The sequence below is a fragment of the Ochotona princeps genome, chromosome 6 (assembly GCF_030435755.1).
Source record: "Ochotona princeps isolate mOchPri1 chromosome 6, mOchPri1.hap1, whole genome shotgun sequence".
NCBI lineage: Eukaryota > Metazoa > Chordata > Mammalia > Lagomorpha > Ochotonidae > Ochotona > Ochotona princeps.
Genome location: NC_080837.1, coordinates 7486312 through 7608207, shown reverse-complemented (window position 1 = coordinate 7608207; position 121896 = coordinate 7486312). Strand labels below are relative to the sequence as shown.

The following is a 121896-nucleotide window of genomic DNA, read 5'->3' as shown; positions in this document are numbered from 1 at the left end:
ACCATGTTGATCCCAGAGGAACAAGCAAGCACACACGAGGGTCAAAGCCAGGTCCTCTTTCAGAGCCCAGGTGATCATATTGTTGGACAATCAACCCACCCCCGCCTCCATCCATGACCGCTCCCAAGTATCCATATCATGTTTTTCATTCATCCTGGAAAAAAAAACACCCCAAAATGTAGCAGCTAATGCAGCTTGTGGAGCTGGGGTCTTCTACAAATGACATTGAAAACAGATGGAAGGAGGATACATCTGAGTCAGGTGGAAACGGAGGTCCATTCCGGGGCCTGCCCATGTAGGTCAGGAACCATCATCTGGGAATCACCAAAGGCCCAACCCCACGGCCATTGGGGGAAGAGGTGGTTTGGGAGATCGCAGACCAAACACTTCAACATTAAGCAGAACTGAGGTCTCTGGGCAGCACAGTGTTTCATGTTTATTAGGCTATTCACAGGTTGGCTGCAAACAAGATGAAGGGAAAGGACCATCCACCATCAGTAAGGTCAAGAAACAAAGACACTGGAGCATTTCTCAGGCTCGAATGTTGCCTTCCGCCACAGCTGAGGGGCAAGGGCAGTTGGCTGAGGTGGTGGTGCTGGGGCCCATTTGTTTGCAGCAACAAGAAGCACAGATATTTAATCCATGACTTGCAGGACAAGAAGCCGAAAAAAAAAAGGAGAGAGAGAGAGAGAGAGCTAGGAAGAGGAAAAAAACCACATTTATACAAACCAAAATGGTACAAAATATATGAGAAAGAGAACACATGTAGAGAAGTGAGGCGCAAGCAGGTCACAGAGCGGCACACGGAGAGAACATTGTATTGGTGACAGTTCTGAGAGGTCGTCCGCAGGCACAGGGGCACACTCACTGAGGTAAAGGCACAATCACTTCGACATAATTAATGGGGAAGAATCCCGACTCCCCACGAATCATTCCTTCGTACCAGTTTTCATCAATCTGATTGGTTAACGTAATGATGTCCCCTTCTTTAAATCCTAATTCTCCTTGGTTTTCTGGCTCAAAGTCATAGAGACCACGACAGCAGGGCTGGTCCATGGAAGCGTTAGAACCTGTCCACATGACATGGAGACAAAAAGCACAGGTTAGGGCGAGGAACTCACGACAGGGGTGGCAAGGAAGGAGGGAGGGGAAGGAAGTGGTGGAATCGGGAGGGACCACCAGGCAGCTGACCCGGGGTTGACCACTGAGGGGGAACAGTATCTGTCTTGTCACTTGTCCCAGGCAGCCAATCCAAGCCCCAGGCCCCCTCCTTCTGCCTCCCCCCACCCACTATACATGCAGTACAAGAAGATATGACATGACCATGGCCCTCAGGCCTCAGTTCCTTTGTGGCTATAATGCTGCCTGAGAAACAGGCCAGAGACGAAGCTCTTCTGGTGGCTGGTAACTTGGGGCTGCCATTCAGCAGGCCACAGACAGGAGACAGGACCCAGGAGAATATTCATGGACCAACTCAATGCTTTGGGGTACTCAGGTACCAAGCCTGGGGGCCTCAGAACATGGAAAACAATTTTTTTAAAAGATTGAAATATGGTAATTGTAACTATAAATATATATATAAATATATATATGTATATATATATATATGCACATACACATGCATATACATTCAGATAAGTCCATTGCCATGAATTCAGAAGTAACCAATGGGAAGCAAAGCATTCAGATGCCACATTTGGTTAACAGATTCATAGATGTATTAACCTATGGTTGCTTTCATTGCAGAATCTTCTGGGATATACCCTTGTGAACATCTTCCCAGAGAACTTTAGATATCAAACACGGCCAACTCCACCAACCAACATCATTTCTTCAAACACCTGTTGTGGGCATTTAAGGCCCTTCTTTCTTCGTCTGCTTCCCACCCTTTCCCCCTCCATCATTTCTCTCTCTCTCTCTCTCTCTCTCTCTCTCTCTCATGTCCTCTTGGATTTCATGGGCCACTCTTTTGAAAACATAATTGATTCATCTGTAAATGTGCACAACTCACCGTGAAGGATACATTTCCAAGATGGTCACAGATATGAACTCTGGACACCTACTGTCAATTGACTTTTCTATCATTGTGTTTCTGGAAACCTCAAGGAAGCCCTTTTCACTACAATCTCTGGTTTCCCCATTTTTGTTTACGGAGTTTGTTTGGGGGTGGAGTTTGTTTTGTTTTGTTTTGTTTGTTTTTTACAAGTACAGAAATTTCAAACAATAAAAGAAGTCACAACTTTTTCTACATGGGTTTTCTTTCACTGTCATTTACAAGTATTCTACTAAACTTTATTATGGCATTTTTATGTGACTGTTAGCATGACAGAACTTTTAATTTGGATTTTGGCAACAAGAGGGAAGAATTTATTATGTTTATCATGCTAAGGTAGTTAAAACAACATAATTTATAAAATAATCCACCCCCAACTGATTTCAAATGTTACCTTTATTTGTATCATGAATTTAATTATCATAGGTACATGGATGTGTTCTAGAATTTTCTATTTTGTTCTACAGGTCCCTTTCAATAATAGATCAATGTAAATAATATGGCCTGAAAATAAAGTATCAGGAAAGTAAGTTCCTCTTCATTACTCTATTTCAAAATCACCTATTCTCATGAAATCAGGTAAACAGATAAATTATAACTAAATTAACCCATCAAATTTCTCTCACAAAAATCTCATTTTAATTTTGACTAGATTATACAATTTTTCTTGCTTAATGAGGGTTTTTTTTTTTTGCTTGCTTGTTTGTTTTGCAAATGGTGATCATCTTAATGCTTCATTCCTTTTATGCTATGGTTACCCCAGCTACGGGACCACCACGATCACAGCTTTAAAAAGTAGGCTTAAGGGCAGCTGTTTAGCCTGTGGTTAAGATGCTCGCTTGAGATGTCCACATTCCACACTGGAGTCCCAGGATTCTAGTCCCAGTTCTGCCCCGGCAGTTTCCAGCTTCCTGCTAGTGAATGGCCTGGGAGGTGGCAGGTGACAGCTGGAGCTGGATCCCTGCCACTCATGTGAGAGGCCCAGATGCTCTCTGATGGGGCACCTTCTTTAAGTACCACACACCTGCATCAGTCCTTGGGGTGTCCAGGTGGTGGGTACGTGGACGGATAGACACATCTAGCCTACACCCACCAGAGGAGTTGTTTGTAGTGGAGGCACCCGCAGGGCATGGTGGGTTGGCTCCAGCACTTTCTAAAGGCTATAGGGTTAAACAGTGCTCACCCAGGGACCAGCCCCAGACCACTCAAACCAGAAGTCCTGGCCATGAGAACCGGACAACAGTGTCTCCAGCATTCTTCCAGGTTTCCTCACAGTGCAGGGACTTCCCTGATACTGCCAGCTCCTTCTATGATAGACCACACCCACCTGTGTCTGTGTATTCCTTGTGTCAAAATGATGGAAGCTAGAGAGCAGTGGGGTCTAAACCCTGGAGCTCAAGTTCATGATCTTGAAGTTGAGAGTCCAAAGGCATGAGGAATACAGCACTGAGAGTGTAGAATTTCTCATTTTCTGCTGGTTGCATGGTGTGTATCTGGGTGGGTGGGTGTGTGAGCGCCGGGCAGTTTGAGCCACAAATCAAAGTCGAGTTTATGAATGTGTACAAACCGTATTAAAGTGGTGCATAAAAGTGATTAGTATTCTTTTTAGCCTTTCTCCTACTACCAGTTTTTAACAGAGGAGGAGGCAGGTGCCAAACCACGTGGCAGTTTTGGGACGAATTTCTTTGAGCAAAGAAGGTCAAGGCTGGAAGAGAGCTTGGCCACCTTCCAGGGACCCCTTCTCTCTTCACTGAAGAGGTGGCGGCCATGGTTTGAGGGCTCACAGTGACCCAGTCCCATGACTAACGGCCAAGCCAGAATGACACGCCAGACTCCAGACCCCCAGCCATGACCCAGCTCAGACATGATCTATGACATCACTCAGGGTTGCCAAAACAAGTCTGTGGGCCAGCACCCCGTCCCGGGGCCAACCACAGTCCCCAGCCCTGCTCAACTCTCAAAGCCACCTGTAATAACCCAAAGAGAAGAGCACCGCCCAAGCTGTCACCCACATGAGCACACACTCGTGCTTGCTGCGCTCACACTCACACACTGTGAACAAGCCAGAGAAGCACACTCCTCACTCCTCATTTCATTCATTCCAGGCCAGGGACCACTGCCACATCTTTCACTTCGAGACTCCGAGAGCAGCAAAAAGGACCAGCACTCCTGTTACACTTCATCAGCCATAATAAATAAATAAATCACCTAAGACATTGCATTCCTTCTGGGACCACTGTGTGCAGAGACCCTGAATGGGAGCCACCCACCGACAGGAGGGTGTGCACACAGCTCTCCCTCTACCATGTACACCACCAGCAACACCACATATAAACCCACCACATAGATAAACCCACATCCCCCAACAGGGCTCAGACTGGCTGTCTTGGGTCCCCAGATCACTCTCAATGGATGCATGGTCTATGGGGGGGCGTTTTCATTGTCTGGGGTCCCCACCCTAATGTAATGTGGCTTCTGTTACTGGAGGAGAAGCCAGACATGAACAAAGCAGTCAATGTTTCGCTTTCAGGTTCCACAGCAATGCCATTTCGGTTGTGCAATGTTATGAAAGCCAAGGCTCTCTGGCTTTTCTGCCAGAGTGAGGTTGGTTTTTGTGTGATTTTTAGAGAGAGAGAGAGAGAGACCTACTCTAGGGTTCCAAGGCACTAGTGGTTGCAGAACTCCAAGGCTCCAGTATTTTATTACAAGCAATGGAGAGGGAGGGGCTGGCTCCTGCCATCCCCACGCCCCGCCACCACAGAAGATCTAGAAGCTTGTCCTAGAAGATGTGGGGAAGGGGCCCTGAGAAAGGTGAGTGGATAGGATGATGGAAATGCTAACTGGATTACATCAAGGGGTGGGATTGGGGTCTTGGGCCTCTACTTTTCACTGGGACTTTGGAAGGGGCCAGTACCCCCAGGGCTCTGGATTCACAGGAGAGACTGGGAAGGACCCACTGAACAGAGAGGGAGCCGTAGGGAGCCAGCCCCTGAAGCCTCCTCAGGTCTCAGCAGGACGTGCTCAGCACCCTGCCAGGCCAGAGGCTGCCGTGGCAGGTGCAGAGGGCCCAGGGTGCAGAGATCTGAAGACTTGGTGTCAGCAGACCCCCACTGCCGGCCACCCCGAGCTTCTGCCGCTTCCCAATCACACACAGGCCACCCCTTAGGAGTGGACAAGCAGGAGGAGAGAGTCTCTGAGAAAAGCCACTAGCCCAGGTAAAGACCTCTCTGCTCCACAGCAATTGTGCAGATCCCTAACTGATCAAGGCAGGACTCGGAGCATTCAAGTGCATGCAAGAGATGGAGGTACCTTGAAATGGCAAGATTACGTTTTCTTTCCACCATTAGAAAAAATGGAAAAAAGATTAATTTTTTTTTTTGGCCAACAGGAGAAAAGTGGAAAAAAGATTAAGCTGTTTCCGCTGCTAGTCTACATGCAGGCTGAGAAGCGAGTTCAGCTGAGTTAAAGAGAAATGAAATATCTGTCTACCTGAGGGATGGCATGCAGGTTTTCACTTAACATGGATGAGTCCCCATGTCAAAGGGTCCCAGCAAACAGGCTTTAGGTCCCTGAGGAAGCTCTCACATCACCTTGGATACAAGCATCTCCCAGGAACCACTCCCATACCACTGCTGGCGACTGGCCAGTCCTCTTCTTCTGCAGCCATGCCTCTTGTCCACTTCCACTTCCCAGCTTCACAGGCTCAGAGGCTGCCACCTGACACCCCAGTGAGAAGAGCACTGGTACACCCCCAGCAGGCTGCTTGGAGTCTGTGTGTTATAAGACAGGCAGCTGACAACTTCAGCTGGCCGCCTCTGGCCCTCCCCATGGAGCCTGGTTTATTTTCTTTCACACTCCCTGACCTTCAGGTAACATAAGAGCAGGATGGGAAAGATACTGCAGCAGAGTGCATTCTCACAGAGGCAAGGGGAGTGTCCCTGCAACACATTCAAGCTCTGGTTTCATACCGTTAGGGAGGGAGGGAGAGAAAGAAGAGAGAGAACGAATGAGCAGTTTTGAGAAAGCCAGGCAGTAAGCAATGGAGCAGTAACATCCAACAGGCTTTTCTCCATGGAAGTTTCATTTCCCTCTTAGCAACAAGACACCCCATTTTCTAACCAGACAGGGTCTCTTCTACCTGATGAACAGAAAATTCTTCACAGAGCACTTCCTCCAATTCTACATACGTTTTTACCCATGTCCAGGAGGCCAAGGGTCACCCAAACATACAAAGGCTATTTCTTTCTTTTTTGGAAAAGTACGCCTTTCTTCGCATTATGCATTTTCTGTGAGCTTTGTGAGCACCCCACAGATTCGGACAGACACACCACACATGTTCTGTGCAGGTAGGGCAAGTCCAGTGACAACTCTCAGGGTCTGGTTTGACTTTGCGCCAGGATGAAAACCCAACCTGCTTCAGAGATGCTCACGCACTGAACTCTCAGAGAGGGTCCGAGGTGGGGACTCCCTATCCCTGCCCCAGGGGAGGGGTGGAGAAATGAAGACAGTCAGGGATTTGACCCAACCAAGCAGCAAGGATGAAATTTCACCCTTGGCCAGGGCCAGGGTCTCTGTCCTTGGCTGTGATGCTGTGGGCGCCCTAGTGAGTTATCTCCCCTTTCCATTCTGATCCAGCCTTAGCCAAGGGTTGAGACTTCAGAAGGCTCCCCAAGAGCACACTTTCCCTGCACCCCACCTGCTCCCCACTGGTGTTTGCCCAGGTTCCCAACCCAGCCTGCCAGTCCCAAGTGACTCCGCCCTGTGTGCTTGTCTATCTTGGACCAAGCTCATGCTTCCAAGGAGGGAGTTTAGGAGACCCGCACCACACCACATGGTGCAGGAGACATGTAAGAGAAAGGCAGAGAGAGAGAGAGAGAGAGAGAGAGACTCTAGCAGAAGAATGGGCTCTTCTACAGCCCTGACTTCTTATCTGTAATTGTTCATTTGTTCTATCTATCTATCTCTCTATCTATCTCTCCATCCACCCCTTCCCCAGTCTCTGTCCTACGTGGGGGCTAGGAGCAGTTGCTCTCAAGGTCTCCATGTCTAACTCTGCCGCCGAGGCAGGAGCAAGTGGAAGGAGCTGTCGGGCAGGTAAGGGTGCTGGGGGATTGGGTGGGGGCTCCCTGTCTCTGTAACACTACAGGTTACAGCTCTCTTGCACTTGTAATTGGATGATCTTAAGCCCACCAAGCCAATGCACTGATGTGCTTCTCCTCCTCTATTAGCCTTGACTTTGGGAAGCATTTGGTCCGGGCGCCCCCATGGGGATGAAGAGAGAAAGAATCCACAACACCACCACTGCCAGGAGTTCTGGAGTGCCCCGGAAGCTACTGACCTGAGGAGGGCTCTTGATCTTAGCAAAGTGCCCCAGACTGCTGAGTGCCTTTTGAGCTTTGTTCCCGCTTTGTCTAGTTTCTCTCTCGCCTGCCACTTTTCCCGTGGTCAGTGGGCCTTCCCGAAGCAGTCCCCCTGGGGACTTTCTAATCTGCTGGCTCCAGTCTGCTGTAGGCTGGGAAATCAGATAACCAGTTAGGTGACATCAGGAGCTGCTCGCCACAGCAGCTCTTACTCTGTAGTTCAATACTGTAGTCAGCGTTGCTCACTTACACCATTATCTCATTGAGTCCTTAGGAGAACCCGGGGCCATGAGGTGACCATCCCTACACTGTAGGTGACCAAGGGAAGCTGGGAGGGGCAAGATAATAGAGCTGATATCCAGGCAACTCTGAGCCTGCAAAGCCTGTTTGCTTGGAAAGGTGTGCAGGGTAACTCACTGCTTTGGCAGGGTGTTGGGGTGGGGGGTGGTAGGGAGGAAGCTCATTTTCTGTTCACTTCCTGTTCCAAAGTCTGGAAGTTCAAAGGTGTTGCCTTAAGGCTCATGCTGCCCACAGGAGGCAGTCAGAGGCCCAATCCAGGATGGACCCAAGTCAAGTCACCCTCTGGAAGCCACGGGCAGGACTGTCCTGATATCCGCTGATGACCGCGTCATCTCCTACTGTGCTGGGCGACAACATGCCTCGGGACCTCAAAGTCCATTTCCAGTTGAGACCTGCCTGAGACAGGCATCTCAAGGGTCACCCATGAGACACCCTCTCTCTGGAATCTGAACAAAACTCATCTAGCTCAAACTCCCTTCACCATCGCTTCACTCACCCACTGAAGGATCTCAGACGTAAGTCTCAGAATTGAAGTGACTACAAAGCCACTTCCAAAAGTTCACGAAAAACAATAGAAAGCAGTATGTTTATTTTGGTGCAAATATTTTTTTTTTCTGAGATCCACAAATACTTGTGTGTGTGTGTGTGTGTGTGTGTGTGTGTGTGTGTGTGTGTGTTTCCCATAAGCTGCATTTTCCATGAAATTTTGGAAGTAGTTTCATACTTTCTTTTTAGATGATTGGGATGCACATGGGTGCCTCATCCTGATAAATGTCACAGAACTCACTCCATTCCACTCCTGTCCCATTGGGAACCTCATGACCCTGGCTCTAGCTTTGGCAACCTCTGGTTCTGACACAATCATCTGCCAAGTTTTCAGCCTTCATTTGCAAGGGCCAAGTAGTCAACTACCAGGGACAGGCCAGGACAAGTGTACCAAGTGTCTCTAGAAGGTACAGCCCAGCATTGCTCCACGGGAGATGGGATTTGAGGCAACCAGCCATCAGAGGAACTCAGCCTTAATCACCGTAACCTACAAAGCCAGGCCAACATGGTCTGTCTTCACCTCAATCCTCTATCATTCACACAGGTCCCGCCTTAACACCAGCCCAGCACTGGCTTCTTACACCGGTTCTAGCTCTCACTCCCATTATTCAGCATTAGCATTTGTATCTGCAGCCACCCTCAAGGGACCACTAACATAGGGGGTTATAGGTCACATGGGGACACAGATTGTTCCAGGCACTGTGGTTCATAGCTGCTCTGTTTGTAAATCCCTACAAACGATTGACTTTTATGTTTTTTTTAATTAAAAAGTATAGAAACTGAGATACTAATATATGAATAATCATATGAATATAAATATTAATTATTAATTAAAATATAGGACCTGAGATTTTAATATTCAGATGATGATAACATCAGGGTACTTCAGAAAATTCGTGGAAAATAGGATGAAAAGACAAGTGTATTTTAATGTAGAATCTTTTGAAATGGCGGCATGGTAATTATGGGTCTTCCAAACCAGATTAAAAAAAAAGCTATGTATGGATTTCAACATGTTCTGCAGCAAGATAAACTTGGCTTTTCATCCCACCTTGTAGGAACTCGCTGAAGCACCCTCATATTTGTATTTAGGGAACGATATTTTAGTTTGTAAAACTCAAATGCTATAACAGAATACATATTAAAATGTTTTTAGAAAATGCATTGTTGGGGATAATATGATCATACAACCAGGTCTGCTAAGTAGCATCAAAGTTCCCACAATGTAGAGGTTGCCTCTCCAGAATTTTCAAAACCTCTGCTCAGATGTGAGGAGTCCATTTCCCACCAAAGGTTGCTTCAGAAGAGTGTAAATCTTCAGAAATGTAAGAAAGCCTCCCGACCCCTTCCTGCATTAACAGCTGTGTTCAACAATAACAACCACAGTCTGTACATCAATAAAACGTTAGAGGAAATCTTAATGGCACAACCTGCCCACTTTGTGTTCTGTAAAGTATGCTAAGCATTCAAAAGAATGTGGCAGCCACAGAATGCTGAACCAAAAAAAAAGCACACGAATGGTTTCAGTCCCATCCCTTCACTTGAGAACAAGTCCAAACTGGCTCAGAGATCCAGAGACTCGCCACCAACCACACAGCTCATAAACCGCCAGAAACTGAATCAGGACCCGGGACCCCCATCTGCTTATTTCGCTTCTGTAAATGACTCAGAGTGCCTGCTGCGACTGTTCTGATGTGCATGTGGGGCTAAGGGAATGTGTGGGTGTGGGTGTAAGGGCAGTGGAGCAAAGGAAAGAGGAGGGGTAGGAGGGAGACACCACAAGGTATACCCGCTGAGTGAGAAGCCCCCTGTCAGCATGCTGCGTAAGTTTTTCATTTCCTCTTTGGAAATTTGGGCTGAAAATGCACCCTTTTCTATTTGCAAAGGCGCATACCTTCTTTAATCTTCCAATTTCACATTTCACTTTTGAAGAAATGTTTATTTTCTAATACAATCCTAGAGATTTCGCTCCGATGAGGGGAGTGACCAGGGCTCTAGAAATGATTTCTGAGCCCTTACAAGTGTCGAGAAAGTTATAAAAGTGTCTTTTATAGCCACAGAGGGTTAAGGTATCTTAACACAAGTCACAGGAGAGATTTCTTTCACCTCACTCTGACAAGTTTGCAGCGCACGTTGAGGAAAGAATCTCAGCCCTCCACGTTTTCCAAAGTTTCTTCCATTTTGGAGCTTATTAACCCTTAGTTGTGAATATTGGAGAGGTCTTCAGAGTGTTCTTGGAAAATACGTAGTATGAGAACAAAAGCTATGCATGAATTCCAAAACTAAGTTTTGCAACAAAATACACTTGTCTTTTAATTCCATCTGCACAACTTTTCTGAAATACCCTTGCATAAGTGCTAACCGTAATAAGTAAGAGTGGGCAAAGCATGTAAAGCAGGGGCCAGCATTATCGGGTAGCATGTAAAGCCGCCACCTGTGACGCCAGCATCCCGTATGGGCACCAGTTCCAGTCCCGGCTGCTCTACTTCCCATCCAGCTCCCTGCTAATGTACCTGGGAGGCCCAAGTGCTTGAGTCCCTGCACCCACTTGGGAAACCCAGAAAGAAGCTCCAGGCTCTAGGATCATTTGGGAAGTGAACCAGAGGATGGAGACCTCTCTTTCTCTCTCTCAACTCTTTCAAATAAATAAATAGTTTTTACTAAAAAAAAAAAAAATGCAAATTGTTCTCTGTTGGAGACTTGGGGGCCAATAAGCGCTCCCCCAAGATCCTGGAGAGCTCCTCCCAGAGGCCTAAGTGATCCTCTCTGCTTGGCTTCCTCTTCTCTCTGGGGACAGAGACGCAGCATCGTGACCGCAGACTCACGGGCTCGGCTGGGCAGCCAGTGCCCGCAGCCAGGGCCTGCCCTTGGATTCTGTCCGCCATCCATCACCTCAAGATAGGACTCCCTGCTTCTCTCCTGCTGGCCTGCTTCACCCACTCCCTTCATTAGCCAGCGGTGATCTTAACGATCCCACCTCGTCCCTACAGGGGCCCAGCTTCAGGGGTCTCTATCCACCGCCCTGCCCCCGCTCTGTTTCGTTAGAAAGAAGAAATGATGAAGAAAATGTTCTTGGAACTCTTTTCTGGCAGAGACTTGCGAGCTTTGCTTCAAATTGTTAGTGAGATGCTTAACATTTTTCCTTGTCTTTATAAACACTATGTGCAAACCATTCAGAAGCCTAATGGAAAGTAATTTCCATTAAATGCAGGCTGTAAAATGCCACTTTCTTTTGAAACTGTGCCTAGGAAACAGGATGGTTCTGGGAAGTGCCTTGACCCTCACAGATTCCATCCACATGGCCACGCCAAGCACTGTGCCACTGGCTAGGTGGGATGGGGCTCGGGAGACAGCCAGGGACAGCCCTGCAGGGGACGCAGATCGCGGCACAGTGGCTGTTGATGGCAGAAGCAGGGTGGGGGATCTGGCCACTGGGCCTGGAGCCTCCTTCAAAGCCATCCTTAGCACAACTGTGATCTCTGGCTGAACACCTCCCTTCTGACAACCTCATCTACCTGGTACTAGCCAAGAAGGGAGGGACACAAAACTACTGACACGCACTGTCCTCTCTCTGTGTGACTTCACTCAGTCTGACACACACAGCTGACTCCCTCTCCAACCGCATGCTCCACACGGACTCTCTGCCATCAGAATCTTAAAAAAAAAATCATCCCCCACACTCCTGGGCATTTTGTAGCATTCCCCAGTATTCCTGCTGAGGAACACAGAATGCAACATCTACCAGGTAAACCCCCGGGATCTGTTATTTGATTTTTATGACCTTGAGAAAATCTCATTCGACCTCTCTGAGCCTCCACTTACCCATCTGTGAAATGGGAACAGAATAGTCCTAGGAGTAAATACAAGATATTTAACTTAATAGCTATTCTGCACTAGTTGCTCAACAGGCGTAACTACAATTATCATTATATAATTAATTATTACTGTTTTAGGATCACTCCCTTGCAGGGTTGCATGAAAGTGAAATGAAATGTGTTCAACAGTACTTCAAAAATTTTATGGAGGACCTGGTGCAGTAACCTAGTGGCTAAAGTCCACCTTACACACCAGGGATCCCAAATGGGTGCCGGTTCATGTCCCAGCAGTCCCACTTCCCATTCAGCTCCCTACTTGTAGTCTGGAAAGCAGTGGAAGATCATCCAAAGCCTTGTGACTCTGAACCCATGTGGGAGAACCAGAAAAGGCTCCAGGCTCCTGGCTTCGGATCAGGTCAGTACAGGCCACTACAGCCACTTGGGGAGTGAAACAGCAGATGAAATATCTTCCTCTCTGTCTCTCCTCCTTTCTATACATCTGACTTTCCAATAAAAATAAACAAATCTTTTTTTTAAGTTTATGGAAAAAATGGAATTAAGTGGTAAGTTCTTGTGGGCACAAAAGCCAATTTGAAATGCAGTTTTTTGATACACATTTACCACAAACTTTTTAAAGATCACTTGTTTTGTGTGGATTTCAAAACTGTCTGCACCCAAATAAACTTGCTTTTTAATATTTTCCACAAACCTTTTTGAATCCCCTTCCTAGATAAAGCATCAAAAATAACACATGGCTTGTTGCAGCCCCCATGTGCTAGCTCCCTGTAGCCTTAAGGGATCTATTTAGGGCACACACTGTGTCTCACAATTCAGGCTCAACACCCCACACTGTCAGAGTTGGGAGGGAAGTCAGAGGAAACTGGGGTGCCTGCTGCGGCCAATCGGGACATGGTGTTGGGGAGCTTGACTCCGGGTTGGGCCTCCCTCACGTGGGTACGAGCTGGAAGGAGGAGACACAATAGGGCATGAACCAGGGCTTGGGTTGTGGGTTCAGCCTCAGTCAGATTCCATTTCCTGGGGGCAGAGGAAGCCAGAGATGGAGTCCCACTCAGGTTTCGAGTTCATTTCTGTATGTCCAACTACCTTCTCACTAGAATTTTTAAAGTGACTGCAGTCAATATCTGCTCTCGAAATAAACTTTTCTGACGTTAGAGGTAGAAAGGAAAAACAAGTAAAAAATTAAACAACAACAAAGCTCTGGAGATTAAAAAGGGACGCCATTAAGAATTATGGATAGACACCGGGACTGTCCCAAGCCTGGCGTGCGAGGTTGCTTGGTCAGAGGGGCAGGAGAGGCAGACCCTGCAGCAGCTGCCACTTGAATAATACTGTGCTGGGTCCTCACATGTGACACTGACCTTCATGGCAGTGCAGGCCAAAGGAGAATAAGATGGGGAACATGGTTTCTTTAAAGGAAATTCGCTCTTCGACAGGAATCAACTTTTCCTATTATTATTGTTTTTTAAAAGATTTATTTATTTTTATTGGAAGGGCGGATATACAAAGAAGAGAGACAGAGAGGAAGATCTTCCATCCGATATTTCATTCCCCAAGCAGCCACAACGAATGAAGCTGAGCCAATCCGAAGCCAGGAGCCAGGAGCTTCTTCCTGGTCTCCCACATGAGTGCAGGGTCCCCAAGGCTTTGGGCCATCCTCTGCTGCTTTCCCAGGCCTCAAGCAGGGAGAAAGCTGGATGGGAAGTGGGGCCGCTGGGATTAGAACTGGCACCCATATGGAATCCCAGCACATTCAAGGTGAGGGCATTAGCCGCTAAGCTATCATTGCAGGCCCAATTTTTCGCATTATTAAATGCTATTCTGTCTGTTCAAATATTCTTACTGAAATGTAACTTAAAGAGTAGCCTGACAAAATAAACATACTGTCCACAATGCTCTGTGTTAGGAGCCAGATGTATGCATACAGAGATGTACAAAGTTGTAATAGTAGACTTGTAACTTTGCATCTTTCTTTTTTATCTCAACTACCATCAACACATTTGAACAACTGCAGAAGATCCCATTTGGTATATATAATCTAGTAATCTACCATTCTTCTACTGGCAAAACAGACATAAATAAAAGTTGTCACTAAGCTGGTCCCATTTACAATGTCCCATTTCTTTAGCTATTGCTATAACAATACACTCTGCTTAAACTGTTTCTTTAGGATACCTTTCTAGGAATTAAGCCACCAAAGAAACAGAAACATTTGATAAATATTGCTAACTTGGTTGTCCAAGGGATCATGCCAAGGAGACTTGTGAGTCAAATAATAGTTTCTAACCTTTTTTTCTTTCTGATTTTCACTATTTGAGAAAACATGAAGTGTGCACATTGCCACTCCTGGGCTCACCCTCTGAAAATGCCTGCAGCCTGAGCTGGGAGCCAAGAACTCAGTCTGGCTCTCCCATGGACTCCAGAGCTCAAAGCAGACCTTGAACCACAACACTAAATGACATGCATGCAGGTGTCCCAAGCAGGGGCTTCCCTGCCAGGTCAAAAAGCCCAGACCCAGATAACATTTTAATGACTAAAGTCACATCCACCCATTTCTATATCGTTTGTGAATATTTACATATCATACCAACAGAGCAACTGTAGAGCCCCAAAAGACATTAAAACAGTCACTGTAGGACACTCCTCCCAGAATATTCCCCCACGTCTGGGCTATCCTAGCATATCTGTCAACACCGCGCTTGGGAACGTACCACATCCTGATAGAACTGGCCCATTCAGGACCCTATAGAGAGCAGTGAATGACACACATATTCTTCCACAGTAAATCTGAACCACTGTCTCTATGGGAGAGAGTAAGCCAGCCACCACCACTGCCCACTTTTCCTTTCTCCTACAATGATGTAGGCATTGGGGGGAAGTGGGTCTCCAGCACACCCCTCCACAGCGTCTGCAGTCAGGTGTGGCCACATGAACGGGCCTCGGCCTGTAGGACAGGAGCAGAAGTGGTGGGCGACACACTAGGCCTGTTTCCTTAAGAATAAATCCCTGGGGGCGGGAACGTGGCTTAGTGTTTGACATGCCTGTAAAGCACCTTGGAGTGCCGGGTTTAATTCCCAGCTCCAGTTCCTGACTCCAGCTTCCTGCTAATGCAGATCCGGGAGGCAGGGGGGGCGGGGGGGTGGGTTGCCCACACATAACTAGGTCCCTGCTAACCCCATGACAGACCTGGGCTGAACTCTAGGATCCCAGCTTCACTGCTGAGCGTAGCTGGGCAGTAAACAGTGAACAGAAAGCTCACACGCCTCTCTTCTTCCCTCCCTCACAAAAAGCAAGTAAAAATCATAAAAAAAAAAAATTACATCTCTGGCCATTCTTCATTTTTATCTCGTTAGAATCTTTGCTTTCTTGTGTCTCTCTGAACCAGCAGCTACTGATACAGAGACCAGCACAAGAAGTGGGGTGTTTTCAGAATATAAGCTAAACTGAGAGGCAATGAGGAAGAGGGACCTAGATCCAACAGGCCCGAAAGCTGGGGACCCCTGTCGGCTTACAGCAAAATATTTGGTAAAACTTTTCCTTCTGCTAACTCTGAAACCAGAGCACCTGCCAACAGCTCTAAAGAAGGAAGTTCGATAAAGCCAGAACATCGGTGTGTATTTGGAACTCTTGGATGGCATCCAGCCATCAAAGAAACAGAAGAACCGTCCCTGTGTGCAGTAAAGGCAAAGAGGTTAGAGTGACCAGAGGGCGGGTCCGGCCATAGAAGGAAAGCTAACTGCTTCTATCCCCCAGTAGAGGATGAACCAGTGGCCGTTCCAGATTGTTCTGAGTCCTCCATAAAACAAACAACAACAACAATAAAAAACCCTGGCCAGGCATTGTGGTGCAGCCAGTTAAGCTACCACTTGCCATGCCAGCCTCACTCTGTGGGTATATGTTTGTATCCTGGCTGTTCTGCTCCTGCTCCAGCTCCAGCTCCCTTTCCAAGAAACCAGGGGAAGATAGTGCTTGATTCCTCACTGTCCATATGAGAGACATGATGAAGATCCTGGCTTCTAGCTTTGGTCTGGGGTCATTTGGGGAGTAAAAACAGCACATGGAAATCTCTCTCTGTCTCTCTCTCTCCCTCCCTCCATCCCTCCCTCCCTTTCACAGTAACTCTGCCTTTCAAATAAATAAATATTAAAAAAAAAAGAAAGCCAGCTGAGTGGCAAACACGAAAGACACTGCCTTCCCACTCAGATATGTTGCTTCCATGGTCTCCACATAGGCTCTGAAAGAAAAGGACATGGGACTTAAGAAAGAACAAGTCGTAAGGCCTTGAGTGTGATTACAGGGGCAGGACCTGCATGCCCCAGGACAGATCAGAAGTCTCTGAAGGAATGAAATTGTGAGAGGAAGCACAAACTTACCCTGAGAACAGGTGCATGGACCAAACCTTCAGGTGCCCTCCAGGCTCCCAAGCAGCAGTGAGCACAGATCCGCAAGGCCACAGCTCAAGAAGGGGGAAGGCTGCTGAGAGGCAGTATCAAGGACAAGGGAGCCTGTTCCCATAGCAAGCTGATGATGGGGTCTGAATCAAGGAGGGCAGTGGTCCCACCACTGTTACACATCGGCACCTGCAGGGCGTTTCCATCAGCTATGGTTGGCAGGGCTCCTCAATCCCTTCCCTCTGTCATAGCATTAGGAGGTGGGGTCTTTAGGATGTGTTGAAGACGTAAGTATAGAAGAATGAGATCGGTATGCTTATCAAAGAGGCCCTGCGGGGTGGGGGGAGGAGAAGACAAGGAGGTGCCCTATTCACCAGACACTGAATCTGTCAGCAATTTGATCCTGGAATGTCCAGGACTGTATTATTCAATGTAAGGTCTCTTGTTACAGAAGTCTCAATGGACAAAGTAAGATGCCATTGTCACAGGGCAGGCGCTGCTCAGGCAGAAATCGCATGTTCTAAACATTTTTTGCCAGGGTGTGTGGCTGTTCCAGTGAGCCCTCTCCAGGGCAAGGCGAATACATCGCTTCCACTTCGTTGGAAATTTCTAACACAGGCATTTCTGTTCTTCCTCATTTTCCTGTTGGCTAGGGCAACAACTTGAGGTCAGGTGATAAGGATCAAATGCCTGCGACAGGAGACCTGAGCGAGCTTAAGGATGACGGTGGCCCAGCCTCTTGGGATACTCTCCACGTATGAGTGAGGAAATCTTACTGGTTGTACATTGCATTTGGGAATTTTTTTTTTAAAGAAACCACGTTACCTGTGTTTCGCCACAGTGGATTAAGTTCCATTGATAATGCCAACATGTTACATGAGCAACCAGTTTGAGTTCTGGCTGCTCAGCTTCTGATCCAACTCCTTGTTAAACACATCAAGACAAACAATGGAAGATGTCCCAGGGGCTTGGGCACATGGCAACCACTTAGGAAACCAGGATGGGGTCCCAGGCTCTGGCTTTGGTCTGACCCTGCCCTAGCAATTGTATTCCTTTGGGGAGTGAACCAATGGATGAAAGATATTTTTCTTCTCTCTCTCCTTTTTTCTAACTGTATTTCAAATAAATAAATGATTCTTTTTTTAAAAAAAGCAACTAATGTGACCCTATAAAGAAAAAATCCTTTATAGAGAATTGCACGTGAATTTTTGATAGATTTTAATGAAAAATGTTTTATTCAAATAACTTAAAATAAAACACACACCAAATATACAAAGCAACAGTATCATGCACTTTAAATAGACCATGGCAACAATGCTGAAAAACAATTTGATTGATGGTGTTAGATATTCTCGTCTGCAATAGGCTTTTAACCTGCTAAAAACTGTATGTTAAAAACCTTCGATGACAAAATTGTAGTTTGGTCTCCCTAATAACAGAATGACTGAAAAAATGGAATAAAAAAGAACATTTTGGGGGGCTCAATATGATGAAGCAGCTAAAGCCATTCATTACTCACAATGCTGGCATATGAATGTTGGTTCTTGTCCCAGCTATTCTATTTACAACCAAGCTCCCTGCTAATGTACGTTGGAAAGCAGCAGAGGATGACCCACGTGCTTGGGTCCCCGCAGTCATGCACAAGACCCAGATGAAGCTCCTAGCTCCTGGATTTGGCATGGCCCCGTCCCAGCCTTTGGGACTACCTGAGGGAACCAGAAGATGGGAAGATTCTCTCTCTCATCCTTTCAAAACATTTTTTTTAGAAAAGTGAATTTTGTTTATGATGTGAGTCAAGGCTATTTGTGTCTATATCTACTTAGCACCTAAGTCATCAGATGTTGAGGGGTGTAGGGGAGGATGTGGCATTGAATAACTTAAGAGTAGTTTGTATTAACAGGACATAGTGAGTACCAGCCTGCAGGTTACCTATCATAAACAAATTCCCTATTCAAATAGAAAATACAGATTTCTTCAAGGTACTAAGTAGAGGTGGAAGGCAAAGAGGAAAAATGCTGGTAGAGCAGAAATTATGAGGAATTGAGAGTACATAGAAAATTTCAGGAGGGGTCAGCGTTATGGCAGAGTAGGCTAAGCTATTGCCTGAAACACCAGCATCCCATATGGGTACCTGTTCAGGGCCCAGCTGCTTTACTTCTGGTCCAGTTCCCTGTTAATGTGCCTGGGAAGGAAGCAAAGGATGGCCCAGGTGGCTGGGAGACCCAAATGGAGTTCCACGGTCTTGGCTTAAACCTCATCCAGTCTGGGCTGTTAGAATCTTTTAGGAGTAAACTAGTGAATAGAAGATCTCTCTCTCTCCTCTTTCTCCCCCCACCCCTTTCTGTAACTATGCTTTTCAAATAGCAAAATCTTACAAAGTCCATGGCGAATAAACATAAAGGATCAAAAAAAAATTTCCAAAATTCATGTACCCAAGAGATCTTCAGAAAGTTTTGGAAAATGCGTATTGTGGGGAAAAACAAACAAACAAAAAAAACTCATCAAAGTAGACGTCAGAGGACTGAGCTTTTGGTGTATCGTTAAATCACTGCTTAGGCATCTTCATTTCATATCCAAGTGTCTGGTTTGAGACCCAGCCACCCTGCTTCCAATCTAGTTTCCTGCTCATGCATATCCAAGGAGGTAGCAGAGGATGGCTCAGGTGTTTGGTCCTTGCCACCTACCTGGATGACCCAGCTTTGAGTCCCAGGCTCCTGGTTTCCGCCTGGTCTAAACCTTTCTGTCACATATTTGTAGAGTGAACCCTCCATCAGTGCACTCCCCTCATCTCCCTGTCTTTCAAATAAGATGAAAAGACAAGTTTTCACAAGTAGACATGGATGGCTACCATGGTAACCAGAGGAGGGCGGAGTTTGCTTCCAACCAACAGATGACGATGCACAGGTGCAGCCGCTCTGGGGCCGTTTTCCCTTCCCCTAACCTCCTTTACAAAGGCCCAGCCCCGCTTCTTCCACGCTCTTCTTCCTCTGCAGCCTGTTCCTTTGTGTCTGTCTGTCTGCTGCACGGGGAAGGGAAGCCCACGACTATGGCTCCCTGAGATAGAGGCTGTTTAAATTCTTTTTAAATATTCGGCTGAGTGTTTCTTTCCCTGGTGGTCGGCGAATCTAACATTTTGACGAGCGGCAGATCTAACAGACACCAGATCTAAGCACACACTCAGGGAGATATGAAGTAAGGCAGACGCCAAGGGAAGACTTTTTAAAAGTATAATGTAATTACTCATATATATATATATATATATATATATATACATATATATATTTTAAATTGTGGAAATTGGAACACTGGTGTGGTTAAGTGAACAACAGCCTTCATAAAATATCCACCTCCTAATCTCCAGAATTTTTAACAAGATTATCTTATATTGCAAAAGAGGATGGCAGATGAGATTAAATAAGAGACTCTAAGAAGGGAAGATTATCCCAGAGTGTGTGGCCTAGCTCAACATAATCAGAGAATTATGTGGTGGGAGTAGGGCAGGGGGTGCCTCATGCAATCACAAAAACCCTTAAAAGAAGGAGAGTCACAGTGACGCAGGGAGACATGATGGCAGAAGCAGAAATCAGAGAGACAGGGAACACCAAGAGTTGGGGTACGCAGGCAGCCCCTGGAAGGTAGAAAAGGCACCCAAAGGATTATCCTGCCTTCAGGACTCCTGACTCTTCAAAGTGCAACACAGATCACACGTTTTGTGTTATCTTAAGCCACACTAGTTTCCATGGGAAACCAGCACAATGAAGACAGCATCCGGTAGAATGGATGGGTGCAGTCCAAGATCAAAGCGAAAAAATAAACCCAAAAACCCAAGACGGAAGCCAGAAGGAAAAGGGAAGACCAGGGGCAAAGTCCAACATTTTAGCTTCTTGCAGGAGTTTGAAGGTGGGAAAAGAAAGAGAGTGGAGAAGAAGGTATTCAAGAAAGTGAAAATTCATCCCCACCTTTAAAAACAATATGGGCAATTAGACTACAAGTGTCCAGGAGACTGCAGGAAGGGGAGGGAATGTCATCTTACCACACTTGTGACCCAACTGCCAGGAAAAACAGAATAATCCACAATTACCAACAGATTTCAGTAGTCCCCACCCACCCATTAATAGAATAAAAAAATACACACAAGAAAAAAGTCGGTCAGGATATATAAGACTTGAATAGCAACATCATACCATGTGACATCATTGACAGTTTTTCCTAATTGACATTTATAGAATACTCCATCCAACAGGAACGAAGCACGCTTTTTTAAGTACACAGAGAACATTGACCAAGATGGATCCCATCGTGAGCCATAAAATGCGTCTCCAAACCCAACAGGGGAAGAGGAGAGTGGAAAGAAGGCACCAAAGCTGGTGAAATGCAGCAAAAGCAGGAGTTGGGGCTCCGTGACCTTAGTTCCACCACAAGAAACTAGAGAAAGAGCCACTGGCATCCAGAGGCAGCAGCAGAAAGGACAACGCCGAAATCAAAGCAGAGATCAAAGAAATAGCAAATGGTGGGCAACAGAGAAGAAGCAAGGAAACACAAAACTGCTCAAGGAAAGAGAGAAGACGGTAGAATTGATGGATTTCAGAAATGCATGGGGGGGCGGGACTACAGGTTCTATACGTCTTAGAATAGTCTTACATGTATAAAACAAAGAAACAAACAAAAAACCCGCCAGTTAAAAACCTTCATACAAGAAAGGGGAGATCTTACAGAGAGGCTGAGGCGCCTCTAGACCGATGACCAAGCCAACAGTGCTGACTCACCCGTCACAGGACGAACGTCAATGTCCTGAAATGAGACCAGTACTTCACGTCCATGGTCTTCCACAACTGTGGACAGAACCTCATAGATTATCTAAGACAAAATGTTGCATCTACCTGCACCAAGCGACATGCTACAAAATGCCTGAATGGTATTCTCCCAAGCTGCCAAGTTCATCCCTAAACAAGCAAGCCTTAGAAACTGTCCCAGCCCAGGGCAGGTTAAGGAGAACTCAGGGCTGAAGGGATGATGCTGCCCTGGCCAGGACCCTGAAAGAGGAAACCAGACAAACCTAAGGAAATCTAAACAAAGTGAGAGTCAGTGAGCAACACATCAATCGGGCCCACTGATTAGAACCCAGGAAAGGACCGCAGGAACACTTGGCATTCACGTTACAGCTTTTTCCTGTGTGTCTGAAACTCATTTTAAAAAAAGGCTTATCCCAGGACTGCAAGGTGGATCCCATTAGTTTAATACCATTCACCATGGTCACTAAACTAGAAAAAAAAATGAAATAATCATCTCCATGGATGCCCCTAAAAGCATTCAACAAAATATACAAACAAACAAACACTGTTCTTGTTAAAAGCTTCAGGAGACTATAATTAGAAGGCCATTCCTTTAATTTTATAAAAGGCAAGCCTGTGTCATAAAATAAAGAATTTTTAAAAATCTACAGTTAGCACCCCAATTAAGAAACCACTGGAGGCTTTAGCAGGTGCAAAAAGGAAGAAAAACAAGTGAAAATTATCCAGACATGTAGTAAAACTGCTGTTATTTCCAGACGACATGGTTATCTACAAGAAAAACAAAAACCATAGCATCTTTAAAAAAACAAACACTAAGTAAATTTAGCAATATGGCTACATACAAGATCAATTACAAAATCTAGTGCATGTTTAGCTATGAAAAAAATTGACAGCCAGCAAAGAAAATGGTGGAAATAATTTTTTTAAACTTTTTAAAGGCATGCTGGTTTTTTTTTAATATTTTTTTTAATTGGAAAGACAGATACATATAGAGAGGAGGAGAGACAGAGAGATCTTCTGCCTGATGGTTCATGCCCCACGTGGCCACAACAGCTGGGAATGAGCCAATCCAAAGCCAGGAGCCTCTTCCGGGTCTTCCATGTGGGTGCAGGGTCCCAAAGCTTTGGGCCATCCTCAACTGCTTTCCCAGGCAAAAGGCAGGGAACTGGATGGAAGCAGGGCCACTGGGATTAGAAACAGCGCCCTTATGGGATCCCGGCGTGTTCAAAGCGAGGACTTCAACCACTACGCTATTGCGCCAGACCCGGAAATGAAATTTTTAAAAATTTATCTTTTACAAAGTCCGGCATAATGCCTCAATTAGTTAATCTTCCCTTTAGAAGCATCAGGATCCCATATATGGGCTCCAGATCATGTCCCAGAATCTCCACTTCCCATCCAGCTTCCTGTTTGTGGTCTGGGAAAACAACAGAGGATGGCCCAAAGCCTTGGACCCTGCACCTGTGTGGAAAACCCGGAAGAAGCTTCAGATCAGCTTGGCCACTGTCTCTGCAAATCTGCCTTTCCAATAAAGAGAAATAAATCTGTTTTAAAATGGTATTTACAATAATATCAAAATATGAAATACTTAGAGATTGACAAAAAGCCTAAAAGACCTACATATGTATTTTTAAAAAGCACAACAAGGTTGACAGAAATGAAACAAGAACTGAGCAAGTGGGAAATCAAACAGATTGAGCTTACTAAGATGAGAACACTCAGTATTGTTATTAATTCCTTCTCCTGTAGAATTTGCAAATTCAGCTGAATCCAAGCCAAAAATTTGAGCCCATTCATTTGAGCAGAAACTGGGAAGCCAGTCCTAAAACTCACACGGAACTGCAAAGAAACCCAAAGGGCCAGGACAGCTTAGAACCTAACCCTGACAGCAACAGAGACCACAAACGGTTGCACACTAACGGCAATGTACCAGCGGTACACTACGTGATGTCTCCATGGCCATAACTTGTAATGAAGAACTGTTAGAGGACTTACAGAGGAAGTGTCAGAAGAGGACCATAAAGTAATGATAACAACATGCAGGCCACTGCACGGAACTTCCAAACAAGGAAGAAACACACCAGGAGGGAAGGCAGTCTCATGACTTTCAATCCCAATCTACATCTATAGCATAAACAGGTCACAAGAAGGAAACTGGAAAGAATATTTAGAGAAATGATTGAAGCAAATGTGGAGAGGTGGAATGGATTATACCCTTTTCATTTTACATCAAACTGAAAGAGAGTTAAAGAAGCAGTCAGAGAGCCTCAAGTAGTCGCTTCAGGCTTGCAGAACAGGAGCGACTGACGGAGAGAAGCAGCCACAGGCAACCTCTTCCTGACCCTGAACTTCAATGGAGGTCAGGGCTGCAGAAACTCTGGGGAAATCCAGCTTTCAAAGCAAGATGGAGGGACCCAGCGCGATACCCTAGTGGCTATATCCTGGCCTTACATCCACAGGGATCCCATATGGGTGCTGGTTGATGTTCCAGCTTCTCCACTTCCCATCTAGCTCCCTGTTTGTGGTCTGGGAATGCAGCACAGGACGGTCCAAAGCCTTGGGACCCTGCACCCATATGGGAGACCCAGAGGAAGCCCCCTGCTTCAGATCAGCTCAGCTCTGGCTGTTGTGGCCACTTGGAGAGTGAACCAGCAGATGGAAGATCTTTCTCTCTGTCTATCATTCTCTCTGTAAATCTGCCCTTTCCAATAAAAATAAAAAGCAACACACCAGAGGCTCTGGCTGTGGACCTGGGTCTTAGCATTTATTAGGCTACGGGAGCCTGCACTGGCAAAGTCGAGCGTCTGCTGAACTCTCGTGAAGTGAAAAGTTCCCAGGAAAGTCTGCTCCTGATTTCATTCAGAGTGGAGACAACTGTGTGTGGACTCATTGGGAAAGAGTTGGAGGTGACAGACAGTCAAGATTGAAACAGTCAGCAAGGTGCAGGGCAAACAAACTGGTGACCCAGAGCGAAATCTTCCTCCTCCACATCAGGCAATCAGCAGACATTCCTCCAGATTGAAAAAAAAAAAATCAAGGCAGAGTCACATACGCATTTGATGGAAAAGAGTAACATTCAACACTGAACGAATGAGGAAAAAGAGTTGTTCAACTAATTTCCAGCACAGAGCAGGGCGGACTGAAGTTTTTCATAAATTACAATTCTCTAGGCACATGTTTCTCTGACCATTTTGACTTTCCATTGAAAAACACCCGAGGGGCTGGCGATTGTGTTGGATGGAAACGAGGACCGCAGTGGGTGTGATCCGAGTGTGCCAGGGAGAACTGGGAAAGCCACAGGCAAAACGAGCGGGCCTCAACCAAAGCCTCCTTCTTTTATGAAAGTGACTCAAAAGGGAAAATCCTTAGAATCCAAGGCCAGCCAAGGAATGCTTAGGGATCACCCCAAAGGCACAATATACCACAGGAAAAAACAATGAGCTAGGATTCATCAAAATCTTTAAGCCTTGAACCTTTGAAGGATCCAGTTAAAAGATCCAGTTAAAAGAGCAACAACAACAAAATAAGTGACCAAGTGAGAGGATATTTGTTTGTAATCCACACAGATATCAAAAGAACTCTATTGAGAAAATACAGGGGCCGATATTATGGCATAGCCTATAACTCCTTCATGGGCACCGGTTCAAACCCCAGCTGCTCCACTTCCATTCCAGCTCCCAACTAACACCCCAGGAAAATAGAAGATGGTCCAAGTCCTTGGGCTCCAAAGAGACCAGCTCAAGCTCTTGGCTGCTAGTTTTTTTTTTTTAAGATTTATTTATTTTTATTGCAAAGTCAGATATACAGAGAGGAAGAGAGACAGAAAGATCTTCCGTCCGTTGATTCACTCCCCAAATGACTGCAATGGCTGGAGCTGTGCCGATCCAAAGCCCGGAGCCAGGAACCTTCTTCAGGTCTCTCACACAGGTGCAGGATCCCAAGGCTTTGGGCCATCCTCGACTGCTTTCCCAGGCCACAAGCACGGAGCTGGATGGGAAGTGGATCTGCTGGGATTAGAACCAACGCCCATATGGGATCCCGGCACATTCAAGGTGAATGAAGACTTTAGCCACTAGGCCATCGCACCAAGCCTGGCTTCTAGCTTTTTGACTTTGCTTAGCCCCCATCATGGACGGCCGAAATACAACCCAGTTAGAACATGGGTAAAAGGCAAACAGATATTTCACCAAAGAAGATAATCAGATGCAGGCAACCACAAGAAAAGATGTTCAATGTCATTAATCCCAAAGTAAATGAAAACTAAATCCACAATTGGGGGCATGGTGCTGTGACACAGTGTGTTAAGCCACCATCTGTAACACTCACACATTCCATTTCTGATCCAACTTCCTGCCAATGAGCATGAAAGACATCAGAAGAGAGTCCCAGCGTTGGGGATGGAGCTCTGGGCTCCTGACTTCCTCAGGGTTCAGTCCAGCCATCTGAGGCCATTTGGGGTGTGAACCAGTAGATGGAAGCGCTCGCTCTCTCTCTCTCTCTCTCTCTCTCTCTCTCTCTCCCCTCCCCTTTCCCCCTCTCTCTGTAGTTCTGCCTTTCAAATAAATAAATAAATGCTAAAAAAAAAGTCAGAGCCACAATTGGGATATCACCACACATCCAACAGGGTGGTTAAAATAAAATACATTGACAACACCACAAGCTAACAGGAATATGAAGAAACCGGCTCACTCACACACTGCTGGCGGGAATGTAAAATGGTACTGCTGTTCTGAAGTGTGGAAACTTCATTTATAAAAATAAAATACATATGGTAAAGACTCAAGTATTAAGAAAAGATTTGAGGGGTCAGCACCTGTGGCCTGGTGGGCAAAGCTGAAACCTGTCACGCTAGCATCCCATGGGGATGCTAATGAAAAACCATGAAACTGTTAAAAAAAAATGGTGAGAATACACACAGAAATAATCGTCAATAAATAATACTACATCCAAAAAGGGAAGCTGTAGAACAATATGCCTGGGCTAATCTTACATTTAAAAAAAAAAGAGAAAAATCTAAAACTGTGTGTCTTTAAGAGGGTACCTCCAAAAATTCACCATAAATGGAATTAAACATGAGTTTATTTCGGTGCAAGAGTATTTTTTGAAAGCATTTTCAAAATATGTGGTTTCCCTGGACATTCTGAAGGCCCCTCATAGATGCACAGAAACACATGTGACAAATATTAATACAAGTTGTTAACAATGGCTACATGCAGGGGGGAGGCATGGATAGAGGGGGTGATCCCAGGAGATCCCAGAATGAATTGTTTCTCTCCGTTTGACAATTGAACTCAAGAATATTGTATGTGTCCTTTGTTGGTGCAGCATTTAAGACAGTGCCTCCTACCTAGCAGGTACTCAAGCAAAGTGAATTCAAACTTGAAAACAAAGAGTACAGCTTTTTGAACGAGTATAAAAAATTAAGTACAGAAAGCAATGTGGAAACCTTGGTTCTGAGGCCAAGGCCTGATGGCCACATTTGACGTCATTGCGTGGAGGGATGGAATGCTTCCTGGGGCTGGCTTTCCGAGTTTGATATACCAGGGAGCTTCAAAAAGGGTGTGGAAAATGGAATGGAAAGGTACGTTTCTTGGGACACATAAAAAAATTGAAATCTGTGCATATTTATTGTCATGCACATTTTCCATGAACACTTTGATGAGTTTTGCCAAAGTAAGTGACAGCAGGAAATAGGAGGAAGGGACGTTGTTGGGGTCAGAAGGGATTTACAAAGCAGCCAAAGAAAGAAACTCCGGGTCTGGGTATAGTCCCACTGAAACTAAACATTTCACAGGCACAGGCACACCTGCAAGGATCAACCTACCGGAAGTCTTGGCCATCGACGTGGTAGAAACTCCATTGAGCTCACTTGAGCTCCTTTTCACGGGCCTGGGCCTGTACTCTCGTCGGGGGATGCTGGACGCAGCAGATATTCTGTAACACATATTGTAAAATAAATAAGGCACCTATTGGAGAAACACATCATCACAACACTACCCCGTGATGAGCACCCCAACTTAGGTGCAGGTGGTGGTCCTGAAGGTGTTGGCTTCACACACAGATTCTTGGGCAACTCACAGCTTCTAAACAGAACTCATTTCAGTAAGATGAGTTCTCCAGGTATCCGCAAGTTGCTGGGAAGGGCAGCAAAAACCAAGACATGGTGGACACCCCACACTACAGTGTCTTCAAACATGCCACATGTGAGACCCCGAACAAGCAGCTGCCTACAGAAAGGGATGCTGCCCAGGCATGAAAACAACCTCAGTCTCCTCTCTATAATTATGGCCTCAATTTCAGCGCCATTCCCTTCAGAAGTCTTCTGTGATCAAATCTGATCCCCAAAGTTAGGCTCGCATTTTAGCCACATATTTTCATCACTAGGGTTGATGTGCATGCCACACATGATATTTCTAATTTTCAGAAAAACTCAGGAACCAACTATCCCTCAAGCTGTCAGGAAGTTGGCAATCATTTCTCCGATCATTGGCAAGGTGCTTTTGACTCTGTCATGGTTACTCAGAGTCAATATTAAGAAAACAGCCTGATAATTTCATTCTTTAAAAACAGGCATTTACATATTTTCTGAGCATCATCTCAACTCTTCTCCCTTCACCCCTAGATATATCATTGCCACCCCCATCTGTACGTGGGGGCCTCGACCCTCATCCTGTCCCCAGGAAGCTGGGTCAGGACACACGGACAAGACTTCAGTATAAAGCAAACACAGAAAACCTGCCAATGACTCCCTTTTCCCAGGGCTGTCCCCTGGGCTAAAGCCCTGCTCCCGTTCTCTCCATCCCATCCTACATCCCCCATGAAAGGCAGCTTACAAAACCTCGAATCAGAGTGGGGGTCTGGCGAAGGTGGAGACGGGGAGACAGAGGGCAGAGAGGCCGGTGAGGACTCCGCAGCCCGTGGCGTGGGGGAAGCTCAAGTGTCTTTACCGGATCTGTAGCTTGGTGTGCAGTTCCTGCAGGATCTCCGTGGACTGTTTGTGATAGTCTAATGCCGCCTCGACAAACACAGCCAGCTGGTTGACCTGCTCTACCTGCAGCACAAGTGGAAAATTACTCCATGGGGGCTTGGGAGTTTATGTAGTGTCCAGGGAGGGGGAGCCCAGCCACAAAGACCCAGTGTTGCTGGGAACCTTGGCATCTGCCTCGGTTCTGGTCCATTTCATTTCATTGCATCTCAGCGGCCTGTCTAAGCATCGCACAGCCCGGGAGGCTAATAGGATGGATCTGTGGATACTGGAAAAGAAGCCAGTTCTGGTGTATGTGTGTGTGTGTGTGATTATGAGTTTGATGTTGACGCAATAAAACCCCCATTGTTCCAATTAGACAATATTCCTGGGAGGTTTTACGCCAGAGAAGCTCATCTATCTGCATGCAGACAGATAAAGCTTTTCTGATGACAAGTGCCATCAACATGTAGGAAATGAGCCGCTTACCGCACGAGTAGTCTTCACGGACATTCTCCAGTTAAGCCAAATCAAGGAATGCGTGAATCTGTTCTCAAGTAAGACCCCAGGGGTGGGGAGGAGTCGGGGCGCAGGAGACGAGTGCAAAAGAACACACACACCAGCTCCTCTGTCTCCCCCAGACACACAGCCTAAATGAATGACCTTGGAAGGCACTGGCATTTCTCTTTCCCACGAATCGAGACATTCACGAAACTGATGCCCAAAGTACACCAGAAGTTAAAAAATCAAACACAAAAACAAAACCCACACATACACAGCAGACCTGGGACTGCATCCACTGAGAAAACACAGTCTCCTGAGCGCGAAAGGTGGAGGGTGCGGGGAGAGACAGAGTGGTTTTCATGCCTCCCTGAAAGTCCCAGGATTTGCTACAGGAAATAAGTATTCATTAAACTTATTTCTGGGAGCCCAGAGAGTTAAAGGGATACCCCCCAGCCACGCCAGGATGGATCCTACGCACTCCCTGGTTTGGACCAAGCCATGTCACCGTCACTCATCCCAGATGTTCCCCCAAGCCTCAGTAGCCTTGTCTTCATTGCCTACCCAGCTTGGCCAACTTCATCCAAAGATCTCCCTGAGGCAGAACCAAGCACAGACCTGCTGCCTTCCAGAATGCAAGCTGTTCTCACGTGTTGTTGCCTGCTCTTTAGTTGCCCTCACCCATGCACTCTATGTTAAACAGGAGCTCAGGAGGCCTGGGGGACAAACATGGGATTGCCACCAGTTCCGAGCTGTGGTCAGCACCTGATCAGGAAAATCCCATCGTGCCTGCTCTCCTCTGTGGCTGCAATAGCCATGGAACCTAAGCCTTACATTTCCAAAAACCCAATAAACCAAACAAAGACAGTCTGGCCCCAGCAAAATCCCAAGGATTTCTTAAGTTTCACCCCTTTGGCGGTCACACACGCCTTCAAATAGATCCAACGCCATGGCTCAGCAAGAGCACACTTCAGTTCACTATGGGAAGACTTCCTGCTTGCTACAATGCTACCCGCAGCACACCTCTGTCTTTAGTCGCCTCAATTCGTCCTGTGTTAGGACCAACTCTGAAATGTCTTCGGTGTTCTATAATCTGCAAAGCAGCAGTGACAGGGAGCGGTGCGACTCTGTCTCCAACGGCATGGAGGGTAAGGGGTAGGATCTGCTTTCTCTGATGTGGCAAGAATTCTGGACTGTGCAATCTAAAAGGATGCCCAGGGAAGCTATTGGCCTACAAGCTAGCAAAGGCATGGAAATGGATTTTCCCCTCCAGGAGAAAGATAGCCCCATTAAAAACTTAATTTTAGTGGACTCTGTCTTCAGATTGCAAAGATAATGAAGTTATGTTGCTCTAAGTCACATTGGGGTCATGTGTCATAGCAGCCACAGAGCTGCTTGAGTCCCTTTTCAGAACAAGCAACATCTCCCAGATGGGATTAGTGCTGTTCACTGGGGATGGAAGCTGTTGCCTGGAGACTAACTGGGACTCGTTACTTACAGGGTTAAAGAGCCTACTGTGGCTGCACCATGGTTCCTCATTCTCTTTCCAGAAAGACATCAACACGGAGAGGGAGGGCCAGCATTGTGGCACAGCAACTTCCAAGCTGGCATTGCTGTGCAGAATGCGTGCATCATCTACCAGCCCCTAAGTTCAGAGCTTCTCCTGTGCTATTGCATGCCGATTACCAGCCTAGAAGGCTGCTGGTGCTTTATCAGCCTTGCAGACGAGGGCAAAGCTCACACACTCCAACCACAGTGGATCAAGGTACTGGAAGTTCCTAGGAGCTGTGCAAAACTCCAGGAGCACTTAGGGTGGGACTGGAGTCATTGACCTGGTCTTGCACATCCATCGCAAAGGACCTGGGTCATTCCGAAAGGCCTGCACAGTTCAGAAAGTGCCAACTCTCAGTGAAGGTCCCATGGGTAGCTGAGGAATGGGCAGGGCTGTGATGCCTCCCCCCAATACCCTTTACCAGGCAAATGATTAGCAGCTAGGCAAGTGGGCAGAGGGAGGTACACTCAGGACACCAGGGCAGGGAGAGACCTGGGATGGGAGTGGGGGGAGCCCTGTCCAGAAGCCCAAGATGTGCAGTGAGTGAGGACTGGGGAATTCACATCCTTGCAAGAAGACAGGTTCCTCTCTTCAGCGATGGAAATCACTGCATCACGGATCTAGGTCGTGAGGCTCCATGTCATCTCCTGCTCCATCGCATCAGAGACCTCCAGTCTTCCTGAGTTTCTCGGAGAAGCTGGGGGACAGCATCTCATCAACTGTGCAGCCCGTTGGTCCAGGGGAGCCAGAATCTCCATTGAAATGTCTGAGACAGGCTGACAAGGCCAGGAAAACAGCATGGGCCCTAATCCCTTCCATTTTTTTTTTTAAAAAAAAGCTTTTACTTGAAAGGCAGAGTTACAGAAAGAGAAGGGGAGAGAGAGAGAGAGAGACACAGAGAGGAAAATCCTCCACCCACCGCAGGTCAATGCTGGGCCCTTCCAAAGAAGGAGCCAGGAGCCTCTCCCAGTACTGTGGGATGCATCCTGTCCCACACATCCCACTGACATGCCAACAGCAACCCTGATAACAGAGCTGAGTAGCTCAGTTATCCAGTAAGTGTGGTAAACTGCTAGGCCCAAGAGACTCATCTTTTCCTGGGATCCCAGAAACATTCCCAAGAGTCTTATGATAAAGAAACCCTGTGTGACTCTGGGTCCTCAACCTTCATATCATGGAGACCCAACACTACACATACAGTAACAACCCACGGAACAATTTCCAGAAAATGCTACTCTAGGCCAACAGGAGTAACTCAATAACCTGGTCACTCATGAGTCGACAGGTGTTGGGAACCCCTGGATGGAAGCAGGGTTGGCGGGACCTCCCAGGGGCTGAGGGTTCTGGACCGAGAGAGCTGGTGACCGCTGCAGGTGCTTGGCCCCTCTGGATTTTTTAAAGGCAGCGTCTCTGACTTCTGCTGCTGTCCAGAGCCTACCCTGGCTAATGCCAAGGCACAAGACGCAAGAGGAAAGAGGATTAACAAGACAGTGGGTGATTTACCATGGTCAGAAAGTGGCGATGAGAGGTCAGAACCAGCCTGCTGACTCTCAGGCACTCTCTCCTCTTGGTTAATCATGGCAGGCCCAGGGACCCCTTTCCAAAGGGAGGGCTGCCTCGGGGGCCTCTTGGGACCCAGCCGCTCCTGACCCGGCCTGGTGGAAAGCTCTCCATCTTGACCAGGCTCTCTGGGATCCCTGGAAAAATGTCCCAACTACTGCTTCCCAACTTGCATCCCTGCCAATAGAACATGAAGCTACTGGTCCCGAGCAAGAAGTGATGTGATGGCCAAGGTTTGAATCCTGAGAAGAGAACCGTTACTTAGTAATGTGGCAGCCATCACCTCAGGACCCTCGTCACCCCTCTCTCCCTCCCCCCACCACAAGCAGAGAAGTGATCTATCGCTCTAGTGCAACTGGGCGGGGGGTGGGCTGGCACCCACTTGATGCTTACAACCAGGGCATACAACCAACAGTAGGATCTGGCTCTGGGCTCTTCCAGAGAGTAGCTAAGTGATCACATGTACATCTGGCATTTGATCGTTCCCCATCTCTCTCACTGTGGGTGGCACTAGGTCTTGGCCCGGGAGAGCTGACGGGACATCGATAGTTTGGGCCCACGCTTGACCTTTCCTCCCAGTGTGCTCTTGTAGAAGCCGTTTAGAGGATACACAGAGGCCCTTGCTGGCTTCCCCACTGGCTGGAGGGTTTACTAAACGAGTCCAAAGCCAAGCAGGGTCAGGCTTGGTGCAGCCTTCCCCAGGCACATGGGCAGTCGAAAGTACATTCTGTTTTGAGGGTAAACAGGCTAAGGGCTCTGTACACACCAGGGCAGGTGTGACGACCCCAGCCCTGGGACATGTCAAAAATGGTGCAAAGGACCTTGATGGTGCTGGAGTGTGTCCCCCAGGTCTTTGCAGCTCCCCGAGGCCACAAGCCCCCCAGTGTTCATGTTGACATGCTGAGCCCCACCCCTGCAACCCCAGAACTGAGCAGTGAGGGGGAGCTCAGAGGGCTGCTCCCTTGCCAACTTCCTGCCCCACCCCGAGGCTTAGCAAAACTGCCTATCACTCCAGGACCTGGGCTCACTGCAGTCCCTGCAAAACTCTGGTCACCCACCCTAAAGTCTCCAGACAACCACTCCCCCAGCCCCACCCCAGGAGACCCTGACCCACGGTGGAACCATCCCAACATCAACGGGGCTTCCCAAGATCTCGGCTCTTGAGTGGGAACTTGCTGGATGATCAAAGCCACCCACCTCTGGAGTCAGGAGATAATGGTTCCAGAAAATTCTAGAAGCATTTCCTGCACACACAAGGACTGCTGTTAGTGACCTGCTCCAAGGCTCTCCCGCCTGCCTCGGATACTCACGTCATTTTCTAAAAAGTTGAACATGCTTCTTTCAGCCAGCTCCTTGGACTCCTCAAATTTCTCCACCGCCTGTCTGACTTCTTCGTCGGGTATCTTCCCCACTCGCTTCTTCTTATAATCATAATCCAGGCGGCGGCCTTCCAGTTTTTTCAGGTGGTGCTGGAAAGAAAGAAAAAATAGACACAGGGGTCCCTGGGATGAGTGTCACGTTCCCAAGACGGCAATGAAAATTCTCAGTTACTCCTACAAAGGTTGCCCTTTTGGTTTTTCTCAGCTTAGCTTCTAGAAAGCAGTGACCCATGTTGACCTTCCCGCCACGTGTGTGCCTCTCCAGCTGCCCAGGGGACTCCCTGCCCTGGGAAGTGACGGATGGGTGACGGAATGAACGTTTATGCGGGGCACAGGATTAGAGATCATTGGTCCAACATCTTATCTACATAGTGTTTAAGCAAAGCCATTGTATGCAGAGTAGGAGATTCTGATCAACATCGTGTTAGATGCCCCAGCCCTGCATCACAGCACCCAAGCTTGAGTCCCAGCTCCGGCTCCTGACTCCATCTTCCGGCGGATGCAGGCTCCGGAAGGCTGTGCTGGCGACACAAGCAGTCGTATTCCTGCCACCGTGTATTCTTTCAAGCCACTGCCTCCAACACAAGTATCCTGTATGGGCACTGATTTAGTGCTCCGGTTGTTCTTCCTGTAATCTAGCACCTGCAAATGCACCTGCTAATGCACTAGGAGCTTGGGTGCCTGCACCCACATGAGAGACCCAGATGGAACTACAAGGTGCTGGCTTCTGCCTGGCTCAGACCAAGATGTCCCCACCACCACAGCACTGCCACAGCTCACAGAGTGAACCGCTCCCAGAGCTGGCTCCCAGCTGACCCAGACAAAGCCTAACCCTGTTATTTGGCACAAGGAAATGATGCTTTTCACGCGGTGCCGGTAGTACTGCTTGAAGTCAGTTTAAATGCATGCATTCTATTTGCTGCCACGAGGACTTACTCCAATCTCTTTCAGATCTTTATCTTGCAGTAACTGAAGCGGGTCGATGAAAGTCTGCTTGACATTAATATCCAGGGAATCCTTCACTTCTGCCATGAGTTTCATGGACTCCCCAACTTCTATTAGCGCATTGCCTAGGGGAAAGGAAACACAAATTACAAGAGGATGTTTCAGAAGAGGCCACGTTGTCAAAGATGTTTATTTGACGCTAGCCCTAAAGCCAACCAATGCTGGAGTGAGAAAGCCCATTCTCTGGGGCCTTTGACTCCTGACCCGGAAATAAAAACAGCAAGTCTTTCTGTTTTCTACATTTTTCCCTCTACACTTGAAGCCGCCTGCAGAAATACAGCAGAGACAGACACAGACAGGAGCACTTACCACTCTGACCACTAGGTGGCGAGAACGCTCCTGAGTATTAACCAATCAACATGACAATAGAAACAAATGAACCAAAGGTCACCCGGGGTCGGCAGGGGGATTCTAGGGCCAACTCTCCAGACGACCTGCCAGAGGTTCCAGAAACTGTCCTGCTGGGTCTACAATGTTTGAAAAAACGGTGTATGGCTAACAATAATTTGGTAACAAAACAGCTTTTACAATGGTGATATTGCTATGGTCATGTATTGCCTGTCTCTGAAAATCTGTTGCTGACCCACAAGAAAGTAGAATGTTTGGGTTAAATATATATATATATTTGGGTGAGATATACATATGTATGTATTTCTTTAAAGACACCAAAGATTCTGTTTTAAGCTTTGGCTGTCACCTCAGTGTTGTCAGATTCCATGGGGGTGGGGGGCGGGCTGGGACTCAGGCACCGGCCAGAGAGATGCTGAAAGTTCTAGAACCCAACCACACGGCCCCTCCCTTGGAGAACAGCAAGCATCCACCTGTGTTCCGTGTGGTCCACTTGCACAGGTTCTCACTCGTAACCCGAGCTCCTGAACACCGCTGGCCACCGCCAAAGCCACCAGGGCCAGGTGCACAGCAGGGGTGATCTTGAATTTCGGGGCCTGCTTGGCAGTGTCAGCTAGGCCCTCAATATCTGTGTCCTTCTGGGTCCAGAATGGGTTGTGCAGGGTCAGGATCAGCACTGGTTCGAGTCTCGGCTGCTCCACTTCCTATTCAGTTTCCTGCTGATGTGCCCGGCAAGGCCATGGAAGATGACCCAAGTGCATGGTCCCTTGCCACACCAATAGTGGATCTGGACGGCGTCTGAACTCTTGGCTTTAGCCTGGTCCAGTCTTCACTGTTACCGAATCTCTCTTTTATTCTTGATCACTCTGCCTTTCAAATAAATAGTTCTTAAAAAACATATAGGCCCTGGGACCAGCATGGTAGCCTAGCAGCTAAAGTCCTCGCCTTGAATGTGCCGGGATTCCATATGCGTGCCGGTTCTAATCCCAGCAGATCCACTTCACATCCAGTTCCCTGCTTGTGGCCTGGGAAAACAGTCCAGAACAGCCCAAAGCTTTGGGACCCTGTACCCGCATGGGAGACCTGGAGAGAGTTCCTGGCTACTGGCTTCGAATCGGCGCAGTACCGGCAGTTGCGCTCACTTGGGGAGTGAATCATCGGATGAACTATTCCCCTCCCTCCAGCTTCCCGGAGTAACTAGTGTATCCAAATATTAATTTCTCAATTTCTACATCCTGCCTCGGTACCAGGACCTAAATATCAAACATGCCTTGTTTTCCTGGAAGTTTTCATGTTATCATATTTAATTCACTCCCACTTTATTAAAGCATTATAAATGAAGATTTCATGAGTGTTTTCTCTTCAATAAAGAGGATTTCAAAGAGACGAGTTTCACGGGCACATATGTCCACAAGATGTTTGCCATGAAACAACTGGGGGCAGTCTTACTGCAATGCGCTTGGCGGAGCAGGTGTTCGGCCTGCGGCCCCAGGGCAGAGGACCTGGCTGCGATGTCCACCTCCTAGCTCCCGACTTCAGTTCCCTGCTAACACACAGCTGGGAGGCAGCAATGACAGCCCGAGGACCTGCGCCCCTGCGACCCACCTGGGAGCTCCTGACTGGGCCCCCAGGTGCAGGCTGTGGACCTGGTCCAGCCCTGGCTGCTGAGGGCATTTGGGGGATGAACCAAGTGGATGAGAGCTTAGGTCCCTCCATCACATCCTCTCTCTCTGTCCATCTTGCTGATATTTGCAAGATAAATAATACAGCACAGTAGGTAATAGGAATGAAAAAGACTGCACATCCAAAACCAGAAGAAAGAGAGAGAGAGAGATAATCTATAATAAAATGTAGGGACAAGTCAGATTTTCAAAAAATGTGATAGCATGTGTGTGTGTGTGTGTGTGTGTGTGTTTTAACATTGCACAATACCTCCAACAAACTCAAGACCTTAGAAACCGAAAAGAGCGTTCCCACGGCTATCAGAAGAAAATGCAAATAAACAAGTCCGAGACATCTGGTGGAGAGGATTTTCTGAACACACCATCAGCTAAAAGCCACACAAAGACCAATGGCTCCCTTGCTCACGAATCGCTGCATCCCAGCACCATTCATCTGCAAGATGGCGGCGGGGGGGGGTCTCCTCTACAGGGAAGGAGCGCCAAGAGCCACAGCCTGAGTAGCTAATGACCCCGGACCAACAAGGAAATGAACCAGGCAGTGCCTCACCTGACGGCGAGGGGGAGAAAGGGTGTGTGAAAAGCATTCCTCCAATGTGGAGCTCAAACATGGCTGAGACTGCATTTTTCCATTCTGTACATGGCAACATCCGGAGCTTAACAGGGAACTAAGATCATTCGTGGGTGAGGGACTGTGTGCGGCTCTCAGCTGCCCTGGGCAGGGGCGTGGCACTGGGTTGACCTCTGAAACTAGCTTGCAAACTGACCAGCAGCAGGGGTCACCTGGCAATTTAACCCCTAGGGACTGTCATTATATCACGTGACTTACAAGGGTTTTTATTAATGATATGTTAAAAAGGTTACATAAAGAGCAAATATGATTAGTCAGTCAGTGTGATTGGCTGAAAGCAACTAATACATGAACAATTACAACATCAAGTTAATGAAGGTTAATATTTAAAAACCCCTTTTTTTTTATTGGAAAGGCAGATATACAGAGAGAAGAGACAGAGAGGAAGATCTTCCATCCGATGATTCACTCCCCAAGTGAGCCGCAACGGCCGGTGCTGCGCCAATCCGAAGCCAGGAGCCCAGATCCTTTTCAGGGTCTCCCATGTGGGTGCAGAGTCCCAAGGCTTTGGGCCATCCTCAACTGCTTTCCCAGGCCACAAGCAGGGAGCTGGATGGGAAGTGGAGCTGCTAGGATTAGAACCGGTGCCCATTTGGGATCCCGGCACTTGCAAGGTGAGGACTTATAGTTGCTAGGCTACCACACCGGGCCCAGGTTAATTTTTTTTAATGGCATGACCATGATACAGTCAGTGAAAAATAATCACAGGAAGGCATAACAAGGCAACTCAAAACAATTGTGGAAAATGGAGTCGAAGGATTATCTTGGCATGGGAAAGCATGGAAACCCAAACACGTGAGGGCTCGTGGAGATGGGAGAACTATGCTGGCTTTCAAAAATCATGGGCCATGCAAAGAAACTCCTCCTTTCACTCCACTTCTTTTCCTTTCCTTTCTGAAGTCCCCTCACACACTACAAAAGAAAACAGGTGTAAAGCTGTAAAGCTCAATCATGACCACACCACACAGAGGCTCGCCGCTGGGCAGTCAGTGGAGACAGGATCCCACCTCGAGTGAGGCCGGTGTCTGTGCTAGCTCACCTGTTTTCTTGATCCCCTTGCAATTGAAAACAAACAAAATGTGAGAAAAAAACTGGAATGTACAGGGAAGTTAGCTAACTGCAGTGAGAAAAAGTCTTTGAGATACACACAATTTTTTCGTAATTTTCATCCTCCCCGACCGACGCTATTGAAGACGTCGCTGTCTCCATTATTTTGGGCATGTGGGGAAAAAAAATCGTATAATGATGTTGCTTAATGTTAAGGCTGGCGCATAACCTCCCCCGGCAGCAGGGGGCGCACTCACCGAAGGTGGAGTCATCACCCAGCTCCCTGCCGTACTTGAGCATGCAGTCGCCCAGCAGGCCCTCGGTCTGCGGGTAGCCGGTGGTCTTCACCTGCCCTCGGATCTTCGACACGGTGTTCAGCATTCCCAGCTTAGCTCTGTATGCTTGAAAACGTTGTCATTGGTAATTCCTTAAAGTCACAAGGTGCAGTGACAGGGTACAAAGCATTGAACAAACAGAGCTGCCAAAATGCAGGTCCCCTTGGACAAAATGCCAGAGACCTGAGTGAGAGTGTGTGTGCGTGCGTCTGTGTCCCATTTAATCTGCTCACACGATTGTCAGGGTGGCACCACCCAGAAACCTTAGCACCTATAACTGAAGCCAGACCTGAGCATCCCAGGGCTTTGGTAAGCTCCGCAGAACGAACCACACCTGACATCATCTTAGCTGCTAAGGGGCAAAGATTCTGTCTCCTTTATTCATTACATACTAATTTCTAATGCATTCCAGACCAGAGCTTCCTAAACTTTAAGCCCATGCAAATAACTCAAAGATCTTGTAAAAACATACAGTCAGATTCTGCCAGTCTTGGAGGAGCCTTATATTAATCTCTCTCTATCTTTCACACACACACACACACACACACACACACACACTTCTTCCCACTCTCCCACTATCTGAGAGAATATGAGTGAGAGCCTTTCAACTGCCTGGGAGACTGCAACATTTCCCATACTCTCCTGTGGGGACCATCACTGTAGGCCATCACCTCCAAACCCCCATGCAGATGTCAGCTCTTTAGCGCAAGGTCTCTGTTTGGCTCAGTGTCCCAGCATTCCCTGGAAGCTTCCACCATAGAGAACACACTTACCAACTTTGCACTGACTAAGAGGGTGGGCATTTGGCTTGGCCACAGGACACCACCTGGGTTACCAGCATCCCACATAGGAGTGCCTTCATCTGTGTAGTAACTGCCCGGACCCCAGCTTCCTACTAATGCCCACCCTGGGAGGCAGCAGCTCATCACCCTCTTGGGATGCCTGCATGGAGAGTCTGGCTCCCAAGTTTAGCTTGGTCCAGCTGCACTGTTGCAGTCATTTGCTCTCTCTTTTTCTGCTTTTTCAAATAATTGCTTTTTCACACATTTCTTGACTGGTAAAGCGCTATAAGGAACGTGTGCGGTACATCTCAATGAGCGATGGAGCCAAGGACACATTAGGCTTCTAAAGCTATGATCATGCACTAAAAGCGCCTTGTACCCAGCCCTCAGAATCTCTGAGGATACTTCCAAAGTTTATGGCAACAAAATGTAAAACAAAAAACAAAGCAAAACAAAACAAAAACCTTTATTTTGGTGCAAAACAATTTTAAATCCATGCATGCCAACCGTACACTATTAAAAACAAATGCATGCATTTCAATTTTTTGCCCGGAATTAATTTCTCCTTTCCACATGGAATTAAAGTATTCCCCAACGTATCCCCCAGTGTTCTCCTTCCTGGGTCTTCAGAGGGCTGGGGTCTGAGCTGCCTCCCACAGCCAAGGCTGCAGCAGTAACGGCACCAGAACATTGTATCCTGAAACTAGAGGCTTGAGCGCCCTCTGGTGGTCTCTGTGATGGACCACTGGGAAGCCCTCATCAATGAAACTGGCTCCTGAAACCTTTTTCACATTTCCTTGGCATTGGAGCCACCAAGTCAACACCCTTTTGCATTAACGTGTGTCTCTAGAATGGACAGTATTTGTTTTTCTCAAGAGGAAATAACCAAGTAGGAGAACATTTACGAAAGTGTGGAGTAGCAGGGGGCTGGCGTGGTGACAGAGCAAGTAAAGCCGACATCAGAGATGCCGGCATCCCACAGGCACACCGATTTGGTCCTCCTGACTGCTCCTAGCTCCCTGTTCATGCACTTGGGAATCGGCAGAGGATGGCCCAAGTGCTTGGGTCCCTACAACACATGTAAGACACTTGGATGAAGCTCCTGGCTCCTAGTTTTAATCTGGTCCAGCCCTGATCATTACAGCCTTTTTGGGAGTGAACCAGCAGATTTTCTCTCTCTCTCTCTCTCCAGCTCTTTCAAATAAATACCAGATGGAACGTTTCTCCCTTGTCTCTGCCTTTCAAGTAACAGGAAAACTTAACAGAAGCTATGGCGACTCAGCCCGGCACTCCACCCAAACGATGGATGGCAACCACAACGCACAGAACTGCCTGTCTGCTTCGCACCCACAAACAGTGAACCTGCCACGGTCATGGCCGTGGCAGCCTCATTCCTTAACACCATCATGCTCCACACAGAGGCCGCTTCAACCCAATGCCAAGGCAATACGGGCTCCTACAGTCAGGGAGAGTGAACAGAGAATAGAAAACTTCTGTTTTCTAACTTTACCTGGATTTGGCTGAAGATATTCGGTGGCTTTGGAAAGAATTTCCGTGACAGCCTTATTGGTTACGTCTATTTTCTTAAAAACAAAACAGACACAAAGCGGGATGTTAAATATCAAACTCCATCAATTCACAGACAAGCGTAAACTTCATTCGAGCAACGCTTAAAAAGCCATTGGGATGTTTTTAATTTGCATACACCTTTGAAACATTTTTGGGGAGCTAAGGGAGTCAATATTTTGCGGTGTGGCTGTCTCCCAAAGATGCCGTAGACACAGGCTGGTTTTTCTTGTGACATGAAAATGAACCTTGACGTGGTAGTTGGAGAACATGGAATGTTTTTTTTTTAAGATTTATTTATTTTTATTACAAAGTCAGATATACAGAGAGGAGGAGAGAGAGAGAGGAAGATCTTCCATCCGATGATTCACTCCCCAAGTGAGCCGCAACAGGCCGGTGCGCGCCGATCCGAAGCCGGGAACCAGGAACCTCTTCCAGGTCTCCCACGCGGGTGCAGGGTCCCAAAGCTTTGGGCTGTTCTGGACTGCTTTCCCAGGCCACAAGCAGGGAGCTGGATGGGAAGTGGAGCTGCTGGGATTAGAACCGGCGCCCATATGGGATCCCGGGGCGTTCAAGGCGAGGACTTAAGCCGCTAGGCCACGCTGCCAGGCCCAGAGAACATGGAATGTTTCGATGCTTCTTTGAATTCTTACAGATCTTTCAAAAGGGAGTCTAGAAACCAAACTTCCTCTGCTGGGTGAACTTGAGTTTCCATACAGATTAAGGAAGCCACAGGAATCATCCATATTTGAAATTTTACTCATCGCCAACAACAAGTGAATCACCATTTATATGATAATAAAGCAAGCCCATTCAGCTGTGCAATCCCTGGAAGATGTTAGCTCCTAGGCGTCTCTCTCGCAGCTCAGTCTTCCCTCCCACAGGACCAACCCCACAGCTTTTGATGATTCAATGACCAGAGCAGACGACCAGAAGACGTGGGAAGGTACCACAGAGGCAAGCATGCAGTGCTGGGCAACAGCAGGAGTCCCAAAGAAAAGATAGCGGAAACGGGGATCCCCCTCCATACAGGAAATTTACAACCCCTCTAAAAAAACCCAAAAACACATTCCTGGAAGGAAAAAAACAGCTTTGGAAAGATACAAACTCTATCCAAACTAGCATGGAAAATTAATGCAAATATCATCACCAACTCAGTTCTTTTTTTCTCTCTTTGTTTGTTAACACTTAGCAAATTGATATGCAATATACAAAGTGGAAGAAAATGGCCTTTGAAACCGACTAGGAAAGTGCAGAGTATAGAGAATCTTGTGAAACACCGAGATGGGAAGAAACTTCTAGCCCTCATCCCAAAGTCATGGTGTCATCCACAGAAAGATCAAAATTCAGACTCCATCAAAATTAAAAACTACAGCTGTTGCAAGACACAACATGTCAAGTCCAACCAAGTGACAAGCAGTGGGATCTATGAAGAACCCAGCGCTGGCATCCAATCCCACTAAACAAACAACAGGGGGCCCTGCTGTGGCACAGCATGTTACGCCACCAGCATCAGCCCCTGTGGCCACCAGTTCAAGACCCCGCTGCTCCACTTCCATCCAGCTCCCTGTTAATGTGCCTGGCAAAGCAGCTAAGGGGTGGTCCACGTGCTGTCATGCACGTGGGAGACCTGGAAGCAGTTCCTGGCTCCTACAAGGGGCCTGTTGATGCTCTGCCTATTGGAGCTTTTAGGGGAATGAACCAGTGGTTGGAAGATCTCTATCAACCCCCTCTCCGCCACCATCCTCACCCTAGAAACTCTGATCAATAAACATATTTAAATTTTAAAAATAATAATTTTTTAGAAGCCAGCAGTGTGGCAGAGTCGGTGAGGTTGCTATTTAGGGACACAGGCACGTCATATCAGAGCACGAGGTTGGTGACCTGGCTTCTCTGCCCGCGGGCCAGCTGCCTGCTGCAAAGTGCCTGGGTGATGGCTCCAACGCATGGGCCCCTGACACGCGTGTTGGAGACCTGGACAGAGTTCCAGCTCCTAACGCAGCCCGAGCCTGCCTGCTGTGGGCATTAGGGGAGCAAACCACCATTTGGAAGATCTCTCTCTCTCTCTCACTTCCTTTTTTTGAAAAAGCAGGCATTTGGAGAGTGGGCCAGCAGATGGGCGTGACCCCCTTCCCTCCTCTCAAATAACACAAACTTCCATTGTTTTAAATTTTTAAAAAATTAAACCCAACTAGACCATTAAGTGGCAATCCATAAACAGGGGACAATACAAGCCGTCTACAAACATTTGACAAAATATTAAGAAGAACTATACCTCCAAAGGAAACACACTTGATGTATCAGATTGACAAAAAAAAAAAAGGCTGTACATAGATTCTACGCCATAACTGGCGTGATACCAGTGTGGGATGAAGGCTCATCCCACATGTAACAGGTGCAGGAGTTTATCACGGGGACACTGCCTGGATGCAACACTATGTGGATCAGAACGCTCCCCATGGTATTAAACACTGGCAACACCCTAAACTGTGGTCAAAGCAGGACTGATCACCTCCCCAGTCCCCTAGCCCCACCCCACACCCCTCACCCTTCCTACCCCCAAACCTCCGCACCCCACCCCCTCATAAAGATGAGACAAAGCTCAGAAGGGTTTCTACGCACCATGCCCACTGCTGCACAGTGACCTAGCATTGAAAACAAATATTTCTGTGCTTTGAACATCCATGATCAGGGTCACGGGTGGCCATCCCAGCAACCTCATGCAGTCGGAAATTGTATCTGTTCCCCTTAGTACACTGCCTCAATTTGGAGCCCAGGAAAGTGTTGGTTAAAAAAAAAAAATGGATGCTAAGAAATGAATCAAATCTCTACTCTGTGCAGCAGTGTGACATGTAGATGAATGTACATGTCTATTCTTGTGTGTGCACAGGCACGGTCGTGTGTGTGTGTACATGTGTGTGTCTGGCAGGGCGACAAGTTGTGTAAACTCTGAGCTCTCTTGAACGCATTCAGTTGCATATGAAGAGCTTTGTGATACTGAAGAGAATTTAATGACTAAAATATTTATGTTTCATTAGCACTATCAGAAACTTAGGCAAATAGGAAATTCATTCCTTGAGGTTGATAGCAAGTTTGAAGGAATCCCAGTGCAACCTGAACTGGCCGAGAGAATTTGCTCACTGACGAAACCAATTGTAAATACCTAAAGATGAAATCTGTTCAATGTATGAATCAAGGGCATCTTAAATGAAGATGAACTAAAAGGAAAAAAATCACTGTTATTTTATTTTTAACCAAAACCACTAACATTTGTAAATGGGAATCAGAAATTCAACTTAGACTTTAAAGCAAATTTAGGTGGTTATATTTACAATTTTAACAATTTAGACGTGAGAATACTTCACACAGTAAAATGGAATGAAGGGGTTGGGTGGTGGCTGCCACCTGAGACGCCAGCGTCCCGAGAGGACAGATTCAAGTCCTGGCTGTGCCACTTCCAATCCAGCGCCCCACTAATCCACATGGGAAAGCAGTAGAAGTTGGCCCAAATGCTTGGTTCTGAGACAGTCCAAGCCTGCGGAGTCTTGGCCACACCTTCAGGTGGGTGGTACAAGCACTGCCCAGCCACTTCCTAACTGGTAAAGAGACCACCAATGGGGAACCTTATACCTGTAGGTTCCTGCCCAACAAGGAGGGGTCAGGGAAAGCTTAAAACCCCAAGACCCCTCCTCCAACCTTTGGTGTCTCTCCCTGTCTCCTTTCCAGAGGCACCCCACCTCCTGGCTTTCTCTCAGGAGGTGCTTTCCCTGCCCTCTTCTGTCCCAGCTCACCTGGCCACTTCACAAATAAACAGGGAACCTGTCACCCACATGGAAGACCCAGGTGGAGCTTCCGGCTCCTGGCTTCAGCCGGGCCCAGCCTCCACTGTTTACTACCCAATGTGGCTATTCGGAAAGTAAACCAGCAGATGCAAGATTCTCTCTCTCAACTCTGCCATATATAGACACACACACACACATACACTTTTTAAAAGGGGGAATGAAAAATTTCTTTTGCTTTCAAAACCTTTGGAAGTACATGCATCAGTTTCTTGCAATGCGTATTTCTTGTAGACCTTTGAAAGGCCTCTTCTATGCTTGAATTCCCACATTCTTGCACTGAAGTAAACGTGTCTCCTAATTCCATTGTCCACACACTTTTTGAGATGCTCTGTGTTCATTAAAATCCAACTTCAAAGACTACCAAAAAAACCGAGCAAGGTTCAGAGAAACCATGCTTCAATGCTATAAACTGCTAAAGACTAAAACTAAAATAGACATGAGACAGCTGAATGGCAATCTATAGTCATTTTAAGGTGTATAGAACACAGTAGAATATAAACCAAAATGGAAATGTCTATGAAGAAGTCACAGGTTGTGGTTGAGAACCTGCATTTTGCTATTAACATACTGGTTAATCAATACCATGTCAATTAATGCCATAATGTTGTAATTGGTTGTAAATATTATGTTGGGGCTTTTAATTGATTGGGATGATACTCTGCTGGCTCTACCTTCAGACCAGAGATGGTCTCACCAAAAAACTATTGAACTTACCAGGACAATAAGATGCTGGACTGTATGCTTGGTAAATACCTCCAATGAAAGAATGTCAACTGAATTTGAACTATGGAAATGCAACAAGGTGGAGCAATCCGCCGTGGGGGGAGGGTTTTGGGAGGGGCGGGGGGAATCCCAGTGCATAAAAAAAATGTACCACATAATACAATGTAATTAATAAAAAAAATTTAAAAAATAAAAAGCCAAAATAAGATAGATCATGCAGAGACCAAATCAAGTGGATTAGTGATGTGATTTTGGAAATAAACATCGCAAGGTAAAAAAAAAAAATCCAACTTCAAGCACTCCCTCCGATGGACACCCAGAAATGGTGAGGGAAGGATCTTCTGCTGGTCTTTTTACAACTTCCGGGGGACAAAATGAACCAGGGGATCAAAGACTTGCCATTGCCTCCTGGGACAGGCAGGCATCAAAACCAGAGACCAACTTTGGCCAATCAAAGAGGACGCCCACGGAATGCGTTAGTCAAGAAAGGCAGCCAGCTAAGCATTGAGAAAATGGCCCCTAAGGATTTAACACAAGGAGACAAACAACAAATCCTGCTATACTTGGAGAGCAGTGTGTGTGTGTGTGTGTGTGTGTGTGTGTGTGTGTGTGTCTGCCGACCACTGAGAAAACAAAGGAAGGGGGACAGGGGAACACTGCGTTATTTTGGGGAGCTGAGTCAATCTGGCCTTTCTTTCAGTGGCAGCTCTGGCCCACATGGGACGTGGCAACCTGTGGGTCTCCCTAACTGGCAGGCCCAGTTCTGGCTGTGCTGTTGCTGCCTGCCATGGTTTCAGGAAGCTGCATAAACAGGACTCCGAGGAGGAGGAAGGAGGGGGAAAGATAGGGCAGGATAGAAGAAAGGAGAGAGAGAGGGAGGGAGGGAGAGAAGGAAACAGAACAGAGAGAGGAGAAAGAAGGGAAGGAAAGAAGAGGGAACCCATATCTGTGTTATTCTTTATGTAATTTATATTTTTCTGTTTTGTCCCTTACGGCTTTTCACCAAAACAGCTCAATGTCTGCTTTTATTTGTGTGTGTGTATATGCTATGTTTGTGTTTGTTATGGGTGTGTGTGTATGATTGTGTATGTGTGTGTATTTTGTCTGTATGTGTGTGTGTAATTTGTCTGTATGTGTGTGGGGGGGGTCTCCTTATTAAACTCTTCCATCTGCACTGCTCTCCATACTCTACCCAGTGACTTTGTTATTTCTAGCTTCTTACATTACATGCTTTATTTTGCCTCAACATCTATTTTCTATTAAACACATGCTAAGATTCAGCTATGGATCGCAGGTTTTGACATAAAGAATTCTGTGTCTCAACAAAACCATCTGTAATTTCACTTTTTATTTCCACCTTTAAACCAATAATGATTTCACAGATTTTTTTTTAGGGTCAGCTATTCAACGAAGTCGGTTAAGCTTCTGCCTGCAAAGATGCCAGTGTCCCGTGTCAGAGATGGGGGTGAATCCTGGCTGCTCGGTTTCTGATCCAACTTCTTGCTGAGGTGCCAGGGGACACAGCTGGAGATGCTCCAAGTGCTTGCTTCCTGCCGCCCGCATGGTTCCTGGACAGAGTTCCTGGCTCCTGGCTTCAGCCTGGCTCCACTGGTGTGGTCGTATGGGGAATGAGCCACAGAATGGTACATTCTCTCTGTGTCTCCATCTCTCTCTCTCTCTCTTTCAATAAACATATAAATAATAAATAAATCATTTAAAAATAACGTTTAAATGTTTTTACATAGCCACATGTCTAGAATCCGGAAAGCACGCCTTCCTTATGCTTCCCACGCTCTGCTGTCCTATTTGGGGTACGCTATCAGTGTGTTTCCCCGTTGCCTGGTTCATGATTAATTATGACAACCATTCCAAACGAACCTGGAGAAAAGGCGCACTCTAATTTGGAGAATGCACAGGGCTACCCTGAGCTGCAACCAAAGCTACTGACCACATTTTGCACAACCCCTCCACGAATGGGCCTGTTGCTGACCGCTCATTGATTTGCTGTTTTATGGAAAGGTTATCGAAGCATTTGACTTGGGTCGGTGTTCCATGCAATTTCTGACTGCTTTCACCTTGCAGACCTAGATACTATGTTGTAGAGTGCAAAGCGGCTCACAAATACTATATTACAGTCTGTGTTGCCTGCATCATTTAATACCTATTTTAGGTTGTCATCCATTTAGCGATTTCATTAACATGAAATTTAAATTAACATGAAATTTACCATGGATATACCTATTTGTTGCACCTCTGCAGCTAGCATTCACCACAGAATATTTTTTTAAGATTTATTTATTTTTATTGGAAAGTCAGATGTACAGAGAGGAGAGACAAAGACCTTCCATCCAATCATTCACTCCCCAAGTGGCCGCAACGGCTGGAGTTGAGCCAATCCGAAGCCAGGAGTCAGGAGCTTCTTCCAGGTCTCCCACAGGGGTGCAGGATCCCAAGGCTTTGGGCCATCCTCTGCTGCATTCCCAAGCCGCACAAGCAGGGAGCTGGATGGGAAGTGAGGCAGCTGGGGTAGGAGCCAGCACCCATATGGGATCCCGGCGTGTGCAAGGTGAGAACTTTAGCCACTAGGCTACTGCACCAGGCCCACCACAGAATATTTTTTACTTGGTCATTTCTGCATCTTGTTCGGGGTGAGTTTGGTAACCTCGGATGCATTTCTTCCAGAAAGTCCTTAAAACATAGGGTTGAGCATCACATGCTCCCAAGTTCTTCACCATCACAAAAGCCGTTAAAGATTATTTCTGTCTCTCTCCTGCTACTCCATGAGACGCCTGGAGGGGAGAGGAGGTGAGGAATCCGGTACAAGGAAAACTCCAGAAACATGCCTTCCAACCTGACCTTGCCACTGAGTCCTCTGGTTTGGAAGGATCTAGCTACACAAAATGCCTGCGGGGAATCGATCTGCTAACCACGTGAAGATGTTCCCTTGGTTACCAAGTTTTCAGAAATTAGCAAGTCTGTCTGCAAAAGCAAAGACAGAATCAGCCACCCAGCAGCTCATTCCCAAAGGACGGGCTTACCCAGAGCGCAGACTCGGTAAAAAGTGCATTTGGGGGAGGTTCTTCCATCAAGTTCATGGAGAGTCCAGATTAGGTTGGATTTCTTAACTTCACCACACCAAGCTGAACCTATTCCATGCTAACACACACTTTGAAGGTTTCCCATCCACTGCAGGCCCACAGACTGGGGCTCGACATCCGCCAACGTCTCCCCTGCCCGCTCCTTCCCGTGGCCTCCCTGACACCTCACAAACTTTACTCCGGCTCCTCCTGCTCCAGTCCGAGGACAGAAATGGTGGTGACGACAGGCGGCCCCAGTTTTGCCCCTACCTTAAAGCCACACCCACGCCACACAGGAAACACACAGAGCTGCTGAGGCGTCTGCAGCCCTCCCGTGGATGGTGGTAGGACCACATCTCTAACGAGCCAGTGGTCTTTTTCAACGTTCTCTCAATACTCGGTTCAACGTAGTTTCTACAAACTCATGCCACTAGTTCCAATGGCACAAACTACTTGCTGAGCAGCTGGTGCAAAGCACGGGCCCAGAGTCACAGTGTTCAGCATGGTGGGTCGACTGGGACAGATCCAAGGGTCTTGTCTCCGAAACACCTGTGGATGCTGCCAGCCAGGAAAACGCCTTTATACTGGCCTTGCAAGTCATCTGGCCCAGATTGCCCCATGTGGGCGTAGTCTGGCATGTAACCACTAGAGGGCACCAGCTAGCCATATTCCATTTTCTTTCTTTTTTTTTGTAGTTCTGTTTTTAATGTTTTTTTTTTTTTAATCTATTTTATTGTATTGTTGTTGACAATCTTTACATAGTTATTTACGGTTAAAAAAAAAGGTTCAGGGGGTGTAGGGAAGTGGGTAATACTATTATGTCCATATTGTTTCCATCATGTATCTGAGGTAAAGGGGGATATTGAGGGAGAATCCCCACCCGGTTTCCCACCCACCCCAAGTCCCGGATGTGGGGCATGCTCTGAGATATTTGCTCAAGTGGTTTTAATAGTTCTCCGGTTATGAATCGCTCTCAGTTTCGCTCGATGAGGTCGTCCACTGATTGATATGGTCCATCATAAAGTCTCCGTTTGCCCCATATTTCGCTGCCAACATATAGCTGAGATGAATGAATGACCTGTTCTGTCTTCTGTCTTTTCTTGGTTAGAGTTCTGAGTCCAGCAGTTTGATTGGGGAGATCTCCAAAGAAACTTTGAGGTATTCCCAGACTAGTTTCTTGTATGTTCTAGCAAGCACAGGGCCCGGCACAGTCCATCACCCCGATCAGCTGGTGGTTGCAATTGCTGGGTTGGTTCTGTTTTCAGTCCCGACTTGCATTGGAACCAATGGGTGTTGCAGTCCAGCCTGGCTCTGCCCAGCACATACTCGGCCCTTACATCAACCAGTGGGAGCTGTAGCCTAGTCGGGGCGACCCACAATAACCCCCACCAGGCCCGCCCCCTACCCTGTTTGCCAGTATGTGTAGCAGTAGACCAGTCTGTCCCCCATCCCATTTGGCTCTTGTACTTGTCAGTGGGTATTAAAGCTTAGTTCTATCTAAACAACTCAACCATCCAGCTCTCACGGATGTTGTTGAGTGTCTCTCTATCTAGCCATCCCAGCCCCCATCCTAGTTTTCATGCCCTCCCGCGGGAATAGTGACCCAGGAAGAGGGAACCCACTTTTTCCCTCCCAGGTCTCTCTGTCCCGGTTTATGTACTCTTTAGGTGGTTCTGTGATTTGACTTGACAGAATTAGTCCCCAGTGCCAGCTTCTGCCAGCTGATGCTGCGGCTAAGCCCAAACATCCCTCACCCACTCTAATTTATGTTTGCACCAGCAGGAATAATCAGCCCAGCCTGGCTTTTCCCTGATCTAGTCCACATGCAGCGCACAGGTGTTGCAGCCTTGCTTAGTCTGGTCTGTCCTCATCCCAGCCCACGCTCTCCAGTGGGAGTAGCTGTCCGGTGAGGGGACCAGCCCCTTAATCCCCCTGCCAGTTCTGCCCCTCCTTCCTGGATCTCACGTGTGCTGGTTGGGTGCTGCATTCACATCCAGTACAGGCAACCTCACCATGGCATTCCATAATGTGTACTGGTTTTGTCGCGACCAAACCCGGCTCATCCCACACTCTGTTCTGGTGATCGGATTTGCCAGTGGATGACATGAACTGATTCAGCCTGGTCTGCCCCCGACCCATGCTGAATGTGTGCCAGTGGGAAACTTTCCATGGCCTATTCTGGGCTGTTTCCTATCATGCTTCTTGCGCTTACCTGCAGGGACTGTGTCCTGCCAGAGGAGTTGCCCAGGCTCCTCCAACAGAAACTCTCCCAGTGCCAGGTTTCACGCCTAAAACCCAATGGCATGTATGTAAACTGGGTCTGGGAGTGGATCAAGTGGAGGAACTTGGGAAGCTGCCCCTGGCGAGTCATAGCTCTCGCTGGTGAACACGTGGTCCAGATCTGGGGGTCGGACAAGCAGGGCATAGTAGCTCCAAAATGTGTAAATTGGTAATGGAACGTAATGTACTGGGCAGGACTGAGCAAACCTTTGCCTACAAGCAAAACTAGAAACCAGCATGGAGCACAGGTCATACCGAGCTAGGCTCTTGCACCTACTGGTCCTCAGAGCAACCACGGGCAGGTGCATGATTTACAGCTAGGAACAGGCCCAATCGGGGAGGTAAGGGGACACCCTAACTGGGTTGAGGTTCCCACCAAGGGGTGTATGTGCTGGAATGGGGGCTGCGTTCTATCTAGGAAACAGTTGTAGTCACCCCAGGCACTAGTGTGCGCTGGGATTGGATGCACCAGGCCGGTTCAGACCCCAACACCATCTGGTATGTTGGAGAACCAGGGTAGATGTGGGACTGACTAGGCTAGGCCTCAACCCCCTACTGAGCCATGAGAGAGCTGTATGTGGGTATGGACGAGCCATGGCCGGGCTGAAACATCCAACAACAAGAACCAGAATGGGGTGAAAGCCAGCCAGGAAAAGCCACTGTTCCTGCTAGGACAGGAGGTGAACTGAGTAGGGTTGGCTCAAGAACCCCCTGGTATGCGCAAAATCTGGCATTGGGAGGGGTTCTGATGGAGGAGCCTGGGCAACCTCTCTGGCAGGACACAGTCCATTTTCTTTCTTAAACCGCCAAGATGGGATGCAGCTGCTGCAGACACAGCTCCTGGCCGGGATTGGACCAACAGAGGGTTAAAAAATACATATAGCTATGTATCAAATTATATACCTATGTCTAACTGTCTGTCTGGACATGCACAGCCATTTCTTCTTGCATTGCTCCTGGAACATATCATTGATAGTGTTGCATACTTTAACCAAGAGGTGATTTAAAATTCATGGAATGATCACACGGCTTCCATAAAACACTACGCCACTTCCTCCCAGGGAGTTGAGCATGTGCGGATCTTTCCAGGACAACCCTCCCGTCCCCATCCCATGAGCTAATCTATGCTCCTGTGTGGATTCTGCAAGGCACCCCCCAAAAGGCCTTCACAGCAGCAGCCCGCCTCCTAGTACGCTGACAGTCCATTTCTGACACAATGAACACAGGAAAACGCTCTTACCCTTTCCATGTCAAGAAATTCGTCATCCAACTTGGTCCCTTCGGTGCCGCTGATTTTCTCACTAAACAGCTGCAGGAGCAAACACAAGCAGGCGCCACGTTCAGTAAGTCCTTGTCACAATTCTGACTTAGTAAAAACAACACAAAGACCTCAGACTCGACTTGTCGGGATTTTTGAAAGAGGGAGTGTTGATGCACTCGAGGGGCCCGTGAGACACCGGTTCTGACTGAGCTGGGTGGACCCCAACTGCCCGGGGTGCTCCGAGGCAGGTAGAGGCCAGGGGAGGCCAGCAGGGCCTCCAGGAACACACAGTGCGGCCAACGCCTGAGCCCACAGTGGATTCCAGCACCAGGCAGGAACGGCAGGGACTATCCACCACCGGCAGCGCTGGCTGCAAATGACCGTCCACACAGTCAGGGCGGGCGCTTCAGGGACACCTGGAAAGACTCCGAGAGGCCACAGCTTCAGCGCGGGGCCGCCCGGGACCTGTGTCCTCACCCACCTGCCTTGGCCCTGGCTTCCTTAGAATGGGGGTCTCTGTGTGCAGCTCTGAAGGACAGGCCCTCGAGGGAGGCACGGGAGAGCAGAGATACAGGTCACCCTGCAGTGGGACAGTGCCAGTCAGTGTCACACGGCGAGTAGCAGCCCTACTCTCTACCCACTAGGAGCTAGGAACACACATACACATTCACACACACATAAACAGTCACACATGCACATATACATGCATGAACACATGTATGCACATAGGTGTGCACATATATACATGCATGTACATAGCTACATGTACAAATAAACACACCTGCACATATAAACATAGACACAGTAAAACACAAGCACACCTATACATAATTATACACACATAAACACACACACTTGTACCCATGCACACTTACACAAACATGGAAACACACACAAACATGCATGCACATGTACGCACATACACTTGAGAACACATTACAACACACATAAATACACACACGTGCATACACAGGTACCTAAATATATACATACAAACACATGTACACACATGCACACATGGAAATAAATGTGTATTCATACATGTATGACTCACATGAGCACACATACACAAAATGTGTGATAAATATCAACACATTACACAAGCATGCATGGACAGAATACACACATGTAAACTACATGCATGTATGTATGATCACATATACAAACATAATATGCATGTACACACATACGCACATTCACACACAAATAAACATATAGACATGCCTGTACACACATACCTATAGGCACATCATGTGCCTACGTACACAGTACAGATGCACACACACATATACACACATATACACAACATATACACACGTATACACAACATATACAGAGGCACTCCTGACACACCAAGGTGGTGGCCATGATTCTGGTGCCCCTGCCCTTGGCTTTGCAGTCTCTTTTGGCAAGAACAGGAGTCTTTCTCCTCATCTCTTCCTCCATCAGTGAATCACACGGAGCCTGTGACTTGCTTAAATTTACCTTTTATCTAAGGGACAAAGAGACATCCGTTTTGCCAGCCAGTTGACACCCCTGAATACCTGCAATAGCCAGAGACCGGGAGCTCAATCCAGGCGTCCCACGTAAGCGCCAAGAACCCAGCTCCTTGAGTCACCCTCTGCTGCCTGCCAGGATCTGCCTCAGCAGGGGTCCCGTTTGGGACATACTAACCAGCACCCCAAGCACATGGCCCGGCGCCCCAGAGGAGCCAGCCTTTGCTTGACTGTAAGCACTCTTGTGTGCTGCAACTCACTGCCTCGAGAGCCTGCTGCTGCACTGTGAGCAAGCGCCCGCTAGTTGGTGCAGTGGCCCAGACACCTCCTCTTGTGACAACCAGCCAGCTCCCAGCATCCACGCCGCCCAGCTAGCCTGCAGCCGGTGTATATCTGAGTGCGCCCAGCGAGATCAGCCTCATCCTACAACTCGGGGACAAACGAGTCCGGCCAATGGTGTCGTATGACACCAGAACTCCATCTGCGTGGTGTGCTACTCAAGAGATGCTAACTAGAACACCAGAAAAGAGGCATAACTTTTCATAGCTGGGCATGGGAAGTCTGAGAAAATTGGCACAAGATATACAACCTTGAACAGAAAGAGGCCAGCATCTGTGTTTGCCATACACCTTGCAGTGCTTTCTAAGCAGGTGTACTGGGAAGGGTGTTGGTGTAAATGCTTAGGAAGCCCTCGCATGATGTCAGAACACTGGATCGGAGTCCCAGCTGCTGTTTCCCAACCAAGTCCCCTTACTGACGTCCCTGGGAAGGCGGAAAACGGCCCAAGTACTTGAGTCCCTGCCATCGTGGGAAAGGCCTGATTGGAGTTCCTGGCTCCTGGCTTTGGCCTGGCCCAGCCCTGGCTATTGAATGCAGCCATGTGGGAAATGAACCAGCAGATGGAAGACTCCTCCCTCTCTTTCTCTTGCTCTTTGTCTCCAACTATTCTTTGTTTTTTAGTAAACTGTTACATGCATCAATTAGACACCCCAAATGTTTTTGCTGTTGTTACTGTTCAGTTACAAAGTCATCTAAAACATCAGTTCTTCATTGGGGAGGCAATATTCTGAGCATGTGACAGAAAAAAAAAAAGATACATCCTCTCCCAGGCTGCAGACAGGAACCTGCACCCACAGTGTGCTGCGCTGGCAGGCAGCAACCATGACCGCATGGCATCACAGGTCCCCATCAGGATGGGTGGTCAGCTTTTCCTCCCGGCACTTGTTTCATTCCACAGTAGAACAGCACAAGTCCCACCGTGCAGGTGCTGAGCCTCAGCTTCCAGGACGCTTTGTAGCCAGGCAGGGTGGACAGACCCTCCCAGGGCCACTGCGGTAACTCTGCAGTCATGAAGAAGCCCGGACAGGGCACAGGAGCAGGAAAGACCTTGTGGAACAGAACCCAGCCGCCAGGCTGAGCTGCCACAGACGAGCAAGCCCCAGCTCACCTGGCAGTAGTTAACCAGCAATGACACAGTAGGTGCACCACGCCCACGCAGCTGACCCACAGCCATGCACTCCAAGACAAAACCCGTGCAGCTGACCCCTGCTTGGAAATACCTCCCTTTCAGTTTGAATATTTGATCAGAAACCTATTTCTGCTGCATCGCTTCCTGCTTGTTCAGATCACTCTGTGCAACATTCAGAAAGCACAGCATCTGTGAGTGTCGGGAGAACACGAAACAGAAACAAATATTCCTTAGAAAAGAGACGATGCGTGGCATCACTTCCATCAGGGGTCACAGGTGCGAGCCCTGGGAGCTTTGCCCCATTTTCCCGAGCTCCCAGGGATGCGTGGCTGCTCAGGCCATCTGCTAACACTAGATGCTTCACTGTCCAACAGATACTATTTCTTGAGCATCTATTCTGGACAAGCGATTGTGACAGGTGCATGGGATACAAAGTTGAAAATGACTGGCCTGCCCCCTAGTGGTGGCCTGGTCTCACTTCAGGGTGGCGAGGTTACTTCTCTTAGGTGCTGGAAGCTCACTACCAATTACTCCTCTGGTCAAGGACCCTGTGTACATTTAACTGCTTGTGGTCTGAACACACAGAAACGACAGATTAAGCATTTAAGCAATAACAGCAGAAACAGCCTCAAGGCTCCAAGACAGAATCAAGATTTTGCTGTGGACCTGAAAATGGCCAGATGATGGGCCTGCCAGCAGCTTCCTGTTTGCTCATGGGCCATGGCAGTCAGCAGGCTGGCTCCTCTGCGGACAGTAGCCTGGCCCCAGGTTCTGCATAATAAGACCTGGGAGGAGAACAGGAAAATGCAAGTGGGGGAAACACCCAGATGCAAACTCCTGGCTGGGGTTGCTACATTGGCCCTGGGAGACTGGCGAATCAAGAATCAGTCTGTGGACACAGATGTCCTTGGGCTCAACACAGAGGAATGACCACTAGACACACAACCACAACCACAGCCACAACCACTAGACACACAACCACAACCACAGCCACAACCACTAGACACACGTTTTTTTTTTCTTTCTTTTTTTTTGAAAGGCAGAGCTAGAAAGAGAGAGACACACACACAGTGTGAGAAAGGATGTTCCATCTATTGAGTCACTCCTCCCGTAAGGACTCCTACAGGCACCCATATGGAATGCTTGGAGGTAGCAGCCCAGCCCTCTATGCCACAACGCAAGCCTTGGGACAAGAATTTAAAGGATAGCTTAAAAACTGGGATTATTACACACTATGATCTATGTCTATATCTATATTCCTAAAAACAAAGAAACCAACAGAGGGTGTGAACTCTAGACCCAATCAGAAAAGAACTAGGAGAGCAGAATGCATTGCTGACAAACTTACCTGAAGAAGAAGAGCAGCAACAAAACAGTCTTCTTTAAAATAAAAATAATAAAAATGAAAGTCTGTGAGTATGGAGGGTCAGAGAGAGGCCCTGAGAAAAGACAGAATACAGGCGAAACCCCACAGGCGGAGTTCCAAAAGCCGAAGTGAGGGGTGAGGCCATAGTTTGGGAGTGCACTCAAGTACCACTCACGATGAATATTAATTCACACCTAGACACAACACACGAATAAAAGTCCAAAACTCCCAGGATCAGGGTGGGAGAGAGAATGGACAAACAACCAAAGCAACAAGATATCCCTCCTGCCACAGCAGGTGCCAGGAGATGGTGCAGAACTGGTCCAAGCGCAACACACACACACACATACCTCAATAAACAGGTGGGAACCTAAGCTTGGATGTTACCTTCAACTGCTGTCTGAGGACAAAATAAAGATGTCTTTAGACGGCTGTGGTCTCTAACAAAACTCATGCTGCAATGGCTGCCTCAAAGAAACAAAACCAGAACCAATGGAACAAGTATGCACCATGAGAAACAACGATAAAGGGGAAATAGCTGAGAGGAGGTGGCCAACGTAGCCACTGGCTCAAAAAGAAGTAACATCTCTGAATTCACACGGAGCTCCAGCTATGGCCTTGACCAGTAAGACGCGGAGGTGGACAGGTGTTCTGATGCTGTGTTCAAGAGCAGGTGAGAGTGGGCGTGGCCTCAGACTTGGTTGAAAGGATGCAGAGGTGGTGTCTCTACAATATAATCAACAGCGTTGCTCAAACACAAAACAAAGACACACACAGAATGCTGAGTATACCACCACAGGGTCTCGACATTGTCCTTGCCAACCAGAGCTTTCCAGTCCTGAAGAAAACAAGAACAAAGGGTGAAGCAGACAACCAAAGAATGGCAAAGCAGAAACCACAGCCGAAAGACAGCAGCGGCCAGCCCTACAGGGCCGCTGAGAAAACACCCCGCCGCCCATATGAGCTCCAGTTCATTTCCTGGCTGCTCCACTTCCAATCCAGCTTCCTGCTAATGTGTCTGGGAAAGCAGCTGAGGATGGCCCCGAGTCCTTGGGACTCTGCACTCATGTGCAAGACCTGGAAAAAGCTCCTGGCTTCAGATGGCACTCACTCTGGCTATTGCACCCACATGGGAAATAAACCAGTAGATGGAGATCTCTTTCTGTTTCTCGCTCCCAACTCTGCCCTTCGAATAAACAAATATTGTTTAGAAGAAATAACAAGACAAACATAAAAGCCTATTATCTGTGTAAAAAGATTAAATTCAACATGTTACAGTATAAGTAACAGAGTGGATTTTTGTAAAAATGATTTACATCTGCTGACTCACTTCCAGGGTGGCCGCCAATGCCCAGACCTGGGCAGGACCTAAGTCAGGAGCCAGGAGCTTCCTCCAGGTCTTGCACATGGATGCAGGGGCCCAAGCACTTGGTCCATCTTCCATTTCTTTCCAAGAATCCGCAGGGAGCAGGATCAGAAGTCAACAGCTTGGCCGGGAGCAGTGGGATGCTGGCACTGTAGGGGTAGCTTTGTTCAATACACCACAACTCTGGCCACAAAACAGCAGATTTAGAAGTCCAGATATACACGGCTTCTAAAGAGTCATATTTAAGATAAACACATACTGGGGCCAGCACCACAGCCGAGCAGGCCATCCTCTGCCTGCAGCTTCGGCACTTAATATGGGCACCGGTTTGTGTCCCAGCTGCTCCACTTCCCATCCAGCTCCCTGCTCGTGGCCTGGAAAAGCAGTCGAGGACGGCCTCAAGTCCTTGGGACCCTGCATCCATATGGGAGAACTGGAAGAAGCTCCTGGCTCCAGATTGGCTCAGCTCTGGCTGTTTGGCCATTTGGAGAGTGAACCAGCAGAAGAACTCTGTCTCTTGCTCTCTGTAAATCTGTCATTACAATAAAAACAAATTTTAAAGAAAGATAATAAAACACATACAAAGATCGAAAATAGAAAATACACAAATAAAATGTATTCCAACATAAGGCCTATATGAGTATCAGATGAGAAAACATTCTGCTAGGGCAAGGCGTTATAAATAGGGATCTAAACTTGACTTGATAATACAGGGTGGCATCCAGCCACATTACATGACTGTAATGATTCTTTCTCTACCAACCACAAAGCAAAGCCTGAAGTGCTGAACCAGAACGGCCTCCAGTCACAGCAACAGACTTCGACCTACCAGAAAACTGACAGCTGACAGCGGAAGCATGACTGTGAGAAGCCAAACAGGATACCAGTGACGTTACAGACCCATACAATAACCCTGACCAGATATGTAAATATACTCATGAATGAGGGATCTTAAGGTTCACAGGAAATGCCAATTTTGAAAAAAAAAATCTTTCCATGAACTTAAAAACATTTTGCACAAAAATAAGTTTAGCTTTTAATCCTACTTTGCATGAACTTTTAAAAGTACTCTCATTGTGTACAAGCAAGCACACACCCCCACACACATTTAGCCAATACACAGAAAATGTGTGTTCTGAGAACAACAGAATATTACCCGAAAAACTATCTACTTGGCAAAAGATAGGTACCATGCGTAGAACATGTTTGCTTTGATTTGGGTTTGTTTTTCTGCCATCATGCAATTAAAGTGGAAATTGACAGTCACAATCAACGCACAGATTACAATTTTAGAATTCTGTCCAGAATAACAAAGAATTAACAAGCAAGGCTTGAAAGAAAAAAAATTCTTTAACCACAATAAAACATAGGACACCTCAAAACCCCTATAATACAACAAAAGCCGTGTTTAGAGATCACCATCTAATCCTAACTACATCATAAAAACCCCACATTACCACTTAACATTTCACACTGATGCGATGCCATGCGATCTGACTCGGAAACGTGTAATATTCAGAGCTGCAAAGACGCCAACTGTGTGAATACAAACTACTAGAGACACAAACCCACCCCTCTGTCATTCAACCCAACCCCCACAGACCCAGGAGGCGGAACACACACACAAAAAGACCCTGACAATGGCTAAGTACTGCTCCGTAGCAGAGAGGCACAACTCCCCACGAGCATCCAGATGGAAGGAGGCAGATGCTATCAGGGAGCGTGCAGCCAGAGTATTCCAGAACAGAACCTAGGAGGGCAGAGATGGAGTTCAGCAGGGAGACAAGAGGAGAAGCAGCAATGACGACAGAACACAGCACAGGCAGACGGTGCTAACTGGAGAACGCACGCGGGAGTGTGCAGGCAACTGTCTCCAACCAGCAAGGGTCACTGGTCAGCCAGGGCTGCTGACTCAGAGGGCAGGAAGCCGGGCGAGTGCCTGAACTGCACGATTCCATGGGCCTGGACGTGAACAGAACTCAGTCTGAGAACAATCAGGCCAGCGGTCCATGGGAGAACGGACTGGGGAGAAAGAAGCAGTGCCTGGGGAGATGTGTCTACAAACAGGCTGGGGACCCACGGCCCAAGCAGAAAATGTGTTTAACGTCCACTCCGAAGTCCTCCCGTTGGCCTTCCTCGGCTGGCTCCACACACAGGCTGTCCCCGGCTCCCCAGCCTCCCACCACGAACGCTGCACCAATCCGGGCTTGGGGACAGGTGATGGCAGTGACCAACCCGCACTGGGACAGATCTTCCCCACCAAGGAGACGCATCTCGAGGTACGCTGGGGCTGAGGGCAGAGACGCACCCTTACCACCAGAGCACTGACAACACAGGAGAGACACTTAATTGGGAGTCTGGAAGCTTCTGCCTGCAGTTTTCCATCCAGATGTGTTGCGGGACCTTAAATGGCAGGTGTTGTTAGCACAGTCTTGGTCAGAAACACCTTATGTTGAAAGAAAATCTTGGCTTCTCTATCTCTTTTTTGTTTTTTTGTTTTTTTGAAATTTTGAAATTTTCTTTTTTAATTAAGAAAAAAATGAGTTCTTTACTTTTATTGGAAACTCAGATATACAGAAAGGAGGAGAGACAGAGAGGAAAGATCTTCCATCCGATCATTCACTCCCCAAGCAGCCGCAAAGGTCGGAGCTGAGCCGATCCAAAGCCAGGAGCCAGGAGCCTTCTCCAGGTCTCCCACACGGGTGCAGGGTCCCAAAGCTTTGGGCTGTCCTCAGCTGCTTTCCAGGGCCACAAGCAAGGAGCTGGATGGGAAATAGAGCAGCCAGGATTAGAACCAGGACCCAGATGGGATCCCAGCATGTGCAAGGCAAGGACTTTAGCCACTTGGCTACTGCGCCGGGCCCATTAATATTGTTTATATAATTGAGAGGCCGGGAGGGAGGAGTATTTGATTGGATTAGATTAACACAGACTGGATCATAGCTGATCAGATTGTATACGATTGGACCACATCTGATGGGATTATATCCGATGGGATTAGATCTGGCAGGATCGCATCTGATGGGATTGGATCTGGTGGGATTACATCTGATGGGATCATATCCCTCCCGGCCTCTCCCATGTGGGCCTTTGATTAGGGTGGGGAGGGTCAGATATGAAGGAAGGTGCGGGTGCGACACAAGCTTCAGATTTTTTTTTCCTCCGTGCTCACAAGGGAGGATGGGAAGGGGGCTGCTCCTTGCTGTTGAACTACATGAGCACCCAGGGATGGGGGACAGTCATTTGCTGACACCTTAGAGACCCCGATGTGGGGAGGAGTGTTCTGAGGATGTTAACTTGGGTAGTTTTGATGGTTCTGAGAAGTGGGTGATATCACTGTGCTATGGTTGAGAAATCTCTCCAAGTCCACCTTTCGGCCCTGTGGGGAGTGAATCACCAGACGGAAGATTTTTCTTCTCTTCTTTCTGTGAATCTGATCTGCCTTTCCAATAATATAAATAAATGACAGACAGACAGACACCTCCAAACGCTGTCTCCTGTCTCTCACTGGACTAACTCATGAGCACATCTAACCTGGGGGCAGAGCTCCAAGCAGTAGGGTCCGAGGGGCGCCCTTCGGGGAGCCCTTCACCAAACATGCCACCTTCTCTATGGCGGCCTTCGCTTTTCCTTTCAACCCATTAGTGGGCCTGTTCTGCCTTCTGGCAGCTCAACAACTGCAGCCATCTTCAAGCCAAGCAGCAACCACACAGTTCGTTTTTAAGTTGTTAACAAGAGGGAAAGATGAGCCAATGTCCGTCAGCTTTCTGTTCAGTACTGGCAACTTTCTGTATGCCTCGGTGGTCTGCAGTGCTTTCAGTTCTAGAAAGAGCTCCCAGGATGACCAAGGTAGCCAAGATCAACAGGGCCAACACTGCATCCGGGGAAGGAAATGCCCCAAGAAGGGCCAAGGGTCCACGGCTGCCTGCTCTCTCTCTTTGGGGGATTTTCCGTCTTCCACCCAAGGACAGAAGTCTGGGCAGAAATCCTCAGGCTGGAGTTTGCAGCCATCTCACTAAGCTGTGAGTGAAGGAAAATCAGAGAACGCTGTAACCAAGGAAACCGAGGGACGTCAGAGGCCGGATTTCTGGGAAAAGGGGAAACAGAAAGAAGCAAAGCTGATGGGCTGCGTTCGATTTCCACCTGAGGCTTTGGCAGTTCCTAAGCCCAGTATGCACGCAGATGCCGGCACGGACAGGCTGCCAGTGGAGACTCCTGCAACATCCCCATGACCAGGGGATAAAAAAACGGAGCTCAGGGCTGCCCAAAAAGGAGACAGCTCATTAAACACCCTAGGCTTTGCTCATCTCTGAAGGCCTAAACCACAGCAACAATGGCAAACGGGAGAGCGACACAGCCTCATGGACCCCCAACGTCAACTCAGATCATTTCAACCCCTGTTCACACCCAGGGGGGGTCACTGTCATCCTTGTTCTTCCCAGAATAAAACCAGAGTGTCTCTGAAAGGAGACACAGCACCCAGAACCTCCACAATGCTTTCCAGATGACTCGGCTCCTAAAATAAAAGGCCATTTCACCTCCCACCACCCCTAGCACCCAGGAGACAGAACCCAGCCGTGAAAAGCTAAAAAGAAAACTGGTGACCAATAATCCCATAATTGAGCTCAGAAATTATCTTTAACATAACTGTGATAAGCATGGTCAAGAAAATGCAGATGACACAGTGTTACGGCACAGCAGGTTAAACTGCTGCCTAAGAAGCCAGCATCCCATTAGAGTACCGATTCAAGGCCCCAGCTGCTGTGCTTTTCATGTAACTGCTGATAAGCCTGGGAAGGTAGCAGGTGATGACAGCCCAAGTGTTCAGGCCCCTACCAAAACCACGGAGAATCCCAGAACGAGGTCCTAGGTCTTTGGTTTCAGCAGGGTCCAGCCCTGGCTACTGCAAACACGTGGACAATGAGCCAGTAGATGGAAGATCATTTTCTCTGTTCTTCCCTCTCTCTGTGTGTCGTTACTCTACCTTTCAATCAAGCTTTTAAGAAAATAGAGGGCAATGTCAATTAAAAAAAAAAGGAAAACAAAAGAAAAATAGCAGGTGAAAATTCCAGGTGAAAAACTCAACAGCTGAAAGTAAAAGCGTAACAGAAGAGTTTAAAAAAGGACACCTTGCAACTGTGACCTTGGCACCAAAATGCAGCTTCAAGTTTAGACATTATGGCAACCTGATCTATTTTTTTTAAAGATTTATCTTTATTGGAAGGCAGTTTTACAGAGAGATTGAGAGATAGAAAGATCGGCTTGCTGGTTCACACTTCAAAAGGCCCAAATGGCCAGAACTGAGCTGATCTGAAGTCAGGAGCCTTTTCCAGAGCCCCCACATGGGTGGAGAATCCCAGGGCTTTGGGCCATCCTCTACTGCTTTCCCAGGCCACAAGCAGGGAGATGGATGGGAAGTGGATCAACTGGAACATGATCTGGTGCCCATCTGGGATGATGGCACCATAAGCAGGAGAAGTAGCCACGGCAGCAGGCATAGACTGATTTTAAATATTAATAAACCCTACCCCAGAAACAAGATGGCAGAATAGGGTAAGAACACATTGAAACGGACACAGAAACATTAGCCAGTGTGAAGCAGAGAGGGCACATTCCAGGAAACAAGAGAAGACAGAACAACAGCAGTACCTGGAGACTGAAAGACACAGGAAAGCAGCAGACAAAATGGTGTGGTGCTGTAGTGACAGATACCTCAGTGGCAAACAAGGAGTGGTGATCGGCACTGCACCAACAGCCAGAACGACACTAGCAATCAGGTGGGAAGAGACTTTCACTGGGGGAGCACAGGAGGTGAGCCCAGACAAAGAACCACTCCTCCTGCTGGTCTGTTTGATTTGATCAGGAGCAGAGACAGAGTGGCAGACTCCAGATGGGCAGTGTGGGAACAGGGTATATTTCATAGCCCAGTATGTCCCCTAAAGTCATATCGGGTTCCATTTTGTTTAAGGAGGCAAAGGCTATGGGACAAAACTGCATGTGCACTGAGCTGGGAATGAACTCATTTCTGGCTCAGTGAACTGCAACAATGTGGCATCCTACAGGTTACACACAAGAAAGGCCCAGGTAACCCTCAGACCTGACCACCAGTGCATCAAGAATTCTAGTAGTGGCACATCAGACACCATTTTGTATGGTGTGGCAAAGGTTTTAAGACTGCAGGGACAACAGTGAGATGCACATATGTTGAGCTGGGAGTGAATTCACTGAGATAAGTGAATTCTCCACAGGGAAAATAATACTGACTTCAGCATCGAATGGGTCAAAATAGGTCTGTGTGGCCCTCAGACCTAACGGCCAACAGGTTCCAGCAAGATCAACAACAAACTAGTTATATAGGACTCCTGGTGTCTCCCTAATCCTGGGATCTGCTCCAACCGAAGTGGGAGAAAGGTTATACAGATAACAGTGCACCTCAGCATGGTATCACAGGAGGTGGAGAGTGCTGAGTCAGGAGCTGGGGCTACGGATACCATGGTGGAAATCTAACATAGAACCCAGGCTTGGAACTCGCAAGAGGGAGTAACTCCAAACCAAGAGTCATATACCAAATGCAATAAGTAAGATCAAATTGCAGATCTGTGGGTGACACAGCTTAGAAATCTGCCCCTAGGAGAAGACTGTTCACCAGAAGTGCAACGACCAAGAGCAAAAGAAGAGGCAGAGGCACAATGAATATTACAAAAAACTCCCCTGCAAAGGAGCAAAAGCATTTGCCAACCTCAGAGTTAACTGAGGAAAATATCAAAAAAATGGGGGATACAAAATTCAAAACACTTGTTATAAAACGTCTTATCAACAACGAGAAGCATGTAGAGCAGGAGCTCAAGGAATTTAAGGAATAAATCACACTGGGAATTAATCAAATGAAAGCTGTTATAACAGTAATTAAGACTATAATGGAGCAAATTAAAAGTACAATGGAGCAAAATAAAAGTAGAATGAAGAGTCTCCAAAATAGAATGAATGAAGCAGAAGAAAGAGTCTCAGAATTGGAAGATATTTCCTGTCACCAGGGAGAAACAAACAAAAAGCTGGAAACAGAGCTGGATCAGGCTAAAAAATGTATTCAAGAATTGAAAGACACTATTTAAAAAGTTCAAATCGAAGGCCAAATATAAGAGTCAACGGAGTCCCAGAAAGTGCAGAAAGAGAAGCTGAGTTTAAAAATTCATTTAATGAAATAATAAAGGAAAATTTCCCTAATCTACAGAAAGAATTGGGAAACAACATGCAGGAGGGGCACAGAACTCCCAACACGCTTGACCAAAAGCGATCTTCACCATGACACATGATAATTAAGTTCTCTTCAATCAAACATAAGGAAGAGATCCTTAAATGTGTACGTGAAAAAAATCACTTGACCTATAGAGGAATGGCCATCAGATTCACAGCTGACCTCTCAGAGGAAACTCTACAGTCCAGAAGACAATGGAGTGACACATTCCAGATTCTAAAAGAAAAAAGTGTCAGCTCATGATAGCATATCCAGCAAAGCTTTCCTTTGTCTTTGAAAATGAATTAAAATAAAATTCTTCCACAGTAAAGAAATTTAAAAGAATATGCCTCTTCCAAACCTGCCCTACACATGATACTTCAAGATGTTCTCTTGACAGAGAAAAGGAACAATGCCCACCAAAACCAAAGGCAAATGTGATAACAACTGTGAGATAACAACAGAAGACTAAATCAATGAACAATCCATTGATAAATGACAGAACCAAATCACCACCTATTTGCATTAACCCTGAATGTAAATTGCTTAAACCCATCGATCAAACATAGATTAGTGGACTGGATTTACAAAACATAACCCATCCATTTGTTGCTACAAGAGACACATTTCACCAACAAAGATCAATGGAAACTACATCTCATGGATATTTTTTTTTTAGTTTCATCTCTTCAAAACACTTTGTTCTGATTAAATCCTTTGATGACTAATAGATCATACAATAGCATCATTTTCTTCAAGAAGGTTCTTGACTTTTTCATTTCTTCAGCAACACACTGGTCATTCAGTAGCATGTTATTTAACTTCATGGTGTTGTAAGTTTCTATTTTTCTTCCTGTTGTTGATTTTGTTTTGTGGCTTTTCATTTAAGGGGATGTATAGTAACTGTAATGGAGACTATCATATCTAGCAGCATGTAATTTAACTTCATGACATTGTAAATTTCTTCCTGTCGTTGATTTTGTACTGTGGCTCTTCATTTAAGGGGATGTATAGTAACTGTGTAACGGAGACTATCATATCCAGATGTGAGGCTGCAATGCAGTAAGCATCCCCACTTCCGGACAAAGACGGACTCCCAATGAAACTGTTTACTATATCTTGACAATAGGATGCTGGACTCTCTGCCATTGTCCATATCTGCAATGATGGAAATATGACTGTGTGTTACGAACTATAGTATAGTAATTAAAATCAGGGAACTAAATGTGGTGGGTTGAGGGAGTTGGAGAGGGGATTGGAGAAATCCCAGGGCCTATGGAACTGTATCATAAAATGATAATAAAAAGAAATTATAAAAAGAAAACCTACAACCCAATAAAGTTTTAAATATGGAAAAAAATTAACGAACCCCCATCATAATATATAATGAATAGATAAAATGAACGAAGTAAATACAGCAGAAACTGCACCAGACATTGGACCCAAGGCACACATCTTCCTCTCTACTGTAGCAAGTTCTTTTAAATAAGCCTCTCTAGGGGCAGAGGATGGGGAATATGACACATCCATCACAGAGCTGGCAAACCAGAAAGGTTGCCAGCAGCAGATCTTCCACAGTGAGAAATTCCTAGAAGACATGGAACAGATGGGATGAGATGGGCTGAGAGAGAGCCAGCAATGGTAGAAGGCTGCTCCCACGCTAAAAGAGAATACAGAGAAATTCTAACTCTAAAATCACCATTTTTTTAAAAAGCCAGAACTTGAGCCCTGGGGAGACTTTAGAGGACATAACCAAAGGGCTGCATGGAAGAGCAGGTGGACGCTGGTGCCCTTCGCGCCCACACCCATTACATCTCTCCGTGCCCACAGCCAATTCTACAGTCACAACACCTTGATTGAAATCTCTGCTCCATTGCCAACAGGACAGGGAAGTCTGAGCCAACTACTGTCCCCAATTCCGTTGCAGCAAAATGTGGCTAATGGTAGCACCTGCTCGTAGAGTTGGTGTACACAAAGCAGTTAGAATAGTGGCTAATCTCACTGAGTCTTCTCATAATATCAACCGTAGGAGGCTGTCCATAGACTGAGCTCCATACCCACATGAGGCTCTGAGAGAAGTCAGAGCTCTTTCCAGATACCCAACAAAGAAAACATGGACAAAGGCAATGCCTTTCCAGCCTTCTTATCTGGTCCTCTGTGGTCACTGACCCATGGAAAGCCACACCAATCAGCACACCCATGCTACACTCTAGATCCTCCAGTTAGGAGGGCGGCCTATTAGGGCAACAAACTATAGCCACCCTAGCTATGTACAGTACACAACCTAGTCCATCATTCATTCATATACAGACTGACAACCAAGAATCACAGAAATATGAGGAAGACCAGGACACTCAAAGGGAAACAGAATGAGCCAAAGGAAATAAAAATAGTTGGGGTATATACAGGTGAGCTTTTTTTTTAAAAGACTTATTTTTATTTTGTTACAAAGTCAGATATACAGAGAGAGGAGGAGAGACAGAGAGGAAGATCTTCCGTCCGATGATTCACTCCCCAAGTGAGCCGCAACAGGCCGGTTCTGCGTAAATCCGAGGCCTGGAACCAGGAGCCTCTTCCAGGTCTCCTACACGGCTGCAGGGTCCCAAAGCTTTGGACTGTCCTCGACTGCTTTCCCAGGCCACAAGCAGGGAGCTGGATGGGAAGTGGAGCTGCCAGGATTAGAACCGGTGCCCAAATGGGATCCCGGGGCGTTCAAGGCGAGGACTTTAGCTGCTAGGCCATGCCGCCAGGCTCTACAGGTGAGCTTTTGAAAGCTTTCCTTAATAGACACATTTGAGAAGCTATTATATACATCAAACAAGAAGAGGCTGCTAGGAAAAAGCAGCAGTCTGAAGGAACACAGATTCAGAACAGCATCTTGGGAGGACCGAGTCAAGCACATATCCTGGCAAGAGAAGAGGTGGAAGGTACACAAAAGTTGGGCCACAGCTGATCCAGGTTGAAGGTACCCAGGACCACCCACCTTCCCAATGCCTCCCCCCACATTGTCTCAGGAAGAAAGTGTGGGGTCCTCACACAGGTGTGGCTTGGGCTTTCTACAGGTAGCTTCCTTTTAAGCTGTGAACCCTCTACAGAGAGACAGCATCAGTGTGTTTGGAGTCAATGACCCCAGTGCATACAGAGGCCGGTCCCTCCCAGCTGTCACACCTGGGCATTCAGAGCCATCTCTGGCGGCACCTCACTGTTTTCCCAGACTCACATCTGTGACTCAGTGCAGGTGGACTTCCTCCAAGCCACCAGTGCTCTCCTTGCTCCATTCTGGATACCACTGGCCATGTCCATCCATTTGTGTGATTCTTTTGGTCCATTTGCAATCAGGGTTGGCCGATGAAGTTGCTGCCACACCCCATCCAAGCTAACAACTGTTAAGCTGACCTTCTGAAAATCCAGATTTGTTCTGGGTTTTGGTACTGGAGATCTTCTTAAAGAAAAACATGCTCGTGTAGAATTTCCTTGGCAGAAGGCCTAGCATGGGAAAGGCAGAGCCTTGGGGAGTGTTAACTGATCACAGAGATGGATTTCTTCAGGAGACCCTGTCCTCCCAGAACGTGTCGGTTGAACTGTAGGGTGAGTTTTGAGTCCTGGGAAAGGGTTTGGCTCTGGAAGGGAGGAGCCTCCTCAAGCTGCCAGGTGCAACCTGTCAGAATTTCCTGGCTTTCTTAGCCTAAAGACAGTGCCAGCACACCTAACACACTAGTTCTTAGGGAATAAGCAAGAACCCCTTGCTTCAAATCAATAACCCTACCATCAGGAGCTCATCTTGAAAAATGCAAATATCACATGTAAAAAATATTTTTAAAAATAGTGCTAAATTGGGCCTAGTGCAATGACTCAATGTCTGTCAATTTATGTTCCAGCTACTCCACTTTCCATCCAGCTCCTTGCTTGTGGCCTGGGAAAGCAGTCGAGGACGGACCAAAGCCTTGGGACCCTGGACCCGCAAGGGAGACCCGGAAGAGGCTCCTAGCTTCAGATCAGCTCAGCTCTAGCTATTTCGTTATGGCCACTTGGGGAAGGAACCAATGGATGAAAATCTTTCTCTATCCCCTCTCTGTAAATCTGCCTTTCCAATAAAAATTAATATATCTTTTTTAAAATAGTGCAAACTATAGTAATATTCTGATTAAATTCTAAGAATTAAGAGGCAAAGATCTCTACCTTCTCGCATTCCTAACAAAGGGCAGAGAGTTCACCTGCTCACCTGCCACACTACGAAGCAATTCTGCCTCCCCCACCATGGAAGCTTAGGAAGGGTCAGGAAACCCTGGGACTAAAGGGGGTCCTCAGCATCCAAGACATCCTTGTGGGAACAGGAGAAGGTTCACTTTCCATCAATGTCCCAGTCACAATGATCACAGGGAGTGAGAAATCCTAATAGCCAAAGGAAAACAGCTGCGCCACACGACGTACAGCAAGGGGAAAGGTTCCAACCAGAGAACAGATGGGGCCTGAACATGCATAGTTTCCCAGGGACAAATTCCCAAGTCCTCACCTTCTGCACTTGCTCCAGAAGGTCCCATAGGCACACACCCCCTCTGCAGGTCTCGGTTACTGCCCATGGGGGGAACAATGCTATCCCATTCACTGCAGTGCTGACCTGCCCTCAAGGTTCCACCTTCTGCTGTTTTCCCCGCATGCTTCTGTTTTTATTTTGTAAGGATTAATTTTTTGAAAGGCAGAATGTCAGAGAGGGAGAGACAGAGATCTTCTATCTGCTGGTTCACTCCCCCAACAACTACAATGGCCAGGGCGGAGTGAGGCCAAATCCAGGAACCTGGAACTCTGCTACTGGGCTCTCCCACACGGGTGGCAGAGGTCTGAGTACTTGAGCCATTACCTAGTGCTTCCCCAGGTGCATGAGCAGAAAGTTGACTTGGAAGTGGAGTAGCTGGTAGAACCAGAACTAGTATAGGATGCTGGTATTCAGGCAGCAGCGTTAACCACTGTACCACAACATTAATCCCAATTCCCCTGTATTTTCCTTGGCTACCTCTTAAACCAAGTTTCTCAGGATGACCTCCTAAAGAGGACCAGGGACAGGCTGCTCCCATTCCTACTTCCCATTCATTTCTCACCCCCTGTCAGACCAGCACAAACAGCAGCCTGCTCCTTGGGGTCTGGATCAGAATGCAGACCCTGTTCCAGGTGGCCATGTGCCAACGGGTCACTCTGCCAGTACACTGCCCACGCTCTAGCATTCCTTCTCATTCCAGTCATAGGACCAACGGGGTCTGAGACAGAGCCGGCTCGGGTGGAGGCTTGTAGGCTGTTTCTGGGTTCCTGCTTTAAGGACACCATTCTTTCCCTCTTCTTCCCCCACAATGGAACCATAAGGAACAGGTATCAAGAACTGCTAAGACAGAGATCCTGATGGCAGGAAGTTCTGGCCTCTGGGCTCCTCCAACCTCTAGGCTGCTAACCTGAAGTCACTATGGCTGGGATTTTTGTTCCTTGCAGCCAAATTCCTCCCTAAATGATGTCCTCTCCTCCACCTGTGGTCTGGCTCTGCTCCAACTGTCCACACCAGGGACCATTTAACAGCTGTACTCCCAAGAGTAACTTGAGCTCTTGGCTTGATGACCTGATTAGGGCATTCTGCCTGCACTAGCCTACTGGCCTCTCCCTTCTTTTCCTTGGCTTCCGTGGTCTCTACTTCATTTCTTTCCTGTCTAGAATCTCTCAACTACCTTTGAAGTTTTCTCTCTCCTCCCATCTCCGTTGTCCTAAACAATCAATCACCTTGGGTGATTTTTATCCCTTATCATGGATTTATTTGAAAACCCGTAACTTTAGCCCAAATTTCTCTCCTAAATGTCAATTTTTTTTCCCTCACAACTGAAAATTTCCTTTTACAACCCCAAAGACACTTCAAACCCAAAATACATAAATACATCATTGTTCTGCTGTTTTGTCTTCATCCCCTCTACAGTCAGGAGAACCACCACCCACAACGTGGATAAGTGAGAATCTCAAAGTCACCAGAGAGCCCAGGGTTTACAAAAACATTAATGGATTCCCGGAACACACACACAGAGAGGGGCACTTCAAAAAGCCCACAGAAAAATCAATTTGAAAGATAAGTTTATTTTGATACAAAGACATACATTCATCTACTTCTTGCATCATATACCTTTTTCACAAACTTTCCGAAGACCTTATGCATGCATGGATTTACATATTTGGCACTAAAATTAAACTCATCTTTTAATTCCATCTTCCACAAATATTTTGTGACTTCCGTGTGTGTGTGTATGAATATAAATCCTATTTTTAAAAAGAAACAGCACAGAAAGTGACATCAATATCTCCGATTTCTCTTTGTGAAGGTGAGAGAATACATCTTTCATACCAAAACAGTGGGAAGAATACAAAACTTGGACAAAAAATCAGAAACAGTAAGTCAGCAGTTCTCTGTTGTTCAACACACATACATGCCACTTGCCTCAAGTCCATTCTTTCAAATGTCTCAATTCCAATTCCATTCCTTCACCTCCATGAACACACCAGTTCAGGCAACGATGCCTGTCATCATCTCACCCTGAAGCACTCTAACAGCTCCCCAAATCCTCCTCTTAGCGGCTGCCCTGAGCGCTCCTAATACCCACCTCCCCACCGAATCACCTCCTTCCCCTAAAAGAATGGATTCATTGACCCTAAAAGAAATTCCACTTTCCTTCACACAGCATTCCCACAATTTGCTGGCCACCTCCCTCCCTCCAGCCTCCTGTGCTGGCCCCAGCAGCAACCACACTCCATCATTCCTGAACTCAATCACCACCTCAATCACCATGTCTTTTCCTGCCTCTGCTCATGCTCTTCCTGCTGTCCACAAAGTCCTCCCACCCAGCTGGGCCTCCCATGGCTTTCAGGGCTCCAAAGTGCCATGGGGATGGCATCCCAGACTCAAAGACCCAGCTGGGCTCCCCTTCCTTGGAGCCCCTTCGTCCAACAAATGGGAACCCGGCACTTGCCACCTTGTGTTACCAAAAGTGTGGGTACAGGGCCACAGGTGGAGGATCCAACACCACGCGCTCCTCAGGGCATGTATTTCTGAGGATGTTCCAGCAAAGCTTGTCTTACAGCTTTGTGCTGGGGAGGGGCCAGGCCACCTGCTGATCATCGGCAAGCTGGGAGAGCCAAGTCTGAGTCAGACATGAACCTGTACTGTGTATCAATATGAAGTGCTCTCCCTTTCCTACAACCCAGATGGTCCCTTAACCCTGGCTAGAAAACGCCTGGCAAGCTGTCCATCAGGGAGCCTATGCCTTTAGGGACCTCTGCTATCCCTCTGCTAGACACAGAAAACACAGCCCTCCCTGAGCAACTCTCACTTGAGGCTGACAACATCAGCACACCCCAGGTTGGTGGACCCTTGGTGTCCATTAACACCTGCTTGGCAGGTGACTAATGTGTCAAGCCTCCTCCAGCAGCCTGGGGGACAGGAGCTTATCTGTCTTAGCCAGCACGGTGTCCCCAGCCCTAGACCAGGACACACTATAGAACAGGCCCCCTGAACCAGTCACACTGAAGGTCCCTATGTCACCTTGGGAAATAATTTGAGTTTCTGGTCCTAACACTTTGGCCAATTGAGAAGTGCATAAAGACGGCACCCTGAATGTGGTCCCGCCAATAGGACGACACTCTTTTGTGTGGTGCCATAGGTTCAATGCCATCCCCACCAAGGCTTGTATGGGGAATTTCACCCCCACTGAAGGATATTTAGAATCAAGTGGAACCTGTAACAGGTGCCTAGGCTGTGAGGGCTGTGCCTCAGCAATGGATGAACCCACTTGCGCTGTGGTGGATTTCGAGGCCCACATGGGCTAGCTGTGTTATGAAGGTGAGCCCTCTAGAGACAGCTAGCTCTGACTTACCACAGCCTGGGGACCTCCCGCAGTCCCCCAAGCTTGAACCTCGCAGCTCTCAGAACAATGATGCAAATAAGCCTATATCCTTTATACACATATGTAGATAAATATAAAAGCCTTGTACATATAAGCTTGTAGCCTTTGCACATTATCCAGTCTACGGCTTTCAGTTACAGCTCCAGAAACAAGCCTTAGACATGCGGTAACAGGTGTGGTGGCCGACTTCTATTGCCTCTAGACATGGAATCTTCCAGCCCCGAAACTGTCCAAAAAAAGTTAAAAAGATCAGGAGAAAGTTCTCTTCATACAACTGCTAGCTGGGCAAATAACAGGGGGGAAATGTGACTATCAACTGAGAAAAAGCAAAGGTGATACTTTAGTAATTTTGACATAAGGGGGTAACATCACACAAAAAAAAATGTGACTTCTGGTTCTGGATAACTTTAGAAGAATTACATAGGACATAATCCCACAAAGTTAACAGAAAAACATCTTTCTGGAAACAGTTGAACAGAAGAGACAGTACTATCTGTTTTCTATCAATGAACAAAATGATGATACAATAAATAATGATGGATAGGTACTCCAAAATATTTTAAAAGATTCATTTATTTATTGGGGAAAATGGTTACAAAGAGAAAGAGTGTGCTTTCTGTCACAGATTCACTCCCTAAATGGCCACAATGACAGGGACTGGACCGAGAAAAACAAGAGCCAGGAACTCCAATTGGATCTCCCATGTGGGCAGCAAGGACCCAGGCACTTAGACCATTTTCTTCTGCCTTCCCAGAAGCATGAGTGGGCAGCTGAACTGGAAATAGAACAGCTGGGACTCGAACCAGCACTCATAGAGGAAACCAACATCCAAAACCAGCTCCAACTTAAGAGGTTTTTTCCCTTTTTTAAGACCAGATCAGGAATGCGCGCCTCATGTGTCGAAGCTCTCAGGAAGAAAGGCTGACACCTTGCAAATAAGAATCTCCAGGCCTCAAGGCTGCCAGGCTTCCCTAATTTGGTACATCTTCAACCTCCTCTCCAAGTTTCCAATGCATAGTACCCCATTGCCACCTGATCTCAAGCCAAGTCTACTTCCCAACACTGCCAGAAAAGCCAGTCTTCCCAGAAACTCTCAAGCCAGTGGAGAAGAACTCATCCCCACAGCATGATCGGTTTCAGCTTCCTTCACTTTCTCTGGGCTGAGATGTGATCGGTTTCAGCTTCCTTCACTTTTTCTGGACTGTGGTTGTGTTCAAGATTGATGAGCAGCACATGGCACCCTGCTTGCTCACTCCACTGAAAAGTTTTGGCTTTCCTGGGGTGGGTGTTGCCTTGACGTATGCCTCAGACTCAGGGAGGAAGATCCTCACTGATTCCTTTCACATCTGCTTGTCTCTGGAGACTGGGGGCCACAAGGCAACAAGAGTGGCAACAAGCAGAAGCAGAAGGGATAGAAGACAAGTGATGAAGCGCACACTGATGCACAAGGTAGGCCTCGATCTCCAACCAGAAGCAAGGGTTAGACAATCAAGGGTTCCAGAAAAGCTTCCCAGCACCTGCTGGGCCACCAGAACCTGCTCCTGTAACTGAAGCCATGGCTCTAACATTAGGGTTAGGATACCACAGTGTTGCCTGGATGGCTTGGTGCTTCTCCTTAGCATGACAGGTCAAGTAAGAAGAGGGTGACCTACTAGAGCATACAAGAAACTAGTCTGGGAATACCTCAAAGTTTCTTTGGAGATCTCCCTAATCGAACTGCTGGACTCAGAACTCTAATCAAGAAAAGACAGAAGACAGAGCAGATCAATCATTCATCTCAGCTATATGTTGGCAGCGATATATGGGGCAAACGGAGACTTTATGATGGACCATATCAATCAGTGGACGACCTCATCGAGCGAAACTGGCAGCGATTCATAACCGGAGAACTATTAACACCACTCGAGCACATATCTCAGAGCATGCCCCACATCCGGGACTCGGGGTGGGCGGGAAACTGGGTGGGGCTTCCCCCTCAATATCCCCCTTTACCTCAGATACAAGATGAAAACAATGTGGACATAATAGTATTACCCACTTCCCTATCCCCCTGAACCTTTTTTTTTCTTTTCTTTTTCTTTCTTTAACTGTAATTAACTATGTAAAGATTGTCAACAACACAATAAAATAGATTATAAAAAAAAAAAAAAAAAAAAAAAAAAAAGAAGAGGGTGACCTACACAGGTTTGTGGGAGAAGCAGCTCCCTTTTCCAAAGAGTCCCTAAGGCTGAACTCGGTCAAACCAACACATGGGAATCATATGTGACTACAGCTTGGATGATATTGTGACCCTGAAAGGTGCTTCATAGGGGTGAAGTTGGATATCTTTTCATCTGATTATCATGTATAGCTATTGCATATTTTCTTGATGGACTTTGGACCTTTTTAGTGGTTGAACTCTTTCTGGAGGAGGGCCATATACCCTTTGATTGCCACACAAATTAAAAATGCTATCTTTGGGCTGTGGTATAATAAGCTAAGCCTCTTGTGGTGCTGGCATCCCATATGGGTGCCGGTGGGTGTCCTGGCTGCTCCCCTTATTCCAGCATTGTGGCCACTTGGCGAGTGAACCAATGCATGCATGAGTTTTCTCTGCCTCTCCTCTCTGTAAGTGCCTTTCGTGTAAAAATAAAGTAAATCTTTCTTAAAATGTTATTTCAAAAAACAAAATAATAAGTTGAAAAACTTAGAGCTCTGGGCTCCTTTCCCAGACAACCACCTCCACCCCACCCCAGTCCTGCCAAAGTCTCCTGAAGGCCAGGGGTCATCACAGTACCCGTTGCCTGCACAGTGTTGCTGCAGCCTCAAGGCCAAAGGATTCAAGCCAAGGGAGGTACCATTGGGCCGGGAGCAAGTGCACAGACAGTGGAGTGCACTGTTGGGTTATTTTGGGAGGCTGATAAGAGACAACGAAAGATAGAAAAAACTGTGACATTCTTTTCCTTCCTCTGACCTTGCTCAACACTTGACAAGTGACGTGTCCTTGGTAAACTGCATTAACCTGTTTTGCCTGACTCACGTTTCAAGTGCATTTTAGAAACTTGCTCGCTTACAAGCATCATCAAGGAACCCTTTGTTAAGGTTAAACTTGGCTGATGTAAAACCATCCTTCAATTTGTCTTACCAGTTCAGATGGGGGATACACCAGTTTTTTAAAAAATGCTCAACATACCTATGATTCAGGAAAAATCCATTAAAACTTATTTTTAAAATTTTTCCAAGTGGTCCAAACTACATTGGCTTTCTCTTATAGTCACATAGGAGAGTTTACTAGGAATTTGAATCAGAAAAGCAACCTTCTGTGACCTCCACTCAGACTCCAGAGCCTGCTCTATGGAGTGATCCTCAATAATTTCATGGAAAATACATACTGTGAAAAAAAACTGTGTATGACCTTCAAATATCTTGGTTCCCAAATAAGCTTATTTTTTAAATTCTATTTTCTTTGGACTTTTGGATCTACTCTTGAATTTTCTTTTCTTCCCCCATAAACTGTAGACTCAAAAGAGAAAATCTAGTTTTCTTTTGAAAGAGCAGCCATAATGACAAAGTCAGAAAAAAAAAATCCTGATCAATGGCTCAAGTCCATTTCCAAGGTCAAACTAAGGCACAAGTCTACTATAGCCATGAGAACACAGAATACCTGAGTAACTTCCAACAAACAAACAAAAGCCAGACCCCAGCAAAGGTGACCTCTTCTTTTATCTACCCTGAGAACAGGAAAATGAGAAGACACACATGTTGGCCACAGCAACATGTCTGGAAGGTGGAAAGTGAAAGATTCCATAAAACTGAGTGCTTTGACATCTGGGCTTCAAGTTTCCATTGCTACAGGTGCATTCTCCTGCAATGTAAATAAGTAAACCCAATATGTATATTTCAAGTCAATAATCTGCTCAAAAGAAGAGTCACAACTTCCACCCCATTAGAATGGTCTTCTTCTCATGCCCACTGGGCTCCTCTCACCTCAGAAAGCTGGTGTCAGGGTCAAGGTTATGGCACGGCTGCCACCTGCAACACCAACAACCCATATCAGAGCACCAGGGTGAGTCCTTCCTGCTCCACTTCTGATGCACAGCCCTGCTTAGGCATCTGACAAAGCAGCAGAAGACAGCCCAGGAGTTCTGGGTTCCTGGCTACTGCCTGGCCCAGCCCTGGCCTCAGTTGTCGCTTGGGGAGTCGATGGAATATCTCTATCTCTCTCTCCCTGTAACTCTGTCTTTCAAATTAATAAAGAAATCTCTCTCATACGAAATGCTTAGTGTGGTTTCTATAATCAAACTGGATTCTGAGATTTTTTTTTTTGAGAGGCAGAGAAACAGAGGTAGGAGAGAGAGAGAGAAAGAGAGAGAGAGAGAGAGAGAGAGAGAGAGAGAGAGAGAGAGAGAGAGAGAGAGAGATACGTACAGTTCTCACCTGCTGGTTGACTCCCCAAATGGCCGCAATGGCTGGAACTGGGTCAGGTTGAACCTGGGAGCCAGGAATTCATTCCAAGTCGCCCACATGGCTAACAGGAAACCAACTATTCTTCCCCCATGGTTTGTTTTATTAAAGAGCTCTCTCTCCTCTCTCTCTCTTTTTTTTTCCTACCCCACAAAATGTCATGTCCCACCTACCAAAAAAACTCCACATTTGGTACCAATAATTCTGCCAAGGAAAAGCCTTTTCACACTGGAAAAGTATGAATAATCCCAGTAAGAAGCAGCTGAAACTTCAGCTAGAGGCCAGTTCAACATTAAGAGTGTTGGATCCATGGTCCAGACAACCAAAACTTTTCAGATTCTAAATCCAGCTTTCTATGACTATCAGTTTAGCAGGTAAAGAGAAACAGGCCTCTATTTTTGACTTGGATTTTTTATTGCACATATGTCACATATACAACATGATGTTTAGTCAACATACATGATCATATTTCAATCAGCCCATAGATAATGGAATGAAAAGATATTTGCTTTGGTGCAAAAAGATTTTAAACTTGGTATATTTGAGAAAGTTTCTGTGAACTTATACATTGGCACACAGGCCTATATTAAATGTATTTCTCCTCTGTTGATGCAGTACATTTTGAGATGCAATGAAATGGTATGATAGCCTAGTGGCTAAAGTCCTTGCATTGCACGTGCCAGGATCCCATATGGACGCTGGTTCATATCCCAGTGGCCCCGCTTCCCATCCAGCTCCCTGCTTGTGGCCTGGGAAGGCAGTCAAGGACGGCCCAAAGCCTTGGGACTCTGCATCCATGTGAGAGGTCTGGAAGAAGTTCCTGGTTCCTGGATTTGGATTAGCTTGGCTCCGGCCATTGCAGCCACTTGGGGAGTAAACCAATGGACCGAAGCTATCTCTCCTCCTCTCTGTATATCTGACTTTCCAATAAAAAAATAAATAAATCTTTAGAAAAAAAAGATACAATGAAAAAGAGGGCACTTAACTCTGAACATGTTTCTGTCTTTGGGCCCTTCCCTGACAACGCCTGCACCATAGATCCTGCCTGTGGAGCACAGCCTCTTCACACTCCCACCTCCGCCAGAGCAGCCCCACTCCAACTCCACGTCTAATGCACCTAGACTTCTCTCGTGGGAAATACCATTGTATCTGTACCCGAACACCATGCTGGAATGAGTTCATAACAGCACGGAAAGTGATGCTCCGTTATTGCCCAGAATGCACAGCTTAACAGCAACATGTACATTATACATTTGGGGAGGCAATTCTCCCTGGGTATCTCCTGTTTCGCCAGCCCCCTGTGTCCTACACTATCTGCCCCATATTGTCTGGCTGGCAGACAGTCTTGGAAGACCCATGTCACTCCTCATAGAAGAAGACTGTGTAATGAATCCACCTCCCTGTGGGTCAAAGGTCAGGCAAACTAGCCTGCAGGCAAAGGTCAAATTGCCTGAGCTTGGGCTTTCTCATCTGGGCTGGTGGAGAAACCTCCCTCCTCTCCCCGCCTGCTCTCTACTCTCACAGCCCAAGGGAATTAGGGGAGCGCATTAAAATAAAGAACTTCCACTGATCCATGTGTGTCACTGAAAGCCGGAAGAGGTGGGTGAGAACAAAGAATGTAGCATAGATACACACGCTGACAAGGGCTGGTTTCCAGAAAGCCTGTAAAACGAAATCCACTCGGGCAGCAACTGTATGAAAAGGTTCTCAACCTCATTTCCAACTAAGGAAACACAAATCCAGATGAAAAATACCCTGGGAAACCACTTTGGAGAACAGCGTGACATCATCCAGCCACTCCTACATGTCCTGCCGGAGAGCTGAATGCAGCTGCTGCACCAGGCAACTGCTGTAGAAGTCACACAGTGACATTCAGAAAATTGTGCAGACCACAGCCACACGCCATGACATGGCTAGATCGCAGAAAGATACATGTCAAGTACAAAGAAGCCAAACACTGACGCTGCAACGTGGCCCTGTTTTTATAAATCAACAGATAGGAAAAAGGAACCTACCGTGTGTGGTCTGCCTGCTTAGGTGGCAAAATCAGGAAAATAAAAGCGATCAGCAACAGCCACAGAAGGAAGGAGTGAGGCGGTCATGAATTTGGGGTAGCAGGGGGAGCGGGCATAGAGAGCTGGAGGCAGCTATGCAGGGTTCTGTGGGCCTTCCAAGGGGTTGGCTTGGTCTGTGTCACGAACTTCATCGGTTTGCACCAGCAGTTGCTTTATAATAACTCCACAGTCCATACACTAATGTCTCATGTGCCTTTAAAAACTAGCACAGAAAAACAAAATCAAAGCCACCAGTTCCAGGTCATGGCACTGATCCTTGTTGGTTCCCCAGAGCCCTGCGACTCCTCCCCAACACAACCTCGCCTCCTGAGGCACCACTTCCCTGACTTACATCCACGAAACATGCATCCACACAGACAATGCTACACTTTGGCCTGGTTTTAACTTTCTCGATCTAAATCTAAAAATTATTTCCAAGACAAGAGAGGTCTCACTTGTGTCTTTCTCTAGACGGGAATCAAGCTGCACCCAGGTCTCCCACGTGGGTGGCAGGGACCCAATGACTTGAGTCATCCCCTGTGACTCCTGTGGCTGGGGCTTAGCAGGAAGCTAGGAACAGAGCAAGAACTTGAACCAGATCTTTTAAGATGCAAATATCCCAAAGGGCATCCTGGCTGCTGAGCCAATGCCCACGCTTGATTTTGCTTTCCACATAAATGAACCCAATGTGTGCATTGGAGCCAGCAAGCTGTTCCTGGTAAATTAACTTACTCCTTCAATGCACATGACCCCTTCCACATAACAATATTTTGTTGAAATAAAAGATAATATGAAGTCGCTCTGAGAACACCCATTCAGACTGAGCAAAACAACAGCATCCTTGACATGAACTTAGCGATGTTAATCTGAAGTTTATTGTGTTTACAGTTTTTTGTGCATCTAATTCTAAATGAGTTTGGGCTCATGGTTTCTTAAAGCTGGAAGCATAAGTGAACACCACATTTTATGCTTACACAGATTTAGGTAGCAATACAGTAAACTGGGTTTAAGTTAACGTAACAATACAGTAAAACCAGATTTAAGTCAATGCAGAGTCCCCCAGAACTCATTCCCTCTATTTGGTCCAGGACAAGAACCACACTTGTGATATAAAGGTCAGGCATGGCACAGTTGAGCCAAACATTTCAAGCATAAAATGTGGTGTTCAAGGTATCGTGAGATTCTGTGACAGGAGGCCCAACACTGGACCTGTCACCTCGGGACTCCACTCTGAGTCCACCGGTCACCCAAAGACCAGAACAAGGCACCAGGAATCCTCCCAAATGTGACTCGCAGATGCTGGGGTCAGGGGATAACTCTTTGAAATGTCAAAGTCCATGACTGGGGACTCAGGCAGAACCCCTCTCCTACCTGCCACAACCCTAAGGTGGAAAACTCACTCCAAAATGACCAAAATCTGAATGGTGTAAAATAGCACAAATCTAGTTCCTTACAGTCCTGAAAGTCCCCAGTCTAAAGTTGGTCCTAACAGACTAAAATCGAAGTATGTGTACAACTGGCTGCTCCCGGAGGCCTTTAGTGGACAGTCCATCACCTGGCCTTCCGTGGTTTCTGCAATCCTTGGCTGCCAGCCTCCTCCTCACATCAGACCCATCCCCACCTCTCTCTTAACCTCCTCTTCCACCCTGCTTCCCTCTTTCACCAAGCTCCAGTTTACAGGGGTGCTGCTAGGCAGTGCAGAACAGGGTTTGCATTTCAGGACCCTTACTCGCAGCCAGCCCACATGTGGGCAGCAGAAGTGGGCCCACAGGAGCTGTGAATGAAAAGGAGCTGTTTCTTTGTTTAAACACCCAGGGGTCCAAAAGAACACAAACACCTGTCCAGAATGCAAATCACTTCTACATGGACTCGTTCACCCTAAAATACAAAGTACTACTATTTCTCTTGATAGAAAACACGACCTTTCACAACCATCTCATTCTTTCCAGCTAGACAACAATCTAAAGAATTTGCTTTTGCATTAAAGAAATTGTATTTTGAAATCTTAACTGATATACAGAGCAGTGGTTAAGAGATTACAATGACTTTCCAACTGTGCAAAAAATTTTCTGACATGCTTCATCAGTTTCCCTAAATTTTACATTTGCTTTTAAAAATATATATTTCTCTTATTGCTAGTTGTTGTTATTATTATTATTAATATTTGCTACTACCACCAAGATCTGCACCTGCGGCGGCTCCACCTGGGCCGGCGCCCTAGGCTTTAAGGCTCACCGCAGCAGCCCTTCTATGTCGCGGCGTGGGTGGGTAGGGTCCATCGGGAGGGCCGCCCGCCCCTCTCCACTCTCTTTCTTCGCTCTGCCGACTGCCAGAGACGGCCAGGTATGGGTCCGACACTCCAGCGCCATCCATTTTCAGGGCTAGTTGATTCGGCAGGTGAGTTGTTACACACTCCTTAGCGGATTCCGACTTCCATGGCCACCGTCCTGCTGTCTATATCAACCAACACCTTTTCTGGGGTCTGATGAGCATTGGCATCGGGCACCTTAACCGGCATCGGTACATCCCGCAGCGCCAGTTCTGCTTACCAAAAGTGGCCCACTAGGCACTCGCATTCCATGCCCAGCTCCACGCCAACGAGCCGGGCTTCTTACCCATTTAAAGTTTGAGAATAGGTTGAGATCGTTTCGGTCCCAACACCTCTAATCATTCGCTTTACCGGATAAAACTGCGGGGTTGCGAGAGCGCCAGCTATCCTGAGAGAAACTTCCCAGGGAACCAGCTACTAGATGGTTCGATTAGTCTTTCGCCCCTATACCCAAGTCGGACAACCGATTTGCACGTCAGGACCGCTAAGGACCTCCACCAGAGTTTCCTCTGGCTTCGCCCTGCCCAGGCATAGTTCACCATCTTTTGGGTCCTAACACTTGCGCTCCACCTCCCCAGTGCGGCGGGCAAGACTCTTACTGCTACTTGAAAGGCAGGACTGAGAAGGACAGAAAGACAAAGGGAGAGATATTCTGTCTGCTGTTTTACCTCCCCCATAATGTCCCCAACAGCCAGAGTTGAGATGATTCAAGGCCAGGGGCTTCTTCCTGGTCTCCCATGAGGATGCAGGGTCCCAAGCTTTGGGCTGTCTTCTGTTGTTTTCCTAGGCCAGAAGCAGGGAGCTGGACAGGAAGTAGAGCAGCCAGGACACGAATCAGAACCCACATTGGATGCCAGGATTAAGGCAGAGGATTAGCCTACTACAGTGCCAGCCCCCCAACATTTACTTTTATTCTCTCTCATGCTTTCACTCATAAACTATTTTGAGAACAAGTTGCTAATATCATGCCCCCTTTCTGACTGCTGTGTAATTCCCACACACTTTAGCTTCTAAAATGGCTTGCGAAGAGCTGAATCTTCAGCAGAGAACAGCTTTCCAAGACTGAAACTACTGAGGTCTTCAAAGTCAAGGGGACAAACTTTGTTCTGGAGGCTCTGGGCATCTATCTCATCACACCACAGAAAGTTATTTTCACATGACCTCATCTCAGACTTCAGATCCTATGATTGTTCCTGAGCCTTGTGTGAGCAGGTACCTGCAGCACCCACTCCCAATCCAGCACAAGGAAGCTCAGTAGGAACGAGTCATCCTTCACCGTCTTCTCTGTGTCCAACCTAAAGTAGTAGATTGAAACTCTCTTTAGGGCTGGCATTGGCTGTGGTGGTTAAGTCTTTGCCTGTAATGCTGATACCCCCATACAGGCACTGGCTCAAGTCCTGGCTGCACTTCCCATGCAGCTCCCTGTTAATGGCCTGGAAAAGCAGCAGAGGATGGCCCAAGTGTTTGGGCCCCTGTATCCACAAGGGAGATGCAGTTGAAGCTCCTGGCACCGATCTGACTCAGCCCTGAGCATTCTGGCCATCTGGGGAGTAGACCACAGGATGGAAGCGTACACACTCTCTCTGCCTTCCAAATAAATAATTATTTTTTTTATTTATTTATTTTTAATTCTTTAAGATCCCTCTAGGGGCACTGGTGCACGACAGCCTAGTAGCTAAAGTCCTCACCTTGAATGCGCCAGGATCACATATGGCGCCAGTTCATGTCCCAGCTGCTCCACTTCCCATCCAGCTCGCTGCTTGTGGCCTGGGAAAGCAATCAAGGACGACCCAGAGCCTTGGAATCTTGCACCACATGGGAGACCTGAGGAAGTTCTGGCTCCTAGCTTTGCATCAGCTTAGCTCTGGCCGTTGCAGCCACTGGGAGAGTGAATCATTGGACAAAAGATCTTCCTTTCTCTCCTCCTCTCTATATATCTGACTTTGCAATAAAAATTTAAAAATCTTAAAAAATCCCTCTAGGATATGAGCCTCATTGTACGCACCAACACACTCTCTTTTGGGGTCATTCCATTCACGTACGATGAGTACACATTCATGATCCTTTTTCACCTGCAGGATTTTCCGCTCAGGCAACCCTTAGGGTTAGATGGGAAAATTCCTTTGGCAAAGACAAAGATGCAAATGAAGGTGTGCACATCCGGAGTTGAGTGGGAAGGATAAATGAATGCAGGAAAGCGACAGAGACGCATACACGTAAGTCACACATGAAGAGGCGGCGTCCACATCCAGAGGATGCAGGCCCAGAGCATGGCCAGGGACACAAGGGGACACAGCTGCCCTAACTCCACAATGAAGAGTTCGCAGAGTTAAACCTGCAAGGGGAGGCAGGGCTGGGTTCCTCAGCCCTGCAGATCACTATCGATCTTCCTTCTACAACCAGGATGGCCTTTCAGAAGACAAATGTCCTTTTTATTGCCAAGAAATTACCATCCCACAAGCAGAACCTGCAACACCTTGACCCTGTTCTGCTCAAAGACCCTCCTGTCGCCAAGGCCCCAGCATCCATGCTGAGAGTAACACAGTGCTCCTGGGAGGCAGGCCCGGGAAGGCACTGCAAGCTGCTCAGTGGAGAAGTAACACAGATTGCAGCCGCAAAGGACAGCTTTTGTGTGCTGTGGGTAACTTCACATCACGTGGGTCATTTCATGTCACTGGGACCTGCCAGAAAAGGAGCAATTGCCTTTGTCATGAAAGTTCTGGGTTATGCAAATGCATTCCAAAAAGATTCTTTTCATTTTGCTCTGAAGTTTAGGGGAAAAAAAAGATATAACCTTTTTAACATGCAAGAATTTTTTTAAATGCTCTGGCAGCTGATTTATCTAGTTCACAACCACCTCTAAGTGTTCTGTGCAGAATAAAACCTGTGCGGAGCGAGGGGGAGAGAGGTGCCAGTCAGGAAAAATTAGGATAGAGGGTGCTGGGAGGAAGCTGCAGGTGAAGGAGGTGGGCTGAGCACAGGAACCTTCCAGAGCTCACGTGCAGGACAGCTATCATAATCAAAAGCAGTGGCGATGGGAGCTTGGAGTGACAGTGAAATCCAGCTAGAGATGCCCATGTCCCATAGCAAAGTGCCTGGGAAGAAGCCTGTCTGCTTCCGATTTCAGCTCCCTGCTAACCTGTACCCTGGGCAACAGCAAGTGGCTCACGGGCTCAGGTCCTTGCTGCCCAAGGAGGAGACTAAGCAGAAGTTCTGGGCTCCTGGGCTTTGCACTGCCCTGGCCAAAGCTGTTATGGGCATCTGCAAATGAATGAGTGGATGGAAGACTTTTCTTGCTATCTTTCAAACAAAACAAAAATCGCTTTCTGAGAAAGAACAGCTCTGCTGACCAGGGGACCAAGGGAAGTGGCAGGTTTTCAAACTGTAGCTGTTGTCCACAAGCCAAATCTCACAACCCAGGCATTCAAAAGACACAGGGATGGAGAATCAAGATGGCAAAATAGGATAAGGACACATTTAAATGGACGCAGAAACATTAGCCAGTGTGAAGCAGAGGGGGCACATTCCAGGAAATAAGAGAGGACAGAATGACAGCAGAGGGGAACCTGGAGACAGACACAGGAAAGCAGTGGACACAGCAGTGTGGTGTTGCAGTGATCTATACCCCAGAGGCATTCAATGAGTGGCTCTAAACTGCAGCAATCAGGTGGAAAGGGGTATTCACTGACAGCTCAGGAGGTGAACCTAGACAAAGAACCACTCGTCCTGCTGGTTTGTTTGATTTGATCAGGAGCAGAGACAGAGTGGCAGACTCCAGATGGGCAGTGCGGGAACAGGGTGGATTTCACAGCCTAGTCAGCCCCCTAGAGCTCAATTTGGCCCCATTTTGTTTAAGGAGGCAAAGGTTATGGGACAAAACTGCATGTGCACTGAGCTGGGAATGAACTCATTTCTGGCTCAGTGAACTGCAACAATGTGGCATCCTACAGGTTACACACAAGAAAGGCCCAGGTAACCCTCAGACCTGACCACCAGTGCATCAAGAATTCTAGTAGTGGCACATCAGACACCATTTTGTATGGTGTGGCAAAGGCTTTAAGACTGCAGGGACAACAGTGAGATGCACATATGTTGAGCTGGGAGTGAATTCACTGAGATAAGTGAATTCTCCACAGGGAAAATAATACTGACTTCAGCATCGAATGGGTCAAAATAGGTCTGTGTGGCCTTCAGACCTAACGGCCAACAGGTTCCAGCAATATCAACAACAACAACAACAACAACAACCTAGTTATATAGGACTCCTGGTGTCTCCCTAATCCTGGGATCTGCTCCAACCGAAGTGGGAGAAAGGTTATACAGACAACAGTGCACCTCAGCATGGTATCACAGGAGGTGGAGAGTGCTGAGCCAGGAGCTGGGGCTATGGATACCATGGTGGAAATCTAACATAGAACCCAGGCTTGGAACTCGCAAGAGGGAGTAACTCCAAACCAAGAGTCATATACCAAATGCAATAAGTAAGATCAAATTGCAGATCTGTGGGTGACACAGCTTAGAAATCTGCCCCTAGGAGAAGACTCTGTTAACCAGAAGTGCAATGACCAAGAGCAAAAGAAGAGGCAGAGGCACAATGAATATTACGAAAAACTCCCCTGCAAAGGAGCAAAAGCATTTGCCAACCTCAGAGTTAACTGAGGAAAATATCAAAAAAATGGGGGATACAAAATTCAAAACACTTGTTATAAAACGTCTTATCAACAACGAGAAGCATGTAGAGCAGGAGCTCAAGGAATTTAAGGAATAAATCACACTGGGAATGAATCAAATGAAAGCTGTTATAACAGTAATTAAGAATACAATTGAGCAAATTAAAAGTACAATGGAGCAAAATAAAAGTAGAATGAAGAGTCTCCAAAATAGAATGAATGAAGCAGAAGAAAGAATCTCAGAATTGGAAGATATTTCCTGTCACCAGGGAGAAACAAACAAAAAGCTGGAAACAGAGCTGGATCAGGCTAAAAAATGTATTCAAGAATTGAAAGACACTATTTAAAAAGTTCAAATCGAAGGCCAAATATAAGAGTCAAGGGAGTCCCAGAAAGTGCAGAAAGAGAAGCTGAGTTTAAAAATTCATTTAATGAAATAATAAAGGAAAATTTCCCTAATCTACAGAAAGAATTGGGAAACAACATGCAGCAGGGGCACAGAACTCCCAACACGCTTGACCAAAAGCGATCTTCACCATGACACATGATAATTAAGTTCTCTTCAATCAAACATAAGGAAGAGATCCTTAAATGTGTACGTGAAAAAATCACTTGACCTAGAGGAATGGCCATCAGATTCACAGCTGACCTCTCAGAGGAAATTCTACAGTCCAGAAGACAATGGAGTGACACATTCCAGATTCTAAAAGAAAAAAAGTGTCAGCTCATGATAACATATCCAGCAAAGCTTTCCTTTGTCTTTGAAAATGAATTAACATTCTTCCACAGCAAAGCTCAGAGAATATGCCTCTTCCAAACCTGCCCTACACATGATACTTCAAGATGTTCTCTTGACAGAGAAAAGGAATAACGCCCCACCAAAACCAAAGGCAAATGTGAGGAACATCCCAGTGAAATAACAACAGAAGACTAAATCAATGAACAATCCATTGATAAATGACAGAACCAAATCACCACCTATTTGCATTAACCCTGAATGTAAATTGCTTAAACCCATCGATCAAACATAGATTAGTGGACTGGATTTACAAAACATAACCCATCTGTTTGCTGCCTTCACGAGACACATTTCACCAACAAAGATTGGCAGAAACTATATCTCTTGAATTTTGAAGGTTTTTTTCATTTTCATTTCTTCAAAACACTTTCTTTCTCATTAAATTCTTCACTGACTCCTAGATCATAACAGTAGCATCATTTTCTTCAAGAATGCTCTTGATTTTGTTTTTCTTTTTTTTCTTTTTAAAGATTTTATTATTATTGGAAAGCCAGATATACAGAGAGGAGGAGAGAGAGAGAGGAAGATCTTCCATCCGATGATTCACTCCTCAAGTGAGCCGCAATGGGCCGGTGCGCGCTGGTCCGAAGCCGGGAACCAGGAAACTCTTCTGGGTCTCCTACACGGGTGCAGGGTCCCAAAGCCTTGGGCCGTCCTCGACTGCTTTCCCAGGCCACAAGCAGGGAGCTGGATGGGAAGTGGAGCTGCCGGGATTAGAACCGGCGCCCATATGGGATCCCGGGGCTTTCAAGGCAAGGACTTTACCTGCTAGGCCACGCTGCCGGGCCCTTGATTTTGTTTTTCATTTCTTCAGCAACACATTGGTCATTCAGTAGCATGTTATTTAACTTCATGGTGTTGTAAATTTCTATTTTTCTTCCTGTTGTTGATTTTGTTTTGTGACTTTTCATTTAAGGTGATATACAGTAACTGTAATGGAGACTATCATATCCAGATGTGAGGAGACAATGCAGTATGCATCTCTACTTTCAGATCAAAGATGGACTTACAATGAAACTGTTAACTACAACTTGACAACAGGATGCTGGACTCTCTGCCACTGTCCATGCCTGCAATGATGGACACATGACTGTTTATGAAGAACTATACTATTACAATAATATAGGGGAACTCAATGGGGTGGGGGGAGGGAAGGAGACAACTTGGGGAGGGGGCAAAGGAAATCCCAAGGTCTATGGAACTGTTTCATAAAATAATAATACTAATATAATAATAATAGCAATAATAATGAAGTAAAATTTTTTAAATAATAAATAAAAGACACCAGGACTGAGGTCGGCACTGGCACTGTGGCATAGTAGGCTGATCCTCTGTCTGCAGTACCAGCACCCCCATATAGGAGCCAGTTCTAATCCCATCTGTTCCACTTTCAATTCAGCTCCCTTTTTATGGCTAGCGAAGCAGTGGAGGATGGCCCAAGTCCTTGGGCGCCTGCATCCACATGGAAGACCTAGAGGAAGCTCCTGGCTCCTGTTTCAGATCAGTCCAGCTCTCTCTGTTGTGATCATTTGGAAGAGTGGATCAACAGATGAATGATCTCTCTCTCCACTTCTCCCTTGTTTTCCCCTTTCTCTATAACTGACTTTCTAGTAAAATAAATAAATCATAAAATAGAAGGACTAAGGGCTGTAACATGGGATAGCTTAAAGTTGAAAAATCACAGTGCCTCCCTCAACTGCAGCCAGGAATAGGACCATACAAAGTCAATGTACAGAATGGAAAATGGTTAACTCCAAGTTGTCTTCTGCAAGTCAACAACACAGTCTTGGTCTGCCTTCCACGACCATCACTGAACACACACGTCTTTCACTCACAGTTCTGTAGGTCCAGCAGCACGCCATTGGCTCCTGCTGGGTCAGGGCGGGTCACGGTGGAGGACATCACACAGCGAGACAGAGCCAGCTTCCAGCTGGGCCTCCCTTCCCCTTCTATGATGTCACCAACGCCAACACAAGGGGACCTGTTCTGACCTCATTGAATTCCAGGTCCCACCCAGAAACTCCACCTCCAAATTCCACAGTGGGTCAGACCAGTTCACACCCTCTCAATGAAGATGAAATTTCAATCTGAGTTTTGGCAGGAACATTCAAACACAACACCCAGCTGACAGGATTAAGCAGCGATTGGCTGACAGCAAACCAGTCTCATCCAAAACCCAGTGAGGTCTTTGAAATGAGCGATCCTGAGGAACAAATGATTTTTGAAAAAATCACCCATGGATGGGTAGATAAGAGGATAACTCTCTGCATCCCGTAAAATTCTGAATTTTTGATTCTATCTAACATGCACTTCAAAGTTACCACAAGTGGGATACTTACTGTTCTAAGTCTTTAATAAAAATATATACATATATGTGTGTAAACATATATATATGTGTGTGTATATAAATATATATGTGTGTATATTATATATATATAAATATAATTTAATTGGAAAGGCAGATTGAGAGAAAGAGACACAGAAAGATCTTTAGTTCATTGGAGTTGAGTCGATCCAAAGCCAGGAGGCAGGAAGTTCTTCAGTATTTCCCACATGGGTGCAGGGGCCCAAGGGTTACAGCCACCCTTCAGTGCTTTCCAAGGCCATAAGCATGGAGCTAGATGGGAAGTGGAGCAGCCAGGATAAAAACCAGCACCCAAATGGGATGACCGTGCTTGGAGGTGGAGGATAGCCAATGGAGCCATCACACAAAGCCCATCCTATCTAAGTCTTCTGTTTGTTTGTTTGTTTAAAGATTTATTTATTTTTATTGGAAAGTCAGGGAAAGTCATATATACAGGGATGAGGAGAGACAGAGAAAGATCTTCTGTCTGCTGGTTTACTCCCCAAGTGGCCACAATAGCCGAAGCTGAGCTGAGCTGATCCAAAGCCAGGAGCCAGGAACTCTTCCAGGTCTCTCACACAGGTGCAGGGTCCCAAGGCTCTGGGCCATCCTCGACTGCTTTCCCAAGCCATAAGAAGGGAGCTGGACGGGAAGCGGGGCTGCTGGAATTAGAACTGGCTCCCACATGGAATCCAGGCTCACGCAAAGCGAGGACTTTAGCCACTAGGGTATCATGCTGGGCCTAATCTAAGTCTTTTTGAAAGAAAAGATCTGTCTGTCTGTTCTCTGTCAGTCTATCCATCTATCTGTCTAGGAAGAGTTACACAGAGTGAGAGAAATATCTTTCATCGTCTGGATCACTCTGAGATGGCAACAACAGCCAGCCCTGGGCAAGGCTGCAGTACAAGATGCCACCCACAACCTGTCTCTCTTTAGGTCCAGTGTGATCCCAAGTGTCACATCCCCTGAACACAGGACCCTGGAGCAGGTGGCAGGGCAATGGGACAGTGGGAGGGTGCAGGGGATGGGGAGGCAGAAGGAGCAGGCCTGAAGGGATGGGAAACCTAAGGCTGTGGTTTCCTGGGAGGGCTTGGGACAGGGGGCACATGCACCCTGTGAGAGCCCGCAATCTTAGACAAGCAGCTGAACGGGGGCTTCATGCCCATGAGAATCAGACTCTGGGGATCTTACCACCAATTTCACCTACAGTCTTTGTAATTACTGCATGAGCAAGTGTTGCTTTTATTTTTCCAGGCAGGGAAAGGTTTGTTGGTTGGGTTTTTTTCTTTTACTACTATTGCTTCATTTCAAGATTCCTTTTAGTAATAAAATCACAGAAAAATGTAACACCTGAAACCAGGTCAGTTCTGATTGGAAAAAAATTTGCTTTGATCCCTTATCTGGCCTTTCTTTCTCCCCTCATTCTGTTAAAATCATGGAATCCTTTAAAGAAAGCCAGAACCTGGGGTTGTTGCGATGACGTAGCCAGGTAATCCTCTGCCGGCAGTGCTATTATCCCAATATGGGTGCCAACCAGGAAAGCAGTGGAGGATGGTCCAAGAGCTTGGGCCCCTGCACCCACATGGGAGACCAAGAAGAAACTCCTGGCTTCAGATCAGCTCAGCTCAGCTCCCGCCATTGCAGTCATTTGGGGGATGATACGATGGACGGAAGATCTGTTTGTCTACATATAAATCAGCCTTTCAAATAAAAAATCTTAAAAAAAAAAAAAAAAAGACCAGGGCTGGCAGGTGAGGCTGGAGAGTCCATCCAATGATATCAGGCACTTTGCTAGTCCTGGGTCTGTTGGTAGCCCTGCAGGTGCCAGAGAGGGAGCCCCCAGCTCATGGCATGGATGCTGGGGCGCCAGGGCCCACAGCAGCCTGCTAACTCACCTGCTCTCTGTATGAGTCTGAGCTTTCCTGAAAGATGGCGTACCCTGACTGCTGGCTTTAAGGATTCCTCGGCAAAGCCAGAGAAAGGATGAATGGAGTCCTTCCCTCTTTTCAGTTGGGCTGCCAGGAAGCTCAACACACATGTGAGGACCAGCTATACCCACTCCACGAACCTTCTGATACACTTACAAATAAATATGTCCCTGCATGCTTCCACAAACCTTGGCTTGGTTAAGTTCTCCGTGATCAGGACTCCATTCACATACACTTTTTTCTAGTTTTTAAGAGCTGTTTTCTAATCCTACGTGGAATAAGAGGTGACACATAGGAACCATTTAAGCTAAAACTACAAAAATTTGCCAAAAACAATTAATAGCCAAAGACTGCGGCAAAGCAAAAAATCATGCATGTCGCCAGATTTGACAGCAGGGTTCAAGCTGAGACAAGCGAAACTATTTTCTTCAAAGACACAGTATAGTGGGCCATCAGCTTAATTTAAAATTCACACAGCTTTCAAACAATAAGAGGCCCCTTTCTCTTCCAGGCACAAAGGCATTTTATTCATATGTGAATAAAGCCAAGTGTCTTTTTATTCCAACAACATGAAGCGATTCTGCATTTCTATGCAGAATGAGGTCGTTAGCACCAGGCAGAGTCATATCGCGGAATTTCTGTGCATTCTGGATGAAGTTGTCCGATGGTGGCACACGCATCAGATGACAAAAAGCACTTTGTATCACCAGAAAAGAGGGGTGGGAGTTGGGGGAGACCCCTTCTAGGACACTCTTTCTTTTGTTCCTCAGCACAAGGCGCCAACGGGCAAACACATGCATTAGTACATTCACTCTGACAGAGCACTGAGCTGGCTCTCGAGAGTGCTCAAGTACATGGACCCAGAGTTAGATCAGCGAGTGCCAGGGATGTGTGACCCCACACCAGATCCATTTGGGCAGAGTTCCGGGTGAATTTGACAATAGGTTTTGCGAAATGGGTGTTGCCGATTCCTGGGTAATTAGGAAACCATGATTAAAACAAAAAAAGAGCCTACTCTTCAAAGGCTTTCACTCTAGCCTTTCTCCGAAAAAACTAAATCATCCTCTCGAAACTGTAAATATCATTCTTGAATGGAACAGGCACCACCGGGGACCAAGCTGTTAAATGTAACAAGAAGCCACATTTAGGGCACCTATAAAACCACAATTGGAACATGAAGAATTAACAACATTCTTCCTTTCTGCCACTACTAAGCAACAATTCACCCAGGTGTTCTGGTCCCTGGATGGACAGAAGACAAACCAATCAGAAGCCAGAAATCCCACAGCGACCACCTGGTGGCAAAGCACGCAGCTCTATTGCTTTAACAGCCTCTGCCAGGGCTGGCCTGGCAGTGCCTGGGTGGGATCTTCCCTGCATCACCTCCAAGGAGGACGCCAGCTCTCATCCCCTCACCATCTTCACCCCAGGCCACGGCTTGAGCAAAAAAGGCCTGTTTCAGAGACTATGCCTCTTTCATCCCATCCCTTTCACAAGAAAAATGCACATGTTTTAAAAAGTGTGCATTTTAAACATTTTTATTCATTTATTTTCATGTTTACTTGAAATGGCAGAAAGACGAAGAGAGAGCTTCCATCTGCTGCTTTATTCCTCAGATGCCTGCAATATGCCAGGCGGAAGGCACACATTTGGAACTCCAACCAGGTCACCATGAGGGTGGTGGGTGTACTTGGGCAGGGGACCCAAGAACTCCAGCTCCCACCTGCCCAGGATACACATCAGCAGCAAGCTGAGACTCCAACCCAAGCACATCCCACATGGTGACGTAACCCTGCACCAAACACCTGCCCAGCATGTGGGGTGTCTTAAGGCGTTTTCCACTGTTCAACACAAACAATAGTGATTTTTTTTAAGTATGCCTTAAAACCTTACCCCTGCCTTAATCCACCACGAGATCCGAGGTGAGGCGTACCTGTGCCAGCCTCTCCATCGGGGTCCCCTCCCTGCCTCTGTCTTGGTTACCCAACGGGATGATCAGAATGATGTTGCAGTATCCCATTGAGCAGCAGAGCTGCAGCCTTCACTATAACTCCACACAAGCATGCCCCTTCCTCTCTGACGACGCTTCTCTCCCTCCTTCACTGGCCCCAGCCAGTCTCCTCCTGCCTCAGGTTCTTGGCACACCTAGCGCAAACCTCCAGCAGGTATCTGCACAGCTGGCTTCTTCACTGCCAATGTCACCTCCTTAATGAAACCTACGCTGACCACCGTGTTTTCAGAGCACCTGTTATCCATCTCCCCACACCTATCCAGCCGACCAATGCTCTACAACTTCTCTCCACAGAGCTGATCACTGTGGAGATGTCTGTATCACATATCTAGCCATGCTGTTCTCACATTCTAAACATCTAGAAACATGTACATAGTGGACACTCCATGGGCAGAATCTGGGTAAGTAAAAGACTGAATACTTAGAAGATCCAAGATGGCATCACTACACCATAACTGAAAGATATCGGGGCCGGTGTGGTGACATAGTGAGCTAATCCTCCACCTGCAGCATCAGCATCCCGTATGGGTACTGGTTCGTGTCCCAGTTACTCCACTTCCAATATAGCTCCCTGCATATGGCCTGGGAAAGCAGCAGAGGATGACTCAAGTCCTTGGAACCCTGCACCCATGTGGAAGACCCAGAGGGAGTTCCTGACTTCAGATCAGCCTAGCTCCAGCTACTGTGGTCACTGAGGGAGTCAACCATTGGGTGAAAGATTCTCTCTCTCTCTCTCCTTCTCTTTTTAAATCTGCTTTTCAAACAAAAATAAATACTAAAAAAAAAAAAAAATGTCAGTAAAGGCCATTGACTAAATGCAGATATACTCGGGGCTGAAAGTTTGCCCTGCTAGCTAAGCTGCCACTTAAAGCACCTGTATCCCATAGCTGAGAGTTGGGGTTCAGTCCTGGTTTTATCTCCTGATTCCAGTTCCTGCTAATGCAGGCCCTGGAAGGCCATGGTGATGGCCTAAGCAAAGGCAAAGGCCACCATGTGAAAAGATCCGAATTGAGTACTTGGCTCCCAGGCTCCACCCTAGGCTGGCCCAGCTCCACTCACCGTGGGCATCTGGGGAGGGACCCAGGGGATGGAACCTCTTTCTCCTTTTGTTTTTCTGCTCCTCCAATAAATAAATATTTAAAAGGAAGCAGAGAAGCACAAAAAAAATAGGCTTTCAAATCTCAATAATAATTAGCAGGAAAAAAAACCCCAGTTTTACAAAACAAAGGGAAATGAAATACACAAACACACATCACGGTGAAGAAAAATCCCTGGCTACCCACCTCTGTCGGGAAGCTTTGCTCTCAGAAGGACAGAGGCATGGAAGATACAATTCACATCACCTGCAAGAGCTGCTTAGGACTTGGAACACCTAGGAGCAATCTGTGAGACCTGCATGGAAGTGAAACTCTATAGAACTGTCCTGGAAGATACAGAAAAACCTAACCCTGGAGGCAGTCACTTGGCTCAGCAGCCAGGACTACAACTGGAGCCCATCTGGGATGCCAACAACTATTACCTATTGAACCATTGCACTAGCTCCAAATCTTTGTTTTTAAAAAAGTGTGCATGTATTACGTGAGCCCCTAGAGTGCACCAGTTGTGTTCCTCATAGGCCCTGACCCAGTGCATCCCCATGCATTCTCCCGTCAGCAGCGGTAGTCTACAGTTGCACTCACTCACCCACTCAGGGCCACCTCCTTCAACCCCTATAGCCACACGTCCAAGGCAATCCAAAGGAAGAAAGTTCACGGGTGGTGGTCATCACACACCATCACTACGGAAGCATCACACACCCTGAGCAGAATAGTCAGCTTCTTACAACAATGAAGTGCCCGAGACAAGCTTCTAAGCGTCAAAAAGATGTTTATTCAAGCTCATGGTTTTAAGCTGTCCAATCCCAAGGTTGAGTAGCCCCGCTGGTTTGGCGACTGCTGAGAGTGGAGATGGCAGTGGGGGAGCATGCACACAATAGGGCTCACACGGTAAAGCAGAAAGCAGAGAGGATGCTGGGCCTGACCCAGGCTTGTATAACCAACCCTCCCACAAGAACCACCTTCTGGACAGCACGCCCCCCGTCCCAGGAGCCTCCACCTCAAATCACAGTAGGTGGTTGCTTCCACCTGCTTGGTACCCTTAACAAGATTTCAGGGTTTCATTTCTGCATGAGTTTGGGAGTCAGATCGTGGTCAAACCACCGTCATGAAAGAGCAGACAGTTGAGCCACTGCTCTGAGGAAATATAGGCGGCACTCTAGCCTCTTGTCAAAAAGCCTCTGGGATATATGTGGGAAGCTCAGCCACATTCACAAGAAAAACAGCCACTGCAAAGACTGGATAGGCACAGGTGGGAAGGACTGAGCAAGGAATATGCAGGGAAAACCTCAGGCCTATTCACTTGCCCACAGCTCCTCATTCATTCATTCACACATGTCACTGTCAATGGGCTCAGCAGACCCAGACGTGAGGCATTCATCCAGGAGAAGCAGGAAACAGCCAACAGGACCCCAGCTGTGTGTGACGATAGATGTGGGGACCATGCAGCTTTGCCCTGTCTCCCCCTGTGTGTTTTATGCCTGGCACTCACTCACCTATTCTGGGCCACCTTCTTCAACCCCTATAGCCACAGTTCCAAGGCAAACCCGAGGAAAATAGGTCACTGGTGATGGTTATGCTTGCTAAATGGTCTCCACCCTTAGCCCTGTGACTGGGAGAAACACACCCATAGCCATGTGATAGGGAGAAACACACCTGAACAGGGAAGTAGAGCCTTGGAAAGAAGCCATAATGTATTGGGCTGGTGCAATGGCTCTATTGGCTATTCCTCCATCTCCAAGTGTAGGATCCCATATGGATGCTGACTTGTGTCCCAGCTGCTCCGCTTCCCATCCAGCTCCCTGCTTGTGGCCTGGGAAAGCAGAGAAGAATGGCCCAAAAATTTGGGGCCCTGAACCCACATGGGAGACCTGGAAGAAGCTCCTGGCTTCTGGCTTCAGATTGGCTCAGCTCCAGCCTTGTGGCCATTTCGGGAGTAAACCAGCATATGGAAAATTTTTCTCTGTGTATCTCCTTCTCTCCACAAATCTCCCTTTCCAATAAAAATAAATAAATCTTTTTGTTTAAGTGTAATATAGATGCAGTTGCCATTTGGTCTAAGAGCATAGCCATATCTTGTGACAACTTGCATCATGCTATTAAAGGTTTCCATTATTCCCAGAAACAATATTCTATTATTCTCTAATAAGCTATTATTATTAGGTGTTTATATTTACATGCGTGCAAAATAACTATGGTTAACATTATTTGTAAAATAGCTACTTTTCCAATGGGTCATTGTGTTTCTTTCTTTTCCTACAACTGAGCCTTCAGCCAGTGTGTGTTAACCAAAGGATAGATCTTCCAGACTAGGGTGGGTAAGTGAGATCCGGCACCCAAACATGAACATGAACACGCAGATCTCTGTGCCCATTCCACCTGTAACACCTGAAATCCCTTCTAACCTTCCCAAGCTTAGACATGACCATGACTAGCAAAATGACTTTAAAAATTGTCAAGGGAGAAAGTCACTGGTTCAAAAACTACATTATGATGTACTTTACAAATCCAAAATAAAGAGGTAGCTTACAATATAAACTGTAGCCTTCCTTACTTGCTTTCCTTATATATCGAAGGTGCAAAAATTATAGTACATTTTCTTTCAGTGATTGAAATACAAGCCATTTTCTCTCATAAACATTATGAAGTTGTAAACTGTGCTATTTTCCTTCAGATAAGGATCTAAATACACGACATTTGCTTTTCATTAAGTTCATAAAGTCATAATCTATGCTACACACAGGATGACTAACTACTGGCCCTCAAAGAATTGCAGAGTTCTAGGACAACTTGGAAGTGCTTTTTAAAAAAAAAAATCACACAGAAGCAATTAGAAGGGTAACACTTCCTGGTCTGTAGGACATTGGTAGCATAAGCTGTCGAAAAATCGAATTGCAGTGATGTAGCCAGGCCCCTCAAAATCCCAGAATTTATGCATATCTTTCAGAACAAGCTACAAGGATACACTGAGACCAGGAGTAGAGGCTGGGACAGAGAACGGAAGGGAGGTTGCTCTGACCAGTTCCTCCTATGGTCCTACCCTTGATTAGGGCTCACCCCATAGAGCCCACACCCAACACTTCTGGGTTGCATCATTCAGCTATAGGGCAGGGAGTTAAGCAGCTGGGCCTATGACCTGGGGCAGCATTTCATTCAAGACCAGTGGTGGAGAGCAGGGTACCACAGGGTGTGTGGCCAGAAGACCCTGCTGGCACTCAGCTCTGCTAGTGAAGCGCCAGCCCAGATGCGGCTGGGGAAGAGATTAGAAAAGAATACAATAGGGAAGAGAGGTGATGAGACCCAGGAGGAGGTTTGGACTCACACTGGACCTCTGCATAAGCAGAGCCCTGACTGCTAACAGGTACATCAGCCATCACTGTGAGCAATGTGGGTCTTGCTCACTCATTCGCGTGCATGAAGAAGTAACTATCACAATTCAGGTTCAGTCTGTGCCAGGTTCCAGCAAAAGAGTAAGACAACCCAGTCCTTACAGAGACCCAGTCTGCTCAAACAAACTGAAGCTCCTCCTCACTCAGCAAATGTTAAGTATCCAGGACCCTGCCCTGGGCCTAGAGACTGAGAGCACAGGGTGGTAAGCAATGAGAAAGACGCCAGCAGTACACGCAAGCAAGCCATCACTGGTGTTTTCACCAGTGTCCCTGCATCCTGCGTCCAGTGCATAAACATCCCTCCAGTACACGGGGGTCTAGAACAAACAGAAGGACTCACACAGCAATACCACATCAGCCCCTAGGCACAGAATGGGGAGACTGAAATAAAATCTCGAAAATGCAACCAAAACCCAAGACCCTAGCAAATCGGTGGCATTTTCCAAGCTGTGTTATTTCATGAAAAGGCGCCAGTCTGCTGAAGAAAATGGCTCATGATGTTGGATGAGACCCTGATGGAGGCATGGGTTTATTCATCTTACTCCAGGATCTCACCTTACGAAAGATAAGACTGCTAAGTGCAGAGACATCTAAGGTGCATAAAGCGATAACATTTACTCCAAGGTGAGCTAGTGAAATACATGGCATGGGAGGGCAATGGACCAAAGGAGGGGTAGGGAAGAAGAGAGAGGGCACCTGTGTTGCTTCCCTAGCTGTGGTTCCCAGCAGAGAGGGCTGTGCCACAAAGCAGGTGGTACCTTTATCGGTGTGAAGGCACCTGGGAATTCCACGGCACCTTCACCAGTTCCATATGGAGCGCAACATGCCTGTTTTCATGGAGACCTCCTGTAGGTTCCAGATGAAGCAAGCGCATCCCAGGACATTCTAATTGACAAGTGGAAAGATAAAATTAAATACAGGGATCTTGCAGCAACTTCCAGCTCATGCAGGCCCATCTAGCTGCCCAGGCATATACCACATCCACCCCCCTGGGAAGCAGCATGGTGAAGAAGGACTGGTGACTGTTGATGACACAAGGGACGTGCTGATCCAGTGTCAGCTGAGATGGAATCATTCTGCAAGGTCCACCTACACTCTGAGTTCACATCCCAATCTCCAGCCAGTTACACAGGCTTCACCATGTAGCAGTTCCCAGTGTCTGGAGGAGTAACCACAAATTGTCCCAATACAGCGACTGCATTTTTTGGTTCGATAATCATGGGATAAAGAAGTGAGTTAAATCCTGGTTAGGAATGATTTTCTATTCGTTACAATAATTGTAACAAGGAGTACTGATAAAGAGAGACACTTTGCAGACCTCTTCGTCTGCATCCGTTTATACTCATTTTGTGGAGTGAAAAGCTATATCACCATCACGTGGCTGAACTTGTAACTATATAGATTTCCTAAGTGTTCAAGGGGAAATTAACAGAATTTAGGCATGGTATCAATTATTTGAAAGATTAGTTGGGTTCAATTTATCAACAGATCCTTGCTCCAAGAAATAACGAAAAATGTTTTCACGCACATCTTGTTAGACTTACAAATGCATTTTTAAAGATTTGGGAGTTTTAAAAAGCTTAAAACAGAATCAAGTTTTTTGAAGTTTTTTTTTGTTTTTGTTTGTTTTTCTACATCTGTGACTTTGTTGAATTACATATTGAGTATTCTCTGATCTCTCAGATATCAGAAACCAAGGAACAAACAAATTTCGAATCCTGAGAAGCAAGGTCTGTATGAATTGCAATCAATTTCCCTTTCCCATGTTACTAGGGAGGAGCGGGAGGGAGATGAAGGAAACCAAGGGAACATTTCTTAGAGCAGCAGGAAATGACTCAGCAGCTTTGTGAAGGACGTGGATGTAGAACCTTACCTTAGCAGCAACACGGGACCTGGGCCTGGTCCAGAGGGTTGACCAGATGGTTCAAGGGAGGCCCACAGGTACAAAAGACATGCAGCCATGTGAGACATTTCAGGTTTATTTCCAAACACTGCTGCGGGAATTTTTAGTAGATGTAACTAAATCAGACTTGCATGTACCTGGCTCAGACCCTGCCACCCAAGTAGGAAAGAGTTTCTGGTTCCTGACTTCAGCCTGGCTCAGCTCCGGCTGTTGTGGACATTTGGCAAGGCACCCAAATATGAATGCGGGGCTGACATCTAACGGCCACAGATACCTAGATTATGAGCACATAAGGGGCCAGGGACTACAACGACAATAACAAAACAGGGTGAGAGCTGCTATGAACTGAGCCCCAGCCTAGGAGCTTCACCTTCAGTATCTAATTCCATTTTCACATCAATCCTCTGAAGCAGGTTTGTTGATTTTCTAGGAACTGAGACACGGGGATGTTGCATTCACCTGGACCAACTCAGCCTGCTACTCAGGGGATCTGGACCAAAGCTCTACAGTCCTTTGTGCAACAATTAAGATGTTCCCAGACACAGAAGTCAGGAAGAAAGTTTGCTGCATGGATTTGGTTTTTATTGCACACCGATTTGGGCTCTGTAGGAGGTGCCCAAGTCCAGATGTCCAGGTAAGCTGTTTTAACCTCCTGAGAAATGTTAGGAGGCAGAAAAGCAGACTGGGAATTATTCATGGGAGGACACAGGGGTTGTCCTAAGAACCATGGCGTTCCCCCAGACAGTAAGCTAAGGGTCAAAGGCAAGTACTTAATGCACCTGATTCTAGACAAGTGGCCAGGCAAAGCAAGGCCAGAAAATTCACACGGTAGACAGTGTTTAACCAGCAGTGAGCTGTGGTGGGAAAGCTTCCAGAAGGAGGCAACCAGAATGCACAAATTGCCTACTGCAATTGTCCTTTAGGAAGATTTTGGTGACCTTAATTGAAGGAGATCTACAGAGGGAGGGAGGGGACGGCATGTTTCATTGAGTTGAGGGAGGAACAGGAAGCCATAGGTGGAGACAAGCTTTGTTGGACGTCCATCAATAAAGAAAAGAAAGAGATGAGGGGCTCCTATGCTGTCCAGCTCCCTGCTGATGCGTGTGGGAAATCAGAGGAAGATGGCTCACGAGGGAAGCCCAGCTGGAGTTGCTGGCTCCTGCCTTCAGCTTGGTCCAGCCCTGGATAATAAGGTCATCTGAGTAGTGAACCAGAGGATGGAAGATCGCTCTGTCCCTTCTCTCTTTCTCTGTATATGTATGTCCTAGTCAAATAAATAAAACAAATTTTTATAGTCAAACAAAGAATAAATAAATCCGGCGGACCACATCCCTACAGTGTTCATGAGTCCCCCATCCTCCGTATTGTCTACAAACTACGCAGAAGAAGGCTCGCATCTCCATTCTGCTTTCTGTAGCTGTCCTCTTGCATGACTTCAGGAAGTACCAGCTTCTAATGATGACCGCCGAGCCTGGCTTCACACCTACTGAGCTCACCTGCCACTGCTGGATTATGTTCCTCAACTCTGCAGCTCCATCAGCAAGCATACCCACTTCCTCCTCCTGCTGTACAGAGCCGGACAAACCCAGAGTGAACCACGGAGGCTTGGCTGTCACTCACAGGCCTTGCAAATGTTGAGCAGGGTTTGCTGTGTCTTGGCAGCAAACATTTGAAGACTGCACTTATTTTTCCACATCTTCCAGCACCTTCCAAATGCCAAGCTCCTGAGAAATCGGCGTGTGCATCAGAGCGACACAACACCCGTGTGTATTTCGGACTCTGGGGTTTGGATGTGTGAATCTGCAGTTGCGCAAACTCCAGATTCTCTACATGTTCTACAGGCATTTCGTAGCAAAGTGTTAATGCACACGAATGCATATGAAACGCACACTGAAGAACAATTCAAGGTCCTTGGATGGACGGTAAAAGTATGTTCAGAGACTTTAATCCAATGCAATGTTTGACAATGTTGACAAGGTGAAGATCTTCATTTACTGAATTATTTATTTGAAAGGTAGAGGAACAGAATCAGGGCAAAGATCTTCCACCCACTGGTTCATTCCACAAATAGCCACAGCAACTTGGGCGGAGCCAGGCTGAAGCCAGGAACTCCATCCAAATCTGCCATGCAGGTGGCAGAAGCTCAGGCACTCGGGCCTTCTTTCACTGCTTCCCAGGCACTCTAGCAGGGAGCTGGATGGGACTCGGAGTAGCTGGGACTCAAACTAGTGCTCTCAAAAGGCAGCTCAACCTGCTGTCCCACAACGCCCACCCCCAAGGTGAAGGCTTTTCATCACAGCATTTGGGAAAGAGCTTCCTTGCGATTTGGATAATTGTCTAAGTTCCTCTGCACTGTCCTACCCATGACATTCCCCAGACTGCAGTCCATGCTACAGTGATGCACTAAGAAACACTGACCGTGGGAGCTCAGGGACTGTTGGCCACTGTGGGTAGTTCCTCCTGACCTCCACTGCGATGCAATTTTAATCATCACCTTTCCAGACCGACAACTCCCAGCATATATGTCAGGTTTCATTGATCAGACATATGACGGTGAGTGCCTGGCCTCTAACAGAAGGGGCCAACTCAGTGACGTCATCAAGAACTTGCTGTTGTGCAGCAGTGATGTCCATGGAAGTGGCTCTTGCTTTTCTCCGTATCTGCAGGGCCTGGACCTTCCCTGGCTCGGCACAGGTTCCCCACCATTCATGCTCCCTACCTTCTGCTGCTAAGATCCGCTGGCTCCTGCGTTGCATCTGTGCTGATGCAGGCGGGTTTGTAAAGTTCACACTTCTTCCTCAACACCACCTCCCAACACCTGTCCACCCATCACCTGCCAATTAGGGCAGCCGAGGCACAGGTGGTTTACATGCTAAGCCAGTAGAGATGCCAGCCACTTGTCTCGGAACTTCAAAGCATTCTCCATGCTTAGGGCACTCCTTGGCTGGAAACACTGTCTTTGTTTTTTTTTTTTAAGATTTATTTATTTTTATTGGAAAGGCATATTTACAAAGAGAAGGGGAGACAGAGAGAAATATCTTCCATCCACTGGTTCACACCCCAAATGGCTGGAACACCCAGAGCTGATCTGATCTGAAGCCAGGAGCTTCTTCCAAGTCTCCCATGAGGATGCAGGGTACCAAGGACTTGGGCCATCCTCCATTGCTTTCCCAGACCACATGCAGGGAGCTGTATAGGAAGTGGAGTCACTGGAACACAAACTGGTGTCCACATGGAATCCCAGCGCTGGCAAGGGGAAGTTATTAAGCCTTCACGCCAGGCCTGGGAACATGGTCTTATAAATACTCTTGAACAATATGTAACAAAAAGCAAAGGAATTAGAGAGGGTGACCCTGCTCATGTGAGAGTTTAGCCTGCTTCTCAAAATCATCCACAAAGAAGCCCAGTGGCAGTGTTTACATGTCAGGGGCACAGAAGTTCTGGGTCCCTTCTGGGTGGAGGAGATAAGCATCGGTTTCCTGTCTGCACAGCACCCTCCCCTGCCTCGCCTACACCTATGGTGGGTATTGTTCCAGACTTGTAGCATTCCTCTATGGACCACAGCTCAGCCATCAACAAAGTTATTCTCCCTTTCTGACCAGTTTCCCAGCCAAAGACAGTGTACTGGCTCCCTTGATCTGTCCATCCATCCACCCATCCATCAACCCAACCACCTGCTCATTCACCTGTGTATACATTATCTGCCCATTACCCAGCTACCCACCACTCATTCCCCTTCCATCCATCCATCCTTCCAGCCAGCCACCCACCTACTTATCTGTCTGTTTATATATTATCCATGTATCTATCCACCTACCTACCCATGTATCCATGGACCCCACCCACCTGCAAACAAAAAACTGAGGGAGAAAAAATATCTACTCAGAAAAGAAAAACTATAGCCAGATGGCAAGCATCATGGCACAGTAGATTAATTCACCGCTGAGGATGCCTGCATTAACCAGGTACCTGGCTACTATACACTGGCTACTATACACTTCCAATCCAGCTTCCAGATAATGAGCCTGAAAATCCTTGAGTCCCTACCATCCACATGGGAGATCCACACGATGTCCCAGCTTCCTGGTTTCAGCCTGGCCCAACTCTGGGTGTTGAGAGGATTCAGGGAGCAAACTAGCACATAGAAAAAAATCTTTCTCTCTTCTCTCTCTCTCATTCCCTTTGAGGACACAGCAACAAGCTGCCTTAGTTCCTGCAAGCTAGGAACTGAAGAGCCTTAAACTCAGAAGGTGCACTCCCAGAACTGTGAGCAACAACCGACTGTTGGTTAAGCCACCTGGCTAGGCAGTGCTTGCTTACATCAGCTCAAACTGACTAGGACAATTCTACTCGCCACTCACTGCTTGCAAACAGATGGGAAGACTCCAGTGACCATCACAGCAGCAAACCACAGAGCTGAATCCCTTCCAATGAGAAAGCATCCAGCTGTGAAAATGCACAGAGTAACGGTACACACTACAACATGGCTGGGTCTAAAAAACATCATACAAAGTGGAAGGAGTCAAACACAGAGGGTCATCTATCATGCAGTTCTGTTTATGTGAAACTATCAGAACAGGAAAACCCACAGACGTGGGAAAGAGATTGGAGATGGTCAGGACAGGCACTCACTGCCTGAAGGGCACAGGGTTTTATTTTGGGAGGTAAAAATGCTGTCGAACTATACAGAGACCTTGACTGGACAAAACTGTGAATTACTAAATGACGCAGAATTTTCCACTTCGAAATGATGGATGGTGTCAGGTATATTTCAGCTCCACTAAAAAAAAAGAGATGTTGAAGAGACACAGCAACTAAATGTAACAAGTGATCTTTGATGAGATTCAGGTTCAAACAGGCCATGACAACGATGAACCTGAGTCTGCCTCCCCAGTCTGTCTCTGCCCACAGTTACCCTCGGCTTGCTGCTCCTCCATGTCCACTTTGACAACAACAAGTCAACTCCTTTCTGAAGATTAATTCAATCAAGGGAATGGTACAAGGGTCAGGCTGATCCTACAAGATCCTAGGTTACAAGATTCAGCATCCAGAGGCCAGCGCTGTGATGTAAATGGTTTAGTTGCAGCCTGTAATGCCAGCAACCACATGCTCCACTTCCCATCAGCTCCCTGTGCATGCACCCGGGAAAACAGCAGAAGATGGCCCAAGTGCTTGAGTCCCTGCAGCCTGAAGAAGCTCTTTTCTCCCGGCTTCAGCCTAACTCTGCCACGGTCACAGTGGTCATCTGGGCAGTAAACCAACAGATGCAAGATCTCGCTCTTTCCTCTGTACCTCCCTCTCTTTGTAACTCTGCCTTTCACATAAACATTTTTTAAAAATCCATTTTTGATGATCGGCTCTATGGGTACCATTTGGCTACCAGACTCTAGTTTGAAGGGCTTAGGGGAACTCTGAGTAATCAAGTAATGAGCCATCTTCCTATAGACCCCTGATGGGCCACAGAGAAACAGATTTCTACTTTTATCCCCGGGTTCATTCCCCAAGTTCCTGCAATGGTGGAGGTTGAGCCACATTAGAGCCAGGGGCTCCCATGTGGATGGCAGAGACCCAGAACCCACATTAGCAGGGACCTGGAAATAGGCTTGGAACTGGGACTCAAACCAAAGCACTTCAACATGGATGTCGGCATTTCACGCATCGTCTTACCACACCCAACACACCTCTTGCTTGCTCTTCAAAGAAAGTACTTAATGCATCTGGTGTCAGCAGGGGACACATGGTTGGCCAGCGCAGATGGAGTGTGGAGAAAGGTATACACTAATCCTCCTGCTTTCTCAAAGGCAGGACACAAGGAGAGCAGTGTTCACTCCAGATGTTCCACCTGTGTCTGTGGGGATGTGGGGCAGGATCTGAGCTGCCAGGTGTGACAGCCACAGCCTGGCAACGTGACTGTGCAAAGGACACACGGATGAAAGCAGAATTCGAACATTTAATTTCTCATTTTCATTCATTTACATTTAAACCGAAAGGTCCGTGAGGTTAACTCTTTACCTACTTGGCGGGTTTGTTTTCTGTTTTGATTAGGAAAACATTTCAAGTACACACACACTTATCAAGAACAGAAGCTATAAGGGGACTTTCAGAAAGTCTTCGGAAAATACAGTTAAAGATATTTTGATTTTGGTGTGATTTTTGAAATCCATGCATATTTTTGTCATATATTACGCATTTTTAAAGGACCTCTCATTTGCATGAATTTCAGAGTACTTTTGTACCAAAAGGAACAACTGTTAATTCCATTTCATTTTTGAAAAAAAAAAGTATTTACTTATTGGAAAAGCAGAGTTCTAGAGAGACAGAGACAAAGATGGAGACAGAAAGTGAGGGAGAGATCTTCCATCCGCTGATTTACTTCCCAAAGGCCTGTGACACGCATGACTAAACTAGGCTAAAGCCAGGAGCCTGAAACTCCCCCCGTTTGCCCATGTGGCTGCAGGAGCCCAAACACTTGGGCCATTCTCTGTCGCTTTCCCAAGTGCATAAGTAGGAAGCTGGATCAGAAGTGGAGCAGCAGGGAATTTGAACTAGAGTCCTGCTGATTCAACCTAATAAGAACAGTGGCAGAATTTGGGCCCATTGTACGCACCAGGATCCCACATAGACGTTGGTTCTAATCCGAGCAGACCAGCTTCTCATCCAGCTCCCTGCTTGCAACCTGGGAAAGCAGTTGAGGACAGCCCAAAGCCTTGGGACCCTCCACCCATGTGGGAGACGGGAGGAGGCTTTGGATCAGCTCAGCTCTGGCCGTTGTGGCCACTTGGGGAGTGAATCATCGGACAGAATATCTTCCTTTCTGTCTCTCCTCCTCTCTGTATATCTGACTTTTTAATAAAAATAAAATGAATCTTTAAAAAAAGTTGGGCCCAACGTGATTGCCTAGTGGTTGAGTCCTCACCTTGCACATGCCAGGATCCCATGTGGGCGCCGGTTCTAACCCTGGTGACCCAGCTTCCCATCCAGCTCCCTGCTTGTGGCATGGGAAAGCAGTCAAGGACAGCCCAAAGCCTTGGGACTCTGCACCAGCAATGGGAGACCCAGCAGAGGCTCCTGGCTCCTGGCTTCAGATCAGCTCAGCTTCAGCTGTAGTGGCCAGTTGGGGAGTGAACCAACAGACAGAAGATCTGTGTTTCTGTCTCCCCTTCTGTCTATAAATCTGCTTTTCCAATAGAAATAGATAAACAAATCTTAAAGAAAAAAAGAACTGTGCCAAAATTCCCTGCTAGAATGTGGCTGGTGGGTAAGAACCACCGTAGCTAACACAGAAAACACCCCCAAGCATGTGTGTCCAGCAACCACCTCTCCAAGCCGGCCTGATTCACCTTCATTACTGATTTTTGCAGCCAAGGATAATTAATTCAAAACTTTGTAATCCTCCTCATTCCGCCTTTAAAAGCCAGCCTTGCTTCAGTGCCCTTGAATAAGCTCCTAGCTCAGCACGGGCCACCTACTGCCCCTGCCAAGTCCACTCTCAAAAAAAGCCCATTTTCATGCGAGCATCTATCTGTCACTGTCTGCCCACTGGGCTGACAGGACAGATGTGAAATCAACAGATACAAATCAAAGCAACGTGGTTTTTAAACAATCCCACTCAAAAGCATGGCGAGACCTACCGTGGGACAGCAAATGGCAAGCCAGCACTCCTAAAACACCATCAGTGAGAGGCTCAATGCCTAACAGAATCACTTATTTTCTCAGGCAATAAATGAAAACTGGTTGGCCCTATTCATTAGGCCACTCTGTAATGAGAAAATTAAATGTGCCTCCCTCCCCACCACCAATGGAAAGGTCCCATCTGGTAGCTTTTTGCACTACTTTTTCTCAGAAAAAAACACATCCAAGAGCATCGTTCCCATGTGACAGAATCTGTAAAAGTGGCTTTCCTTCAAGACAGTGCAAACTGCACATTCATCTGCTTACAACGAACACTTGTTTTTAACAACAATACGAAAGAACAGATAAATCCTTTAGTGTATAAACAACCCTCAGACAAAAGCAGGTGCTATATCAGAGAGCTCACTTGAGTCTTAGCTACTCCGTTTCCAAGCCAGCTTCCTGTGACTGCACCTAGAAAGGCATTGGATGACGGCGCAAGTACCGGGGTCCCTGCCACCCATGGGAGAGACGGAATGGAGTATGGGTGGGTTCATACAAATTTCAGTGTAGCCTAGTCCTACCTGATGTGAGCATGTAGTGAGCAGGTGGAAGATCTGTCTCTCTCTCTCTCTTTCTCTCTCCGCTTCTGCCTTGCAAATAGAATTGCAACATACCAATATTCACTTAAGAATCCTATGTACAATACAAAGGCCTAAAGCTCACTGCCATCCTAATGGATCCCAGTAACCTTTCAGAGAGAACAAACCTCTTTGCATGACTTCCTGTTGCCAAGAAGGTTTGTTGTTGTTGTTTGTTTTTGTGGTTTGTTTTGTTTGTCTTTGCCAGTTTTCATGTAACCCAAGCCAAATACAACTAGATAAAGTCCTAACCATATTGACATATCAGGAGGAGAGACACGCTAGCCCAGGGCAGCAAAACTCACGAATGACTGGAAATTCAGTGCCCACCTCATGCCCTGCTGTCCCGGGCCCCTGGCTTCTCAAGTCCTCTCTTGCAAAACAATTCAAGCAAATAACACCGGCACCTTTTCACCTGCCAAGAAAGGAATTCTCCCCCTTCACACCGCTATAAAGGGGTCCGGTTGAGAACTGTGCTGATTGGGACTTGCAGAGTCTTTTGTGGGTGAGTTCTCTTCTGGAGCCTGCTCGTTTATTCTTCGTGCCCCTGCGATCCTTACAGAGTCCAGAATCTCTGTGCTCATATTTGACCAGAGCTGGTCTACAGTTTCCGTGAGCAAACCCAGCAGGCGTCTTCCAATGTGTCCAACCCTTTCTGGAATCTTCAGGTTTCCCTGAGCATTATGCTCTCAGAGTGACCAGATCTTGTCCCTTCAGTGATGGTTTGTGAACTGGTCTGCGGTTCCTGCTCATGCCGCGGCACCTGTGCCAGCTCCCTCACCAGCCCCCTCATGCCCACAGCCCTCACTGCCCAAGAGGAGCCCAAAGGGTCCAAAAGGAACAAATCAGTAGTCTGACAGGAATAAATTATTTGTCCCTTCAAAAAAAAAAATCTGCTGGGGCACAGGTGTTGTGGCACAGCATTCTAAACTGCCACTCGTGGTACCCGCATCCTGTATCAGAATGCCAGTCCCAGACATTGTGCTTTTGATCCAGCTTCCTGCCAATGACCCTGGGAGATGGCTGCATAATGACCCAAGCAAGTGGGTCCCTGTTACCTGTATGGAAACTTTAGACAGAGCTCTGGCTCCCTGCTGCAGTCTGGGCCAGCCCTGGCTGTGCCGGGCATTTGGGGAGTAAAAAAATCATGGAAGCTCTCTCTCTCGCTCCCCCCTCTGCCACTCTGCCCCTTCCAAAAAATAAATAAATCTTTTTACAATTTTTAATGTTTATTTTGATGATGTTTGCATAGTTGATGGGGAGAGGAAGGATCAAGGGTTAGGGAAAAGTGGGTGTGATCACTGTTTTCAACCTCCCAATCACCCCAGTACCCAGGGATGGGGAACAGCCACCTGATATCAACCCAGGGTTCCAATGTGGCACATGCTCCAAGTGGTTTAGATAGTTCTGAAATGCTGTCAATCTCACCGATCCAAGGATGAGGAACCCTTTCCAATGTCCATTTGCTGACACAGTCAACCTTAGAGTCTCCATTCCCCCAGCAAAAAAATAAATTAATTTTAAAAAGTTTTTAATCTGTGCTGGTCTCCTACTACTAAACTTCTGCATGTTGATGCCAAGCTCCGAGGAACCTTTCAATTTGGACAACTGCAGCCGATTGCCATTTCCAAAAAAAAATCCAGCTTCTATGCCTCTCCAGGAGAAAAAGTGCACCACATTTCTTCAAGTGTGCACGTCTGGCAACTTAAAAGGGTACCATCTGGCTCCTGTAATTTTTGCATGGAACTTCCAAAATGCCAATGGAACACGTGCAAGCCACGCTGGCCCTGACAGAAGGAAAGCAGTGCCCTGTCGTTGTTCAAAATAATACAGGTTAACCGCAGCTGATCCACAGAACATGGCTCCTCAATCAAATACACATTTTATCTGAGTCGCGGCCAGGAGGCAAGGGACACAGCAAAATGACATCATCTTCCAGCATCACTTTTGGGAGGTGGGTAAAGTACAGAAGAGAGCCGGCAAGGAAAGCAAATGGGGATGCTGTCATAATGAAGCCAAGGAGAAAACAACATGAGGCTGGCATCACCAAGACAACAGGGGAAAGATGATGGGTGCAGAGGAAAGCCAGGCAAGGAGGGTCAGACATCCCCGGCAAGGACTAGGCATATAGAATGCCCAGCAACCTGGCACGGTAGCCTAGCACCTAAAAGTCCTCACCATGAACACACCAGGTTCCCATATGGGCACCAGTTCTAATCCCGGCAGCCCCACTTCCCATCCAGCTCCCTGCTTGTGGCCTGGGAAAGCAGTTGAGGATGGGCCAAAGCCTTGGGACCCTGCACCTGTGTGAGAGACCCAGAAGAGCCTCTGGGCTCCTGGCTTCAGATTGACACAGCTCCAGCCACTGTGGCCACTTAGGGAGTGAATTATCAGATGGAACATCTTCTTCTCTGTCTGTATATCTGACTTTGCAATGAAAATAAATCTTAAAAAAAAATGCCCAGCAAAGGAGAGCGAGCCCCACTTCCTGAGTCCTCCCTCCAGGGCAGCCCCATGGAGGAAGCTCACCCTGGACCTCCTGCTCCCATCTGTGAGATGTGAATGGGAGGGCTTGAGGTGTGGCCGCTGGGTGAGTCACTGGCAGAAGGGACTCCTAGGCACAAGTCCTTGAGTTTGCTGCAGCACAAGGGGAGAGTGTTCCAGGCAGGTCACCACGACAAATGAGGATTGTCGAGCGAACAGAAAGCCTCCAAAAGCCGCACAAGGGAACTGCCTGCTCAAACCAACCATTTCCAGCATGCTGTCCAAATACAGGTGGGTCACCACGTGTCCATTCCCTAGACGTGCAGGTCATAGCAGGGCAGGCAAACTGCGTCTAGAAAGGGCTAGACAGACGTGGCACTCCCACGTTGCCCCTTGTCACAACAACCCTGCCCTTGGGGCAGAAAACAGCCCAGACAACATAGACACGAGTGAATGCTTGGCTGTGTTCCAATCAAACTTTATAAACGTGGAGCGTTTAATGTCATGGGATTATCACGCATCACAAAAATAACCGTTCCTCCTTTTTTATTTATTCTTAACCATTAAAAGAAAAGACCTTGACGGGATCTTTGGCACAAGGGAGTTGAGACACTGCTTAGGGCACCCACGTGCCATGCTGGAATGCCAGGGTTCAAGGCCTGGCTTTCCTGCTCATCTTTACTCTGAGATGCCATGGTAATAGCTCAGCTACCTGGTATCCTGCACCCAACTGGGAGACCTGGGTTGAGTTCAGTGTTCCTTCCTGGTTTATGGTTGGCTCAACCCCAGCTTGTGCAGGCACATGAGGAGTGAACCAATGGATGGGAGAGTTAATTAATTAACAAAAAGTTTCTGAAAATAATGAAAAGAAATTCCAACTTTATAAATTATTCAAAAAAAGGGGAGGGGATGGGGTCACAGTTGGCCCATAAGCTGTAATTTTCCATCCTGTTTTAAAGTAGCCTAAATAATACTCCATACCAGCAGCAGCTGTCCCAACTCAGTCACGACATCGCCTTAAACTTGTGCAAGGATCCCATATCACAGAAGAGAAACTAGAGGACACACAATGATGACATGGGCTGTGCTGTGTCCCAGCCCATCCAGGAGTCCTGGAAAAAGTGCTGGGCTGTTATAACCACTAGGTGAGAAACATTTGCAAATCACATATCCAACAAAGAAGTCATAACATATAAAGAACTCAGAACTCAATATTACATATATATATGTATATATGGATGTATATATGTGTGTATATATAATATATATGCATATATATATATATATCCAATAAGAAAGTGGGCTAAATATGCACTGACAATTCACGCTAGAGAGTATGACACAAAAAGCAAATGAACACATGGCTCATTTGATGTTTGATGTTATCCAACATTACCAACAATCAGAGGCATGCAAATTAAAGACACAAAGAGCTATCACCACACACAGGCCAGAATGGATAAAATAAAAAGCAGTAACAACAAATGCCAGGGAGGATGTGGGGAAAAGGGAACACTCACAGCTCACCGGCCGGAAGGTGAAATGACATGGCTTCCCCAGAAGAACAGCTGCCAGCATCTTTAAACATGTAACACATATGACCTCTCGGGCATTTATCCCAGAGAGACACACGCAATACATTCACACAAAAGCCTGTGTGTAATTCTTCATAGCAGCTTTGCTTATTACAGTGCCAGACTGAAAAAAAAAAAAAAAACTCTGACATCCTTCAACAGGTAGATGCCTGCACAAACTGTATTCCACCTGCACCAGGGAATACCTCTCTCAGGAAATAAGAACAACCCATTTGATAAACACACCAACTTGGGATGATGCTCTACAACAACAGGCTGAAAAATTCAAGGGAAACTACAAACTGTATGAGTCTGTCTGTATGTAACATTTCCATAATGCCAGAGTAGGGGAACAGAGGACAAATTAGCATTAGGAACAGGACAAATGAGTGTGGTTATTGAGGGGACCCTGTACTGATGGCTCTGTTCCCTATCTTGTTGTGCCTGTTGACAGCATACCATGTGACCATGATGTGACCATGAGGGGAAACAGTAAAAGGTACAGAAGTCCTCCAATGTTTCTTGTAATTCATATGAATTCTACAAGTATCTCCAAACAAAAAGTGCAACTTGAAAGTACACTGGGCCTGGGCCCAGCGCAATGGCTCAACTGGCTACATTCTCATCTTGCATGTGCTGGGATTCCATATGGCCGCCAGTTTGTGTCCCAGCTGCTCCACTTCCCACCCAGCTCCCTGCTGATGACCTGGGAAAGCCGGGAGGATCCCACATCCACATGAGAGATCCAGAAGAAACTCCTGGCTTCTGGCCTCAGATCAGCTCAGCTCCAGCCATGCAGCCATTTGGGGAGTGAACCAGAGGATGGAACAAGATCTTTCTCTGTCCCTCCTTCTCTCTGTAAATCTGCCTTTTCAATGAAAATAAAAATATATATTTTTTTAAAAAAGGAAAATTTATTTTTAAAAAGGTACATGGGGTCATATAGGAAATCAACTATATTTAAAGATAGTAACCAAAACACTGACATGTTTATGATAGAGTTTTAGAAAAACTGGATTCCACGCTAGGTAGCATCAATGTTTATTTGAATTGCATGGTCAGGCCAATTTCCTTTAAGCTATGACCTTTAAGCTGGGAGGGTCTCTGACAGACAAGAAGCAAGCACTTGGCAAGGATCAAAGCACATGGCCTGCCAGGCCAAGGGAACAGCCACCAAAAAGGGCCCGAAGAGGGCCAAACCTTAGTCCAGGAAGGGAACAAAAGAGGTCAGCTTAGCTGAAGCACACGGCCCAGACAAAAAGCGTGGGTTTATTCTCTGTGCGTCTGAAACCATCTGCCAGCAGAACAGCATGGTCTGAACCACAGGCATAGGCATGGGACCCGCTGTGCCATGTAGAGACTCGGCCAGCAAGGATGACATCACCCAGCACTAACAAAATGAGGCCACCAGTCCTGGGCTTTGAAGCCCCAGAACTGTGAGCTGACATAAGTGAAACAGCACAGGTGTGTACAAGAGCGGACTCGGCTAACATCTTCGCTAGGGAAGGCCCAAGTCAGAAGCAGTGGCAGCCTCCACCGCAGACGAAGGGCAGTGGCAAGGCCAAGTGCTCAGCGGCCTCAGTGTTTGAGAGCGATCATCCAGTGCCAGGAGAGAGATGCCTGCATCCAAAGGACCAGCAAGTCCGAAGCGGGGCTGGCTTTGTGGTTCAGACAGTTAAGCTGCCCTCCTGCAACGCCTGCAGCCTATTTATGCACACCAGTTCCAGTCCCAGCTGCTCCATTTCTAATCCAGCTCTCTACTAACATGCTTTGGAAAGCTCACTACTGGAAACCTGGATGGAATTCCAAGCTCCTGCCTTCAGTCTGGCCCAGCCCTGGCTATTTGGGGGCTTTTTCAAATCAATCAATCAGTAAGAAAAAGTCAGAAGGAACATGCCAGAACTCAGGAAGGTCACAAGGTGAAAACAAGCGAGGAGGACTCTGGGGAATGTTAACAGGTGAGCTGACTGGGAACACATGGCAAAGAAGAAAGAGGATGAATGTCGGACTTGTAAGAACTGCCCCCTACCCCCGCCATTTCATCCCTAGTTTTCTCCCAGACCATCCTAGCCTCCCAACACTTTCCCAAGAGTCTACTTTGAAAAGTAAAATCCACATTTTACCTATTGCAGAATCTTCAGAATATGTTCACCTCCTCCTCAGCCTAATAAAGTAGCATTGTCAACCCTGCTGATGGCAGTTAGTTTTTGGGTCAAGCACGCCAACATGCCCCCATTTACACACACACACACACACACACACAAACACACCTAACTTTGGGGAGTATAACATACCCTAAGTTTGTTAATAAGCCTGAAAAATCAATCTGAAAAACTAGCAGAGGGCAGGCCTTTCTTCAGACTGGAATTTCAAATCAAATCTGTTACTCTACAAAACCGAAACATCACCAGTGGAAAGAAGTGTTTAGGCTTCTATTACATCCTTCAGAAACTAGAAAAGTGAATATCAATTTAGTTTGAGTCTCTGTCCTAGCAGCTCTGACATTAAAAAAGAAATAGAAAGAAAACCACAGAGATGTAGGGATTCGTTTAGCAAACAACTTCCACAGAAAGAAGCAAAAATGTTTTTGATTTAATATATCTTCCGACACATGTAAGAGAAACAATGATTCGGTATGGGTTTTTGCAAAATGCATCCTGATGGTTGCCTCTATCGAGAAAGCGAAACGAGACGTTTTACTGCCTCCCTGGAGACTCTCACAATTTACAAAGAATATCCTTCTGTGAAGCACTTATCCATAAATGGTTAGCCTGGCTGTCCATGACTCTAGAGCTCACGGCAGGCCCGAGACCACTGGTGTTCTTTCTGGACCACATATCAGGGAGACAGGGTGGGGGGGAGTGTGACCCACAAAAGCTGTGCTGGGGCTTTCCCTTTCCCTTAGGGCAAAAAGGAGGGAATTTAACACGCAGCCCACAAGGATGGTTTGTCTCAAGAAAAAAGACGGGGAAAGGCAGAGATGGAACTGAAACTGTATGCATGTAGGATGTGGGAGAAGTGCCTTGCAAGGCCAGAGGACCAGATTCAGAAAGCACACAGCTACGTGCGCAGTGTCCAGGGCAAAGTGCAGAGATGTGGTCTGTGGTCCCAGCCTCTTCCTCAAACAGTAGGCGCTGTCAAGAAAAATGACTAAGAGAAAGACAGGACAAGCATGTCAATGGAATAATTATCTTACACTGCATTTTCATTGTTAATTCAACCACATTGAACAAGAAACCATAATACCAGCTCTGAGCTACTTGTATCTTATTTCTGAAGGAAGAATCAACGGCTTCTCTCCCAAACTCTTGCCAAGCCTGGCATCTGGCCCAGTAGTTAAGACACCAGGGACGATGCCCACATCCCTCTGCATTCCATGCCTGGTCCCAGCTCCAAACTCTAGCTTCTTGTCAATGCAGACCCCAGGAGGGCAGCAGTGACGGCTCCTGCCATCCCCAGGGCAGACCTGGAGTGGAATCCAGACAGTAGGTTTTGGCCTGGCCCGGTTCAGCCCTGGTCACTGTGGCCATCTGAGGAGTAAAGCCAGGGGATACGCACTCTCTTTATGTTTTTGAGATTCTCTGCCACTCAAAACAAAAACCAAACCTTGGTCACCACTGGGAACACCGCCTCCCTCCGTAGAGTGATTAGTTCTCGTGCTCACTATTCTGCTCCCAAGCCAGCTTTGCGCTAACGTCCGTCCTGGCAGGCAGCAGGCGATGGCTCAAGCGCTGAGTTCCTGCCACTTGCATGTAGACGGATGAAGTGGTGGGCTCCTGGCTTCAGCCTGTCTACCCCGGCAGTGGAGTGAATTTGGGGAGTGAACCAGCAGATGGAAGATCAACATCTATCTGTCGATCTCTCAAATATCTTAAAATAATTTGTTAAAGTCAACAGAAAGAATGTCAGTTATGAACTTGGATGATATGGGTTCTAGCCCCCCAAATGCTGAAGCAAAAATGTCACTTTATTTATTTTTACTAACTTACATTCTTCTCAGTGTAGTTGACTTCTTCCTCTCTCTTGCTGGTCTCCACATGCTGCCCAAATGAGACATACGCCTTGGGACTTACAGTTTTTCATTCTCCAAACAGTAGGAACTTTGCTTCCCCCCTGAGACAGGTAAAGTATCAACAAACAGACCCCTGTTAAGATGGTGATTTTATCTTGTGGAGAAAAGTGATCTCGATCTGCCATGACCCTGGAGCCCTCTTCTGCAGAAGGTCCAGCTGATCATCTCTGCCTTTCTCTACAACACTTGAAGGAGAGAACTTCAGAATCCCAGGAGCAGGGATTTAGCCTAGCCTAGCCGAACTGGCTCAGCTCCTGTTCACAGCTTCCTGTTAGTGGGAGCAGAGGGGATGGTTCAGGTGAGCAGAGCCCTGCACCTGCCCACATGGGACACCTGGACTGAGTTCATGACTTTCCTGGCCTTCTGCCCCAGTTCAGTGCCGATGGTTGCTGGTATCTTGGCAGTAAACTAGTGAATGGGAGACAGCTCTTACTCTTGCTCTATTTCTCATGCTCGTTTGTTTGTTTTCAAACATCAGAACTGGGAAAGCAGTACCAATAGCTATATACACACACACACATGCACACCATCACATACTTTATTGTCACCAAGGAAAGCCAACAAGCCAATGGTATGAAGTACATTCAGCGATGTGATGTCGCCACAATAACTGATGGCAGGACACAGCTACAGCGTCTGAATCGTCCAGCTCCTCACAGGGAGCCAGTCAAGGTCCCCAGGAGTCATGCCACTTCCCCAAGGTCCCAGGGCTGCTCAGCGTCAAGCCAGGCTTGAGACCCTAGGAATGACCTCACTAATGACATCACCAGGGGCTCCTCACCCCGACCTGCCCCTCGGGATGAGCTGAAGGAATTCAAACTCACTGGTTCAACGCTGCCTGGGTAGAACATCCGCATCTGGAATCATCATGTGTGTTCTGACGATGTTGAACTCAGCTGAGTTCCCCACTAACTCTGCTGCATGGCAAGATTCCTTAGACGGACTTGGAGAATGGATTAAATATTTATCTATTGGGCACTTTAACCACAAGATGTGGCGGGCAAGTGCAGAGAGCTTATCCTTTTAGATGAAATTACATAGGATGTCAGCTCAGGTAAGAAAGAAAAGGGGGGGGGCACAAAAAAGCTAGATCCATCCTCTGTTGATTCCACCGCCAGTGGTCTGACAATGGGTAGCTAAACTGGCTGACCCTCCCACACACAGCCTTCCTCCAACGCCAGGAACTTCCAAGGTTATCGACCCAGGGAGCTTGTGTCTTGGTTACCTCTGAGGTTGACTCCTGTGAGTTCACATCCAAAGTGTTCAACAACAGCGTGGTCCCTGCTAGCATTAAGCAAGCCAATGTCACAAGGCCAGCCAGTGAGGACTCCGGCCCTGTCCCATCCATGGTGGCTTCCAGTCTCAGCCCAAAGCACCCATTTATTGCTCCCACCATTAGCAACACAACACTCATCTTTCTCCAGTATTCTGCTTGTTCCTCCCCTTCCGAATTCCTCTTCTGAATTCAGTGCTCACTGCTCACCCATTTCTGAGCTAAACATCTGCCCTGATTGTGAGGGGGCTCCCTGGAGTAATTAGCCCACTGCATTTTCCCCGCTTTCCTCTACTCTTAGTTTTTAAAATCTCTAATATTTATGCTGAAAATTCTAAAAACCAAAAACAAACAACAACAGACAACAACAACAAAAAAAACAAGTCTAACTCCAGTCCTGGCCTCACCCCCTGAGCCCTAGGACTGGGACAGTGACATCTCCCACAGACTCACTGCTCTGCCCTCACTGGAACGGCTCCTGAATCCGCAACAGCCCTGCACTGCCCACCGGGTACCTCCAGCCGGAAACAGGGCCTCACCAGGCCTCGCAGAAGAGGTGTGAATGAACGGCAAGCACTTGGCAGATGATGTTAAGGCTAAAAGATCAGTATTCTCTAACTCCAGCTGCTGTTCACAGGCCCGTCTGTGGGATCAGCAGGTAGAACGCGCGCGGACACACACACACATCTCTGACCGGCAGGTGGAACACACACACACACACACACACACACACACACACACACACACACACACACACACACACCCCTCTCTGACCAGCAGGTGATACAAACACACATTCATTCTCTCTCTCTCTCTCCTTCCCTCCCTCCCATCTTCCAGCCTGCTTTCCTCTCTCCTCTGCTCAGAAAGCCCTTCCTTCCCCGCTCTCCCACAACCACCACTCCTAGCGCATCTCTCCCGACGCCCCCACGGCGCCGCCTGCGTCTCCTTGCGCGGAGGTGTGTCTGGCCCTGTTTGTTTATGTGCCTGTCTGGGGACCCACAACAGATCCTTAGCTCCCCCAGCCCCAGACCAACGCGAGAAGGACCAGGGGGCCGCTGTTCACAGCCCAGCCGGGGCTAGCCAGGTGCGGTGTAACTGGATCCATCTGGAGGCGCGCACGCGGGGAGGGGCCCAGCCCAGTACCCAGAGCGCAGCATCCCTGGAGGTGCTCGCGCGAGCGAGGCAGTTGGTGGGAAGCAAGACTAGCCCCCCTCCCCCCCCGGGACGCTCCCAACCCTAAGTCGGAGGGAACTCAGGCGAGGTCTCAGGGGCCAGCACAGACCCTGCCATGTCCAACCCAGGAGCTTTGGCGAGGGCCTCCAGGCCTCCCCACGCCCACTCGCTCCCGCGCTCCAGACCTGAGGCCGCCGCAGCTCCCTCCGCGGGCGACCCTCTCAGCTCAACAAGAGGGACTGAGGTAGAACCTGGGGGGCCTGGGCTGTGAAGGGAGGAGGGGCCCGGAGAGGGCTGGAGGCCCCTCACCCACCTCACCTCGCGCTCCCGGAGGCGGGAAGAAATGGAGCGGCGAGAGCGTCCCCGGTTCCTCGCCTCCACGTCACCCCACCTCCCCCAAAGACCCAGAGCCCCCCGAGGGAGGCCTGGCAACCTCTAGGGGCCACAGACTCAGCCCTTCCGCCTCCCTCCCCTGCGCCCTCCCTACCTGGCTGGCTTTGTGAAACTGCTTCTTCAGCCCAGCCACCGACATCGCGACTGCGCCCGGCCGGAGCCGGCTTGTCTCGGGGACGGCGGGGCGGGGGGCGCCTCAGGCGGGCTGGGAGAGCGGGCGGCCGGGCCGGTCCCGGCGCCGCTGGGCGCCGCTGGGCTCCGCCGGGCCCGCCTCCCACGGCCACGGCCGCTGTCACACTCGCACACACGCGCGCACGCAGATGGCAACACGGCGTTCCGAGGCCCCTGCGCAGCCCATTGGACAAGCCGCGGCGCGTGCGAACGAGGCCGCTGGGGCCGCCCCCGCCTCATTGTTGCGTGGAGCTCCTGGGGGCGGGAGGACGGGGCGGTGGGAGGCGAAGCCGGGCGTCGGGTGGTGGTCCTCGGGTTCGGGGAGCAGAGCCGCGCGGGGCTTCTAGTTGAGCAGGAGCGGGGCACGGGCTTGGAGATTGTCTTGGGGGGAGGCAGGGAGGATGTGTTGCTTGGGACTTGGTGCGAAACCTGGCTTGCTCAAAAGCAACGTCGCTTTCTTCCGGCGGGTTTCCCTTGGACAACAGACGCGAAGGGGCTGGAGAAGTGCAGCGGGACTGGGATCTGCGGTAGGAAAAAGGGTCGGCTTTCCCTGGTGCCCGCCCCACGCCGAAAGATTTGGGCCACTTGAGAACCCTGAGGGGACTGGGTAATTTGCATTTAATAAACATCTGTTCGGCCCCCCTGGTGTGCTGAGCCCACCGTCGACTGCTGCCTCCGAGGGTCATTCATCAAGCCAGGGTCGGCCTGGCTCCCTTGCTAACTCCAGTAGGAGCCAAAGCCCAGAAGGGTGTCCACCGCATCATCCCTGAATCTGGCCTCCCTACAGTGAATCACTCGCCCCATTTCCCACGCCCATGAGCTGGCAGCTCCAGGCCAGGATCCATTCCTTATCCCTGACTTACTTCATCCCAAAGAGGATCCAGCCAGGCCCTGCAGTGTGCCTGCACCTAAGGGTGGACTCATCTGGCCTTGGAAGGTGCAAGAAATTTTCTGGTATAGGGATGAACTTGGGGACCCACAGATCAGCTCAGCCAGTAGGAAAGTTAATCATGGTGACTTAGGTGAGTGACGGCACCCATTGGTTCACTTGCCCAAGAGCTTGTGATGGCGGCTGCAGTGGAGGCCTGGGAGCTCCGTGCAGGTCCCCCCCACCCCCCACGGGGAATCAGCGCCCAATCACTAGAAGTGTCACCACTGCCTCCAGGCTGTGCTTTAGGAACTGGGAGCTGAACCCAGACACGGCTGATGTGTGGAATGTCATTGAAACCACTGGGTCTAAGTCCGCCTCCCAAACTTATCTTTTCTTTGCATATTCCACAAACTTGCTAACATGTGGCTGTGTGTGCAGTGTCCATGTCGTGATTAAACCAGGCTGGGGAGCAGTCTACAGACAGAGGAGGAGAGACAAAGAGGAAGATGTTCCATCCGCTGTTTCACTGCCCAAGTGGCAGCAATGGCCAGCGCTGAGCCAATCCGAAGCCAGGAGCTTCCTCCAGGTCTCCACTCGGGTGCAGGGTCCCAAGGCTTTGGGCTGCCCTCGACTGCTTTCCCAGGCCACGAGCAGGGAGCTGGATGGGAGGCAGAGCTGCTGGCACCCATATGTGATCCCAGCATATTGAAGGTGAGGACTTTAGCCACTAGGCTATCATGCCGGGCACCTCCTTGTAGTTTTTAAAGCAGCTTGTTGCCATTGCTTCCATGGTTGTAGGACTGTTGAATGCCCTGCTTCAGTTACTTGGGGTTATTTGTCTTTTTAATCAAGCACAAAATGGTAGCACATATTTGCATCATGTTTGAACTTCAGAAGCTTTCACTTACATTTAAAGTAGTGTGGTTTTTCTTAACCTTCTCAGCCATCTGACTCCTTGGAACTTTCTCAATATTGCTTGAACTTCAATTTTTTTCTAATTGACTCATCATTATTATGGATTTTTTTTTCTCTCCTTCTTTTCTCTTTTTAAGATTGATTGATTTGAAGGCCCGACATAGTAGCCTAGCAGCCAAAGTCCTCACCTTGCAAAAACTGGAATCCCATGTGGATGCCAGTTCTAAACCCGGCAGCCCTGTTTCCCATCCAGCTTCCTGCTCATGACCTGGGAAAGCAGTCAAGGATGGCCAAAGCCTTGGAACCCTGCCCCCATGTGGGAGACCTGGAAGAAGCTCTGGGCTTCTGGCTTTGGACTGGCTCAGCTCCAGCGGTTGTGGCTAGTTGGGGAGTGATTCAACAGACAAGATCTTCCTGTCTCTTCTGCTCTCCATATATCTGACTTTCCAATAAAAATAGATCATTTTAAAAAAGAATGATTGATTTGAGTTGCAGAAAGAGGTACCTTTGATCTACTAGTTCAGTCCCCAAAGCCAGGCACCTGGAACCCCTTCTGGGTCTCCCGCATGGGTGGCAGGAACACACACTCTTGGGCCATCTTCTGCTGCCTTCCCTGGTGCATTAGCAGGGAGCTGGATCAGAGGTGAAGCTGCCCATTCCAGTACCCATATGGGACATGAGTGTTGCAGGCAGCAGCTTAATCCACTGCACCACAACGCAGGACTCCACTTCCTTGTCTATTCGTGTACATTCCTTCTTGTGCTTTGCTCACACGAGTAGTCGTGGGTCAGGGTCATCAGAGCAGAAGCCCAGACTGGCTGACAAAGGCTGAAAGTAGCACCTCAGGCTGCTGGGAGATTCACCGGGGGATGCCGCATGAGGAACGCGGCAGGGGGCTGTGCAGAAACTAGAATTCTGCATGTTAGGATCTGGGGTATCTGGTAGCACTTTGGGTATGCTGGCCCTGCCACTGGGTACCAAAGGTGGCTAACAGATTGCAGGCCATGTCCAGGCCCCCACTCCTTGAAAATGTGCTCAGGCTCCAGTGTGGCATCGTGCTGGACTCCCCATGCTCAGACGAGCCTCCA

At 47.3% G+C, this 121896-nt stretch overlaps 1 protein-coding gene across 5 annotated transcripts; it reads right to left on the bottom strand.

Annotated features, from left to right (window-relative positions):
• Positions 1-802: 802 nt before the first annotated feature.
• Positions 803-119159, bottom strand: SH3GL3 (SH3 domain containing GRB2 like 3, endophilin A3). 5 transcript variants are annotated; one of them, XM_058665533.1, is made up of 9 exons: positions 118946-119159; positions 51788-51856; positions 40570-40642; positions 38200-38343; positions 34169-34302; positions 33164-33322; positions 28224-28327; positions 27101-27210; positions 803-1070 (listed from the first exon to the last, which is right to left on the bottom strand). In XM_058665533.1, the coding sequence occupies exons 1-9, from the start codon at positions 118988-118990 to the stop codon at positions 865-867; spliced, it is 1044 nt and encodes a 347-aa protein (XP_058521516.1). In that variant the 5' UTR covers positions 118991-119159; the 3' UTR covers positions 803-864. The 5 variants fall into 5 exon arrangements, with proteins under 5 accessions (XP_058521516.1, XP_058521518.1, XP_058521519.1 ...); XM_058665535.1 differs by lacking the exon at positions 118946-119159 and adding an exon at positions 88794-88919; XM_012929672.2 differs by lacking the exon at positions 803-1070 and adding an exon at positions 7398-7565 and having other exon boundaries at positions 118946-119151.
• Between the last annotated feature and the right edge of the window lie 2737 nt (positions 119160-121896).

Coding starts and splice junctions, on each gene's coding strand:
- SH3GL3 (XM_058665533.1), bottom strand. CDS start 118,990: ATGTCGGTGGCTGGGCTGAAGAAGCAGTTTCACAAAGCCAGCCAG. Junction 40,643..51,787: donor AATTTCTTGACATGGAAAGG/GTAAGAGCGTTT, acceptor TTTGTTTTTAAG/AAAATAGACGTAACCAATAA. Junction 33,323..34,168: donor AAGATCTGAAAGAGATTGGA/GTAAGTCCTCGT, acceptor CTTTCTTTCCAG/CACCACCTGAAAAAACTGGA.